Source organism: Pelodiscus sinensis, chromosome 1, assembly GCF_052426305.1.
Source record: "Pelodiscus sinensis isolate ZL-2025 chromosome 1, ASM5242630v1, whole genome shotgun sequence".
Lineage (NCBI taxonomy): Eukaryota > Metazoa > Chordata > Testudines > Trionychidae > Pelodiscus > Pelodiscus sinensis.
Window position 1 is genome coordinate 135,856,620 of NC_143052.1, and position 143,089 is coordinate 135,999,708.

At 49.5% G+C, this 143,089-nt stretch overlaps 2 protein-coding genes across 3 annotated transcripts; both read right to left on the reverse strand.

The window, feature by feature from the left end:
• Window positions 1-11,657: 11,657 nt before the first annotated feature.
• On the reverse strand, window positions 11,658-82,639 carry LOC142829940 (scavenger receptor cysteine-rich type 1 protein M130-like). Its single transcript, XM_089774575.1, is given in 13 exon segments — window positions 11,658-11,806; window positions 12,461-12,604; window positions 13,840-13,929; window positions 14,991-15,074; window positions 28,540-28,635; window positions 31,045-31,179; window positions 31,940-32,275; window positions 33,062-33,376; window positions 33,455-33,772; window positions 46,275-46,589; window positions 48,371-48,685; window positions 74,873-75,187; window positions 82,576-82,639. Coding segments are annotated over 13 exon segments (2,676 nt in total).
• A 17,840-nt stretch (window positions 82,640-100,479) lies between these two features.
• LOC112544692 (scavenger receptor cysteine-rich type 1 protein M130-like) lies at window positions 100,480-133,873 on the reverse strand. 2 transcript variants are annotated; one of them, XM_075902634.2, is made up of 9 exons: window positions 133,527-133,873; window positions 121,173-121,487; window positions 119,869-120,183; window positions 107,952-108,089; window positions 104,339-104,431; window positions 103,247-103,330; window positions 102,227-102,298; window positions 101,660-101,812; window positions 100,480-100,902 (listed from the first exon to the last, which is right to left on the reverse strand). In XM_075902634.2, the coding sequence occupies exons 1-9, from the start codon at window positions 133,735-133,737 to the stop codon at window positions 100,778-100,780; spliced, it is 1,506 nt and encodes a 501-aa protein (XP_075758749.2). In that variant the 5' UTR covers window positions 133,738-133,873; the 3' UTR covers window positions 100,480-100,777. The 2 variants fall into 2 exon arrangements, with proteins under 2 accessions (XP_075758749.2, XP_075758758.2); XM_075902643.2 differs by lacking the exon at window positions 133,527-133,873 and adding an exon at window positions 131,710-131,914.
• Between the last annotated feature and the right edge of the window lie 9,216 nt (window positions 133,874-143,089).

Sequence of the window (143,089 nt, forward strand, 5' to 3'; positions counted from 1 at the left end):
TCACAAGTCATCTGGGCCCCAACTGTCTCCCGTTATCATAGAATCATAGAGACCTAGGGCTAGAAGAGACCTCAGGAGGTCATCAAGTCCAGCCCCCTGCTCAAGGTAGGACCAACCCCAACTCCTCCTCTTCCTCATCCATTATGTCCTCCTCATAGTTGCCTGGGATGGCCCAGGACTCCTTCTCTTGGCAGGTGTCCATGCTGCATTTGGGGCCAGTAGCGGGATTGCCATTGAGAATCACATGCTCCTCATGATAACAGGGGCATATCTGTGGTGGGGAACCAGAATGTCTGTTCACATCTCTTGTCTTCTGATTTTCTGTTTTCTTGGTGGCACGGCTGAGTTTCCCTAGTGTAGCCCTTCTTCCCTATGCCCTACTCAATCATCTCATAACTGTTACATTTTTTTGACTGGATTAGAGCCATACCCCCATGGCCTCTTCTCCCCACAGCCCAATCAAACCCATCAACTCCTGTGCACTCTAGGCAGGATACATTTAGGGTGTTGGCTCACAATGATTAGGTGGGCTGGTGAGCTCTCCATACGGGTCACACAGAAAATGGGAATTCAAAAGTTTCCAGGGATTTACCTTGTGAACCTGGTTGCTGTGCAGTGGAGTTGAAACTCATTTCCAAAGTTGTCACAATGTAACATTGTGAGACACCTTCTGAAGGCCAATTAAGCTACCTGTCTGTCAACCCGTCAAGATCAAATCAAGTGCTGTGCCTCTAGCAGAAGTGGAGTATTGAAGATGAAATTTCAGGCGACTTTGGTAAGTGGAAGGGACTTGGTAGGATAGACACATACATTATCAAGCCAATGGAAGATGATTTCCATTGACCTAAGTTTGTAGTGAAGACCAAGCCTGGGAAGTGGAAGGGAATCTCCAACTGATAGACAAAGTATCTCCAAAACTTTGGAAACATCATGGCTTTAGCCCCTGTAGGACTCACACTCTGAATATAAAAAAAAGAGATAGACACTTAACAACAAGTCAAACCAAGCCACTCCTTTCCCCTGCAGGCTTTACAAAAACCAAAAATGTCTTCAGCATTTGAATTTTGGGTTTACATTTCCTTTGAAAATTAAAAAGTTGTCATGGGAAATTTTTTTTAAAAAAATCACACAACACTAATTAGAACTTTTGGTCCAACTGCCCTCATCTTAGCAAACCAGGTCTTCTTGCTCTCCCAGAATGACTGTCCATAGGCCTTATTCAGGTGTCCTCAGGAGACAGGATGACTGGGTTTCATGGCACAGATTTTGGCTCATGCTACCTGCTAGATTAGGCAGGAGGGGCCATGTGCAGCCTGAGTTGTTTTGATCACTGGGGCAGGGGAAAGCACATGACAGCCTATCATTTCTTCTCTGCTCCACGCTCTCTGGGGAATGCAGAAGCAGGCAGCTCTTTGTCCCCTAGCCTCCTTCCTTCCCCTGGGAAGAGCCAGGAGCTCCCATCTGTCCTGGTGCCACCAGTGTTCACAGGAGGCAACAAGGGGCTAGAGATGGGGACTGGGACACTATAACCTCAACTGGCCAGTGGGGGGCAGAGGTGGAGAATGAGACACTATCTACTCTAGATTTCAGAGAGTTGGTCTGTTTGTGTGTGTGTCTATCTGGGACATGCACCCCTCCCCTGGATATGCCTGCTGCAGCTGCAGTGGCCATGGACAGGCACTTCTCACCTGGCCCCAAGCTGCTGGGGTTAGAGAGGGCTGGGGTTGTCCCTCTCCCTGGGGCAGTCTGCATATTGATCCCCAGGCCCACTCCAGAACAATGATTTAAATCAGAGATTCCCAACCTGTAGTCCGTGGATCCCTGGTGGTCTGTGACGGTACTGTAGGGGGGCCGCAGAAAGTTTAAAACAGACATTACAATAAATGTACAGTCTATGAAAACACTCATAAGCATTCCTACTCAGTGCTCAAAAAAAAATTCTGGTACTCATTTCTTGAGGAAAGTAAATTGAAAAATGCCTCTCCCACCCTTCTTCCTATATCATGTCAACATACGCCGGCTGTTCCCGCAGAAGCAGTCAGTCAGCTGGGGCCTGTGCTGGGGGAAAGTGGTGTGGCGTGAGTGCTCCCCCAAAAAAAAGGTTCCAGTGCACCATACCAGTGTGTACCATCACAAAAAAAGCACTGCTTAGACTTATTCCTAACCCAACCTTTTAGAAAAAAATCCCACTGTGAAAAGCAGGGGTCCGTTTATGAACAGGTTCTTCCCAAGCTGTGGGAAGCAATGTGGCCTGATAAGAGTCCTTTGATTTTTATCTGCTTCGGTTTAACTATCCAATCGTCAGATACTTCCTGATTCTCTGTCTCCCATCCCCCTTCCTTTTTCTTCCCTCCCCACATCCCTTCCCCTCTCCTATTTATTTTGGGTGTACATAACCCAAATTCATAACTCCGGTCATCTGAAGAAGTGGGTTGTGCCCATGAAAGCTCATGATGCCATCTACATATTTTGTTAGTCTATAAAGTGCTACCAGACCATTTGTTGTTTTTTTACTCCAGCAGACTAACTTGGCTACCCCTGAAGGTTTTAATAATGGTCACTCATTTCCAAAGGCTGTATTCACCCATGCAGATATTTCTCTGCTTAGGGTGAGCAGGGAAGCAAAGGAGGGTCATTTCCTTGACTACAGGTTCCATCCGGGACCATACGAGGCTTCTCTTTGCCCAATGATGGTTCCTCTCTTCCCTGCCCTCACAGAAAGTAATGAGGGAACGTCAGTCCTCAGGGGTCAAATACCCCATTTGCTTTGCACTCTAATCCAAGGAGAAAGGTGGCACAACAGCTGCATGATGTTTTCATAGGGCTCTGCGAGGCAGATTAGTGAGACATAAGAGATTGCATCAGAGCTCTGCTCACCATCTGACCAACCCTCTGCATCACACAGAACAAAAACACCTCCTTTCTGTAACCCTCCTTCTCTGGTCAAGTTGCTTGAATCCCAGATGCACCAACCACAGCCTCTGAGGATGACTTCAAAAGTTCTGCTGACTTCAAGCCCTTTTGGATGCTGAGTCCTCCTCTGGCTCTGAGTGTCTCTCTCCCTCACGTCACCCGGCCATAACTTCTTCCTCATGGCTCAGTGCACTACCAGATGCCCCCAGAGCCACTGAAGTGTCCATGGGGTTCTTCTGAGTGGAGTTGAGGTCATTTGGTATTTCATCCAGCTCGTTGTACTACCTGCAGGCTATGGGTGCAGCACCAGAGCGGTGTTTGCTGTCCATGCCTTGTGGTTGGCGTTTTGCAGCTCCTTCACTTTGATCCTGCACTACAGTGTGTCCTGGTCAGGGCCCTTTCATTCACATATCTAGAGGTGTGCCCATAAATATACAGTGGTGCGCAGCTGGGACTGGACTGACTCCTCTCTCCAAATGCTGATCAGATCTAGCACCTTGGCATGGCTCCAAGCAGGGGATCTCCTGGTGCATGGAGCAGGCAAGGCCAGCTGGAGAGATGTGCTGAGAACACACCGTGTGTTGCTGAACGACAAGAAAGGGCCTTTCAAATTTCAAAACAATACACTGGGTCAGGTCTGAGAGCTAGTCACCTGGTTGGTCACCTGAGCAGGGCAGTAGAGTTCTTGGTAATTAATTGACCTTTCACTGTCAGTAGTAAATAGGCCAATGGTGGGATGATAGGAGTTACTATAGAGAACTTTTCCTGGGTGTCTGGTTGGTGAGATTTTCCCACATGCTCAGGCTTCAGCTGATCACCATATTTGGGGTCGGGAAGGAATTTTCCTCCAGGGTAGATTGGCAGAGGCCCTGGAGGTTTTTTGCTTTCCTCTGTAGCATGGGGCATGGATCATTTGCGGGAGGATTCTCTGCATCTTGGGGTCTTTAAACCATCGTTTGAGGACTTCAATATCTGAGATATAGGTGAGAGGATTATTCCAGGAGTGGGTGGGTGAGATTTTGTGGTCTGCATTGTGCAGGGGGTCAGAATAGATGATCATAATCATCCCTTCTGACCTTAAAAGCTATGGCTGCGTCTAGCCTGGCAAGATTTTGCACAAAAGCGGCCACTTTTGCGCAAAATCTTGCCGCCTGTCTACGCTGGGCACGAGTATTTGTGCAAGAACGCTGATGTTGTACTGTACAAAATCAGTGCTTCTTGCGCAAATACTCTGATGCTCCCGCTCAGGGATAAGACCTCTTGCGCAAGTATTCTTGCGCAAGAGGGCCAGTGTAGACAGCAATGTTAATATCTTGCGCAAGAAAGCTGATGGCTAAAATGGACATCGGAGCTTTCTTGTGCAAGAGAGCGTCTACACTGGCACAGATGCTTTTGCGCAAAAGATGTGCTTTTGCACAAAAGCATCCATGCCAGTGTAGACGCTCTCTTGCACAAATACTTTTAACGGAAAAACTTTTCCCTTAAAAGTATTTGCACAAAATCATGCCTGTCTAGATGCAGCCTATGTCTCTATGAGTTCAAACAGATGACCAGAGAGGCCAGACCAGTCATTGTGGGAAGGGTGCTAGGCCAGTCAGGATGCACCACTACACTGCAATGCTCACACTGGCACCCCGTGCCTTGCCATTGTAGGCACCGAGGGTATGTCTACACTACCACCCTAGTTTGAACTAGGGTGGTTAATGTAGGCAACCGAAGTTGCAAATGAAGCCCGGGATTTAAATTTCCCGGGCTTCATTTGCATCTTGCCGGGCGCTGCCATTTTTAAATCCCCGTTAGTTTGAACTCCGTGCCCACGGCTACATGCGGCACGGAGTAGGTAGTTCTGATTAGGCTTCCTATTCTGAACTACCGGTACACCTCGTTCCCATGAGCTTCTATTGCCTTTTCCTGCAGCTGCCATTCTGAGAGTGCTAGGCACTGACGGCACTGCAAGGAGGTGTGGGGGGGAGGGAGGGCTGTGCATTGGCGTGACCACTGGTCAGACATGGCAACATGGTAGTGGGATGATATGTGCTTGCTCCATACTGGAGATGAAGGGGTTAAGCCAGCACTCTTGGCAGTGGAAACCAGGGCTCCTCCCTCCTGCTAGGCCAGCTCCAGCGAGAGCTGCCATGTAAAAAGCAGAAGTTCTTCTCATCTGGAGGCCCGCTGAAAAGGAAGGATGCATTTTGTGGAGTCCAGCCAGAGAGAAGCTGAAGTCCTAGACTGCACGAATCAGAAGGATTGATACCCAGGCAGAATCCAGATACCTGCTGACACGCAAGAGACACACTTAGCTAGCCAGGATCAGAACAGGCTAAGGAACCTGGAGACCCCAAAGACACCCAGAGAATGGCCATAGGCAGTCACTTCCTGGTAGCCCTGAGTGGAACAGCATTAATCATCATCTCTATTGTCAGTGTTTTTTGGTTGGATCCCCATTGACTTGGTGGTGATCAATATCACCACTGGCAAAGCCCTGAGCTAGGACCTAGTGGAGGAGGGGGAGCCTGAGTTTCCCTACCCTGAGCTACCGCCTACCACTAAGGGATGGCTCACTCCTTCATCTGGCCATTGGGCCATGCTGCCGGACTAAGAAGGGCAGCCATATTGACTCTGGCCATTGGGCACATTGCCCTAGGGTGTGTCTAGACTACAGGGTTTTCTCAACAAGGGTGTGTCTAGACTACAGGGTTTTGTCGACAAAAGTGGACTTTTGTCGACAAAACTATACCTGCGTCCACACTACCGCTGAGTTCTGTCAACATAACGTCGACAGAACTCAGCAGTTTTGTCAACGCTGGTAAACCTCATTTTATGAGGCATAACACCTTCTGTCGACAGAGTTTCTGTCGACAGAAGGTGTTATTGAATGTAAACTGTCCTTTGTGTCCACACTACCATGTCGACAAAGCAGCTTGCTTTGTTGACAGAACTCAATGTAGTCTAGACGCTCTTTGTCAACAGAAGTTTTGTCGACAGTATCTGTCGACAAAACTTCTGTCGACAGAAGCCTGTAGTCTAGACATACCCCAAAAGTGGCCTTTTGTCGATAAAACTATACCTGTGTCTACACTACCGCCGAGTTCTGTCAACATAACATCGACAGAACTCGGCAGTTTCATCGACGGCAGTAAACCTCTACAAGGAATAACGCCTTTTGTTGACAGAGTTCTGTTGACAGAAGGCGTTATTGCAACTACACTGTCCTTTGCGTCTACACTGTCATGTTGACAAAGCGGCTTGCTTTGTTGACAGAACTGGATGTAGTCTAGACACTCTTTGTTGACAGTATCTGTCGACAAAGCCTCTGTTGACAAAAGCCTGTAGTCTATATGTACCCCTACTGTGAAGAGAAGTACATATAGTCTGGCTAAGGAGGACAAAAACATAAACAGCCCCCTGCAGCCTGGTCTTCTGCTCCAGGTCACAATTGCTCCTTCACTCAGACTCTATCCCAGATCCCGCACCCTCTCCTGCACCCCAATCCTTACCATAACCTCCCTTCTGCACCCAATCTCCATCCCAGACACAGCACCCCCTCCACTGATTTGGAAAAGTGTGGCCCTTGACCACTTTTCAAATTCTTGTCAAGCCCTCCTGTGGCGGCACATCGGGTACCCCCCGATCCTGCACCCCATCTGCAGCAAGATGAGACTCCACCAATCAGTAGTATAGAAAGGGTTTATTGCTCCTCCAGGATACAGTACAGCATAGATGTGATGTGGTTTCAGGTGTCAGGGGCAGGATGCCTCAGACCCCTTGGATTAGGGGGTCCATTGTCATCACTAGACCCTCAGCCCTCAGCTAAAGCTGCTTCCTTCATGTTTCCCAGCCAGCCACTCCCCTTCCCCCGAAACCTGGTGTTAGTCTCCGCCTCTCTCCCTTTGTCTCTCCCCATGAGAATCCCCTGTTATCTCCTCAGGCTGAGGCTAGGTGTCTGGGTTAATACACATTTGGGTGAGTCAGTGGGAATCACACATCACAGTGTGGGGGGACACTGGGTTACAGAGCAGACAGCACTCCCATTACATCAAATTATTGCCCAGCCCTGCTAACGTATTCTGCCTAGGGATGGAAAAATTGGAGGGCACATTGCTGCCAGCTCCAGCGCTCTGGACTATGCAGTCAGAGGGTGAGAAGAAAGAGGGGCTGGATGGGGATGGTGGTCCCAGTGGAGTGGTCAGGGGCAGGGAGCAATGGAGCTAGATAGAAGACTGGGGGCCCCAGGGAGTGATCAGGGATGGGGAATAGGAGGGATTAGAAACGGGCTGGGAGTCTGGGGTAGATGGTCAGGGGTAGGAATTGGTGGGATTGGATAGGGGGCAGGAGTCCGGGGAATGCAAGGGGGTGGGGGCTAGGCAAGGCTGGTTCTTTGGGCAGGCACAGCAAATCCTGGCCTTCCCCACCCAGGCCTTCATACATTTTCTCTACCCTGATGTGGCCCACAGGAAAAACATTTTGCCCACCTCTGCTGAACAGAGAGATAAAATCAAAGCCCTCTCTCCAGTCCCCACTCTCCTGCAGATACACACACAGGGTGGGTTGACTTTTAGGCCATAGTAGCACAATAGGATTTCCTGCTGAGTGTCCAGTCCAAGAGATGAATCCTTTTCACAGTCACAGACATGTGTCCTGGCATTTATTAAAGCCCAGAGTGTTTGCCTGGACTCAGATTGCCAAGTGACCCACATCACAGCATCTCTAGCAAATAGACAGAGAATCCCCTAGTCAGCCCCCTTTACATGTGGCTGTCCCTTTTCTTTCCTTTTCTCCAGGATCTGCATGTGTCACCTTGGGGCATGTTCTTCTCCTCTCCTTGCCTGTGAGTGGTGTTATCGCCCCTCCCTCCTACCCCAGCACAGACTGATCTAACCCAGGAACATTTGCCAGGGTTCCTTCAGCCTGAGAAAAGTGAGTGTGTGTGTGGGGAGGGTGGTGGGGTGGGAAGAGGTGGTGACCAGTTCTCTCTTCAAAATGCCAGTCCCTGTCCCCATACAGAGCCAGCAGCCTGGGTTCCCTGCCAAAGCATAAACATCCCAGGGAAAATCAAGAGTGGTGCTTAGCACCCACCAGCAGCCAAGCTCCTGCCTCCCCAATGCCCTGATCTCTTCAGGTACGTCTACATTAGCCCTCTAGTTCAAACTAGGGAGGCTAATGAGGGTGACTGAAATTGCTAATGAAGCGTGGGATTTAAATATCCCACGCTTTATTAGCATATTCCCAGCCGGTTGCCATTTTGGAAACTGACTAGCATGAAGTAACTGCCCTGCATCTACATGTGACAGAGAAGTGGGATTCTGAGATAAACCCCTTAGTTCGAATTAACAGTTAAACCTCATTCCTCAAGGAGTAACAGTTAATTGGAACTAAGGGGTTTATCTCAGAATCCCGCTTCTCTGTCACATGTAGACGCGGGCAGTTACTTCGGGGTAGTCAGTTTCCAAAATGGCGACCAGTCGGGAATATGCTAATCAAGCACGGGATATTTAAATCCAGCGCTTCATTAGCAATTTCGGTTGCCCTCATTAGCCTCCCTAGTTCAAACTAGGGCGCTAATGTAGATGTACCCTTCTTACACAGCATGCAGGAGACACTGGGAGGGAGAGGGAGTAGTGAGGGGAGGTGCACTTGGGGGAGCTGGTGGGAAAGAGGTGGAGTATGAGTGGGAAGAAGTGGAGTGGGCTGGGGGCTCAGACAGGGGAGGGTTGAGCACCCACTAGGGAGAGAGGAAGTTGGTGCCTATGAGTCTCCTCCCACTCCATACTCTCCTCCTGCCAAACACCCTGCCATAAGCAGCAGGGACCTCTCCTTGCTTCATCTCAGCCTGAGCCTGTGACGAGCCCCGGAAATGGCTTAATTCATCTGGCAAGAAAATCTCCCACTGCGAGGCAGCATTTCAGAAAGGCTTTAATGGGAAAGAGGCACACACTCAAGCTGAAGAAACTGCAGGAATACAAAAGCAGGAAGCTTCCTTCCTGATCAATCAATGGGATGCTGCATAGAGGAAATTTGTGAACCTGTTTCCTCCCATATTTGTATTTCCTACAACTTCACACAAAGCCTATAAAACTCCCGGTGGGGTCTGTTTCTGGGCCATCGAGCCAGAGGGAACATTTCTGAGAGAAACAGGAAATGATTTTACATCATCGCAGGCTTATCCTTATTCCCAGGATTGCTAGGAAGAGATGGGATCCACTTTACCCAGAGAGGAAAGCTTCAGGGGGTAGCCAAGTTAGTCTATACAAGACAAACTTAAAAAAACAGCAAGTAGTTTGGTAGCACTTTAAAGACTAAAAAAACCATGTAGATGGTAACATGAGTTTTCATGAACGCAGCCCACTTCTTCAGATGACCAGAGTGTTGGATGTCTAGGACCAAAATAAAGAGAGGAGAAGGGGGTGTGTGTGGAAAAAGGAAAAGATGGGGGGGGCAAGAAGAAGGTAGTGGGTAAAAAATGTATCAAGGGGAAAGCTGAGCTGGAATGTAATAGAAAAAACAAATAGTTTCTCACTACCTAAATGCTGGACAGTCAAAAGAGGCAGATACGAACCATTAATTAGCAAACCACAAATGGTCAGGTAGCACTTAAAGACTGACAAAACATGTAGATGGTATCATGAGAGTCTACATAGACAAAGAACCATTGTTGCCTTCATTGTCTGATAGACTGATAATGACTCAGCAATCCGGTATCTTTATTCAGTCCATAGGTGTGAGAATTGCACTTGTGAATGAGTTGTAGTTCCAGTCCTTCTCTCTGTATTTGGCTTGTGGAATTGATTTGTTAGAAAACAGTACTTGAAGATCTGTTAATGAATTTCCAGAGAGATTAAAGTGTTCTCCAACAGGTTTTTGTATGTTCCCTTTATGGATATCTGATTTGTGTCCATTAATTATTTCCCATAAGGACTGTCCAGTTTGTCCAAAATATATTGCAGTGGGGCATTGCTGGCATTTGATGGCATAGATTAAATTACTGTTAAATGAGCCTCTGATTTGGTGGCTTATGTAGTTGGCTCTGGTAATGAATTCACTTGTATCAATATGTGGGCAGAGTTGGCACCCGGCTGATTGCAAGGCTGGGTTCCTGGATGTTTATGATGTAGTTGTGTAGCATGGTTACCAGAAAGAATTTGTTTCAGGTTGGGGGGGGGGGGGTTCTGTAAGCGAAAATAGGTCTTTCCCCCAAGGCCTCTGAGAGTGAGGGATCATTTTCCAAGATAAGCTGTAGATGGCAGATAATGTGTTGGAAGGGTTTGAGTTGTGGACTGTAGGTAATGACAAGTGGAATACTGTTATTTTCTCTTTTGGGTCTGTCTTGAAGCAATTCATGTCTGGGTACTTTTTTGGCTCAGTCAATCTGGTTTTTTTTCACTTCTCCAGGTGGGTACTTCATTTTTAGGAATGTTCTATAAAGATTCTGTAGGTATTTGTCTTTGTCTGTGGGATTGGAGCAAATCTGGTTGTATCTTAGGGCTTGGCTGTACACAATAGATTGAGAAATTGTGTCTGGATGGCAGCTGGAGGCATGAAGGTAAGTGTAGCGTTCGGTGGGTTTCTGATATAGGGTGGTGGAAATTTGCCCATTATTTAATTGTACTGTAGTGTCCAGGAAGTGGATTTCCCGTGTGCACTGGTCCAGGCTAAGACTGATGGTGGGGTGAAAGTTATTGAAATCCTTGTGAAATTCTTCAAGATTCTTCTTTCTGTAGGTCCATATGATCAAGATGTCATCAATGTAGCATAAGTAAAGTAAGGGTATGTCTACACTACCCCGCTAGTTCGAACTAGCGGGGTAATGTAGGCATACCGCACTTGCAAATGAAGCCCGGGATTTGAATTTCCTGGGCTTCATTTGCATAAGCGGGGAGCCGCCATTTTTAAATCCCCGCTGCTTCGAACCCCGTGCAGCGCGGCTACACGGGGCTCGAACTAGGTAGTTCGGACTAGGGTGCCTATTCCGAACTACCGGTACACCTCATTTCACGAGGAGTAACGGTAGTTCGGAATAGGCACCCTAGTCCGAACTACCTAGTTCGAGCCCCGTGTAGCCGCGCTGCACGGGGTTCGAAGCAGCGGGGATTTAAAAATGGTGGCTCCCCACTTATGCAAATGAAGCCCGGGAAATTCAAATCCCGGGCTTCATTTGCAAGTGCGGTATGCATACATTACCCCGCTAGTTCGAACTAGGAGGGTAGTGTAGACATACCCTTAGAGTGTTATGGGGCAAGAGCTGAGGAAACATTGTTTGAGGTCAGCCATAACGATGTTGGCATATTGTGGTGCCATGTGAGTCCGCTGACATGAAGATACAAATTATCTCCAAACTGAAAGTTGTTGTGGGTGACAACAAAGTCGCAGAGCTCTGTAACTAGGTGTGCAGTGTTGTTATCGGGGTTGGTGTTCCTGATGCCTGTAATCCGTCTTCACGTGGAATGTTGGTGTAAAGGGCTTTTGCATCCATAGTGGCCAGGATGGTATTTTCAGGTAGATTGCTGATGTTTTGAAGTTTCTTCAGGAAGTCAGTGGTGTCACGGAGTTAGTTAGGAGTGCTGGTAGCATAGGGTCTGAGGAGGGAGTCAATATAGCCAGATAATCCTGTTGTAAGTGTGCCAATGCTTGTGATGATGGATCGTCCAGGATGATTTAGTTGGGATTGGTCCTACTTTGGGCAGGGGGCTGGACTTAATGATCTCCTGAGGCCTCCTCCAGCTCTAGGATTCTGTGATTCTATGATTCTATATGCTCCAGTCAAATTATTCTGATACCGATCCCCCGGAATCAGCCTGACCCACATCATCATAGCCCGTCTCTTCAGGAGGCAGGAATGCAGTTTCATTCTTTGTCTCAGACACACCTTCATTCCTTAGCAAGTGCAGCGTCCAGTCTGAAAACACCAAGGGGAACACACACGGTCAGTGGATCACTCATGGCTGTTTGGTGCTGTATAGTAAAGGGAGGCTGCACTCTCCAGTCTAGGATAGAAGCTGCCCCCCTTCAGTTTTCTGATTGGTCTCAGACAAGTTCTCATTTGTCATCACTGGACAGATTCTGGAAGCAAACCCTTGGTTTTCAGAGAAGTTAGTCTCTCCAAGGACCAAGCTCTCACTTCATATGCAAAAACCAAGGAGCTCTGAGATAAGGACACCCTACAGTTTACTCTCCCGTAACAACACGCATAAGCACAGTACTCTTATCAGGAACTGAGCAACACACATTTCATCACTGCTGCACCTCCTTTGAGGTGGGATGGCCGATGGTGTCTCTGTACATGATACAACGGGGTGGGGAAGGGAGGTTTTGGCCAAGGACAATGGGCAAAGGCCAGCCTTTACAGGGAATATCCTGGGTTCTTTCAAATTACTGCAAGGACTCTGCTTTTCCTGTCCCCACTGCAGATCCTGACACCTGTTCCTTCAGGGAAAAGGGAAAAGGAGAGTTTCTCTCACAGACACTGGCTTAGCCAGAGCTGTTCCCTGGCTGCACAGAGCACATTTCCAAACACCCCACTCGGTAGAAACACTGGGAAGTGTGAACTTACTTGTCTCTAAATCCCTGTTCCTGTCCCACCTCGCACGGCCTTCCCCATCATTCTGCCCCAAACCAGGCTCCTCTTCAGGGTCAGAAACTTTGCTGATATCATCGTATCCATCTCCTGGAGCATCAGCAGGCAGTGCAGGGGCATCTGATGGGAAGATGTGAGGTAGCTAAGCATATTTTCACAGCAAAGATAGAAATAAACCAGAAGGGGCAGATGCATCAGTTTCATTGGTCCCTAGGGGCCTCTTACCATGCAACTCGTAGAATGACCTGGTGTCTGTTTTTTTAAGGAAACACCTGGTCTCAAAGGGACCCTGACAGGCTCCCTGGCTCTGGAAGGTTTCCCAGAAGCAGAAATATGTCCCTCAGCTCCTAGGTGGAGAGATGGCCAAGAGGAGTTGCATGCGCTCACCTCACCCCAAGTTCTGGATTCACAACTCCCATTGCCCAGGACCTGTGTCCAGGGGGGGGGTGAGGGAGTGACACCTGCAAGTGGAGGCAGTGCCTAGAGCTACCTGGCCATACCTCCACCCCAGAGCTGAGGGAATGTCACCACTTCTGGGGCGCTGCCAGAGGTAAGTGTCACCTGGAGCTCTCACCCTTCCCACACCCCAGCCCTGAGCCCTCTCCTGCGCCCAAACTCACCCCCCCCGCCCAGCCCAGATCCCACTCCTGCACCCTGAACGCCTCATTTCTGACCCCACTCAGGAGCCTGCACTCCCAGCCCAGACCCCTCCCACATTCCAACCTCCTGTTTCATCTGGGAACCCTCTCCCATGCTCTGATACTCTCAGCCCCACCCCCTAGCCCAGGGCTCCCTATTGCTCCCCCACAAACCCCTCACACCTTGTCCCAGCCAGGAACCCAACCCCCAGCCAAAGCTCCCATCTCTTCTTTCATGCAAACCCCAGTCCCAGACCACAGCCCCCTGTCAAACCCTGAATCCTCATTACTGGCCCTACTGGGGAACCGGCCTCCCCAGCCAGAACCCTCACCCCACCCACAACCTAAGCCCTACCACAGGCCAGTAAAAGTGAGTTTTCCTCTCCAGAACACACATGGAGTCAGCGCCTGTGCTCATGGCAGGGAGGGCCGCAGGCCTGTGACCTGAGCCAAGTTCACTGCAGGCAACTCCTCAGCAAACTGCTCCTTCCCTCTCTGCAATGGGCCCTGTCATGTCCTAGAACATCCCATGCTTCCCTACCGCCATCTCCACACAGCTCTTGAAATGGATCCGCTCAGCACCCCAGCACTACTTTGATCAACAAGACAGGGGGGTGAGCTTTGTGGTTTTCTTAACAAACCGCTACTGTCCCTACTGGAAATGCAGTTAGTCTGGGAGAGGTAACGGTGCTTCCAGGCAGTGGATTCACTGCTCACCTCTGCTGGCTGGAGTCTGGGGCACCTCATTCCAGGCAGGCTCCTCCACGTTGTCATAATCCAGCTCAGACCCCACCGGGGAAGGTTCCTCTGGAACAGAAAACACCCCACTCAGCCTCTGGCCCTTAGCACCAGGGCATTTCCAATGGTTTGTGAGAGGGGAGTCGCAGGTGCCCGTGGGGAGCTGGGCACACGTCAGAGAGCTACAGTCAAAGAGGAGGCCCCAGAAAAACCAGGGGCCAGTCTTCTCCCTGCAGAACCCAACAGCAGCTCTTTTGTGTGTGTCCATGGGCGCCGGAGCCGGGCTTGTGCTGAGCTCACTGTCTGGAACTTGGGCGCTGCCAGGCCAGAGCTGCCCTGTGTGACTCCAGCTGTACCCTGCAGGCAGGTGTGAATGCTCCTGTCACACTTGGAAGGGGGAACATCCCTGCTGCAGGGAATAAAGCTCCTGCTGGGTGCTCACTGGCCTGGTCCTTTGTGAGTTCTGCTCTCCACCTGCCTCTCAGGCAGCCCAGTGCTTGGCTTGGCCACACTCCTGCTTCTCAGCACAACTGGCTCCATCTGCCCAGTGTCCAATCCCCCCACTACAGTCTAAGGTGCTGGTTGGACCCTAAATTCAGGGGCTGCTGGAGAGCAGTGAGGAGGAAATGCCGCCCTGTTTGTCATTAGAGATGGGCCCAGGCCAGGAAGTTCAGATCCAAGGGTTTGTTCAGCCCATTAGAGCGACAGGTGCCAGCTGCAAAACTGAGCTCCAGGGCAGGGATCAGAATCGGCAAATCTCCCTCCCTCACAGCTCAGGGGGTTGAGATCTGTGAGCTGGGCTGGGCCCCTCTGTAATAACAACAGTGCACAAACTTCCCCCTCTCTCAGGGCTGGGAGATGAACCCTGTGAGCGCTGACACCGTTATCCAAAGCGACTCAGCCCTGGGAGCTCGCAGGGAGCCACTCCCACGGGTCTGTGCTCAGAGATGGTCACATGTTCCCATTCGGAGGCTCTGAAAGAAACCCTGTTCAATGGGCTCAGACCCAGCTGTGTGAAGCGGGAGCCAGGTGAGGGGAAAGTACTGTGACTGCAGCACGAGTCAGAACAATTTTCCCCCTGATTTGCCCTCATCTGGGTCTCTGGCCTGCGTCTGCTCCTCCCCCGTTACCTTGCTTTGATCCTGGGTCGTTTTCCCCCTCGCTGTCCCCGATGTAATACTGCAGCTTCCTCACGGAGCCATCTGAGTAGGAGCCTGGAGAGAGGAGAACGAGAAATTCACCCCAATGAGAGTAGCTGAGCCGCGGGACTGGGCACACACCCAGGGGCTCAGTTTGCTCCTCCTGTGAGTGTGTGAGCATGGGGGTACAAAAGTCAGGTTCTGGGGGTAGGGAGGGGCTCAGAGCAGGGGGTGGGTGGCTCAGGGCGGGGGACTGGAAGATATAGAAGGCTCAAGACAGGGCTTGGGGACTTAGGGAAAGAGTGGAAGGTTGTGGGGGTTTTAGGGCAGGGGATGGAGGTGCAGGACTAGGGCAGGAGGCTGTGGTGTCTAGGGGAGTGTACTAGGCCACGCGTGGCGGTGAGGGTAGTGCTGCTTTGGTGGTGGCTCTGCATGGGGTGGGAGGGAGGATGGGGCTGCAAACCCTTGCTGGTGGCTCCTCCCAGGGAGTGCGGCCTTGGTCCCCATAGGGGAGCTGCCACTGGAGCAGTGCCACCCTCACCACCATGGGCAGCCCCGGTAAGTCCCCCTCTGATTCCCAGCCCCCTGCTCTGAGCCTTCACACCTTGCCCAGAGTCCTGCACTTCTCACCCCCTTCCCTGATTCCTGCTCCCCAGGGGAGTGCCGGGGCTCCCTTCCTGTCCAGCCCTGGGGCAGAGGGCCAGAGGGAAGGGTTTGGCCTGAGGCTTTGAGGCGCCTCCGCCTGTACGGCTGTCAATGGCTTTGACATAATCACGGGGTGCCCAGGCCAGTGCTGCCCTAAGCAACTGCCTAGTTTGCCTAGGCTCACGGGCCGCTCCTGCTGCTGGGAAACGCACTGCTCACCTCGGTCATCTGGAGTCTGGGGCACCTCGTTCCAGGCAGGCTCCTCCACGTTGTCATAATCCAGCTCAGACCCCGCCAGGGAAGCTTCCTCTGGAACAGAAAACACCCCACTCAGCCTCTGGCCCTTAGCACCAGGGCATTTCCCACGGCATGTGAAAGGGGAGTCGCAGGTGCCCGTGGGGAGCAGGGCAGATGTCAGAGAGCTACAGTCAAAGAGGAGGCCCTGGAACAACCAGGGGCCAGTCCTCTCCCTGCAGAACCCAACAGCAGCTCCTTTGTGTGTGGCCATGGGCGATGGAGCCGGACTTGTGCTGCCAGAGCAGGGGGCTGGGCAGGGGGCTGGGGTGTCTGGACAAGCGTACTAGGCCACGTGTGGCAGTGAGGGTAGTGCTGCTTTGGTGGTGGCTCTGCATGTGGGGTGAGGGGAGGATGGGACTGCAGACCCTTGCTGGTGGCTCCTCCCATTGGTTATGGCTGTGTGGTTTGTCTGCTGTAGCTCCCACCACAAGAAGCACTGTTGTCAGGTATCAGAGGGGTAGCCATGTTACTCTGGATCTGCAAAAGCGACAGAGTCCTGTAGTACCTCAGGGTATGTCTACACTAGCCCCCTAGTTCAAACTAGGGTGGCTAATGTAGGCATTCAAACTTGCAAATGAAGCCCAGGGTTTAAATATCCCAGGCTTCATTTGAATGTTCCCAGGAGGGCACCATTTTTAAATCCCCTTTGTTCGAACTGACTGCCTGTGACTACACGCGGCAGTCAGAAGTTAATGAGGAGTAACGGTAATTCAAATTAGGAGCTTCAATTCAAACTACCTAGTCCATGCCGCGTGTAGCCCGGGGCAGGTAGTTCGAACTACAGGGCATTTAAAAATGGGGGTGCCCAGGAAAATGCAAATAAAGCCTAGGATATTTAAATCCCGGGCTTCATTTGCAAGTTTGAATGCCTACATTAGCCACCCTAGTTTGAACTAGTGTGGCTAGTGTAGACATACCCTTAGTCTATAATGTGCCACAGGACTCTTTGTCACTATTGTCAGGGTTGAAGCTGTGCCCTCTGCCCCTCCCCAGGAAGAGCTGCCTGCCAGGGAGTGCAGCCCTGGTCCCCAGAGGGGAGCTGCCACTGGAGCAGTGCCACCCTCACCACCACGGGCAGCCCCGGTAAGTCCCCCCCTGATTCCCAGCCCCCTGTTCTGAGCCTTTATGCCTTGCCCTGAGTCCTGCACTTCTCACCCCCTTCTGTGCTCCCTGCTCCCCAGAGGAGTGTCGGGGCTCCCTTCCTGTCCAGCCCTGGGGCAGAGGGCCAGAGGGAAGGGTTTGGCCTGAGGTGAGAGCAGGGGCCACTTACCCAGTCAGCACCCCAAGCATGGTGCTGCTAGAAGCTACCCCTTGGTACATTTTGTGGTTTTATTAACAAGCCCCTATTGTCTCTGCTGGGCAGAAGTGGCCTGAGGCCGGTTGTGGCAGCTGGCGCCCCAGGCAGAAGGTGCGATTGGAGCACCCACATGCATGGCCGTCAATGGCCGTGATGTAAACATGGGGCGTCTGGGCCAGTGGCGCCCTAGGCAACTGCTTAGTTTGCCTAGGCTCACGGGCTGCCCCTGCTGCTGGGAAACACACTGCTCACCTTGGTCATCTGGAGTTTGGGGCACCTCGTTCCAGGCAGGCTCCTCCACATTGTCGTAATCCAGCTCAGACCCCGCCAGGGAAGCTTCCTCTGGAACAGAAAACACCCCACTCAGCCTCTGGCCCTTAGCACCAGGGCATTTCCCACGGCATGTGAAAGGGGAGTCGCAGGTGCCTGTGGGGAGCAGGGCACACGTCAGAGAGCTACAGTGAAAGAGGAGGCCCCAGAACAACCAGAGGCAAGTCCTGTCCCTGCAGAACCCAACAGCAGCTCCTTTGTGTGTGTCCATGGGCACTGGAGACGAGCTTGTGCCGAGCTTAGAGGCCAGAACTTGGGTGCTGCCAGGCCACAGCTGCCCCATGTGACTCCAGCTGCACCCTGCAGGCAGGTGTGAATGCTCCTGTCATGCCGGGGAGGGGGAATGTCCCCGCTGCAAGGAATAAAGCTCCTGCTGGGCTGGGAGACAAACCCCGCTGAGCACTGACACCGTTATCCAAAGTGACTCAGCTGGCGAACTCACTGGGAGCCACTCCCAGGGCTCTGTGCTCAGAGATGGTCACATGTTTCCATCTGGAGGCTCTGACAGAAACCCTGTTCAATGGGCTTAGACCCAGCTGTGTGAAGCAGGAGCTGAGTGAGGGGAAACGGCTGTGACTGCAGCACATTTCAAAGCAATTCTCTGCTTTGCCCTTATCTGGGTCTTTGAAGTAGGAATAAGAGATCCTCCGGAATAGGGCTTTATTCTGGAGGATCGGGCCAGTCTAGATGCTCTTTTCCGGCTTTTCTACAAGCCGGAAAAAAGCGGCGGACATCTTTATTTAAATCCCGCGGGGATATTTAAATCCCCCGCGGATTTCCCTATTACGAAGTTTAAAATTAGCATGCCCTTTCGGAAACGGGGCCAGTGTAGACGTAGCCTGTGAGTGTGGAAAATGGAGGGCACAACATAATCTGACCTGAAAGGTGCCGGGGTGAGTGATGACAGATTCTCTGGTTGACGTGGTTCAACTCTGGTTGGTTCCATTTCCCTCTGCCACTGTTCTCCCGCGAACAGTTCCTGTCATAGCATTATCAACTATGGCATCATCTATCTTCCCAATTTGGTGTTTGATGGGCTTTATCGCCTCCACTCGACTTTCCCATTGCGTGACACTCAGGGGTTGCAATATCAGAGAGGATGTTCCCAGATGTTGCTTCAAAATTTTCCATCGATGAGTTGATGCAGGAAAAAATACATATATGCTTTGAATTACATTAAAAATTCAGCAGCCTCACTAGAAGCTGATGCTGCATCACAGACCACCAACTTCAGTGAATGAGAACTGCATGGCACAAAAAAAGCTCAAGGGTTTGACTCTCGGATCCGTGTCTGCACTCCTCTGTTATTTCCTCTCATGTTGGCACCATTATCATAGTTCTGACCTCTCATGTCAGCTATCACAATTCCTGTATTTTCCAGCTTTTTAAGAAGCACATTTGTCATACCAGCTCCTGTAGTATCATCAGTGTCAATAAATTCTAGAAAACACTCTGACAGTCACCATTGCAGGGACAATTTCACTAGGTTCTGTTGTTACAAAACGCACCATTAAAGTCATTTGTTCCATATGGCCGATGTCAGGTGTGCAGTCCAGAATAACTGAGTAATATCTTGCTGACTTCAGATCTGCCACAATCTTCTGTTTGAATTTTGTTGCCAGTAACTGTATATTCTCATTTTGAATTGTTTTTCCAAGGTAGTAGTATGTGAACATTTCTTTGGTGGTGACTCTTAGAAGCTCCTGGAGTACAGCATCAAACTCAGCCATTAGCTCCACAATTTTAAGGAAGCTTCCATTATTTGGCACATACAACTGATCTGAAGTGCCATGCAGTGCTAGGTTTTGGGTAGCTGTTAAGGAGGATGAAAGGCTCAGGGGAAGAGAGCATTCAATGGGAGCAGACGGAAACCATCCCATAGTTGGGACCCTCCTTCCAAAGGATGTTATGGTCTTATCTCTCACTGAGGATACCTCTCCGGGGGAGGCAATGTCAGTTCTTAGGAAGAGGCAGGCGTTAGTAGTGGGTGATTCGATCCTTAGAAATATTGATAGTTGGGTTTGTGATGACCGGGAGAACCATATGGTGACTTGACTGCCTGGTGCGAAGGTTGTGGATCTCTCGAGGTACCTAGATGTGTAGTGCTGGGGAGGAATTGGTGGTCGTGGTACATGTAGGTACCAATGACGTCAGAAAAGGTAGGAGAGATGTCCTGGAGGCCAAATTTAGGCTGCTAGGAAGGATACTGAAATCCAGGACCTCTATGGTGGCATTCTCAGAAATGCTTCCTGTTCCACACGCAGGACCAAGTAGGCAGGCAGAACTTCAAAATCTCAATACATGGATGAGAAAGGTGTAGGGAGAAGGTGGTTTAGATTTATTAGGAACTGGGGACACTTTTGGAAGAGGGGGATCCTATACAGGAAGGATGGATTCCACCTAAGCCAAGGTGGCACTAAACATTAAAAAGGTCATAGAGAAATTTTTAAACTAAGAGATGGGGGAAAGCCGATTGGTGTAGAGGAGCACGTGGATCAGACAGAGACTTCTCTTAGAGGAGAGTCCATTCATAGAGATTATCTATGTTTTAGTCAGAAAGAGAGGAGGAGAGATGATAAAGTATGGGCCAGATCAGACAAACAATCACATATAAAAGAATCTAATACATCAGGGAAGGGCAGACAAATAAACAATGGCAATTATTTAAAGTGCTTCTACACAAATGCTAGAAGTCTAAATAATAAGATGGGTGAATTAGAGTGCCTCGTATTAAAGGAGGAGATTGACATAATAGACATCACAGAAACCTGGTAGAATGAGGACAATCAGTGGGACACAATCATACCGTGATATAAAATATATCGGAAGGACAGAATAGGTTGTACGGGTGGTGGAGTGGCACTATATGTGAAAGATAATATAGAATCAAATGAAGTAAAAATCTTAAATGAATCAAAATGTTCCATAGAATCACTATGAATAGTAATTCCATGCTCTAATAAGAATATAACGGTAGGGATCTATTATCAACCACCTGACCAGGACAGTGATACTGACGTTGAAATCCTAAGGGAGAATAGAGAAGGTATAAAAATAAAAAACTCAGTAATAATAGGGGATTTCCATTATCCCCATATTGACTGGGTACATGTCACATCAGGATGAGATGCAGAGATAAAATTTCTCAATGCCTTAAATAACTGCTTTTTGGAGCAGCTGGTACAAGAACCCACAAGGGGAGAAGCAATTCTTGATTTAGTCCTGAGTGGAGCGCAGGATCTGGTCCAGGAGGTAACTATTACAGGACCGCTTGAGACTAGTGACCATAATATAATAACTTTTAACATTCCTGTGGTGGGAAGAACACCTCAGCAGTCCAACACTCTGGAATTTAATTTCAAAAAGGGGAATTACACAAACATGAGGAGGTTAGTTAAACAGAAATTAAAAGGCACCGTGACTAGAACAAAATTCCTGCAAGCTGCATGGAAACTTTTCAAAGACACTATAATAGAGGTCCAAATTAAATGTATACCCCAAATTAAAAAAACATAGGAAGAGACCTAAAAAAGAGCCACCATGGCTTAACAACCATCTAAAAGAAGCAGTGAGAGATAAAAAGGCATCTTTTAAAAAGTGGAAGTCCAATCCCAGGGAAGTAAATAGGAAGGAACACAAACACTGCCAAATTAAGTGTACAAATGTAATAAGAAAAGCTAAAAGAGATTTTGAGGAACAGCTAGCCAAAAACTCAAAAAGTAATAGCAAAATGTTTAAATACATTAGAAGTATGAAGCCTGCTAAAAAAACCAGTGGGGTCCCTGGATGATTGAGATACAAAAGGAGCAATCAAGAACGATAAAGCCATTGCGGAGAGACTACATGATTTCTTTGCTTCAGTCTTCATGGCTGAGGATGTTAGGAAGATTCCCAAACATGCACCATCCTTTGTGGGTGATGAATCTGAGGAACTGTCCCGGATTAAAGTGTCATTAGAGGAGGTTTTGGAACAAATAGAAAAACAGTAACAAATCACCTGGACCAGATGGCATTCAACCAAGGGATCTGAAAGAACTCAAATGTGAAATTGCAGAAATATTAACTGTGGTTTGTAACCTATCCTTTAAATCAGCTTCTGTACCTAAGGACTGGAAGACAGCTAACATAAAACCAATATTTAAAAAGGGCTTTTGAGGCAATCCTGGCAATTACAGGCCAGCAAGTCTAACGTCAATACCGTGCAAATTAGTTGAAGCAATAGTAAAGAATAAAATTGTCAGACACGTAGAAGAACATAATTTGTTGGGCAAAAGTCAACATGGTTTCTGTAAAGGGAAATCATGTTTTACTAATCTACTGGAGTTCTTTGAAGGGGTTAACAAACATGTGGACAAGAGGGATCCAGTAGATACAGTATACTTAGATTTCCAGAAAGCCTTTGACAAGGTCCCTCACCAAAGGCTCTTGTCTAAATTAGGTTGTCATGGGATAAGAGGGAAGATCCTTTCATGGAATGAGAACTGGTTAAAAGACAGGAAACAAAGAGTAGGAATAAAAGGTAAATTTTCAGAATGGAGAGATGTAACTAGTGGTTTCTCCCAAGGGTCAGTCCTCGGACCAATCCTATTCAACTTATTCATAAACAATCTAGAGAAAGGGGTGAGCTGTGAGGTGGCAAAGTTTGAGGACGATACTTAACTGTTCAAGATTGTCAAGACCAAAGCAGACTTTAAAGAACTTCAAAAAAATCTCACCAAACTGAGTGATTGGGCAACAAAATGGCAAATTAAATTTAATGTGGATAAGTGTAAAGTAATGCACACTGGAAACAATAACCTCAACTATATATACAATATGATGGGGCTAATTTAGCTACAAGTAGTCAGGAAAGATAGTTCTTTGAAAACATCCACGCAGTGTGCAGCGGCAGTCAAAAAACAAATAGGATGCTAGGAATTATTTTAAAAGAGATAGAGAATAAGACGAATAATATCTTTCTGCCCCTGTATAAAACTATAGTACACCCACATCTTTATTACTGTGTACAGATGTGGTCTCCTCACCTCAAAAAAAGATATTTTGGCATTAGAAAAGGTTCAGAAAAGAGCAACTAAAATGATTAGCGGTTTGGAACGGGTCCCATATGAGGAGAGGCTAAAGAGACTGAGACTTTTTAGTTTAGAAGAGGGGGATATGATAGAGGTATATAAAATAATGAGTGGTGTGGAGAGAGTGAATAAAGAAAAGTTATTTACTTGTTCCCATAATATAAGAACTGGAGGACACCAAATGAAATTAATGGATAGCAGGTTTAAAACTAATAAAAGAAAGTTCTTCTTCACACAGCGCACAGTCAGCCTGTGGAACTCTTTGCGAAAGGAGGCCGCGAAGGCTAGGACTATAACAGAGTTTTAAAAAAGAGCTAAAAAAATACATGAAGGTTAGGTCCATAAAAGGCTATTAGCCAGGGTGTAAGGAATGGTGCCCCTGGCCTCTGTTTGCCAAAGGCTGGAGAAGGATGGTAGGAAACAAATTGCTTGATCATTGTCTTCAGTTCACCTGATGATCATCTCTATGGTGGCCTTTAACCTTAGTATCATCCAAAGTTCTTTCCACCTATGGAATGCTCTCTGATGATTTGCTGCCTTCTCATGGGATGCCAGATTTCTAGCCAGATTTTTCCAGTCCTTTGTTCCTGTAGACTCCAATGTGTCTGGAACATTAGACTGGAATAATATGCAGTATATTGGGTTTTTGAGCCCATAAGCCATGGCCTCTTCACTTTGTCACCATTGGGGATTTCAAGCCAGCAATGTGTTGGATGGAAACATCTATTTTCATTGTCTTTGGGGAACATGAAGTTTTTCACTTGCTGTAGCCCATGCAATATAAGGAAGTCCCTCAGGCTACTGTTCAAGTGGGTCCACAGTCCTGGATCATCTAGACTTAAAGAACTAAACTGAACATCAACTGTTTCTTGTGCCTCCACCACACTCTTCTCTGATCTACACTTTTCTTCAGAAATGTGCATGGTTACATCCATTTGAGATGCTGCAGTAGCTGCCAGGTCACCTGCACTCTGACTAACTGGAAGATCAGGCATCTCCTCACCACTCACAGGGGCTGGAAGGCTCACCGTGAACATGTGTGTCTATGGGTGTGTCTAGACTACAGAGTTTTGTTGACAAAAGTGGACTTTTGTCGACAAAACTATACCTGCGTCTACACTACTGCTGAGTTCCGTCGACATAATGACGACAGAACTCAGCAGTTTTGTCGACGCTGGTAAACCTCATTTTACGAGGCATAACGCCTTCTGTCGACAGAAGGTGTTATTGCATGTAGGGTTGTGTCTTTACTACAGGGTTTTTTCAACAAAGCAGCTTGCTTTGTCAACAGAACTGAATATAGTCTATACGCTCTTTGTCGACAGAAGCTTTGTCAACAGTATCTGTCGACAAAACTTCTGTCGACAAAACCCAGTAGTCTAGACATACCCTATGTATCTCAGGAGAGCTCCTTCCTGCTTAGATAGAACAGCGTCCTTTGCTTTCTTTCTTTTTCTGAATGCTGCCCCAGAGGGCCGTTTTCTTCTTTCACTCATGACTGCTGGTCTGTGCCAGCTACAGTGGCTCTCAGCACTCAGTTGAAGGGGACAAATAAGCAGGCTGGTAGCAGGGCCTGAGTGTGGGAAGATATCAGCATCTTAAGGTCCTAACTGGCTCCTCCTAATTCAGTTGACTGCCTGTTCTCCTCAAGTGGGTTCAGAGAAGCAGCAGGAAACAGGAAGCTCCCCGAGAAGCTGGTGTTAATCAATCCAGGCTCCTGGGGGTGCTAGAGAGGTACATAAGAGGCTCCTCCTCCTCTCTTTCCCTGCAGCTCCTGCTGCTTTCAGTTATTCCCTCTCACTTCTTCTCCTGCCTGCCTGCTATGTCTCTTGTGCCCTCCTTCCTCCAACACAGCACTCCACCATCTCTGTGCATCTAGAGCCGAGACAATACATATGCACCAGTAGCAGACACAATTTTCTACACTCTGGGTCCTAGTGGCACCCCCCCCTTCCAGTCTGGCACCTGCAGCGGCTGCCTCAGTTCACCTCATGGTAAGGCCAGCCCTGCATAGAACTCTAGAACTGGAAGGGACCTCAAGAGCATGGGTGCCCCATTAGCCACACTCCCTGGCCCCATTACCTTCTCCCCTCCCTTCATCATCCTGTCCCTTTCCCACTGACACCTCCCCTCCTGCCCTTTTCCTCATTGTCTGCACTTGGCCCCCTGGCATTTGTCTCTCTGCTACCCTGTCCTTTTGGTGCCTTCCCCTTTCTTCCCCTTCTCCACTCCCCCTCCGCACAAGCCTCTTCCTCTCCCAGCCCTTCCCCTAGTTTTCTCCGTATCCCTCCCCTACCTTCTGCCTTCCACTTTGTGGGGTCGGAGTCTGCGCTCCGCCCCAGAAGTCCCCAAACTCCGAACCCGCAACTCAGCCGTGTGGCGCAACTCAGCGCTGAGCAGTTTTAAAGTCCCTGGCTGTGAGGTCACATCATGTTTGGGCGTCTCCCCACCCACCTGTTTGAGCAGCAGCCAGCAAGGGGGAGCTGAGTGAAAGTTGCACACGGCAGGGACAGGCCGGGGCTGGGGGAGAAATGCTCTGGGGTCGGGGTGAGAGGATGTGCTGGGGGGTCGGGCGGGGCCCACTCCAAGCAGGGCTGGAGAGACCCAGCTCCAAATATTGGTGGAAAAGGGCCCCCGGCTCTGAATATTGCTGGAGCATGGGCACCACAAGCCCATATACCTTGCCGCTCATGCTCAAGAGATCAAGTCCAGTCCCCTGTGCTCACAGTAGGACCAAGCATTGTCTAGACCAGTGGTCCCCAACTTTTTGGGGCTGCCGGGAACCTGGGGTTGGGGCCACCCACACACCCGGGGCGGGGCCACCCATGCGCCTGGGGTGGGGACTCTTACACGCCAGGCGACCGGGGGTGGGGCCACCCATACGCTGCATGACTGGGGGCAGGGCTGGCCCCGATCACTCGGCGGGGCGCATAAATGGCTCAGTGGGCGCCATGACACCTACAGGCACTGCGGCACCCGCGGGCACCACATTGGGAACCACTGGTCTAGACCATCCCCGACAGGTGTCTATCTAACCAGTTCTTAAATATCTCCAGTGGTGGAGATTCCACAACCTCCTTAGGCAATGTATTCCAGTGTTTAACCACCCTGACAGGAAGTTTTTCCTAATGTCCAACTTAAACCTCCCTTGGTGCAGTTTAAGGCCATTGCTTCTTGTCCTATCCTCAGAGGCCAAGGAGAACAATTTTTCCCCCTCCTCCCTGTGACATCCTTTTGGATACCTAAAAAACGCTATCACGTCCCCTCTTAGTAATAGAATCATAAGGCTGGAAGAGATCTCAGGAGGTCATCAAGTCCAGACCCCTGTCCGAAGAAGGATCAATCCCAACTAAATCATCCCAGGCAGGGCTCTGTCAATCCAGGACTTAAAAACCTCTACATATGGAGATTCCACGCCCTCCCTAGGGAACCCATTCCAATGCTTCACCACTCTCCTAGTGAAATAGTTTTTCCTAATATCCAACCTAAACCTCCCCCACTGTAACTTGAGACCATTGCTCCTTGTTCTGCCATCCGTCACTACTGTGAACAGCCTTTCTCCATCTGTTTTGGAACCTCCCTTCAGGAAGTTGAAGGGTGCAATCAAATCCCCCCTCACTCTTTCCTTCTGCAGACTAAATAAGCCCAAATCCCTCAGCCTCTCCTCGTAGGTCAAGTGCTCCAGCCCCCTAATTATCTTTGTTGTCCTCCACTGGACTGTCTCCAATGCATCCATATCCTTTCTGTAGTGTGTGGGCCCAGAATTGGATGCAATATTCCAGTTGTGGCCTCACCAGTGCTGAATAAAGCAGAGTAATCACTTCTCTAGATCTGATGGAAATGCTTCTCCTCATGATACCTAATATGCCATTAGTCTTCTTGGCTACAAGGGCACCCTGTTGACTCATATCCAGCTTCTCATCCACTGTAATCCCCAGCTCGTTTTCTGCTGAACTGCTACCTAGCCAGTTGGTCCCCAGCCTGTAACAATGCTTGGCATTCTTTCGTCCCAAGTGCAGCACTCTGCACTTGCCCTCGTTAAACCTTATCAGATTTCTTTTAGCCCAATCCTCTAATCTAAGTCACTGTGGACCCTATATCTGCTCTCCAGCATATCTACCTCTCCCCACAAATTTGCTGAGGGTGAAATCCAGGTTTTTAATGAGTGACTTGCTCAAGGTCATTCTTGGCTGTATTATTAGTTCCTACATGGAGAAGCAGGAAAGGGTAGCGATCTGAAGGTTTGATCACTTTTGGAAGACTCTTGCTCACTTCCTGAATTTGAGCTCCTGGTAAGCAGCACACTTCTCGAGATTGCAGATCTGGTTGGCAGATGGATGACTCAGTCCCTCTTAGGAGGAAGTCTCCAGCCACCACTACCCATCTTCTTCTCTGGGGAGGTGGGGTGGTCATGGAACCTCCATCCCTAGAACTATGCATCCCATGTCTTCTGGTGGATGGCCTCTCCTTCTGATCTCTTGCCTGAGAGGTCCCTGCCAAAGCATTCTCCACTGCAGTGCCTGGGCAGAGAGCCTGAAGTGGTTACTTACCTCCACTGGAACTGAGGATACCTGAGTTGGCTTCCTTCTCTGGAGATTACATGCTGGCAGTTTTCTTCCTTGTTCTGTACTGCCCTCACTGATTCTTCAGCCTGCTGTGTCTGCAGGATTAAATGCTGCCTTCTACTGAAGGAGTCTTCATCCTCTCTGATGGATCATAGGATTGACACTTGGGCCTCAAGTTCTTAATTTTTTCCTTCTAAAATGGCAACCAGCTTGCACTTAGTGCAGATGAAATCCCTTCTATCTTCCGAAAGGAAGACAAACATGGCACATGCTGTGCAGGTAACAACATACCTGCCTTTCTTCTGAGAAATGCCTCCATCTTCTCTTTTCCAAACTAAACAAGCCCAATTCCTTCAGCCTTGCCTCATAGCTCATGTTTTCTAGACCTTTAATAATTTTTGTTGCTCTTCTTTGGACCTTCTCCAATTTGTCCTCATCTTTCCTTAAATGTGGTGCCCAGAACTGGACACAATACTCCAACTGATGCCTAATCAGCACAAAGTAAGAACAGACTAATTACTTTTTGTGTCTTCCTTACAACACTCCTGTTAATGCACCCCAGAATCATGTCTGCTTTTTTTGCAACAGTGTCATACTGTTGACTAATATTCAGCTTGTGCTCCGCTATGACCCCTAGATCCCTTTCTGCAGGACTTCTTAGACAGTCACTTCCCATTCTGTATGTGTGAAACTGATTGTTCCTTCCTAAGTAGAGCACTTTGCATTTGTCCTTAATAAACTTCATCCTATTTACCTCAGACCATTTATCCAGTTTGTCCAGATCATTTTCAATTATGACCCTATCCTCCAAATTAGAGACAAATTCTAACAGAAAAGTAATCTGAAATTTAAAGAAAGAAACAAGATGTTTTGTTTAGAAAATACTGAAATCAAATGAATGTGCGTGAATGAGTGTGTGGAAGAATTGGGTAAAACTGACATGAATCTGTGAAATGTTCTGGAGTCCTCTGGCACCTTATAGACTAACTGAAGTGTTGGAGCATAAGCTTTAGTGGGCAAACACCCACTTCGTCAGATGCATGTGACGAAGTGGGTCTTTGCCCACGAAAGCTTATGCTCCAACACTTCAGTTAGTCTATAAGGTGCCACAGGATTCCTCGTCGCTTTTGCAGATTCAGACTAACACGGCTAATCCTCGGATACTTGAAATGTTTTGGTGTCTCAGATTCTGCATTTTTACCCAAACTCTTTGTAATGAACCTTGTGCCCAGCTCCAATGACAAGCTTACAGGGCTAAAGTTGAAGTGATTCACCTCTCAGTCAAGGCCTGAGATGGAAAGGAGAGCTGGCCCCTGTGAAGCATGAGACACACTGACCTGAGCGACCGAACACCTCCTGCTTCTCTCTGATCAGGTTATAGTCAATCTCCTCATACACTGCCTCAGAAGAGGGATCCAAGGGACTTTGGGAACCTGAAAACAAAGGGCAGAGTTTGTACAGAGTCAGAGGAGCCAGAGATGGGAAACACCATGAGATCATTCAACTCCCTCCCCTTGGGCCTAGCACGAGCCTGAACCTACAGGACATTCCCACTTCTCTGTCCAGGTAACAGGGACAGCCTCCCTTTCCACAGCCTCCCTTTGATAATGGCTCCAAGGGCAAATTACCAGTCAGGAAGCTTCATCACATTCATCTCAAATCTTGCCCCATTTATCCTGATTCTTTCCCTTTGGAGAAGCCCAATTCCTTCAGCCTTGCCTCATAACTCATGTTTTCTAGACATTTAATCATCTTTGTTGCTCTTCTTTGGACTTTCTCCAATTTGTCCCCATCTTTCCTGAAATGTGGTGCCCAGAACTGGACTCAGTACTCCAGTTGAGGCCTAATCAGCACAGAGTAGAGCAGAAGAATTACTTTTTGTGTCTTCCTTACAACACTCCTGTTAATGCACCCCAGAATAGTTTGCTTTTTTTGCAATAATGTCACACTGTTGACTCATATTTAGCTTGTGGTCCACTATGACCCCTAGATCCCTCTCTTCAGGACTCCTTAGACAGTCCTTTCCCATTCTGTATGTGTGAAATGTATTGTTCCTTCCTAAGTGGAGCACTTCGCATTTGTCCTTATTAAATTTCATCCTATTTACCTCAGACCATTTATCCAGTTTGTTCAGATCATTTTCAATTATGACCCTATCCTCCAAATTAGAGACAAATTCTAACAGAAAAGTAATCTGAAATTTAAAGAAAGAAACAAGACATTTTGTTTAGAAAATACTGAAATCAAATGAATGTGAGTGAATGAGTGTGTGGAGGAATTGGGTAAAACTGCATGAATCTGTGAAACGTTTTGGTGTCTCTGATTTTGCATTATTAACCCAATCTTTTTGTAATGAACCTTGTGCCCATCTCCAATGACAAGCTTACAGGGCTGAAGCTGCTGCGATTCACCACTCAGTCAAGGCCTGAGATGGAAAGGAGAGCTGGTCCCTGTGAAGCATGAGACACACTGACCTGAGCGACCGAACATCTCCTGCTTCTCTCTGATCAGGTTATAGTCAATCTCCTCGTACATCGCCTCAGAGGAGGGATCCAAGGGACTTTGGGGGCCTGAAAACAAAGGGCAGAGTTTGTACAGAGTCAGAGGAGCCAGAGATGGGAAACACCATGGCTATGTCTAGACTACATGGTTCCATCCACGGAGCCATGTAAAATAGTTTATTCGGCATAGTCAAAGAAGTGGGGATTGAAATTATCCCCGCTTCATTAAAATAAAAACAGCTGCTGTGCTGTGCCGACGATCAGCTGATCCCGCACAGCGCGGCAGTCTAGACGCGGCGCGGTCAACAAGGGAAGCCTTTGTCAACTGCTCCGGGAAACCTTATTTCACGAGGCATACCGGAGCAGTTGACAAAGGCTTCCCTTGTTGACCGTGTCGCATCTAGACTGCCACGCTGTGCTGGATCAGCTGATCGTCGGCACAGCACAGCAGCTGTTTTTATTTTAATGAAGCGGGGATAATTTCAATCCCCACTTCTTTGACTATGCCGAATAAACTAGTTTACATGGCTCCGTGGATGGAACCATGTAGTCTAGACATAGCCCATGAGATCATTCAACTCCCTCCTCTTGGGCCTACGATGAGTCTGAACCTACCGCACATTCCCACTGCTCTGTCCAGGTAACGGGGACAGCCTCCCTTTCCACAGCCTCCCTTTGATAATGGCTCCAAGGGCAAGTTCCCAGTCAGGAAGCTTCCTCACATTCATCTCAAACCTTGCCCCATTAATCCTGACTCTTCCCCTTTGGAGCACCTTGCATCGTTCTTCCCCCACCCCAGTGTTTACACCCATCTGCAAAATGATGCTAACCCTTTATTTTCATTGAATTTAAGGCCTGTATAACACGTGACCACAGAGCGCTGGGTGGCACCTTGTGACTGCTGGCAGCACACTGCTCACAGCCCCTAGGGAGAAGCACAGTGTAGGGCTGGCCTAAAAGCAGACTGCTTTGCTGGGGTATCAAGGGGAAGGCAGGAGCCTGCAGCCTCAAAACCCCCTGGCCAGAAGCTGATGGAACAGGGGGTTCTGCCCAGAAGCTGGAGACAGCTGGAGGTCTAAGGTCTGACAAGGCACCCTGGAGCTCCTCACTAGGGTGGTACAGATTCAGCTTCCCTGAGCCTGTGATGCTCCCTAGCGAGTAGCATCTCCAGAGTTCATGGCTGGGCTGTTCCACTGCCAGACATCGGTTGAAACAATAAATCAGAGATGAGTTGACAGGCACCCTCAGCCACCCTTCCCAGCCTAGCATCCCCTCTCCCTGACACCAGCAGCCTCTGCTCCTGCAGGGGTGTTTCACCAAGTCATGCCCATCAGGACCCACCTCTGCGCTGGGCCCTGGCACGTCGCACCTGCACACCCAAGATGATTAAGACCAGGCAGAGCAGGGCCCCCAGGATAATGTAGACCACGGGCACCGTGACTCTCCCACTGTCGGTCGCAGGGCGGCGTGGGGGACCTGAATGGAAAGGAACAGGGCACAGGGAGAGAAGGGTCAGTGAGAGTCGGGGGGCGGGAGGGCAGGTCTGCTGGGTAATAGGCTGGTAAACTGTGCACTGTGGGGGCAGCGCACAGGCTGCTGCTTAACTCTTAGGCCAGGGCCTGTCAATACACAGGAATCCTCCTGCTCAGCAGATGGAGTCTTGAGATTTCACAGGCCATGGGAAGGGGCCCTGCCCTCCGGCTATGGCTTGCAGCTCCTCCTGTGGGACCCAGTCCCAGGGAAATGCAGTCCAGTGAATGGGCTGGGTTGTCCACGTGACATGACCATAGAATTTAACAATATTATAAACCTTTAATTTCAGTGCTGCACAAACTGAAAGGGGAACTCTGGTCATTTAATACCCTGTTAATTTGCCCTTCAGCTGTTACTCAGACACATGGCCAACAGCACACAGAATTGTGAGGAATTCTAGACCTGACCCAAAATGCACAGCCTGGGCTTAGCTCTGACTGTTCATCCCAAAAGGATACCTCACCATAGAGCTACTTAATGGCTTTTCTTGGATCTCACGCACCTTATCTTATAAAATTAATTAATTTCTAAGTTTGTTGTCAATCAGACTGTTTTGTCTCTAAAACAGACTGTGAAAAGATTGTTGTTTCTTCTACTGCATATTTAAGAATAGCTCCACTGAGACATGAGCAACAACAAACGTTCTATGCTAACCCTTCATGAATTGAACAGATTGTGTACACGTGTGTGTGTGTGCCCGCGCCTGTGCAAATAGTTTTAGATTTACCAGTGCAAGAAATATGGGTTTCGTCACTTTTATCACAGGACTCCGCATTCCATGGGTCTGACTGGCACTGCCAAAGGGAGCTTTGCTGCTCCCTGCACACAACTTTGTCCAGCCATCTGGGACCAGAGCCTGTTCCATATGCATAGTCTGCTTCAATATACCCTCCATCCCCACAGTTCAGCTGCTTGCAGATGATTGACACAGCGACTCCAGACATCTGATAGGAGCAAACGCTGCCCCATGTCCCATTGTAGAAAACCTCCAGCCGCCCTGCACAGTCACTGCCACTCGCCAGCCGCAGGTCTGTGAACTCTAGAAGGGAATACACAAAAGAGAATTTAAATTGTCTTACTCTGACATGAAGTGGGTTGTGCAGAGTGAAATCCCAGGCACAAGTGAGACCCTTGGGCTTCTCCTCAGGAGCCAACGGCAGAGAGGATCACTCCAGGAATCAGAGACACTTTTCCACACCACAGGCCTGTTAGCGATAGAGAGGGCATCTCTGGGAGGCCACCAATTGCCCCAGCTGTGTCTGGATTTTAATCGATTAAAGCCAGAAAGGATGGTGATAGCGATAGGCCAGATGCCAGCTCTTGCCCAGGCTACAGCTATCAGCTAAGGACTGACAGTCTCATAGCTGGGGATCTGACCAGGTCACCTGTGCATTAATTTTGTTCAAAATACGTGTTTGTCATGTAAGAATTGCCATCTATAACTGGTAAGTGTAGTCCCCATGCCCACTCACTACTCCCGTCTCTCTCTCCAAGGTTCCCATTAGCCTGTTTTGCCGCCACATGGCCCTGGGTGCTCATGTCCAGTTATTTCTCCACTGGGGCCCTGTCCCCTTTCTGTCACTGGTTTCCATGACAGTCTCCTTCAGACACCAGTGAAGCAGCATTCTAACACCGTGGAAATCCTGAAATATCTCCAGTGCCTCTGGGTGGGAGCTGAGGATTCTCTAATGGTGACTTAGATAGGTAGTTACACAATGGAATGGGAGGCAGAGATGTTGTTCTCAGGGATCCCCTTAAACATCCAAACCTTCCCTCCATTAAATCCCCTGGTAACCAAGCTCGCGGGAGCGCTCCCAGACCAGACCTGAGCAGAGAACTCCCGCGTCCTGTTTGTGTCTGCAGTTGTGCTGGTCCCAGGGTGCGAAAGGACAGGCCCAGAGATCGGATTCGTTCCCAGAGCACTTCACATCGTCCAGCCAGATCTGCCCGGACCCTTGCCCGTAATGAGCAGAGACAGTTGCATTGATGGCGCGTCCACATCCCAGCTGTTTGCAAATGACATCGGCGTCTGGCAGGTCCCAAGAATCATCACAGACTGTCCCCCAGGTGCCATTGTAATAAATCTCCACTCTCCCGGCACAGCGACCCGGCCCATTCGCCAGCCTGATCCGCCTGCTCCCTGTGGGACAGATCCCAGCGGTTAGTGCTTGTCGCCCTGCTGCCCAGAGCACGTGTGTGAGATCGGGAAACGACTCACCCGAGCAAACGACACCGACGTCCTTGGCAATTCCTGCCTGGGCCGGCTCAGACGGGGAGTTGTCACAGCCAATCAGATGAGTTTCGTTCCCTGCACACTGGACCCTTCTCATCCCCACGGGGCCCATCCCTCGCTCAGACGAAGGGGGGTTATAAGCTCTCTCAGCTGCTCCGCACTGGAGCTGCCTGCAGACCACGCTGGCATCGTTCATGTCCCACTGGTCATCCAGCACCCTGTGCCACACACCTTGGAGGGAAATCTCCACTCTGCCATCGCATCGGCCATCTCCACTCAGCAGCCGCAGCGCCCCAGAGAGACCTGGGCCTAGCAGACAGAAAACACACTTAGTATGGCTCACTGCTGTACACTAGGAATAACAGTGTGAGATGCTGTGTGGAATATGGAGGATGGTTTGTAATATCATTGGTACCAGTGCTTTTTTTTTTTAGATGGTACTGCCTGGTACACAGTACTGGCACCTCCAGATGCAGTACCAGCACCTCCAGTCAGAGCTCAACAACTTTTCACCTGGAGTGCTGGCACTTTTTTTTTTTAAAACAAAAAAAGCACTGATTGGTACCAATATTATAAATGTTCAGGGATTGGATGAGCTGTGCCACGCCAGATAGCTGTGAATGTGTTATGACAGCCAAATAAGAATCTCATTGAGATGTTTCTATCACCTGTTTTGGGAGTTATAATGTTATTAGAAGATTTACCCAGCGTTACCCAGGTGCTTCACAGAAGTAACCTTCAAGGTCATATGCAATGTCCCCAGCTCTGTGCTGTTGCTTCTTTTTCAGAGGCTGCAGTGTTAGGAGCCAGAGCTCATGGAGAGCCTGCTTTTAAACAGGATCCCCACAAATGTTGGGATCCCCAAATGCCTCCCCTTTCTGTGTTGCAGGGGGGAAGGGGGATAGATAGCATTCCAGAGAGCCAGCTTAAAAGCCAGCTCCTTGTGAGTACTGGCTCCTTTGCCTCCCCCCCCCCCGCCCCTCTTGCTGCTGCCCCCTGCTCGCCCCCGTGCTGGTGTGGAGCATCAGCTCCTGCCTGCCCCTCTATGTTGCAGCCTCTGGAGCCATCTCCTCCCGCACATGCAAATGTGTAAGCACTGAAAAGGTCAGCCTTTTCACATTTACAAAACAAACAAAGACTAGAAGCTGTATCTGGAATTTGGTGTCCCTGTGTCTTACCATGTGGGTGGAGTACTGGAAAAGATGCACAGACACACAGGACAGACAAACTCTTACATATACAGTAGACTGGAAGACTTACTCGGCATTGCATGGGTCCTTCAGGGCAGGGGGCGGGTGATGTGCAAGGGTGGAGTTTTGGGAGGGTGGGGGGGCAGCAGAGGTGTGCAGAGGGATGCAGATTGCTTTGCTTCCCTTTCCCTGCACTACCAGGGAGTGAGAGGAAAGTACTTGCATTCCATGCAAGCCTCTCACACATGGCTGGTGAAGGGAGGGGGAAAAGGAGTAAATAATGGAATACAAGCCCTGTCCCCTCACTCCCTGATAGTCTAGGGAATGGGATGAAAAGCAAACTGAATCCCAGCGCACATGGCTGCTGCCCCTGCACTCCCCGCGAAACTCTGCCCTTGGTGGTTTGTGGCAGGTGGGACTTTTTCCCTTCCCTGTGCCTCATCCTGGCATGGAGGGAGACTGGCATGGGCTTTCTCTCTCATCCCTCCTGGTTCAGGGGCCACTTGAGGCTCTCTTTCTCCACACCGCTCTGTCTGAGTTGAAGGGAGGCCGGGGGAGGAGAGAGGGGTTTCTCTTCCACCCCCCACCTTCCAGGGCAGGGGGGGAGTAATGGGGGATGTCTCCTGGGCAGAGGGGGCCCACTTACCCAGTCTGATGGTGAGCAAGACGGCAGAGCCCTAGTCCTGCAGGCCATTCTCCTGGCCCCCAGTGGTCACTCTGCAGTAGAGTTCTCCTCTGCACTCGCTGTCCCCAGTGGTGACTGTCAGAACCATCCCACCTCTCTCTGGCCCCTTCCTTCCCATGTTCTGGAAAACAGTCCCATTCCCAGCACTTCCTGTTTTTGTGGCACAGCCAAACCCTGACCTTGCTTTAGATAGAAGAAGAGGAAGCTGCAAACCAAATCTGGTGGTCCTAGTTCTTACCATTTAGGAGGAGTCCTCGAACAAACAGACAAATAGACTGACAGATAGACAGACAGATGCAATATATAGACAGACACAGTACATTTCTATTTCAAACTTGTACTGTGAATCTGGGGGGCATTCCCAGAGAGATTGGTTTCAGCACTGCTATCCCATTTGATGTCCCATAAAGGGTCATCTGCAATATAATGAACCCATGGAAAGGATCTAGTGGATGGCCCTTATGTAGAGGATGACCATGGTCAGAGAACTCCAAGTCTTTTTCATGACATCTGCTATGAACTTGTGTTTGGAACAAAGAACATACAAGCCAGGTGTCAAAAGAATATGGAAAGTAGCTGCATTTTCTCCATTTTATCTTCTTCGCAGCTCAGCTTGTCTCTGGAGTAACTGTTCTCCAAAGGAAGCTCTGAACGATGGACTGAGTGACCCATCCCATCTATGGATGTGTTCCAGAGGGACTTACAAATTAGCAAACTCACCAACACTGCTCAGAACCTGATACCCTGAGATTTCAGCGTTCATGTGAGTCTAGACTATATGGCTCTGCCAACAGAGCCATGTAAATTAGCTTACCCAACATAGTCAATGAAGCAGGGATTTAAATAATCCCTGCTTCATTAAAATAAAAATGGCCACCGCGCTGTGCCGCCAATCAGCTGATCTAGCACAGCACGGGAGTCTAGGCGCAGATCGGTCGACAAGGGAAGTCTTTGTCGACCACTCCAGTAAACTTAGTTTCACGAGGTATAAGGGAGCGGTTGACAAAGGCTTCCCTTGTTGACCGATCTGCGTCTAGACTCTCACGCTGTGCCGAATCAGCTGATTGTTAGCACAGCACGATGGCCATTTTTATTTTAATGAAGTGGGGATTATTTAAATCCCCGCTTCATTGACTATGTTGGGTAAACTAGTTTCCTTGGCTCTGTCGGCAGAGCCACGTAGTCTAGACACACCCTAGGGCTGCGTCTAGACTGGCATAATTTTCTGCAAATGCTTTTAACAGAAAAGTTTTTCCATTAAAAGCATTTGTGGAAAAGAGTGTCTAGATTTTTCCATTAAAAGCACTTTTTGCGGAAAAGCGTCCATGCCTATCTAGACGCGGTTTTGTGCAAGAAAGCCCCGATCACCATTTTCGCCATCGGGGTTTTTTTGCGCAAAACGGTTCTCAGTTGTCTACACTGGCCCTCTTGCGCAAAAGCATTTGCACAAGAGGGCTTTTTCCTGAATGGGAGAATCATTGTATTTGTGGAAGAACACTGACAATCTTACACGAGATCATCAGTGTTCTTGCGCAAATTCAAAGTGGCCAGTGTAGACAGCTGGCAAGTTTTTCCGCAAAAGCAAATGCTTTTGCAGAAAAACTTGCCAGTCTAGACGCAGTGTAAGTGTTTTACCATTTAACAACTCTTCTTTTTTTTCATAATAAACCTTTAGTTTTAGGCACAAAAGGATTGGCTGGCAGTGCGTTATTTTGGGTAAGATCTAAACCATTACTGACCTGGTAACATGACTGACCTTGGCGTCAGAAGAACATTTTGTGTATTTGAACAAAGTTTTTAAGTAGTTTCTCACTATACTGGACCAGGGTCCTGAGTGAGAGTGAAAGAACTGGCATGCAATGAGAGGGGCTGTAGGATTTCTTTTTTCAGCTTCTGAATAACCACTGTGGGGATCAGAAGCACAGTTTGTGACTGGTTAGTGAATTTAACTTCAATGTCACCAAGCAGTTTGGGGAGTATATGTTCTCCTTTTGCAGCCTGCCCTGACCTTGGTATTTCCAGTGAGGGCTGCCCCAGGCACACTGGGGGTATGTCTATATTGTAGTGCTATTTTGGGATACTTCTGGTGTTCCAAAATAGCTTTTCCGCATCTTGACAGTGCACCTATTATTTCAAAATATCTTTCAAAATAATGTGGGTGCTATTTCAAGGTGACTGTAAACCTTGTTCCAGAAGGATTAAGGGACATTTCATAAAAGTGATTTATTTTGAGTGGATATTTTCAGAGATGTAAGCAGGGTCTGAATCAATGCTTCCATTACAGCCAGATAGAATGGGAAAGGAATCCTGGGTATGGTTATATAAATCTAGTTCAGTCAGTGCTATAGTCCTACTGGATGCCCACTTCTTAGAATGGTATTTTGCCTATTGTACTTAATTTGGATGTTATTTGGCCAAATCCAACACAGGGTGGATCACAGGAACAGTGGCCAGCAGGCAGCAAGCCATGTTAACTCTAAATGTAAGAATTGTAAAATATGAGCACCAAGGCTTTCAGTTACCGGGAATGCTGAAAAGCAGACTGTTTAACCCAGTCAAAGGAGAGACACTGTCATTGTAAAGAATGTTGGATGGACAAGGCTTTCTCTTCCAGACTCTGTGAAATCAAGTGGAGGAAGAGCAGAGCTTTGAACCAGCAGGCTACATGTCCTGCAGGTGTGAGCTGTGAGACTGGTTCAACCTGTTTCTCCCTCCTCCCCCTTTGTTCTAAAGATAGAACTAAAACAGACTCCATAAGAAATAATGTTATTATTTTAAAATGTTATTCCAGGGGATGCTGGAATCTTTTGGCTGGCCTGTGCTGTGGGCCAAGAGCTGAAATCACAGATGCTGACAGAGACATGAAATCACTTGGATTGGCCTAGAGCCAAATCCATCACAGGGCCAGCAGGGTGGCTGGCAGGAGCAGTGGCCAGCAGGCAGCATAGCAGTGGCAGAGAGCAGTGAACAGGTGGATGGCAAATGACCAGTGGAGTAAATGAGATGCCTTCTAACGCATCCACCCCCCAGGATGGGAAGTGAACTCTGCAGATCACTTCTCAACTCTGCTTTTCCTGACGGAGGGCAGCAACTATGAGTAGGGTGCAGAGAAGGGCTGGGCATGTAAAAGGGACACTTACATTGCTGGACTTGTGAGCTGGAGAGCCAAAGGACATTGCTCAATCCACTTAAGCTAGGACATTTGCTCGTGGGTTGATTCTGAACTCTGCCTGGGGTATTTTCCCAAGTTAATGACATATTACTTCTCTCCCTCTTTCATTAAAAGTTTCTTTTCTACACTCAGGCTCAATGTGTGTACATGGGGAAGCATTGCCTCTCAGAGGCACCCAGGGGTTTGTATGAATTTCCCAGGTTAGTCGAGCCAGTTCTGTGTTCGATGGATGGAGAGGAACCCCTAGATATTGAGCACAATGCTGGCTGCTGTTGGCGCTATTTGACGAAGGGTTACAGAGAACTACCCACAATGACTCCAAGATCTCTGTATTGAGTGTTTATAGCTAATTTAGTCCATCATTTTGTATGTATAGTTGTGATTATTTTTCAAATGTGCAATTCTTTGCATTTATCAACATTAAAACTCATTTGCCATTTTGTTGCCCAGTCACCTAGTTTGGTGACATCCTTTTCAAATTCTTCACAGTCTGCTTTGATCTTAACTATCTTGAACAGTTTAGTATCATATGCAAATTTTACTGCCTCACTGTTTGCGTCTTTCTCCAGATCATTTATAAAGATATTGAATAGGATTGGTAACAATACGGACCTTTAGGAGACACCACTAGTTATTTCTTCTCATTCTGAAAACTGACCATTTTTATCTACCCTTTGTTTCCTGTCTTTTAACCAGGAGAGGACCTTCCCTCCTATCCCATAACATCTTACTTTACTTAAGAGCCTTTGATGAAGGGCCTTGTCAAAGACTTTCTGAAACCTAAATACACTATATCCACTGGATCCCCCTTGTCCACATGTTTGTTGACCCCTTCAAAGAACTGTAATAGATTAGTAAGGCATGATTTCTTTACAGAAACTCCATGTTGACTTCCCCTGACAAATTATGTTAATCTACGTGCTTGACAATTCTATTCTTTACTATAGTTTCAACTAATTTGCCCGGTACTGACATTAGACTTACTGGTCTGTAATTGCCAGGATCTTCTCTAGAGCCCTTTTTAAATATTGGTGTCATGTTAGCTATCTTCCAGTCTTTCGGCACAGAAGCTAATTTAAAGGGTAGGTTACAAACCACAGTAAATAGTTTTGCAATTTCACATTTGAATTCTTTTAGAACTCTTGGGTAAATGCCATCTGGTCCCAGTGACTTGTTACTGTTAAGTTCATCAATTTGTTCCAAAACCTCCTCTAATGACACCTCAGTCTAGGACAATTTCTCAGATTTGTCCCCTAAAAAGAATGGCTTAGGTTTGGGAATCTCCCACATATCCTCAGCTGTGAAGACCAGAGCAAATAATTCATTTTGTTTCTCTGCAATGGCCTTATCATCTTTGAGTGCTCCTTTAGCATCTCGATCATCCAAGGACCCCACTGGTTGTTTAACAGGTTTCCTGCTCCTGATGTACTTAAAAAACATTTTGCTATTCCTTTGAGTTTTTGGCTAGCTGTTCTTCAAACTCCTTTTTGGCTTTTCTTAGGCTGTGTCTATTTTACGGAGTTTTTCTGAGATACCGGACTATCTCACAAAAACTCTGCCGAGTCCAGGTTATGTGTCTGGTCTTCCAAAAAATTTTTCCAACGAGCAGACACACTCTTTCTGAAACCTCGTATTCCTCATTTTATGGGGAATAAGAGCTCTTTCAAAAGAAGACGTTTTACTAACATTTGTCCCTTTGTAGATGGGCCAAAGGTCAGAAAATCCTCTGCCAAAAAGAGAATCGGAAAAAGGTATGCAAATTGCAGTTTGCAATTTGCGTACTTTTTTCCAAAAACAAAAAAACAAAAAAAACCCAGTGGTGTAGACATAACCTCATTATATTTTACACTTATTTTAACAAAATTTATGTTCCTATTTCCTTCACTAGGATTTAACTCCCACTTTTTAAACAATGCCTTTTTATCTTTCACTGATTCTTTTACTTGGCTGTTTAGCCATAGTGGCACATAGCAAACACATATTATCATCCAAAGCCCAAGATTTGGTGGTGAACAACTATCCAGATATATGTTGAGAAAATAACACAGTGGGGCACAGACTATCCAATAAGTTCTTGGACTGCATTGGAGACAACTTTTTATTTCAGAAGGTTGAAAAAGCTTCCAGGGGGGAAGCTGTTCTAGATTTGATTCTACCAAATAGGAAGGAACTAGTTGAGAATTTGAAAGTGGAAGGCAGCTTGGGTGAAAGTGATCATGAAATCATAGAGTTCACAATTCAAAGGAAAGGTGGAAGGGAGAACAGCAAAATAGAGACAGTGGATTTTGGGAAGGAGGATTTTGGTAAGCTCAGAGAGCTGATAGGTAAGGTTCCATGGCAATCAAGACTGAGGGGAAAAACAACCGAGGAGAGTTGGCAGTTTTTCAAAGGGACATTATTAAGGGCCCAAAAGGAAGCTATTCCACTGCATCGGAAAGATAGAAAATATGGCAAAAGACCGCCTTGGCTTACCCATGAGATTTTGCATGATCTACAAATAAAAAAGAAGTCATAAAAAATGGAAAGTAGGACAAATTACAAAGGATGAATATAGGCAAACAACACAGGAATGCAGGGGCAAGATTAAAAAGGCAAAGGCACAACATGAGCTCAAACTAGCTATGGGAATAAAGGGAAACAAGAAGACTTTTTATAAATACATTAGAAGCAAGAGGAAGACCAAGGACAAGGTAGGCCCACAGGTCAGTGAAGAGGGAGAAACAGGAACAGGAAACTTGGAAATGTCAGAGATGCTTAATGATTTCTTTGTTTCGGTTTTCACTGAGAAGTCTGAAGGAATGACTAACATAGTGAATGCTGGTGGGAAGGGGGTAGGTTTAGAAGATAAAATAAAAAAAAAAACAAGTTAAAAATCACCTAGGAAAGTTAGATGCCTGCAAGTCACTAGGGCCTGATGAAATGCATCTTAGAATACTCAAGGAGCTGTTAGAGGAGGTATCTGAGCCTCTAGCTATCATCTTTGGAAAATCATGGGAGACAGGAGAGATTCCAGAAGACTGGAAAAGGGCAAATATAGTGTCCATTTATAAAAAGGGAAATAAGAACAACCCAGGAAACTACAGACCAGTTAGTTTAACTTCTGTGCCAGGGAAGTTAATGGAGCAAGTAATTAAGGAAATCATCTGTAAACACTTGGAAGGTGGCAAGGCGATAGGGAACAGCCAGCATGGATTTGTAAAGAACAAATCATGTCAAACCAATCTGATAGCTGTCTTTGATAGGATAACGAGTCTTGTGGATAAGGGAGAAGTGGTGGATGTGGTATACCTAGACTTTAGTAAGGCGTTTGATACGGTCTCGCATGATATTCTTATCAATAAACTAGGCAAATACAACTTAGATGGGGCTACTGTAAGGTGGGTGCATAACTGGCTGGATAACCGTACTCAGAGAGTAGTTATTAATGGTTCACAATCTTGCTGGAAAGATATAACAAGTGGGGTTCTGCAGGCATCTGTTTTCGGACTGGCTCTCTTCAATATCTTCATCAATGATTTGGAGACTGGCATAGAAAGTATGCTTATTAAGTTTGCAGATGATACCAAGCTGGGAGGGGTTGCGACTGCTCTGGAGGATAGGGTCATAATTCAAAATGATCTGGACAAATTGGAGAAATGGTCTGAGGTAAACAGGATGAAGTTTAACAAAGACAAATGCAAAGTGCTCCACTTAGAAAGGAACAAGCAGTTTCACACATTGGCTGTGTCTACACTGCATTGTCTACGTCTACATTGGCACCCCTTTCCGGAAAAGAGATGCAGATTAGACACTTCGGAATTGCAAATCTGCGGGGGATTTAAATAACCCCACGGCATTTGCATTTACATGGCTGCCGCTTTTTTCCAGCTTGGGGATAAGCCAGAGAAAAGCGCCAGTCTAGATGCGATTCTCCGGAAAATAAGCCCTTTTCCGGAGGACTTCTTATTCCTACTTTCAAGCCATGTAAATATTTAAATCCCCCGCGGATTTGCAATTTCGACTCGTCTCATTAGCATCCCTTTTCTGGAAAGGGGTGCCAATGTAGACGTAGCCATCCAGAATTGGAAGCAACTGTCTAGGAAGAAGTATGGCAGAAAGGGATCTAGGGATTATAGTGGACCACAAGCTGAATATGAGTCAGCAGTGTGATGCTGTGGCAAAAAAAGCAAACATGATTCTGGGATGCATTAACAGGTGTGTGAGGAAGACACGAGAAGCCATTCTTCCGCTCTACTCTTCACTGGTTAGGCCTCAGCTGGAATATTGTGTCCAGTTCTGGGCAATGCATTTCAAGAAAGATGTGGAGAAATTGGAGAGGGTCCAGAAAAGAGCAATGAGAATGATTAAAGGTCTAGAGAACATGACCTATGAAGGAAAGGCTGAAGGAATTGGGTTTGTTTAGTTTGGAAAAGAGAAGATTGAGGGGGGACATGATAGCAGTTTTCAGGTATCTAAAAGGGTGTCATAAGGAGAAGGGAGAAAACTTGTTCATCTTGGCCTCTGAGGATAGAACAAGAAGCAATGGGCTTAAACTGCAGCAAGGGAGGTTTAGGTTGGACTTTAGGAAAAAGTTTCTGTCAGGGTGGTCAAACACTGGAATAAATTGCCCAGGGAGGTTGTGGAATCTCCCATCTCTGGAGATATTTAAGAGTAGGTTAGATAAATATCTATCAGGGATGGTCTGGACAGTATTTGGTCCTGCCATGGGGTAAGGGACTGGACTCGATGACCTCTCAAGGTCCCTTCCAGTCCTAGTATTCTATGATTCTATGACTGTTTCTAAATAGGAAGGTATAACAAGTGAAGCGGGTTCACTTGCTTTTACACACAGCTTTTTCCCTCAGGGTGGCTTGTGGGGAAGTCAGCGGCTGCTCCGATGCACCCCCTTTGGGTGAGTTGTTCTCTTGAGGTGACTGCCCTCTGGCAGTGACCACTCCGTTATTGGTCCACTCCCCCGTCTGGGGGGGAGGGGCTGGGTCATTGTTCTTGCTTTGGTCCTCCTTCAGTGTCCTCCCTACTCCCTGGGACCCCTAGTTCTTCCCAGGAACACCCAGCTCCCTCCTGGAACACCCAGTTCCTCAGCACCTGCCAGGCCTCAGTGGCCCACTGCCAGTCCCTATCTAGCCCCACCGGGCAGACTGCAGTTTCTCCAGGCCCCTCCTCCCTGGCCAAGGGCGCGCCTCTGCCATTCGATTGCCTCCTGCAACCCTGCCTTGCAGTTTTATGGCTTGGAGCTTTCCTGGCTCAAACTTCCCCAGCCTATCGCAGCTGTCTCCATGCACACCGCAGCTGCCTTCTTGCAGCCCGACCTTTTAGGGCTGCCTCCATGTGAGCCCTGGGCCTCAGGCCAGATAGCCTGGGTTTGTTAGGCCAAAGCCTCTCATTGCAGGCCATCAGGCTGATCTCTCTTCTCCTCCCAGGAGCTGCTCTTATTGCCTGGCCCTCCTTATCTGCCTCAGCTGGGCTTCCCTCACTCCAGCGCCTAGCCCCTTAAAGGGCCAGTGCACGGCCATGCCCTGGCACACAAGTAATCAGAATGTGTCACGGGGTTAAAGGGAAGAAATTCTGTTAGCAGATATGTTTTCATTGGTTGTAAGTGGAAGGTGCTGTAAGGATTGTAACTCACTGAGCATTACACAAGGCCTTGCAAACAGATCCTGTACATGAGTGAGTGAGGGCATTCCTACAGATTGCTAGTCTGGAAAATCTCCATTTCTATGTGGCTGTGGAATGGCGGCTGGGGTTTTAGTATCTTTATCCAGGCTTAAAGGCCTGGAAGCCAGTGAACAGTGTCCACTGGCACAACAGTGGGTGGTGAAAGACTGTCATGAGGGAGAAACTTAAAAAACAAGAAATGGTCTGGTAGCACTTTATAGACTAACAAAACATGTTGATGGTATCAGTAGCATTCGTGGGCACAGCCCACTTCTTCAGATGACTCCGGTCACAATCCCATTGACATGGTTTGTTAGTCTATAAAGTGCTACCAGACCATTCATTGTTTTTTTAAGTTTATCCTTGTCAGGGGGTACACACCCCCCTGTGCCTCAGTGCCCCCTGACTGTCCTCATATAGCCCCTCTCAGGGCAAGTTACAGTCTGTATGGGTTGCTCATCATAGGCATTTGTCTCAACAGCTCTGCTTACCTAATCGGCCTCCTGATCAGCTCGCAAACCAGAGTCTTTGTCTCCAGCCCCTAGCCAAGGGGAGTCTTGGCTGGCCTACTCCCAGCCTTTACTGGCTCTCCCCAGCTTGTCTCCCTCCAAGGAGCTCCTGCTTCCTCTGCAGTCAGCCCTCCACTGGCTCTTTCCCCCAGCAAACTGTGCTCCTCCCTTTATAGCTGACAGCTTGGCTCGCCTAGCCACCCGGGCTTCCCGGATCTCTGACAGCTGGGGTCTAATTAGCCTAACCGCTTCAGCTGGGTTCTTTCAGCCACCCTAATTGGTTCAGCTCGCTTCTACAAGCCTTCTACAAGCCAATTGTGCTGCCCTCGATGGTTGCCAGCTGGGCTCTCCCTAGCCCAAACAGCTCCAGCTGGCCTCTTTCTTTCTAGCCCTCGCTCAGGGCCTGAGTCCTGGCCTTAAAGGGCCAGTCAGTGCAGGGCAGGTGCCCTGTCACAATCCTGCACAGACTAACTTGGCTACCTCCTGAAGTCTGTCATGAGGGAGTTTGGCCAATGAGAGGACAGGGCCCGTGATGGTGAGGAGCAGGCTGTTGTTGGTAAATTCACTTGGCTCCCTCTGATATTTGCTTAATGGGTGGCAACTTTCTTGGTTAACCTGGTTCCAGTGCAGAGCCTCCTAGTGTGCAATAGAACCTGGCACTGCTGTTCCGACTGGAGCTGTGCCCTGAACTGTGGTGCCATTTCTGAGTCCAAGGTGAGGTTTCAGCTAATTTCTGCACTTGCAAAATCTTGGAGTGGCCCCCATTAGAAATTATTGCCCACCCCTGGTATAGATTCTAAGTAATATGTTGATTCATTTGAACTTTTAGAAAATGAAAAATTCAATTTTCTTTTTCATATTTGGGTTGACAAGTTTTCTCCCTTCCTCCCCCTTTCTATGTTTCTATCTTTTCTTCCATTGGAAAGAAAGTTGTTGGAAAAAAAAGCAAAAAGGAGTATGAGAAGGCATATCCTCACGCACTCAAGGGAGAGAAGGGAACTGTTCATTTTCAGCACTGTATACTGAATTATAAATTCATTTATAATGAAGCCAAGCCTGAAAGGGATTTCTGTGCAGTAGGGAAAGGCACCTCCGTGGTCCCAGCACTACTCCTTTTCCAAACTGCAAAGCCTGCTGCAGTAAGGGAGGAGGCTGAGCTACCTGATTTCCCAAGGTCTCCTCCAGTTCCATGATGAAATCTTCTCAAGATGTTAAGACTATTTTACAGAAAGTGGAAAGTGTGAAGCAGCCGCCAGCTGGGAGTCTCTAGTAGCTCCCCCTCTAATTGTTGTAGCAGTGATTTGGAGAAGAATGGGGACACAGAGTTGGGAATATTTACCTAAGCCATGGGAGAATGTGCTGTACCTGCTGCCCTGCCCTGCACAAGGACAGACTTGCTGACATTTTTGCTGGAGAACCCAGGGCTTTGTGATGCTATTTACTGTGATTTTATTTTCCATACCTTTGCAATTGTCATAGAAGGTTGAGGATCCAGCTCCCCCTCCCCTCGCTGTGCCCTGAGGTTCCCCTGCTCTGGGGCAGTGTCACACACTGAGGGCAGGTGTCACTAATCCAGCTTTGCTCCTTCACTTACCTGAGCAAACCACACCGGCATCATTGTCGTGTGAGCACGGAGAGGTCCCCAGGGCAGTGACAGGGCAATGCCCCAAATGGGGTTCAGTACCTTCACAATAAAATGTGTCTGCCCAGACAGGGCCGGTTCCCTTCCCAAAGTGCCCTCCTCCTGGCACCGACACAGCGAATCCGCAGTCGAGCTGATGACAGAGAACGTTGGCGTCTGATAGATCCCAGCGTGAGTCACAGAGGGTTCCCCAGGCACCAAACTCCTGGATCTCCACCCTCCCGGAGCAGGTTGTGCTGCCGTTCACCAGCCGGAACTCTGTGAGCCCTGGGGAGAAGGGAGAAGGGTTTAGAGAGAAGGAGCCTTGGAATTAATTTAAAACAAATGTATTAGGGTGCCAACCCTCCTGGTTTTGCTGGGAGTTGTGTGGAATCAGGCCCTAGTGCAGAGGTGGGCAATAATTTTTGATGGGGGTTCACTCCAAGAATTTGGTAAGTGATCAAGGGCTGCACTCTTCCATGATATTAATGGAGGAGGTGGGGATATGTGATGGAGGTTGGGTGCAGAAGGGAGCTTGGGGTAATGAATTGGGGTGCAGGAGGGTTTGTGGGGTCTGGAAGGGAATTTTGTTGAAGGAGGAAGTTGTGACATGGAACAAGGGACAGATTCAGGGGTTTGGGCTGTGATTTAGGACAGGGGGTATTGTGATTTGGAGCAGGGGGCAGGACAAGGTGCAGGGATTTGGGTTGTGACCTAGGGAAGGAGGGGAATATGAGCAGGGGCAAGGGTTTGGGGTTCAGAGGCTGGGAGGAGGTATGTGCTCAGGAGGAGGGCAGAGGGTTTGGGCTATGTGGAGCAGGTGTGGGGGCAGTGGGCTGGGGGAAGGGAGGGGCTGGGATGCCAGAGGCAGGCTTTGGTTGGGAGACCTGCATTGGGTGACTCCCAGCCAGCAACCAGCACATTTCTCAGGGAGACTCTTTCCCTGCCTGCCCTGCCCCCTTCCTCCCCCCCCCCCCCCCCAGGCTGCAGGGCCATGTGCCTGAGGGGAGGTGGGAGTGGTGCTTCATGGGATTGTGCTGGGGGCGGGGCAGCACCTGAAGCCTCTCCTTCCTCTCCTCCCCATTGCAGCATTGAATCACAAAGGGCCGGCTGCTGCTTTTCCAAGCAGCATGGAGGGGCCAGGGCAAGCAGGGAGTTTGCCTGAGGCTGGCTCCCTGTTGTGTCCACAGGCTGGATCCAGTGGCGTGGCAGGCCAGATTAGACCTGTCGACTGTATTTTGTCCAACCCTATCCAGCTCCTGGAGGCTACTGTTGCCAAACCAGAAAATTCTGGACACTACCAGTCTGGCAGTCCAGCAGGGCTAAGGTAGGTTCCCTGCCCTCCTCTCATGCTGTGCCACTCCCAGAGGCATCCGGCACTGTCCCTGTAGCCTTTGGTGGGGGAAACGGTCTCTGCATGCTGCCCTGTGCCGAGTCCATTGCCCAGAGCTGTGGAGCCAATGCCCAGGACAGGGGCAGATTGTCAAGCTCCTGATCCCTACCCCCGCCACAAGGGATGTTCAAGTTGATTTTGGAAGGTGGCTGAGGTAAGTGATGTCCCCTCCCAAACCGCACAGCCTGCCCCAGACCTGAGCCTCCTCCTACACCGAAATCCCTTCATGGAGTCCACAGCTACATTCAAATTTCCTCCCAATGCCAACATCCCACACCCCTTCCTGCACCCCCATGCCTGCTCCAGGTTCACCCTCTCACTCCCAAACTGCCTCCCAGAGCCCACATCCCCTCCTGTACCTCAGCCCTTTGCCCCTGTGAGGGTGGTTGAGAGGAAGTGATGGAGGGAGGGGGTTGGTGTGATTGGGGGTTATGGCCTCAGAGAAGGGGCAGGTAGGGGTGGGGTAAAACTGTTTTGTTGGTGCCATTAGGCAGTTGGCAGTTGGGAGATTTGTCCTTTCTCTGATTGTCTTGGATCATTTGCATTTTATGAGAAGCTGATGCCAACCCAGCTCCCTACAGAGTGTGATCATGTTACTGCTGCATCGTAACCCCAACTACACTTAGGACTGAATTTTACACTTAGGGATTTTAAACACTTTGGACTGAATCCTTACGTGAGCATATGACTCCGACATCATTTCTGTGTGAGCATGTCTGGCTGCCGTGTGACACCCTAGGACAGTACACGTGGTGGGACTCAGTCCCTTCACACTGGAATGCTTCAGTCCAGACCGGTCCACGTCCTTCTCCAAAGTGAGCTCTCCCTCGGACAGACAGAACCGTTCCACACTGCAGTTCGGTACAGATGACGCTGGCAGCTTTGAGATCAAAGTGCGCATCACAGACTGTGGCCCATAATTCTCCATTGCTTATCTCCACACGTCCTGAGCAGTCACTGTGCCCTCCAACCAGCCGGGGCTTAATGTGCCCTAGAAAGTCAATGAAGGCAGGAATGAACCGAGAGGCCTAGTGATTTAATTGCTCCCTTGCCATGGAACTTTGGCTAAAACCCCATCGTGGTTCACTGCCTATGTGCAGATATTGATGGGAAACAAAAAAGCAACAGATAATAAAAAGAAAGCATTGGAATTAGATAGAGTCAATATACATGAGAAGTTATGATGTGTAGCAGATAAGGGAAGCCAATGACATCAGGAACAATTCATGGGTGGCCTGAATGAAAATGAGCACCTGTGAAACATCTGGTGTCAGTGACATACCCAGGGTCACATAAGAACTCTGTGGGAGAGGCAGGAATAAAATCCAGTCTCCCACGGCAGCATTCGCCTGACTGAACAAGAGACCCTCCTTCTTCTTTCTGCAACCCTCTACCTCACACGCAGCAAGAAATGCATAGTCCTAATTCAGAGCACTGTCTGTACTGAATGAGATAAGGGTCTTCTGGGGAAAACAGCAGGCTCTGTCATTCAAGACTGAATTGTAATGCACATACTGAAGTGGGCCGAAAATTGGTAAAGACAACTTTAATTCTGCCATTTCCTTATTTTCTATGGCTCAACTTTGCAAACTTACTGTTTCAGTTTTAATAGGACGGTGATTTTACCTTTGGGTACAGCCCCAGGGAGAATGATTTTGTTATGCTACATTTAATTTTCTTTAGGAAATATGCTTACACATAACAAGGAAATGCTTTATGCAAAATATTTTTGTAAGATGTCATTTGAAAAGATATAATCTGCTGAACATGTATATCCTATTTATGTCCATGTATCATTCCTGTAATTGAAGTTAGAAATGTGACATATTAACCTGTGTTACTAATGCAGAGGTGGTAATTGATGGTCATTAAGGATATTTCAGAAACTTGATGGCTCATTGATATGAGCAATGATCTGAACATTGATTTGTTTTTTCTGTAAGCCTGGGAGAGAGGGGCTATGGCTGATCCTACCAAGACAAACTTCTGAAATACCCTTAATGGCCATGACTTAGCCTGTCTATATGACCCCGGATACTGGGATTCACCTTGGAAACTGAACTTTTCCATTGAAAGTAAGAAAAAGTTGAAACTGAATACAAAGGGATTCCACCTTTGGCAAAATCAATATGAAGGTGGGAGGAAAAAAACCCAGCAGTAGCTCCCATACGCCCGGACACCCCTGCTTATTACCAAAGATGACTGCTGGAAACATTTGACAGACCAGTGGAAATGATCAAGTCCAAACTGACAATAATTGAAGGTAGGAAATTCCATGTAACCAGTTTCTTCTCACAGTAGCTTAGCTGGTGATTTTTAACTGATAACCTCTTCAATACGACTTTCTATACTGAATAAAATCACTTTATTTATAAACCCAGTGTCAATAACTATTAAGGGGGAAGCAATCTTTATGTAAGAAAGGAGGTGAACTCCATAATTTCAGTGTCTGTATTACATAGCCTGTGGACCATCTCCATGTAATTTCCTTATTTATTTCTGCTCAAATTTCCTGACAGGTAAGATTTTGTGAATAATTTCCAAGGTTTTAAAAATGAATTAAAATAACAGAATTTCTACAATCACAGAATCCTAGGGCTGAAAGAGACCTCAGGAGGTCAAAAAGTCTAGCTCCTTGCCCAAAGCAGGACCAATCCCAACTAAATCATCCCAGCCAGGGCTTTGTCAAGCTGGGACCAAAAAACCTCTAGGGATGGAGATTTCACCACCTCCCTAGGGAATCCATTCCAGTGCTTCACCACCCGCCTAGTTTTTCAAGTTTTTCCTAATATCCAACCTAGACCTCTCACACTCTGTCTCCCTTTAAGGAGCACTGAGCCCATTGCTCCTCATTCTGCCATCTGTCACTACTGAGAACAGCCCCTCCCCAGCCTCTTTGGAACCTTCCTTCAAAAAGTTGAAGGCTGCTATCAAATTCCCTCTCACTCTTCTCTTCTGAAGACTAAATAAGCCCAAATCCCTCAGTCTCTCCTCATAGGTCATGCACTCCAGCCCCCTAATCATTTTGATCACTCTCCACTGGACCCTCTCCAATGCGTTCACATCCTTTCTATAGTGGGGGCCCCGGAAACAGACACAATACTACAGATGTGGTCTCACCAAAGCCGAATAAAGGGGAATAATCACTTCTCTGGGTCTGATGGCAATGCTACTTCTAATGCACCTTGTATGCCATTAGCCCTCTTGGCTACAAGAGCACACTGTAGACTCATGTCCAGGTTCTCATCCACTGGAATCCCCAGGTCCTTTTCTGCAGAACTGCTACTTAGCCAGTCGGTCCTCAGCCTGTAACTATGCTTGGGATTCTTCCGACCCAAGTGCAGGACTCTACACTTGTCCTTGCTGAACCTGACATTGAGCTGTTGATCATTACCCATTGGGCCCGACAGACTAGCCAGCTTTCTATCCATCTATCCAACCCATATTCCCTTAACTTACTGGCAAGAATATTGTGGGAGACTGTATCAGAAGGTTTGCTAAAGTCAAGGTATATCACATCCACTGACTTTCCTATATCCACAGAGACAGTTACCTCATCATAGAAGCTAATCAGATTGGTCAGGCACGACTTGCCCTTCATGAATCCATGCTGACTATTTCTGATCACCTTCCCCTTTTCCAAGTGTTTCAAAATGAATTCCTTGAGGATACCCTCCATGATTTTTCCAGGGATTGAGTTAAGGCTGACTGGTCTGGAGTTCCCTGGATTGTCCTTCTTCCCTTTTTTGAAGATGGGCACTACATTTACCTTTTTCCAATCATTCGGGATCTCTCCTAATCGCTACGAGTTTTCAAAGTTAAGGCTGTGCAATGACATTTGCCAACTCCCTCAGTACCCTCACATGCATTAAATCTGGACCCACAGATTTGTGTATGTTTAGCTTTTCTAAATAGTTCCTAACCTGCTCTTTCCCCATCAAGGGCTGTCCACCTCCTTCCCATACTGCTTTGCCTAGTGCATTATGCTAGGAGCTGACCTTGTCTGTGAAGAGAGAGGCACAGAATGTATTGAGTACTTCAACGTTCCCCACATCATCTGTCATTAGGTTACCTCCCTCATCCAGTAAGGGCCCCACACTCTCTCTGATTACCCTTTTATTACTAACATGCCTGTAGAAACCTTTTTTGTTACCCTTCACATCCTTGCTAGCTTCAATTCCAGTTGCGCTTTCGCCTTCCTGATAACTTCCATGCATTCTCGAGCAATATATTTATACTCTTCCCTAGTCATCTGTCCAAGTTTCCACTTCTTGTAAGCTTCCTTTTTGTGCATAAGCTCACCAAGGATGTCCCCAGTAAGCCAATCTGGTTGCCTCCCATATTTGCTTTTCTTACTGTGCATTGGGGTGGATTCTTCCTGTGCCTTCAATAAGGCTTCTTTAAAATACTGACAGCTCTCGTGGACTCCTTTCCCCTTCATGTAAGCATCCAAGGGAATCCAGCCAATCAGTTCTCTGAGATAGTCAAAGTCTGCTTTTCTGAAGTCCAGGGTGTGTATTTTGCTACTCTCTTTTCTTCCTTTGGTCAGAATTCTGAAATCTACCATCTCATGATCACTGCTTCCCAGGTTGTCACCCACCACTACTTCTCCTACTAGTTCCTACCTGTTTGTGAGCAGCAGGTCAAGTGTCATACGGCCCCTGGTCGGTTCCTTCTTGTACCAAGAATTTATCCCCAACATTCTCCAAAAACTTCCTGGATTGTCCGTGTATTGCTGTATTGGTTTCCCAACAGCTGTCAGGGGGTATGTCTACACTACAGCGCTAATTCAAACTAACTTAGTTCAAATTAGTTAATTCGAACTAAGCTAATTCGAATTAGCACATCCAGACTTAAAAACTAGTTTGAATTATTGTTTGCTAATTCGAACTAGCATGTCCACACTGAGTGGACCCTGAATTGAGGTTAAGGATGGCCAGAAGCAGTGCCGGCAGGGCAGCAGATTAGGACTTAGAGCGTGGAGCTGCTGTCTCAGGCTAGCCAAGGGCTGTGCTTAAAGGGACCCGACCCCCACCCCAGACAGACAGTTCTCAGGGGTTCCCCACTTGCAAAGCAGTCCTGGCTTGGAGTGCCCTGAGTACCCACACTCAGCACATCACAGCACTCGGCTATCAGCCCGGCTGCCCTTGCTGCAGGCTGCCATCTGGGGGGAGGGTCAATCGGGGGGCTGCAGGAGAGCTTCCACCCCAAGGAGCCCGCAGAGCCACCCCAGTCCTCCCCATTGGGGGCTCGTACCCCATTCCTCCCTCACCTCCTTCCACTTACCCCTCCCTAGCCCCCCTTCCTGATGTACAAAATAAAGGACACGTGTGTTCAAAAATGGAAACTCTCTTTATTGAACAAAACTCAGGGAGACTGGGGAAAGGAGCTGGGAGAGGGGAAGAGAGAGGGTGGGAGAGGGAAGGGCAACTAAAATGATTAGGGGTTTGGAACAGGTCCCATATGAAGAGAGGCTAAAGAGACTGGGACTTTTCAGCTTAGGAAAGAGGAGACTGAGGGGGGATATGATAGAGGTCTATAAAAGCACAAGTGGTGTGGAGAGGGTGCATAAGGAAAAGTTCTTCATTAGTTCCCATAATAGAAAGACTAGAGGACACCAAATGAAATGAATGGGTAGCAGGCTTCTGTCATGGCTCCTTCTCCACTCTGGCATGATAAATGCAGAAGTGGGGGCCAGCAAGTGTACCCCAAAGCCTTATCTACCAGGCTTTGGTATAAAACTTCCCCCAAAATCTTAAAAACCTAGATCTTGGGAACAAAACTTCCGCTGCCACCACCCAAATGTGGATAAAGAAATCAGGGGGAAGATCATTTGGGAAATCTCACCCCTAAGATAAAAATCAAGGCACACAATTAACCACTGCCAGGTTAATAAAAAGAAAAGAAAGAACTTTTATTCTTACAACAATATCCCTGTTATCAGCCCCTCTTTTCATAGCTCCCTGGTCACTGACTCACTTCTATATGAAGCCCAGGCCTTCCTGATATCCCTGCCCCCGATTAAGGCTCAACCAATGATCAGAGGCTTCTTGATTTCAAACCCTTATTAGAAGCTCACAGCTTCCAATTGGAGGTCAGGGATAGAGTCCAGAGTGACCTAGACAGATTGGAGGATTTGGCCAAAGGAAATCTGATGACGTTAAAAAAGGACAAGAGCAGAGTCCTGCACTTGGGAAGAAAGAATCCCAAGCACTCTTACAGGCTGGGGACCAAATGGCCAAGCAGCAGTTTGGCAGAAAAGGACCTGGAGATTACAGTGGATGAGAAGCTGGAGATGAGTCAACAGTGTGCCCTTGTAGCCAAGAAGGCTAATGGCATATTAGGGTGCATTAGGAGGAGCATTGCCAGTAGGTCTAGGGAAGGGATTATTCCCCTTTATTCAGGGCTGGTGAAGCCACATCTGGAATATTGTGTCCAGTTCTGGGCCCCTTATTACAGAAAGGATGTGGACACATTGGAGAGGGTCCAGTGGATGGCATCCAAAATGATTAGGGGGTTGGAGCACATGATTTATGAGAACACAAAAGGAAAATATATGTAGCACTTTAAAGACTAACAAGATGGTTTATTAGGTGATGAGTTTTTGTGGGCCAGGACCACTTCTTCCGATCGTATTCTGAAAGAGAATTGGGATGATCATATATAACAAAGGAATACAAGGAAGAAAGTGAACACATTATAAACTGAAAAATCAGATTTTAGAACAGAAGGTAGGGAGAAGGAGAGGGAGGAAGGAAATAGCTTATTATAAGTCAATGAGTGGCTAATCTGGAGTGATTAGGACTATCAATAGGTGGGAAAGCTGTCTTTGTAATGTGTAAGGTAATTAGCATCTTTATTAAGGACCATTCATAACGTGTCAAATTTAAGCATGAATGAAAGTTCTGAAGTTTCTGTCTGTAATCTGGTGTTGAAGTCTCTTTGAAGTAAAATGCACATTTTCAGATCTTTAAGGGTATGTCCAGGTAGACTGAAATGTAAACTAACAGATTTTTCTTTGTGAAGATGTCTGTCGTCTTATTTGTGGGCATTAATTCTTTGGCGAAATGAGGGTATGTCTACACTTGCACCCTCTTTTGATAGAGGAATGCAAACGAAGACATTTGAAATTGTAAATGAAGCCAGGACTTAAATATCCCATGCTTCATTTGCATAATCGCAGACTGGCGCTATTTCGAAATAGCACTATTTCAAAATAAAAATGCTGTGTAGACAGTTATTCTGAGAGAAAACCCTTCTCTCGAAATAAGTATTAAACCTCATTTTATAAGGATTTTCTCTTGAAATAACACGTCTACACAGCATCTTTTATTTTGAAATAGCGCTGGTCCGCAATTATGCAAATGAAACACAGGATTTTTTAAATCCCAGCTTCATTTACAATTTCAAATGTCTTCATTTGCATCCCTCTATTGAAAGAGGGTGCAAGTGTAGACATACTCTGACTGAGCAGTCTCTCCAATATACATTGCAGAGGGACACTGCTGGCGCATGATGGCATAAATTATACTGCTGGACGAACAGGAATATGAGTCCTTGATCATATAACTGACATGGTTAGGTCCAGTGATGGTGTCACCAGAGTAAATATGTGGACAAAGTTGGCAATGGGGTTTGTTTCTAGGGAAAGTTCCAGGGTTGGTTTTAATATGGCATGCCCAGTGGTTATTTGTAAGAATCTTCCTGAGGTTAGGTGATTGTCTATAGAAGAGTATGAGTCTGTCACTAAAGCCTCTTGTAGTAAGGTTGCAGTATAGGTTGCAGTTTATTCATAAGGCGTTGATGACAAGTGGTGTTCTATAGTTGGTTTTCTTGGGCCTATCTTAAAGTAGATGGTTTCTGGGTACTTGTCTGGCCCTTTCAATTTATTTTTTTATTTTCCCCTGTGGGTAATTGAGTTTTATGAATGCTTGGTAGAGATCTTGAAGTTTTTGGTCTCTGTCCGTGGGATTGGAGCAGATGCGGTTGTACCTAAGGGCTTGACTATAGAAGATGGATTGTATTGTGTGTCCTGGATGGAAGCTGGAGGCATGTAGGTAAGTGTAGCAGTCTGTGGGTTTTCTGTAGAGAGTGGTGTTTAATTTTCCATCAGTGATTTGTACTGTGGTGTCCAGGAAATGGATATCTCGTGTTGAATGGACCAGGCTGAGATTGATGGTGGGGTATAGGTTGTTAAAGTCTCTGTGGAATGCATGTAGTGTTTCTTGACCATGGGTCCAGATCATAAAGATGTCACTGATGTAGCATATGTAAAGGATGGTAATAGGGGACAAGATCTGAGGAAACGTTGTTCTTAGTCAGCCATAAAGATGTTAGCGTACTGTGGGGCCATGCGGGTACCCACGGCTGTGCCACTGATCTGGAGGTATAAGTTGTCCCCAAATTGGAAATAATTGTGGGTGAGAATAAAGTTACATAGATCTGCTACCAGATTAGCTGTGGTAACCTCTGGGATAATGTTTCTAATCGCTTCTAATGATCTTCATGTGGAATATTGGTTTAGAGAGCTTCTACATCCATGGTGGCAAGGGTTATCAGGGAGGTTATCAATGTTTTGTAATTTTCTCAGGAAGTGAGTGGTATCTCGGAGATAACTGGGAGTGTTGGTAACATAGGGTTTGAGGAGGGAGTCCACATAGCTGGATAATCCAGTAGTGAATGTGCCAATACCTGAAATGGTGGGATGTCCAGGGTATTCACATTTATGGATTTTGGGAAGCAAATAGAACAATCCTGGTCAGGATTCAGAAGGCATTTCTGTGTGAATTTGGTCCTGAGTAGAGGCAGGGAGTTCCTTAAGAAGAGAGTGAAGTTTCTTTTGGTATTCTGCAGTGGGATCAGAGGAGAGAGGTCTGTAAAATGTGGTGTTGGAGAGTTGTCTAGTTGCCTCCTGTTCATAGTTTGACTTATTCATAATGACCACAGCACCCCCTTTGTCAGCTGGTTTGATTATAATGTCAGAGTTGTTTTTGGAACTTTGGATAACATAGTGTTCAGCATGGCTGACATTATTTGGCACTTGTTGTTTGCGCATAATGTCAGTCTGCATTGTTGCGGAAGCATTGAATATAGAAATCCAGATTGTAATTATGACCATCGGGGGAATCCACATAGAATTTTGTTTCTTTTGTTGTTGATGGGGGGATCTAGTTGGTCAGATTTTTGCTTATTGGTAACTTGGAAGTATTCTAGTAGATGGAGGCAGTGAAAGAAAGCTTCAAGGTCACCACAAAATTGAACCCAGTTTCTGGGAGAGGTGGGGCAGAAAGAAAGACCCCGGGATAAGACAGACTCTTCTGTGGGGTTGAGTTTGTAGCTAGAAAGGTTGACAATATTATCTGGTGGGCTGAGGTAGTTGCTGTTGTAGTATCCTGTGGTGTGGAGTAGTTTAGAAAATGTACTATCTTTTCTTTTTTGTAGAGTGCAGAAGTGTGTATTGTAGATTTCTTGTCTGGTAGAATAAAAATCCTGTAAGGTGTTAACTGGTGTGGATGTTTGTCTAGATATGAGAGTTTCAAGATTAGAGATGTCATTCTTGATATTCTTCTGTTTCTTGTATAGGATACTGATTAAGTAGTTCCTTAATTTCTTGTATAGTATGTGGCACATTCTCTCACTATAATCAGTACAGTATATTGATCTTAATGAGCTGCTCACTTTCAGTCCTTTGGGTACGATGTCCATCTTTTTGCACTTGGATAAAAAGAGGATGTCTGTCTGGATATTTGCAAGTTTTTTTAATATTGTTGATAGATTTCCATTCCAAATGGCTAAATGTAGTGCCTTGCATGTTGAATAGTAACAGAGATTTATGAGGTGAGACCTGAGGGATTTTGGCTTATTTAGTCTACTGAAGAGAAGAGTGAGGGTGGATTTGATAGCATCTTTTAACTACCTGAAAGGAGGTTCCAAAGAGGCTGGAGATAAGCTGTTCTCAGTGGCGACAGATGGCAGAATGAGGAGCAACAGGCTCAAGTTGCAGTGCAGGAGGTTTAGGTTGGACATTAGGAAAAAGTATTTCACTAGGAGTATGATGAAGCACTGGAATGGGTTACCCAGGGAGGTGGTAAATGGTTACTGTGACAGTGTGTGCATACCCCGCACTGAAGCAGGTGTGGTTAATACTCTGTGGTCAGAGGAAGTCCTGCCCCTTTACCCAGACTGGGCATGATCCAAATGCAGGGGAAGCATAAAAGCAGGAAAGCAGCTCAGTCTCGCCTGGCCATCACAGGAGAAGGACCTCCAGCTGTGGATCTCCAGGGACCATGTAGGATGCCACCCTTCCAGCACTAGTAGGAAGTGACCCAGGAAGGGTGTCACAGTGGTATCTCCCACCCAGGTGAGCTCAGTGTGTTTTGGTCGGAGTCCCTGCTGAGCTAGTGGTAGAATGCTCTGCCACTCACAGGGCCCTGTGTTGGGACCTGGTGAAGTAAGGTAGGCTCAAGTCCCCCTACCAAAGTTGACACCCCGGCCCCTATTGACTCTAGCTGATAGGTTGTACGGCCCTGGGATAAGGGCTAGCTATTGACTCTGGCCATGAGGCTGTACTTCGCTGAGATAAGCATTAACTATTGACCCTAGCTACACTGCACTGGGATAAGGGGTAACTATTGACTCTGGCCACTAGGATGTGCTATCTTATTAATTAATAAAACACAGGAAGAGAAACAAAAAAGTACCATTGTGGCTTAACAACCAAATAAAAGAAGCAGTGACAGACAAAAAGTCATTTTTTAAAAAGTGGAAGTCAAATCCTAGTGAGGAAAATAGAAAGGAGCATAAACTTCATCAAATTACGTGTAAAAATATAAGAAACCAAAAAGGAGTTTGAAGAACAGCTAGCCAAAAACTCAAAGTAATAGCAAAATGTTTTTTTAAATACATCAGAAGCAGGAAGCTGGATAAACAACCAGTTGGGCCCTTGGGTGCTAAAGGAGCACTCAAAGATGATAAAGTCATAGCAGAGAAGCTGAATGAATTCTTTTCTACTGTCTTCACAGCTAAGGATACTGAGGAGATTCCCAAACCTAAGCCATTGTTTTTAGGTGTCAAATTGGAGGAATTGTCCCAGATTGAGGTGTCATTAGAGGAGGTTTTGGAACAAACTGATAAACTTAACAGTAACAGGTTACTGGGATCAGACAGCATTTACCCAAGAGTTCTGAAAGAACTCAAATGGGAAATTGCAGAACTATTAACGTGGTTTGTAAACTAACCTTTAAATCAGCTTCCATACCTAATGACTGGAAGATAGCTAATGTGATGTCAATATTTAAAAAGGTGTCTAAAGGTGATCCTGGCAATTATAGATCAGTAAGTCTAAAGTCAGTACCAGGCAAATTATTTGATACTATAGTAAAGAAACAAATTGTCAGACAAATAAATGAACATAATTTGTTGGAAGAAAGTCCACATGGTTTCTATAACGGGAAATCATGCCTTTCTAATTTGCTTGAGTTCTTTGAAGGGATTAACAAACATGTGGACAAGGGGGATCCAGTGGATATAGTGTACTTAGATTTCCAGAAAGACTTTGACAAGGTCCCTCACCAAAGGCTCTTAAGTAATGTAAGTTATCATGAGATAAGAGGGACGATCATTTCATGGATTGATAACTGGATAAAAGACAGGAAACAATGGGTAGGAATAAATGGTAAGTTTTCAGAGTGGAGAGAGGAAATTAGTGGGGTCCCCCAAGGGTCTATTCTGGGACCAATCCAGTTCAACTTATTTAGAAATACTCTGGAGAAAGGAGGCAATAATTGATACCAAACTGCTCAAGATAGTTAGGACCAAAGCAGACTGTGAAGAGCTTCAAAAATATCTCTCTAAACTAAGTGATTGGGCAACAAAATGGCAAATGAAATTTAATATTGATAAATGTAAAGTAATGCACATCGGGAAAAATAACCCCAAATATATATACAAAATGAGGGGGTCTAATTTAGCTACAACTACTCAAGAGAGATCTTGGAGTCATTCTGGATAGTTCCCTGAAAACATCCACTCAGTGCGCTGCAGCCGTCAAAAAAGCAAACAATGTTAAGAATCCTTAAAAAGGTATAGAACAGGGGTGTCCAAACTTTTTTCAAAGAGGGCCAGATTTGAAGAAGTGAACATGCGTGAGGGCTGTCCCCTCACTCTCAGCCCCAAGGCGGAGGGCCCGCGGGGTCGGAGGCGGGCGGAGAGCGCAGGGCACGCCGGTCTCACGGCGGCCTGGGGGCAGGGCGAACCCGCAGCCGAGCGGGGCTGTGGACGTGCCCTACAGGGCAGGCTCTAGGACCGCGGAGGCCATGGGCGGCGGCGGCGCGGCCGGAAGCGGCGCGCTGGGCGTGCCAGTTCAAAAGAGCGCCGGGGAGCCAGGAGAGGGGGAGGAAGCGGGGGCCATATTAAACCGGAACACGGGCCGCAATTGGCCCGCGGGCCGGACTTTGGACATGCCTGGTATAGAACATAAGACAAAAAATATCTTATTGACTCTGTATAAAATCATGGTACCTACACATCTTGAATACTGCATACAGATATGGTTGTCTCGTCTCAAAGATATATTGGCACTGGAAAAGATTCAGAGAAGGGCAACAAAAATGATTAGGGGTTTGGAACTGGTCTCCTATGAAGAGTGATTAAAAAGACTTGGACTTTTCATCTTAAAAGAGGAGACTAAGGGGGATGTAATAGAAGTCTATAAAATCATAACTGGTGTGGAAAAAGTGAATAAGGAAAAGTTATTTACTTAAATTAATGGAGGTTGCCTATCTCCTAGAACTGGAAAGGACCTTGAAAGGTCATTGAGTCCAGTCCCCTGCCTTCAGAGCAGGACCAAGTACCACCCCTGACAAATTTTTGCCCCAAATCCCTAAATGACCTCCACAAGGTTTGACCTCACAACTCTGGGTTTAATAGACCAACGCTCAAACCACTGAGCTATCCGGCCCACAATATAAAAACTGGGAGTCACCAAATGAAATTAAGAGGTAGCAGGTTTAAAACAAAGGCTACAGGGACCAATCCAGTGTTTTTGCACAAAAACTTGTGGAGCATCCATACCTCAAGCCCATTTTTGCACAAGAAAATCGACAGAATAGAAGGGTTTTTGCACAAGAGTTATTCCTCTTTCTATGATCTTGCACAAAAAGGTGTGTTTGAATGGGGAACTGCCTCTTTTTGCACAAAAAAAACCTATAAAAAATACAGGTGCCCTGGTGGCCATTCTGTGAATACCTATCAATGCTTTCTTTCGAGAGAGCATCCATGCAGTCTGAATGCTCTCTTCCACAAAAGGTCATCACTTTTTTGTGGATGCTCGCCTGCGCAAGAAGCCTGTAGTGTAGACATAGACAAACAAAAGGAAGTTTTTCTTCACTCTGCGCACAGTCAGCCTCTGGAACTCTTTGCCAGAGGATGTGGTGACAGTCAGGACTTTAACAGATCTTTAACAGCTCTTCATGAAGAGCTAGATAGATTCATGGATGTTAGGTCCATCAATGGCTATTAGCCAGGATGGGTAGGAATGGTGTCCCCCCTAGCCTCTGTTTCTCTGAAGGTGAGTGGCAGGGAAGGGATCACGTGAGGATTACCTGTTGTGTTCCTTCCCTCTGGGACATCTGGTATTGGTCATTGTTGGCTGGAGGAACCATTGGTCTGACCCAGAATGGACGTTCTTATGTTCTTATGCCCTGGGATAAGGACTAACTATTTACTCCCGGCAGTTAGGTTGTATATCCCTGAGGAAAGGGCTAACATTATTGACTTTTACCATTAAGCTAAACTATTGTAGACCAAGGGTTGTTGTTTACAGACTAAAAGAGACTGTCAATGATTCTGTAGCTGGGCAAGTGATGGCCGCACACCTGGGTACCCCGACTCCAAGGACGAGGTGTGCATATGCTGTGATGCATGGTGGGAAATGTGGGTACTATCCAGGGCATGCTGAGAGGTCCAGGTGGAGAGAGGGAGACAGGGGAGCCTCCTTTTGTCCCTGTAGGTTGGCTAAGAGATGGATATGGAGAAATTGCTCTAGTGGATGGTGGAAAACTAGAGCAGCAAGCCACCCAGCACGAACAGAAGCAGGTGCAGCTGATAAGCACCTAAGCCCCCAACACCAGCTGCAAAGGGTGCAACAGCAGGAGAACAGCTGCTCTGGGAGCTGGCCATCCAGTACCAGACCCAGGAGGAAGCCTGCTCCAACAGGTAGTTGCACTGCTATAGCCAAGGGGTCCAATCAGCTCCGTTGCCATGGGCACAAGGACAGGAGATGCTGGACTAGGGCTGCCCATTCAGCTAACAAAGATAGAGCCAGGAGATGTCCCCAAGGCATTTTTAGTTACCTTCGAATGAGTTGCTATGGCTGCTCGCTTGCCCCAGGAACACTGGGCTACCATATTAGCCCCTTACCTAACATGACCAGCACAGACTGTATTGCACCTAGGCTTCTGAGATGCACTGGAGTATCCACAGGAGAAGGCGGCCATTTTAGACAATACTGGTATCAGCCCAGAGATATACCGGCAGAGGCTGCATAAAGAGGGATGCCCTTTGAGGGCACAGCCATGGGCTGTTGCTCAAAGAATCAGGTACCACTGCTGGAAGTGGCTGTATCCTGAGGGCTTAACCGCACCTCAAGTCGCAGAATCAGTCACCCTGTAGCTATTCATACAGTTACCCCCTCCAGGAGCCAAGGAGCGGATGCAATGACATCAGCCAACCACACTGACAGCAGCAGTAACCCTAATGGAGGATTATGTAGCAGCAAAAGAAACTGGAGCCAGATCTTGGTGGTCAGAGAGGCCAAGGAGATGAGAGGGTCTGGGGAGAGGGAAGCCATGGAGGATGGAAGGGATGGGATCTCCATGCACATACTATACCTAGCAGGCCAAGACCCCCCAGGACAGAACACCAAAGAGTGGTGACCCAGAACAACACAGGGAAATAAACTCTTCCACAAGGGGAGAGAAGTCTTCCCAAGGATGATCCTCAATCTATAGGCCTCCGAGACCATTGTTGGAAGTGCGTCCAAGGGTGACATTTCTGGAAGGACGGCCCATATGTGGATTGGACAAGTCTTGGTGGCTGGCACAGGGCCCTCAACCTGGAAAATTGGTGATCTCGGTGGTACTGGATGGCATAGAGGCCACTGCTCTGCTGGACTATGGCTACAGCCGAACTATTACACCTGAAAGGGGTGGATCCTCCCAACTAACATACCACAGGTGTAAAAACAAGATTGGCCCATGTTGCAAGAGGTCATGAGGGAGTGCCTAGAGGCATTTTATCTAGAGATTTGTGACTCAGAACCAGGCAGAGGGTCAGTGAAGGAAAAATAGAGCTCAAGAACAGGTATGTGGAGCTGGAGAATGAAGAAGGGGTACAGCAGGTAGATAATGAAGATGGAAGGGAAAGGAAGAAGAGAAGAGTGGCTAGTCCCATAGATAAAGGGGAAGACTTAATGGAGACAACACCAATAATGAGCATTAGGAGGATACAGGATGGGTTAAAGAGAATTACAAGGGAAAATAGGAAGGGCAAGGACTTGCAGCCAGAGGAAGCTAGAGATAGAGAATTGCACTGTCACTAGGAAAAGGGAGGTCTATGTGATTGAGGATGCCTTATTGAGAAGAATAGACAGGCCTGTAACCAGAGCTGACCCAGAGAATAGAAGGATGTGCTGTCTGCCAGGTGCTAAGATACGAGATGTGGAACTGAGGTTGAAGAGGATTATTAAGGGAGCAGGAAGAAATCCATTGATCATCTTTCATGTAGGAACAAATGATATGGCTAGATTCTCGCTGGAACGAATTAAGGGAGACTATGCTAGGCTGGGGAGGACGCTCAAGGAAATTGAGGCTCAGGTGATCTTTAGTGGGATTCTGCCTGTTCCTAGAGAAGGGCAACGAAGATGTAACAGAATTATGATGATCAATAGATGGCTTAGGCAATGGTGCTATAAGGAGGGCTTTGGGATGTATGGTCACTGGGTGGCATTTATGGACAGAGGACTGTTCTCTAGGGATGGACTTCACCTAAGTAGGGAGGGAAATAGACTTCTAGGATGGAGGCTGGCTCAACTGATTAAAAGAGCTTTAAACTAGGAATTTGGGGTAGTCGGTTCGGAGATGTCCAAGTAATCTCTACGCCGGATTTTAACACTGTTAGGGTATGTCTACACTACCACCCTAGTTCGAACTAGGGTGGTAATGTAGTCAACTGGAGTTGCAAATGAAGCCCGGGATTTGAATTTCCCAGGCTTCATTTGCATGTTGCCGGGCGCCGCCATTTTTAAATGTCCGCTAGCTCGGACTCCGTGCCCCGCGGCTACACGCAGCACGAACTAGGTAGTTCCACAAGGAGTAACAGTAGTTCGGAATAGGAAGCCTAGTCCGAACTACCTAGTTCGAACTAGGGTGGTAGTGTAGACATACCCAGAGGGAGGAAAAAGAAGTAAGAAAGGATATAGCTGGGGGTAGGAGAATGAACATAAGGAAGGATAGGGTGGATACTAGTCTAATAGGTCATATTGGAGGTATAACATCCGTGCCAAATTGGGTAAAGAATGTGAATGAGGCCAAACAGCAAAAATTAAGATATTTGTACACCAATGCAAGGAGCCTAGGTAACAAAAAGGAGGAACTAGAGCTATTGGTCCAGGAAGTGAAACCAGATATTATAGGAAGAACAGATACATGGTGGAATACTAGGCATGACTGGAGTACAGGTATTGAAGGGTATGTGCTGTTTAGGAAAGACAGAAATAAGGGTAAAGGTGGTGGAGTCTCATTGTATATCAAAGATGAGGTAGATTGTAAAGAAATAAAAAGTGATGGAATGGAGAAGACAGAGTCTGTTTGGGCAAAAATCATATTGGGAAAGAAAACTATCAGATCCTCCCCTGGGATAGTTCTTGGGGTGTGTTATAGACCACCAGGATCCAATTTGGATATGGATAGAGACCTCTTTAATGTTTTTAATGAAGTAAATACTCATGGAAACTGCATAATCATGGCAGATTTCAACTTTCCAGATATAGACTGGAGAACAAGTGCTAGTAATAATAATAGGGCTCAGATTTTCCTAGATGTGATAGCTGATGAATTCCTTCATCAAGTAGTTGGTGAACCAACAAGGGGGGATGCTATTTTAGATTTGGTTTTGGTGAGTAGCGAGGACCTCATAAATGAAATGGTTGTAGGGGACAACCTTGGCTCGAGTGATCATGAGCTAATTCAGTTCAAATTAAATGGAAGGATAAACAAAAATAAATCTGAGACTAGGGTTTTTATTTCAAAAGGGCTAACTTTAATAAATTAAGGAAATTAGTTAGGGAAGTTGATTGGACTAAAGAAATTATGGATCTTGAAGTGGAGGAGGCCTGGAATTATTTTAAGTTAAAGTTGCAGAAGCTGTCAGAAGCCTGTATTCCAAGAAAAGGGAAAAAATTTCTAGGCAGATATGTTAGACCAAGCTGGATGAGCAAGCATCTCAGAGGTGATTAAGAAAAAGCAGAAAGCATATAAGGAGTGGAAAATGGGAGGGATCAGTAAAGAAAGCTACTTTATTGAGGTTAGAGCATGTAGGGACAAAGTGAGAGAGGCTAAAAGTCAGGTAGAGTTGGACCTTGCAAAGGGAATTAAAACCAATAGTAAAAGGTTTTATAGCCATATAAGTAGGAAAAAAACAAAAAAAGTAGGGCCGCTAATTACTAAGGATGGAGTGGAGGTTAAGGATAATCTAGGAATGGCCCAATATTTAAACAAATACTTTGCTTCAGTCTTTAATGAGGCTAATGATGAGCTTAGGGATAATGGTAACATAACAAATAGGACTAAAGATATGGAGGTAGATATTACCATATCTGAGGTAAAAGCCAAACTTGAACAGCTTAATGGGAGTAAATCGGGGGGCCCAGATAATCTTCATCCGAGAATATTAAAGGAACTGGCACATGAACTTACAAGTCCATTAGCAAACATTTTTAATAAATCTTTAAACTCAGGGGTTGTACCATTTGACTGGAGAATTGTTAATATAGTTCCGATTTTTAAGAAAGGGAAAAAAGCAACCTGGGTAACTATAAGCCTGTTAGTTTGACATCTGTAGTATGTAAGATCCTGGAAAAAATTTTGAAGGAGAAAGTAGTTAGAGACATTGAGGCTAATGGCAATTGGGACAAATTACAACATGGTTTTACAAAAGGTAGATCGTGCCAAACCAACCTGATCTCCTTTTTTGAGAAAGTAACAGATTTTTTTAGGTAAAGGAAATGCAGTGGATCTAATCTACCTCGACTTTAGTAAGGCATTTGATACAGTACCACATGGGGAATTATTGGTTAAATTGGAAAAGATAGGGATTAATATGAAAGTTGAGAGGTGGATAAGCAACTGGTTAAAGGGGCGTCTACAGCGGATCATACTGAAAGGTGAACTGTCAGGTTGGAGGAAGGTTACTAGCGGAGTTCCTCAGGGATCAGTTTTGGGGCCAATTTTATTTAATCTTTTTATCGCTGACCTTGGCACCAAAAGTGGAAGTGTCCTGATAAAATTTGCGGATGACACAAAGTTGGGAGGTATTGCCAGTTCAGAAAAGGATCGGGATATCATACAGGAAGATCTGGATTATCTTGTAAATTGGAGTGATAGCAATAGGATGAAATGTAATAGTGAGAAGTGTAAGGTTATGCATTTAGGGATTAATAACAAGAATTTTAGTTATAAGCTGGGGACACATCAGTTGGAAGTAACGGAGGAGGAGAAGGACCTTGGAGTCCTGGTTGATTATAGGATGACTATGAGCCGCCATTGTGACATGGCCTTGAAAAAGGCTAATACGGTCTTGGGATGCATTAGGCGAGGTATTTCCAGTAGGGATAAGGAGGTGTTAGTGCCATTATACAAGGCATTGGTGAGACCCCATTTAGAATACTGTGTGCAGTTCTGGTCTCCCATGTTTAAGACGGATGAATTCAAACTGGAACAGGTACAAAGAAGGGCCACTAGGATGATCCGAGGAATGGAAAACCTGTCTTATGAAAGGAGACTCAAGGAGCTTGGCTTGTTTATCTTAACCAAAAGAAGGCTGAGGGGGGACATGATTGCACTCTTTAAATATATTAGAGGGATAAATACCAGGGAGGGAGAGGAATTATTTAAGCTTAATACCAATGTGGACACAAGAACAAATGGATATAAGTTGGCTAGTAGGAAGTTTAGACTTGAGATTAGACGAAGGTTTCTAACCATATAGGAGGGAGGTTCTGGAACGGCCTTCCAAGGGAAGTAGTGGGGGCAAAAGATCTATCTGGTTTCAAGATTAAACTAGGTGGGTTTATGAAGGGGATGGTTTGAGGAGATAACATGATCTCGGTAAGTAATTGACCATTCATTATCAGTGGGAAATAGGTCAATGGAGGGATGATAGGAGTTACTAGAGAACTTTCTGGGTGTCTGGCTGATGAGTCTTGCCCACATGCTCAGGGTTTAGCTGATCGCCATATTTGGGGTTGGGATGGAATTTTCCTCCAGGGTAGATTGGCAGAGGCCCTGGAGGTTTTTCGCCTTCCTCTGTAGCATGGGGTACAGATCACAGCTGGAGGATTCTCTGCATCTTGGGGTCTTCAAAGTATTTGAAGGCTTCAATATCTGAGAGAGAGGTGAGAGGATTATTCTAGGAGGGGTGGGTGAGATTCTGTGGCCTGCACTGTGCAGTGGGTCAGACTAGATGATCATAATGGTCCCTTCTGACCTTAAAGTCTATGAGTCTATAAGTCCCGGCTTGACCAAGCCCTGTCTATGATGATTTAGTTGGGGTTGGTTCTGCTTTGGACAGGGAGCTGGACTCGATGACTCCTGAGGTCTCTTTCAGCTCTATGATTCTACGATTCACTGCTTCTTGGGAACTGCAGTGCTACTGGTGGGGAGAACTCAACGCAAGTGGTGCACAGAGGAGTCTGTGCACTTTCTGCAGGGTAAGAAGAGGCTCACGGGCACAGCTTGGTACATGCCCTCCTCTCAGTTTTGGCACCTTGTGTCACTCTGGCCCATAGCAGCCAGGAACAAACTCTCAGGGAAAATCCCTCTTTTCTTGCAACAACCCTCTTCTGTATTGGCTACTTACCTTCTCCTCCTGCAGTGACTGAGGCTGTGGCCCTACAGATAACCGTCTCCTTCACTGAGCCATCCTGGTGCATTCCCTGAGCACTGCCAGCCAGTGCACTGACTGCAGCAGGGGACCTGGGCGAGGAGAATGTTTTGGCAAAGTCTGGCCTGACTCCAACCAGGAATGAAAAGTGAAAGCATATGAGAAGGGCTGAGGGAGATACGGTGGGGGAGCTACTGTCTATTATTGGACTGATGTCTGTTGGTGAAAGGGACACACTTCTGTGTTTACACATGACTCTGTTCTGAAGGGTAAAACACTTGTCTGTTTACAACAGACCTTGGTCTAACAGAGAATATAACCTCCCCCAGCTTTTGTCACTCCTGTCCTGGACTGACATGGCTACAGCAACACTTCACCCCAGACGACAGCTGCTGCCTTTTGGAAAGTTTTCTTGTGTTCTATCAGGACAGCACCCCTCAAAATCATCACGGATCCTTGTGTGTTTGCTCTAGGTGAGATCTAGCGCACAGGGCTGGCTGGTTATTTGTGGGATAATTCTGAATGAGCCCAACCCCAAATCCTTCATTCTCTTTCTACTCACTGTAAAGTGAAGTCCCACTGCAGTCAGTGACTGATTGCTTGAGCAAGGGATACTGGGTTTGGCCCTATGGGTTGGCCCTGCACCTAAATCCAAGGCAGATGAGTCTTAGTCACAAGAATGGACATAGTTGTAAAGTCCATGGAAAGACCAACCCACCTCTCCAACATTCAGCATGGGGTTGGGAACCACCCTCCCTTCATTCCGACGGCAAACATGCAGCTCCAGCGGAGACACAGGGGCAGTTTTACGGAAAGGGGCACTAAAGGATCTGTTCCTCTGGTACCTCTTTGTGTGTAGCTGGTAGCTCCCGTGTTCTGGCGAGGTTCAGATGAGAATGACTCTGTGCCATGCACTTGCCAGGGGAGCGGTACAAGGCAGGGCACTTGTATTGTCAGTGTAAAGGGATTGCTTGGCCCCTTGGTAAGTGTTTTTGGTTGGTCATTTCCCACTCCCAAAATGCAGGGGCAGGGCTGGTGAGAAATCAGGGGCCTGAGATGACCCAAAGGCAATGGGGAGAATCTAATGCTCTAGGCCAGCATGATTGACAGGGCATAAGGGATTGGTCGGCAAAGGCTTTCCCAGCTGATGGAGCCACGTCTAGACTACCACGCTGTGCTGGATCAGCTGATCATCAGCACAGCACGGCAGCCATGCTTATTTTAATGAAGTGGGGATTATTTCAATCCCCACTTCTTTGCCTACGCCGGGTAAACTAGTTTATATGGCTCCATTGACTGAGACATGTAGTCTAGACATACCCTAATAGCAGCATGAGCAGGGGCCAGTGATACCACAGAGTGACCACTGGGGGCAGCCGCACAACCAAGGGACTGGCCAGCTGGGGTTAGAGCTCCACCATCTTGCCTGCCACTTGCCTAGGTTAAATGCCCCCTTTACCCAAACCCCTCTCCCCAGCCCTCAGCCCCAATACCAGACCCACCACCGCAGCCCTCACCCCAAGGGGCACCACCAAGGCGGGCAACACAACCTTGGCCCCTACTGCAGGAGCCATAGGCCCCAGCACAGCTGGGCCACTCAGCACAGTGGTGGTTATAGCCTCCATAGTCTCCCCACTCTGCCCTGGTCCAGGCCTGGAGAGTGCCATTCTGCACAGCCATCCCCCCTGCCCATGCACCAGGACATAGAATCATAGAACCATAGAGTTGGAAGAGACCTTAGAAGGCCATCAAGTCCAGTCCCCTGCCCAAGGCAGGACCGATCCCAACTAAATCAACCCAGCCAGGGCTTTGTCAACCTGAGACTTAAACACCTTTAGGGATGGAGACTCCACTACTTCCCTAGGTAACCCATTCCAGTGCTTCACCACCCTCCTAGGGAAATAGTTTTTCCTAATATCCAGCCTGGACCTCTCACGTCACAACTTGAGACCATTGCTCCTTGTTCTGCCATCTGTCACCACTGAGAACAGCCTCTCTCCATCTTCTTTGGAACCTCCCTTCAGGAACTTGAAGGCTGCTATCAAATCCCCCCTCACTCTTCTCTTCTGCAGATTAAATAGACCCAGCTCCCTCAGTCTCTCCTCATAGGTCATATGCTTCAGCCCCCTAATCATTTTGGCTGCCCTCTGCTGGACCCTCTCCAATGCGTCCACATCCTTTTTGTAGTGGGGGGCCCAGAACTGGACACAATACTCCAGATGTGGCCTCACCAGAGACGAGTAAAGAGGAATAATCACATCAGAGTGCACTAGTGGGAGGCTGCCCCCTTCCCCCAGCTGCCTCCTGGATCTCCCCCTTTAGCCCATGTTAGATAACCCCTCTGGCCCCAAAACCCCCTCCCCCCCACACACACACTCCAGGGCAGCTCCAGCAGGAGGCCTATGCAGCTCCCCACCCACCCCCACGCTGGACCTGAGCAGTGACAGGTAAGTGTTCTGGTAATTCATCATTTCTTTGAACTGTAGGCATGGCTGCCCCTATTGATGCTGGAGCCCTACACAGCCCAGCACTGGCAACCCCCGCACAGGAGTAGTGGCTGATCTGTGGGGGGAGGTGCCAGTGCTGGGGTGCGTAGGGCCTCAGCATTGGGCTGCCAACTCCCTCGGACCAGACGGGCTGTATACGTTGTTGCAAATGGCCCCTGGCTGGCAGCTCAGGAGAGTCTCAGCCCACAGCAGGAGCAGGGAAGGGAGGGAGGTTCCCCTCAGGGGAGCAGGCGGGAGGGGCAGGGGCAGTGAGTGGTGTGAGTACAGGCCAGAGGGAGCCACCCACCTGGCTGAGAGAAGAGGAAACCACCACTTCTCTCCAGGTGCCTCTGAACAGCTGCCCCCTGCTCCTCCCAAGTCCCCCAGCCCACACTGGTACCTGCCTGGAGAGTGGGGGATGGGCACAGCCCATGGGGGCCAGCTAAGAGATGAGGTTGGAGGCCGGAGATGGTGAAGAGCCATCAGGCCAAGGCAAGGCAGTCGAGGGAATGGGGTCCATAGGTGGCACTCAGCTCTATGGGCATCAAATGTCATGGTGCCCCACAGAGCCATGTGTTTTATGTGTCAGTAGGGGTGCTCCTCACTGTATGTAACAGTCAAGAAAGTATCCCAAGCAGAGAGAGCACCCCGGAGCAGGAACACCTTGCCCTCTGTTCCTCAGGAACCACAGCAAGGTTGGGCACGAGCCTTGTTGGGGTACAAGAACTCTGCTGTACAGGAGGGTGGAAAGGGAGCCCTCGAGGTCAGGCAGGGCTCTGGGAAAGGACATGGGAGTAGGGACTCAGATCCTTTCACTGGCCCATTTCAAAGGAGCAGTGTAGAAATCAGCAAAGTGTGTCCCAATAGTGGGGCCTTTCTCCAATTACATTTCCCCGTGTACACTGGGTTAGGGAATTCACATCTGCAAGGGCCAATATATTTTAAATCTGTAGCGTTTCAGAGTCCTGGCAATGACGGGTCTTTTTACTATGGGTTTTTCTCCTCCGGTCTTTTTAATTTATTTTTAAATACTGGAAAATTGTTTGTAACTCCCTCCACTTCACCCCCACCCCACGTGGAGAGAATTAAAGGTTTGTCATTGAAACTTTCAAAATACAGGAAAGTGTTAAGACTAAACACTACCCCTAGCTCCTACTGCCAGGGAAGCTGCTAAAAGTTTTGGAATGATAGAAATATTCTCCTCTTCCTTGTGCTGTTTTCATAAGACTGTATTACTCCTATGAAATGTTGAACCAAGAGAAGTTTAAATAAAACTTATAATGGCCCATAGTTGTTACATTAATAACTGAAGTACCACAAATGCCTCCATGCCTGTTCTACAGGGCACCAGAGACTTTATAACTTTCTATTAATAGTTTGCCCAAAGCATGAAAAGTTACACACAGTCTGGGGAATGATCTGGGCTAACTAATTCTGGACAATTTGGGAAGATCCTCCCATTCCCTGGTCCCCTTAATAACCATCTGGATTTTAGCCCAAGAGTATTAATGTCTAAAGTATCCGAGGGTATGTCTACACTACAAAGTTAATTCAAACTAACAGCTGTTAGTTCAAATTAGCTTTCATAGGCGCTACACATACAAACCGCTAGTTCGAACTTAATTCGAACTAGCGGAGCGCTTAATTCAAACTAGGTAAACCTCATTCTACGAGGACTAACGCCGAGTTCGAATTAAGTAGTTTGAATTAAGGGCTGTGTAGCCACTTAATTCGAACTAGTGGGAGGCTAGCCCTCCCCAGCTTGCCCTGGTGGCCACTCTGGGCCAAACCAGGGAAACTCTTCTGCCCCCCTCCCAGCCCCGGAGCCCTTAAAGGGCCACGGTCTGACTACGCTGCCCGTGCCAGGTGCAAGCCTGCCAGCACCCAGCCAGCAGACCCTGCACCTGGCACGGCACAAACCAGCCACCCGCTGCCACCCAGCCCTCCGCCTCTTCCTGGGACCAGTCTGGTGGCTCCCAGGAACCTGCCCGGGGCCGCAAGAGGCAGGCGCCCACCTGGTCTAGTGCAGAGATCGTGGACCTCATCCATGACCTCTGCACTAGGCACAGGAAAGTGGCCATCTACGGCAGGATAGCTGCAAACCTGGCTACCAAAGGCCACATGCAAACCCAGGAGCAGGTTTGCATGAAAATCAAGGTGGTCCAGTGAGACCCCTGACCCTGAGCTTAGAACAGAAGAACATAAGAACGGCCATACTGGGTCAGACCAAAGGTCCATCTAGCACAGTAGCCTGTCTGCCAACAGCGGCCAACACCAGGTACCCCGGAGGGGATGGACCGAAGACAATGACCAAGCCATTTGTCTCATGCCATCCATCTCCAGCCTTCCACAAAGAGAGGCCAGGGACACCATTTCTACCCCCTGGCTAATACCACTCCATGGACCCATCCTCCATGACTTTATCTAACTTCTCTTTAAACTCTGTTCTAGTTCTAGCCTTCACAGCCTCCTGTGGCAAGGAGTTCCACAGGTTGACCATGTGCTGCGTGAAGAAGAACTTTCTGTTATTAGTTTGAAGCCTGCTACCCATTCATTTCATTTGGTGTCCTCTAGTCCTTCTATTATGGGAACTAATTAAGAACTTTTCTTTATTCACCATCTCCATACCACTCATGCTTTTATAGACCTCTATCATATCCTCCCTCAGTCTCCTCTTTTTAAGCTGAAAAGTCCCAGTCTCTTTAGCCTCTCTTCATATGGTACCTGTTCCAAACCCCTAATCATTGTAGTTGCCCTTTTCTGAACCTTTTCCAAGGCCAAAATATCTTTTTTGAGGTGAGGAGACCACGTCTGTACACAGTACTGAAGATATGGCATACCATAGTTTTATACTTCTCCTCCACCTTCTTCCCCTGGCTTCCCCCTTCCAGCTCCCTCCTCCCAGGTTTCCACCTCCCCTCTCCCATCCTCTCTCTCCTCTCTCCCACCTCCTTTTCCCAGTCTCCCCAGAGGTTAATCCCCCCCCTACACACACCCCAGTTTTGTTAAATAAAGAGAGTTTCTATTTTTGAACACATGTGTCCATTATTTTTTACATCAGGCAGGAGGGCTAGAGAAGGGTAAGTGGAAGGAGGTGAGGGAGGAAGGGTGCATGAGCCCCTGATGGGGAGGACTGGGGTGGCTCTGCGGGCTCCTCGGTGTGGAAGCTCTCCTGCAGGGTCTCCTGGATCCTGACAGCCCCCTGACTGACTCCCCCGGATGGCAGCCTGCGGCAAGTGCAGCCGGGCTGATGGCCGAGTGCTGTGATATGCCAAGTGCGGGCATTCAGGGCACTCCAAGACAGGACTGCTTTGCTGTCCTTCATCGAGTTAGACCAGCAAGTGGGGAACCCTGAGAACTGTCTGTCCGGGGTGGGGGTCAGGTCTCTTTAAGCACAGCCCTTGGCTAGCCTGAGGCAGCAGCTCCACACTCTAAGTCCTAACCTGATGCCCTGCTGGCACTGCTTCCGGCCATCCTTAACCTCGGTTCAGGGTCCACTCAATGTGGATATGCTAGTTCGAATTAGCAAAATGCTAATTCAAACTAGTTTTTAAGTCTAGATGCACTAATTTGAATTAGCTTAGTTCAAATTAATTAGCTTAGTTCGAATTAGCGCTGTAGTGTAGACATACCCCCAGTTACTTAGCAGCTTAAGTTCCATTAAAAAATAAAGACTTAGGACCAGTTTTTAAAGGGCATTCAGGTACCTAGAAAGGCAGGCTGGTGCCTAGTGCAATTTTCCAAAGCTGCTGGGACTTTGGCAGCAGACACACTATAAATTCCGCTGGGCACCTATCTGCAGTGTTAGATATTATACGTTCTTTCTAAAAATCTGGGCTGTAGGCTTTGAGTATCAGATGTTTCACTGAAAGTCAATGCAAACTGGGCACCAAACTCTGCTGGCCTTTTTGGAAATCCCAATAGAAAAATCACACAGAATCTTTAAACTAAAGCCAGTGGTTCTAGAGAGACAGACACGTTATTTGCAGACAGGCAAGTTTGCTAATTCAATGGGATTTCTTCGGTTTTTCCCCTGACAATGAGTTTGCCAAGTACTTTCCTCCACAATGGCAGGTGCCAACCACGGCCACAGGACCCTGTGGGCAGGCACCGCTAGTGCCCTAATGAACAATCACATCACATGGAAACCTTCAGCGGGAAGCTCCTGGCTGAGTCACGGATCTCTCCCACATGAGCCCCCGCCCTGGCCGCAGGTACCACCGGTGGGCTCAGACCCTCCCTGTCACTGGCTCATGTTCAGCAAAGGAACAGTAAAACGGGAGCCACTCAGAGGGAAGGACGAGGTGCTGGGATCGTGGTAAATGCAACAATGAAACCACTTCCCAGTCACAGGGGATGGCCAGTGCCCGGGGAGGTGAGCAGTGATAGTTACAGCTCAGTATCAGCAACAGTAACAGGACTGGCTCTGGCTTTGGTTTATTTCTCACTAGGTCACAGGCCCAGGACACCCTCTGGGCCTAAGCCCTTTGGTCTCAGGGGACTGGCCGTTCAGGACTGAGGGGGCTGGTTATTACCTGAACACGTCACTCCAGCATCCTCTCCATGACCACAGTAATTCACACCCCATCCTCTCTTCCTGCAGTCCCAGAGAGCAGACTCGGTGCCATCACAGGCAACATCATCCAGCCAAATTGGTCCAGATCCTGATCCAAACTGAGCTCTGCCAGGGGCGCTGATGGCAGCTCCACATCCCAGCTGCCTGCAAACCACTCCAGCATCTTCCATGCCCCAGCCATCGTCACAGACCGTCCCCCACTGGTCCTGGTGTTTAACCTCCACTCTCCCGGCACAGGGGCTGCCTCCATCCGCCAGCCTCAGCTCGTCAGCACCTTCAAAGAGACACAGAGCAGGGTAAGTGTGAGCAGGGAGCCTATCATAAGTCCTTCCCCACTCTGGCATGATAAATGCAGAAGTGGGGGCCAGCAAAAGTACCCCAAAACCTTCTCTACCAGGCTTTAGTATAAAATTTCCCCCAAAAAACCTTAACAACCTAGATTTTGGAAATAAAAACTCTATTGCCACCACCCAAGTATTGATACAAAAATAAGGGGAGAGCTCACTTGGGAAATCTCACCCCTAAAGTACAAACCAGGACACAACCATTAACCAATACCAGGTTAATAAAAATAAAAGAGAAAGAACCCTTATTACACTGCTCTACAGCCAAAATGCTTCTGAAATAAATGTAGTCAAACTTTACTAATTCTGGGTCACTCTATATGACCCTTGACTTGCGAATGGTGGAGGATAAGTGAGTTATAAAGGGAAGGGATCTCAATTTAAACCAGAAATGACTAAAATACATCTTTGACTGGATCTATGAATAAATCTATGACTGGGTTTGGACAGTACTTGCTTTTTAGGCAAACCAATGAATGATGCAATCTGAAGCTGGTATTGCGTCATACATGATATGAATTGCATCGTGTTATTCCTAGAAGTCATGGATGATGCAATCATAACAAAGCTTACATCACTCTGCTGAACAAATTGCCCTATATCAGCTCTAGAAATCATACAGTGTTGTGCTCTCTTATTTGTCAGTGTTTGATTTTGCAAAGGGACACATTTCTGTTTAGCCAAAGTGAGCAGAGATGCCTCGTACTTGTGTGAACAGTGCGGATAACTTCTGCTATGTTTGTGGGATAGTGACTTTTGCATCACAAAAGCGCAGTATAACCACTATGGTTAAGAAAGCCTATCACCTTTATTTTGGCTGCAAAATTGGAGATCAGGACAAGAGGTGGGTCCCACACATATGCTGCAACACTTGTGCAGCAAATCTTCGCCAGTGGTTGAACAGGAAAAGGAAATCTATGCCTTTTGCAGTGCCAATGATTTGGAGAGAGCCAACAGATCATACCAGCAATTGTTACTTCTGCATGGTGCCTCCAGTTGGGAAAGGTGTGTCAAAGAAAAAAAAGCGGACTGTGCATTATCCAAACATTCCATCAGCTATATGCCCAGTACCCCACGGAGAAGGACTGCCGGTTCCTGATGCACCAGAATCATTCTCACTTGAGTCAGACGAGGAAGAGAAAGAGGATGAAACTTCTGATCCTGAACCATCAATGTCACAGGACCCACATTTTCTCCCATCCTCCTCCTCTGAACCACACCTCATAACACAAGGTGAACTGAATGGGATTTGGAACTACCCAAGAGCAAGGCGGAACTGTTGGGCTCCAGACTACAGCAGTGGAATCTCCTGGCAGGTGATGTTAGGGTTTCCATGTTCCGTGACCGTCAAAAGGATCTTGTCCCATTCTTCTTCATGGAAGGTGCTCTTGTAGCCTGCAACAACATTGATGGTGTGATGGCAGCCCTCAACATCGTTCACGATCCAGATGAGTGGAGACTGTTCATTGATTCATTGAAGACGAGTCTTAAAGCTATTTTGCTGCACAATGGCAATATTTTGCCATCAATTCCAGTTGGTCATGCAGTCCACATGAAGGAAACCTATGATAACATGAAACAACTTTTGAGGTGCATAAACTATGACCAACATCAGTGGCAGCTTTGTGGAGATTTGAAGGTTGTTGCTCTCTTGCTTGGTCTGCAGATTGGATAAACAAAGTACTGCTGTTTTATCTGTGAATGGGATAGTCGTGCAAGAGATTCCCACTACATCAAGATAGATTGGCCACTCCGACAGTCATTGGAGCCTGGGAGGAAAAGTGTTCAGCATCCACCACTTATTGAATCAAGGAAGATTTTGTTACCACCCTTACATATCAAGCTGGGTCTGATGAAGAACTTTGTCAAGACTATGGACAAAACACAAGCAGCTTTCAAGTTCCTCCGTGGAAAATTTCCAAGGTTAAGTGAAGCTAAAATAAAGGAAGGTGTCTTTGTTGGTCCTCAGATTCGTGAACTTCTTCAAGATGATGCATTTGACCATCCACTGCGTGGCAAGGAAAAGACGGCATGGAAAGCCTTCCAGTTAGTGGCAATAAATTTTCTCGGAAACAAGGCAGACAACTACAGGTTGTTGGTGGAAAACCTACTCAAGGCATACAAAAGCTTTGGTTGCAACATGTCACTAAAGATACATTTTTTGCACTCTCATCCAGATTTTTTTCCACCAAACTGCGGAGCAGTGAGCGACGAGCACGGCGATCGATTTCACCAGGACATTGCAACAATGGAGAAATGCTATCAGGGCAAATGGAGCCCATCAATGCTTGCAGACTATTGCTGGACAGTGACAAGAGATGCTCCATTTAATGAATACAAGAGACAAACCAAGAAGCGCCGAGTAGACACTGAATAGGACTAAACTATGTACATAATAGTTTTTTGCCTTTTGTTTCATAATAAATTGTATTTATATAACCCTTTTGCTGATTTTTAAAGTCTTACATAAACAGGACAGGTGAAATATTATCATGTAAAGCAACCATAAACACAGGAAAAGACCTAGGTTTACAATTTATGATTAAAACTCTACTATCTACACAATATACATAGACATAAAATGTAAAAACTTAAATATCTTGGAAACAGTAGCCAATCAGTTGTTTTAATTGTCATATTTGAATTCAGCACATCAAAATACATAATAAATAGCACATTTTATCTCTGAAGCAGACGACTTCTAAAAAATTGTAGGCCAGTGTTATCGCTACAATATTTCCATTGCAAGCATAACGACTAGATGGAAAAGTCACAAATAATATACCCATGGAGAAACTCCACCATGGTCCTAGAACTTAGTTACAAAGAAAACCCAAACATTTTTTGGATAAGTGCACAGACATCAGATCCCATTTCCCTAACCATAAAACAATAAAACGGATTGATCTAAACTTTACCCTACTTACAGAAAGTGAAGAATGGTTTCTTGGAGAGAGAGAGACATGTCTGTCTCCCTCAGTCTGAAGAAGAACTGCCAAGGCCCCAGGAGGGAAAAAAAAACCAAAAACTCCTTTGTCCCAGTTTGAATTCTTATTGGCCACTCCACCTGGCTTAGGTGTAGTTAACCCCTTAGTCCCCAGGCTACTGGCCATCTCTCATGATCATGACAGAGCCCCTCCCAGCATTACCACAGCAGAGATGGTGCCCAGCAGCTGGGATCCACCCGCAGAGCAAGGAGACTGGGATATGTCCAGAGCTGCCTTGTGGCTCTGCCCTCTTCCACCTCAGGCCTCACACTTGGACTGCCAGTGCTGCAGCTCCCGCCATGTTATCCCCACTCCAGAAAATTGGGGGGCTGCATCTGTCCCAGGAGAACACGACAAATGTGCAAACTCTCAGAGTTTTCCTCGTTCCCAACGGCGCCATCTCCTGCCCCCTCACTGGGGCTGCAGCCAGCAAGATGCCGCCACCTCCCTACAGTCTGTGGGTGGGAGGGAGGCTGCCCAGAGCTAGGCCGGCTGCCCCCGGCTCGGTTTGCAATGGGACTGAAGCCCACAGGGAACATGGCTGCTCCTGTGTGGCTCAGGGACTAGACAGGGCCCAGGCACTGTGAGGGGCAGCCCAGGCCCTGTGACAGGGAGGTGGGGGAGTAGGAGGGGCAGGGTGCTGGGGCCAGACGGCAGAGTTTGGGTTTGCAGTGCAGTGCAGCACAGGCAGTGTGGGACAGGAGGGAGAAGTAGTGAGTGGTGATGGGTCTGGAGGTGAGGGCAGAAATGGAAAGTGGGGAATTGACTTGGTATGGAAAGGGGGTTCAGGAGGAAGGGATGGGGAATGAAAGGGAGAAGGACTGGGGAGGGGGGAGGCAGGAGAGGGGAGGGAGCAAGATGGGGGGTGGTGGGGAGAGGGGGCTGAAGCAGGGCTCAGGAGAAAGGAGGGAGAGGGGGTTTCCAGAGTGGGTGGGTAGCAGCAACACCAGGAAGGGGACACATGAGGGAAGAGAGGGAAGGGAATGGCGGGAGGAGATTGGGGGAGTGGCGAGAGAGCTCTCCAGTGAGATTCTAGAGCAGGGCTCAGGAGGGAAGGGGGAACAGAAAGGGGGGGGGATTGGGAGGGCCTGGGAGCTATGTGAAGGAGGAGTGGGGACAAAAGGAGGAGGGTAGAAGGTGGTTGGAGCAGGAGGCAGGAATGGGGGGGTCTGCATTGGGGTGAGGGAGGAGGAGCGACTGGAGCAGAAGCCAGGGAGGCGAGACAGGAAGAAGGAAGGGTCTGGAATGGGGGGCAGGACGGAGGGGTGAGAGGGGAGGGAGGTGAAGCCGGCTGAGCAGAAGGGATAAGGGGAGGAGGGCGTCTGGCAAGGGGGCAGAGGAGAGAGTGACCAAAGGGGACTTTGTGTGGGAGTCAGAAGGGATCAGTGCGAGGCTCTGGAGCAGGAGGGAGAAGAGGGGGTCTTAAGAGGATGGCCAAGAGAGGGTGGGCAAAGAAGGGACAGGAAGGGGAGTAGAAGCCATGGTGAGTGAGGGGCTCATGACAATGCCCCTGACTTACAGCTACATGAAGGGTCACACTGCGCCCCAGAAACAGGCTGGTTGCAGTGGGGAACAGCTGACCGAGGGATGTCAGGTCTGTGGAGCCTCCATGGAGCTCAGAGAACAGGGCAGTTCACTGCGTTACACCAGGATGTGCCCAGACCATCCTGCACCTTCTGCTCATCCCAAAGAAACCCCTTGGGCCTTGTTAGCACTCGGGAAAATGGGCTCTTTTCACTGGAGTCAACTCAGTGTGTTCACTTGTGACAGGACCCAGGGACATGACACAGCTCTAGTGCACGCGTGCACACACACACATGCACGCACGCACACATGCACTGAGTCCTGTTTCCCTGCATGGAGCGTAAACTAACAACAGCCAACAGTTTCCTTGCTCAGAAACTCCAAAGCCTGCCCCTCCAGTGAGCCCCAACAGACTTTGCTTCTGTGCTGCCTTCTAGGATCCTGGTCAGAACCCCTTCTAGTGGCTTCTCCCTCCAATGGACAAAGTCCAACTCCAGCATCCTGCCCATTCCCTGGCCTAGCTCAGCCTCCCCATGACTATGTGCCCTGGGTCCTGGGCAGTAGCCCCCCACTTTCTGCAGCTGGGTTACCGCTACATAAAGGATCTTGAATACTCCATTGGCTGGAGAGCGCTGGGCACCCCCACTGGCTGTCACAATGTCTGTGATTTACTTTCAGCTCAAGGCTCTGTGACAGCAGCCGTCAACACCTTTGAGTGTAACAGCCACATTACACACGGCACCTAGCATGTGCCTGCTGCACTTCTGTAGCCCAGCTTGGAAGAAGGACCTCGTCCAGCTCTCCGAACACTGGGGATCCAGAGCTGGCTGTGGGCGTGAAACCCGCAGCTTTGGTCCATCCCTGATATTTCCTTATTTGTTTGCCTGGACCCCACATTGCACAGATTTGTTTTCCCACTGTAGGTCAAAAATCATGCAACATAATCTGACGTGGCAGATCAGGGCCCAGGGAGGAAGACTGGGGCATGGAGGGAAAAGGAAAAGCAACGACAGCTTGATCTTCCCTCCATTGTGTATTTCACCGCATCTTTGTGTCTACCTCATGTGAAGCAAATTCATATTTCCCACCGAAAATCCACACATCTCAGAGATGGTGCCCATTTCCTCATCAATGCAACACAACTTTACGAGAGCTGAACAGGCGCTTGGCATCACTGCGTGACACTATCCCACAAGTAGCTGCACACTCATGTACCCCTCCACATGGCAACACCTGTCCATGCCCTGCACTGTCCGGCTGATCACCAGGCAGCCCCACAGAGTGCTCTGCTGTTTGACTGTGCACAGCTGTTTCGGGGGGCTCTAACCCAGCGTGTTACAGCTGAACTGCTTGGGAGTGTGAAAGTCTCTGCCCGACAGCTTGGCTTGCCCCGGATGTGCTGGGTACCAGCCCCCCACTCACTGCACAGGTACTGAGCTGTCTGGGAAACCACCGGACGGGAGGCTTTTCCCCAAGGCAATCACTCACACGGGTATTTTGGATAAAGTGCCCCACTGCCCTGCCAGACCCTGGGATCATTCTCATGCTGCAAACCCCAGGCCAACAGGCTGCATTTGCCAAATCACGTCTGGGTCCCACATGGGATTTTCACCTGAATTTGGATCAGGTTTGGAATCTTCAAACTAGATTCCTCCCCTAAGATGCACCCACACATGCAGCTGTCAGCCCTGCCCTGGGCCTCCTACTGCTGTTACATCTGCCTGGAGCTGGGACACGGACCAGAACCCAGCCTGCAGCCCCCTCTGGGCTGGCGGCATGAGAGCAGCCCTGGAACTGGGCTGGGGCAACCTTGAGTGAAACCAACATGGCCACGGGAGGCAGATACAGCACCTTGGCCACACGGCTCCTGCTGGTCAAGCCTCTCTCAACTCCAGCTGGGAATCAAAATGTCTCTGCTCCAGCAGGAGCCCCAGAGGTAGGGGGTAGGCTCCTTCAGGACAAATCTTCTTCCAGTAAACTTATCGGGACAGGGCACTGCAGCACAACACACACAAACAACAACGCACAGACATGCAAAACAACACACACACATTGGCTTGAGAGAGTGAAAGGGGGAGGAAGGTTCCAAGACTTGGCTCTTGCAGCTGTTTGAATCTGGACCAAACCCACATTTCCGTGGGATCCCAAGTGAATGGGGTATTTATGGAGGTAGAATACTAAAGCGGTGCTGAGCCGAGGCTCTAGGCAGTTCTGTGCACTAACACCAAGTGCCAATCCCAGTGGCACCAAGTGACCATTTCACAAGGGTCTCAGTCAGCCAGACACGTCAGAAAGTCCTTCCTGCTTCTTTCTCTGGTGCAGCCTGGCCATGAGTCCTCCCCAAACACACCACAGAAAAGGGGGGTTTGAGGTGAGCCAAGTTCATCAGCTCTGGGCTATTTTGGCCCTTATGCTGACATAAGTTCCACAGTCCTGCCAGGCACCCACTCCTGCCCTTTATAAGGGGTGGGGATCTCTGCTGGCCACAGCTGTGCCATGCAGCACAGGAAGAGAAGTGACCCCACAGGAACCCTGGTTCCAGCTCATTTGGGGTCTATAAATGATAACCTGTAACTTAACCTCCACCTAGAGACAAGCAACCAGTGTAACGTGCTCCCAGCGATCCTTCAGTGATGTGAATGCCCAGCCTCTTGTTATTCTTAGTCACCTGCCTCCCCATTTTTATAACAGCCTCCCTGCCCCAAGGGAAAATCTGCAAGCAGCTCAAACTCTGTTGCAGCTAAGACCCGCCTCTAGAGCCAGGCCAGTTCACCGAGCTCCCCAGGAACAGCACAGAGGAGACTTACCTGCTGTGTCCTCAACTGGCAGAAGAAGAAGCCACAGCAGTAGCATGCAGAGATGTCCTTTCATTGCCAGCCTGACCTGCTGTCCCCCACCCCTGCATTGGCTGCCACCAAACACCTGCCAGGGCTCCTTTGAGTCTCACTAGTAACAACAAAGCCATGGAAGGGGAATATATAGATTCAGAGGCTGGTGTCAGCTGTGGGAAGGAGCCAATAGCAAACCCACCTGCCTTTTTAGTTATTATCAGTGGTTTGATCTGTGACTTTAGGCAGCTCAAACAGCCAGTAAAACTCAAAAGCAAGAAACATCACCATATATGAGTGAGGAGCCTCTCCTGACGTCAGGTTTGCCAGCGTCTCAGATCATCCGGTTACCCCCAGTCTCTGATGCAGGAGAGAAAAGTGCCGTACAAACTGTGTTCGTGCTGCTTCTCCCCCCGAAAGATTCTATATTGTGTTAAACATCAATTGGGAGACATTAGAGGCTGGTAGTTTAAACACACGGAAGAAATCCCAAGTGCCAAAGGGGACCATTACAGCACACACTCTGAGTGTAGGACATGGCCACTTGCAGACAAGGACCATTCACTAAATCCAGGTTGTGCCACTTAGGGCAGCTGTTGGACAAGCAGAATTGCCCAGCACCATCTGTAATGCTGGTGGCTCTTCTACGAACAGGCCTTGGGATTTCCTGCCTTGACCATGATCCTTAGGGACAGAGACTAGGGCTTCCTGAGTGGCCATGGCCTTCTTTCTTGCAGCAGGAAGTCCTGCATTCACCAAGCCCATCAGTGCTGTCACGTGGGGGAGGGGAGGCTCTTTGGAAGCAAGTTTACTCAGTTCTTGGGACACAGGCAAAGTAACAGGGAAAGGGCCGGGGTACATGGCGCAGAGTAATGACTGACTAACACCCCCCTCACCTCAGGCTCTTGCTAAAGAGACCTGTGGCAAGTGCTTTGACTAAGAGAATCATCTTTGACCCTTTACCTTTACTTTGCAACCTACACTTCTCTTTCTGTCTGTCTGCAGCTCTACCTGATCCTCCTTCTAATCCCTCCTTAAAATTCAACTCAGGTGTGATTCCAGCAAAACCCCCAGCAAAGAGCAGCTTAGCAGGTGAAAGGCTGTACCTCTTCCTTCTCTCTTCTTATTTTATCCTTGTTTCAGCCTCAGTCCTGCCAATCTTTCTCTCTCTATTCTCTGTCCACTTAAAAACAATGATAAGAAACAGGAAATTGCACCAATCATCACCATGTACATTTGTTTCTGTGCTATTTCTCCATTTCCAATGCAATCTCTGTTCTCAAGTTTTTTAGGATAGGTCTACACATCAAAGTTAATTCAAAATAACAGCCGTTATTTCGAATTAACTTTAATAACGTCTACACAGGCAAACTGCTATTTTGAAATTAATTAAACGCTTATTTCAAATCAGTTAAACCTCATTCTATGAGGAATAACGCCAAATTCAAAATAGCTAAATCAAAATAAGAGCTGTGTAGGTGCATATTTCAAAATAGGCGGCCTCCAGCCCTTCCCAGGGTGCCCTGGTGGCCACTCTGGGCCAGACCAGGAAAACTCCTCTGCTCCCCCTGTCTCCCCCAGACCCAGAGCCCTTAAATGGGTAGACTCATTTTGTCCACAGGGCCTGTTCCAGCTCTAGGCCTGCCAGCCCAGAGCCTACAGGCGCTGCCCCTGACCCAGAGGCCCCAAAATGAGCCAGCCAGCCAGTGCCAGCCAGCCCTCCTGGTCCAGTCTGGAGATCATGGACCTGATCAAGGTTTGTGGGGAGGCCTCCAGTGTCCATGATCTCCGCACTAGATGCAGGAACGTGGCCGTCTACAGGCGGATGGCTGACAGCCTGGCCACCAAAGGCCACATGCGCACCCAGGAGCAGTCGCACCTGAAAATTAAGGAGCTGCAGCAGGCCTATGCCAGAGCTATAGGGGGCAGCTCCCAACCAGGGGCAGACCCAGACCCCTTCCCCTACTGTGAGGCCCTGGACTGCATCTTGTGGGGCCGGACAGTCCGTGCCCCCCAGGTTGTCTTTGACCCTGGGGCAGAGGGCCCTGATCAGGGCACGGAGGGAGAGGAGGAGGAGGACAATGCCCAGCATGGCACTAACCTGGACCCCTGAGGCATACCAGCAGCAGCAGTATCACTGCGGTCTTCCAAGGCCTCAACATGTGAGTGCCATCACTGTCCCCTTATGTGAGGTGGCGTGGGATGGGGGAGAGGGAGCCCAGGGACCACGCATGTGGGCCTTGCTAACCATGGAGCATGCAGCAACTTGTGCATGTGCCTTGCCAGCCGGGGCATGTGGCCCCATCTGGCTGCTACACAGGGGCCCTGGCCCGTTACCCACACCCATGTATATATAAAAGCACATGACATGCTCTGTGCTTCAGGGAGAGACATTGCACAATGTCCTCCCTCCACAAGCCCCCTCTACGCAGAGGCAGGGCACATCCTCCCTCCCCCACACCCACACTATATACAGCACAGGGTCACGGGTGCAGTCCCAGGCCAGCTCACATTCCTGGGGATAGAAGGACATGATGGTGCAGAGAACTGCTGTCCTCACCTTGCAGAGGGGGGCTGGGCTTCACGTACTGTGTCCCCAGGGATAACTGACCACCTGTCTGGTTTCTCCACAGCTGCACCAGCTGCGAGTGCAGGGCGCACTACTCCGCCCAGGACATCCTCCTGCACCTGGGCCAGCAGGTGCACCCGGAACCAGGAGGGATACCAGCAGCAGCACCTGGGGTTACTGCAAAGGCAGGTGCACAGCCAGAAGCACTGGGTGCAGGAAGACATCCAGCTGTGGCCAGAGAGCTTGCGGGAGCTGCGGGAGCAGGGCCGTGCCATCTGCGACCACCTGCAGACCATGGTGCAGAGTTTGCTGCCTGCTGCTGCTCCAGCCCCTGCTGCTGCTCCAGCTGTTGCTCCTCCTTCCGCTCCTGCTCCCCGTCCCTCTTCTTCTTTCCCCCCTGATTCCCACATCCATACCTGCTCCCCCCCGGGGATGCTGAGGCTCCCGCACCCACAGTGCTGGAAGACAGGTGGGCTGGCAAGACCCCCAACCCTGAGCTTCTTCTCCCCCTTCCTCCCCTTGCCTCCCACTTCCAGCTCCCTGCTCCCAGGTTTCCCCCTCCCCTCTCCCACACTCATCCTCCACTACCCCAGTTATGGTCAATAAAGAGAGGGTTTTTTTGGCAACACATGTGTTTTTATTTTACATCAGGAAGGGGGGTTAGGGAGGGTGAAAGTGGAAGCATATGAGGATGGAATAAGGCACAAGGCCCCAGTGAGGCATGCCAGGGAGACTTCACTCCTCCATCTGGAAGCTCTCCTGCAGGGCCTCCCAAATACCAGTAGCCCCCCGATGGGCCTCCTGGCTGGCAGCTGTGCAGGGCTGCGCGTACAGGCCAGCCAAGTGGTTGGACTCTGCCATCCAGCCTGGCAGGAAAACCTCCCCCTTCTGCTCACACAAATTGTGCAGCACACAGCACACTGCCACCACGTGCGGAATATTCCTCTCGGAGAAGTTGAGGCGGGTGAGGAGGCATCTAAATCAGGCCTTTGGCTGGCCAAACACCCCCTCCACCACAATGCTGGCCCTGCCAAGCCTGGCATTAAAGACCTTCCAGGAGGGGTTGAGGTGCCCCATGCAGGACTTCATGAGCCAGGGTTGTAGCGGATAGGCCACATTCCCCACCAGGCAGACAGGCACGTCCACATCCCTGACCCTGATGTGGTGATCAGGGAAGAAGGTCCTAGCATGCAGCCTCTGGCACACAGAGGAGTTGCAGTAAACTTGCAAGTCATGTGCTTTGCCGTTAATGTCCACGAACTGGCCCCGGTGGTCAGACACAGCCTGCAAGATGACCGAGAAGTACCTCTTCCAGTTGATGTACAGGGAGGCCTGGTGTTCCGGAGCACGGATGGGGATGTGCATCCCATCAATTGCCCCCGCCGCCGCAACTGAGGAAGCCCAGGGTGCCAAACCCCTTGATGACTGCACCCACATTGGTGAGGCGGATGATTCTGCGGAGCAGCATTTAATTGATGGCTTTGACCACCTGCAGAGGGACACACAAAACCACCGATAGTCACTGGGGTTACAGGGTGGCTGAGAGTTCTCCTTCCCCGCCACTACCCCGTGCCCCCTCCACAGGAGCAACCTTCCCGGCAATCCTGGCCACCGCTGGCAGTCTGTAGTGTGGCTGGGACAGAACAAACCCTCCTGTGTAGGGGACTTGCACCCCTCCTCCTCTTTTCCCTAGGGCAGCCCATCCCCTCCTCAGACACCCCCACCACCACAGTGGCCGGAGACTGCCATACCTGCATGAGCACTGCTCCAACGGTGGATCTCCCCATGCCGAACTGGTTGCCGAAGGATCGGTAGCTATCCGGCGTGGAGAGCTTCTAGAGGGTGATGGCCACACTCTTGTAGAGGGGAATGGCGGGCTTCATGTGTGTGTCCCATCACCACAGAGCAGGGGCGAACCACTCACAGAGCTCAAAGAATGTGTCCTTCTTCATCCTGAAGTTCTGGGTTCACTGTTCGTCTCCCCAGCGCTCCAGGATGATGTGGTCCCACCAATCACTGCTGATGTCCAGACACCAGATGTGGCAGGGCACGCTGGCATCCGGCTGCTGCCCCTCCACAGCCCCCAGGGGGGTCCAGAAGAGGACCTGGGGGTTGGGCTGCCACAGAAGCTGCCAGGCAGTCTCCAGCATTTGCTGCCAGGCTTGCAGCAAGACATCCAAAATGAGCACCAGAGTGCCAGGGGCAGCTCTGGCTCCATGGTGCCAAGTGCTGTGGTGTCCCAAGTGAGGGCAACCAGAGCACGCAGAGACAAAATGCTTTGCTGTCCCTCATTGAAGTAGACAAGCAAGCAAGGAAACCTGAGAACTGGCTGCCCGGGGCGGGGGAGGATCCCTTTAAGCATAGCCCTCAGATAGGCTCAGGCAGCAGCCCCACACAGTAAGTCCTGATCTGGTGCCCTGCTGGAACTGGTTCTGGCCAGCCTTAAATGCAATTCAGAGTCCACTCAGTGTGGACGTGCTATTTCAAAATAGCAAAATGCTATTTTGAAATGCATTTTACGTGTAGACACGTTATTTCGAAATAACCTCCTTCATGGGGCATAAAGGATCTGCCGACGAAGAGTTCTTGTATCGGCAGATCCCCGTCTAGACTGTAGCCCTGAGCCAACAAACAGCTGATCAGCATAGCGCGGTGGCCATTTTTATTTAAATGAAGCGGTGATTATTTAAATTGCCTCTTCAATTTCCCTTTGCCGTCCTGCCTAATCTACATGGCTCCGTCGATGGAGCCATGTAGTTTAGACACACCCACAGAGCCTCCATGAATATAGACATTGTCAGGAGTACTTTGGCTGAGGCCGAGTGCCTAAGTAACGACTTTTAGGTTTGGGCATATGTGCTAGAATTGCATATATCACAGGAAGATGGGGCTTAGTGACAAGCATGGCCATGGAAAGATTGGGAGGGGTAGCCATGTTAGTCTGCATCTGCAAAAGTAATGAGGTGTCCTGTGGCACCTTAGAGAGATAGGGTACGTCTACACTGCAAGCTTCTTCTAAAAAAGCTTGTTTCAAAATAGCGCGTATACACACAAAAACAGCAATGAAATAGCGATTTGCTATTTTGAGACATAGTGTCCACACTGATTGGATGCTATCTCTCATGTAAGGCCACCCAGAGGCAGTTCAGGCAGGGCATTAGGTCAGCAGTGACTTCTTGGAGATACGTGCTTAAAGGGACCCCCGTCCAGCCATTTCTCAGGTTCTTCTGCTTGCTTGCCTACCATTTCCACTGTGTGATTTGATTGCCCTGCTTCAGGACACCACAGCACTCCCTGCTATGAAGCCAGAGCTGCCTCTGGGCACGCGATGGCCCCACACTGCTGTGCTTCTGCAGGCTGCCCTCCAGGCCTTGAAGTAACACGACCCCGAGCTGCTTGAGGACCCCTCAACATGTGTCTGGGAGCACAGCTCTTCCAGATGTATCCCACAGTGGAGCGCTGCTTCTGGAGGTTGGACACCAGTTCTGACAGGTAAGATTAGCTCGTCATGGAGTGATGGGACAACCAGCCATGGCTCCAGAACTTGCGTATGAGGAAGGAGACTTTCCTGGAGCTGTGTGCCTGGCTTACCCCTGCCCTCACATGATGGGACACACAGATGAGACTCACCATCCCCCGCAAGAAGCGGGTCGCCATCGCCCTGTGAAAGCTTGCTTTGCCAGACAGTTACCAATCTGTGGGCAACCAGTTCGCCATGGGGAAATCAACCATCAGGACCCTCATCATGCAGGTATGGCAGTCTCAGGTTTCAGTTCCACGGGGGAGGGGGGGAGGAAGTACTGCGAAGGGGGACTCTAAGGGAAGGGGAGGGTTGAGAGCGCTGGGAGAGTGGGGGGTGAGGGGGAAGTCCCATCCCTGGGTAGTTCTGCAGTCGATGGTCTTGTAGACCCTCGTCAACCACCGCAGCCAGTTTTTGGACATCTTCGTCAGCTGATCAGGGAAGGTGCGTGATGCCCGTGTCTTCAGAAATTCCAGCCTCTGCCAAAAGCTGGAGGCCTGCACTTTCTTCCCTGAGTGCTGCATCAGGGTCGGGGACATGGACATGCCACTGTGCATTGTGGGGGATTTAGCCTTCCCCCTCATGGTGTGGCTAATGAAGCCGAACACTGGCCACCTTGACCTGAGCAAGGATCGCTTCAATGGCCACCTGGGCTGCATGCAGGAAGAATGAGCCTTTGGGTCCCTGAAAGCAGGACCGAGGTGCTTCCTGACCTGCCTCGATGTGGGGAGCACAACATCCCCCAGGGGGTTTCCTCATGTTGTGTGCTCCACAACAGAGTGAAGAGGAAGGGGGAGGCCTTTCTTCTGGGATGGGGGGTAGTGTCCGGCCAGAAAGGAAGAGCCTTTGAGCAGCCGCACACAGCTGCCATGCGGCAGGCCCATCAGGCAGGGGTGGGCATCAGGGAGGCCCTGAGGGAAAGTTTCTCACAAGGACCCCAGTGAAACTCTCCCCAGGGCCTCCCCAGAGGGGCCTGTGCCTTGCCAATCTCTGCCTTTCCTCCAACAACCTTTCTCATCCCCCATCCACCCCTTTCCCCTGCAGAGACAATAAAAATGGTTGTTAAAACCAGAATTGTATTGTGATTTACTTGGGGTAGAAGTAACTGGGAAGGGAGAGGAGAGGGGATAAAACCTTGGAGGGGGGAGGGAACTGACAGGGGGAGGGGCAGGAGAGGCTCAGGGCTGAGAGTGGCGTGTGGCTCAGGTGTTTCCTCCGACTCGTGAGCAGGGACCTTGGCGACTTTGGGGATGAGGGAGTCTGGGGAGACTAGGGGAATAAGTGGAAGGGAGCAGGGTCAGGCATGGGAGGGGGGGAAGGACCAGGACCAGGACCAGGACCAGGACCAGGACCAGGACCTGGGACTGGGACAGGAGCAGGAGCAGGAGCAGGAGCAGGAGCAGGAGCAGGAGCAGGAGCAGGAGCTGGCTCCGGGTGGGCCAGAAGGGCCTATACTGTTGTGCACATGTTGCGTCCCTGCTGCAGCTATTGCGTCCACATGTCTCTCTGCCAGTTTGTGTCCCCCCAGACCTTCTGGACCAGTGACTCCTTAAGGTAACAGAGCATGGAGACCTGCTCCCGCATCAGGTCTTTCTGGGTCCTCCAGTGCTGCGGACAATGAAGAGAGAGGGTCAGTCATCCTTAGAGACACTGTCCCTGTGGCCTTGCCCTCATTTGTGAGCCGAGACTGACAGTTCTCAGATCAGAGGGCAGTGATGTCCTGGAAGCAATGTTATAAGTGGCCTGGACAGCGGGTCCTTTCCTACAGAGGCCCAGATGTCCCCAGGAGATGATGTTTCCCACCCCCCTTTGTCCCAGGGACAAGCAGGCAAAGGAATTTGCTGACCACACTAGGATCCAATGGAAGGGATCTCTGTCCCAGACCAGGATGGCACATGCTTTTTGTGGCTCCCAGCAGGCTCATGGGAGCCCATTGAGTGCTCCCTGGGATAGACAGGAGGCTCTTGGGGGGCTTACGGGTCTGCTGTGCTGGCCAGATGCCGTGCTGTGGCAGCTGGGATGTGTTTGGAGGCTGTGAGGGCCAGCTTCCTGCCACAAGCCCTTTCCCCTGTGTCTGCAGCTTTAAGGGCTGCAGAGGAACAGGAACTATAGAGTCCTGAGGAGTTGGGACAGAGTGGCTAGTAGGGCACTATGGGATTTCCTGGAGGCCCCTTATTTTGAAATAATTCCCTGTGCCTCATCCACACAACTCTCTTCTGAAATAGCTGTTTCAGAAGAGGTGTTTTTCCTCATGGAATGAGGTTTGCAAATGTCAGAAAAAGCCCTCCTTTATTTCGATTTTCTTTCAAAATAACACAATTGTGTAGACGCTCACATTGTTATTCTGAAATAACAGCTGTTAATCCAGAGTAATGGTGCAGTGTAGACGCACCCTAACAGATTTATTTGGGCCTAGCTTTCATGGGTAAAACCCACTTTGTCAGATGTGCTCCTCATGGAAAGATTGACCTTCTTCCCAAGTGTTTAGCACAGGCATGGGGAACGACCCTCACTCTAATTCCTCTGAAACATGCCGCTCTCGTTGGGAGGCAGGAGCAGTTTTACAGAAAGGTTCACTGAAGGGACTTTTACTCTGATACCTCTTTGCTGTTGTGAAGCTGCCTCCTCCTGGTGAGGATCAGAGCAGAGGGGCTCCCTGCTGGGAATCTGGTCGGTGTACAGCACAAGGCAGTGCAGTTGTTATCAGGGAATCTATTCTGAGGGACAATCTGGGTTCTGTCAGCAGAGTCTCAAAGTCCTGGCAATAAAGCCCAGGTGTATAAAGTTTTCAGCTCTACATTTTTATTTAAAAAAACCCCAAGCCCTACAAACTTGCACACAACTCGCATTCCCTCCACTCCCACCTGTTACGGGAACACTCTGCTCTAACTCTGAGTCTGGCCACATGACACACAAGACAGCTCCAGTCGTGCATTTGTTCTTGAGTTCTCTCTGTATTTGTATCTGTGACCATATTGGGCCTTTGGATGCTACAATAATGTAACAGAACCGTAACAGCCACTGCAGGTCACCAGGAGAATTAAAGGCCAGAGAACCAGGCTGGACTGAGTTGAAAAATGACCTGGCTCTGGGTGTGATGGGAGGCTCCACTCGCTGCTGGGATGATGCCTCTTCCTGGTCACTCCGGATTAGCTCACCCGGTCGATCCCCCTCCCTGTCCCTCCATCCCTCTGCAGTCCCTCTCTCACTCCTGCTGCCTCTTTAGAACTCAGGCAGGATACTCAGCATCCCCCATGTCCGGGGCATGGCTCTTCCAAGTCTCTGTCACCCCCACACGCTGCATCAGGGAGCCCCCTTAAGGTTCCCCCTATTGTATATGTCCATGTGTGGGAGAAAGATTGTTCTGTGCATCAGTCTGAAGGCCACGTGTGACATCTCATGCCCATAAGGTGCACAGAACAAAATTCATTCTACACATGGGCAGTCTGTGGCGGGGATGGGGCTGAAGGGTTCGTGGTGTTGGAGGAGGCATCATGGCCGGGGCAGAGGGTTGGGGTGCAGGGGAGGGCTCTGTCTGTGGGTGCAGATCTGGGATGGGCCTAGGGGTGAGGGGTTTGTGGTGCAGGCTGCCTGGAGGAGAAAGAACTCTCCCCAGCCCTCTCACCACAGCAGCGCAGGGCCAGGTGACAGGCACCTCTCTGACACCACAGCAGGTCCCTGCCAGGGCTGGGTTGGCAGGGGGAGGCACCCGCCCCCCGGCCGCAGCAGGTCTTTGTTGGTTGACAGACACCTCTCCCCTCTGCAGCCATGAGCCCCTGTGTGCGACTTCATAGGCAGCTGTGCAGCCCTTCAGCCATGTAGCTTAGAGGGAAGTTAGGGATCATGTCTGCTGCCCTGACTACATCACGTGTGCTGGGACTCCTGCAGTCCTCATACCCACTGCCACTAACATCATCACTGGTTGGAAGGGGAACCCAGGCCCATCTTCACTGTGGGTTCCTGTCCAGGTTCTAGGTGTGGTCCCACTGGTCGAAGGAACATTACCATTAATTTACTGCTCTCGCCTTTGTCCTCCTTCCTACTGCACTTCCTCTTCACTTCCCTCTCCCTTACCCCAGGGAGAGGGGCAGCAGGCTTCTTCACTGATGCCCCTTTCACACCATTGCTGGTCTTCTGGATTTGTAAAACACCCACCTGCTTACTCACAGATGAAACTTCTTCTGATTAGCTTCCTCCAGCCAAATGCTCCTCACTCTACCCCTAGGGCTACATCTATACTGCGATTTATTGTGCAAGAAGATATGCAAATGAGGAGTGGGAATGAATATTGTTGCACCATATTTGCATACCTAATGAGCTGCCATTTTGTGGGAGGAGGTTTGCGTAAGAAGGAGCTTTCTACACTGCTCCTTCTTGTGCAAAACCCCCCTCTTACGCAGGAGTTATTCTCCTGAAAATAAGTGGTACTTCATTTGAACAAGGCTGGTGGCACACTTTGTTCTTCTTGATGTTGAGGGTGAGACTGGGACATGTATAAGCATCACCAAGCACATTCAATATAGCCTGAAGATCTTTCTCAGAGTGGGAAAAAACTGCATTGTGATCAGCAGACCGAAGGTCCGCAAGAGATGTGGTGGAAATCTTACTCTTAGCTTTCAGCCTGCTAATCCTAAACAGCTTCCTATCCATTCTGTAGATGATTTCAGTGCCAGCTGGGAGCAGCAATTAGGTAGAAATTGACAGCAATAAAGACCGCCAACATGTTTGGGGCAATGATACAGCCAGTTTGACTCCTGTTTGTACTTTGAAAGGTTCATTCTGGGGCTACATCTAGACTGTATCCCTCTGTTCCACGAGGAGTAACGGTAGTTCAAATTAGAGAGTGTAGCCGCGGGCACGGAGTCCTCACTAAGGGGGATTTAAAAATGGTGGCACCCAGCAAGATGCCAATGAAGCCCAGGATATTTAAATCCCGGGCTTCATTTGCAACTTCGAATGCCTACATTAGCCTCCCTAGTTTGAACTAGAGTGGCAGTGTAGACATATCCTGGCAGTCTTGCTGTTGAATGACCTGGCAAAATTCAAAGTCTTGATTATGATGTATAAATCTCTAAGCCTACATCTACACTGCACCTCTCTTGCGCAAAAGCCTATGCAAATGAAGCATTGATCAGCATATTGCAACACTTCATTTGCATAATTAATTAGGGGCCGTTTTTGCACAAGAGGCTTTTGCGCAAAAGGAACTGTGTAGATGGCTCCTTTTTGCACAAAACTCCCCCTTTTTATTAAGAGCCATCCTTCCTCATTTTTTCAACCCTGTGCACATCCAGGTATTTATCATTTGCCTATAGCTGGTGTGGGTGTTGAGCAGACAGTTCTGCGCATTTCGCTGGGCTGTCTCACCACTCCTTCATCTTTCCCACACCATGTCATGCTATCACACCGCTCCTTTGTCGTTCCCACGCCGTGTCATCCTGTCTTACTTCTCCTTCCTCTTTCCCATGCCATGTCATCCTGTCACACTGCTACTTCCCTGCTGGCTCTACCAACTTCAGCATGGAAGTCTCCCAGCAGGATGAGTTTGTCATACATTGGGGTTAACCTAATGATGGAGTCCATGTCAGAGTAGAGCTGCTCCTTGTTTTCCACTGTGCTGGTCAGTGTAGATCAGTGTTGCTCCAGCTGCTCTGGCTGGACACCGGGTTGTGGTCCGCACATGTGCACCCTCATGCCTCATTAATGTGTGGCATGTACACGCAGCAGGAAGCCCCTGAGCATGCCTGGAATCTTTCTGGACACACACATCCTACCACTGGGGGGCGGGGCACCAGCTGGAAGCAGCCTAGCCACAAGGGTGCAGACCCAACCCCACACACACACTGAGGAGTGCAGCATACAGTACACGGCCATGCCTGCTCATGCAAGACAGCAGCCGCACTCGTAGACAGTGCTGCAGGCTGCCCCTGTGTGTGTGGCCCTGAGGGAGCCCAAAGATGCTTCTGATGCCTCTGCCACCCCTGAGGGAATCCCCCTGTGGCCGGACACTTCCTTGGGCTGCTTGTCTGTGGGCTGGGGGGGGAAAGCAGGCAGCGTGGTCCTCTAGGCCATGGACTGTTGGTTACTGTTCACAGAGGAGGGCATGGCCTCAGGGACAGTGTCTGCAGGATGACTGACCGCCTCTCCCTCTTTGTGTTCTTCACAGCTGGACCAGCCGGGAGTGAGGGACCAGCCAGTCCACCTCTGCTACCTGCCACAGGCTGGGGGACACAAAGGCGCACCAGGGTACTGGACCAGCTCCTGTGGTGGCATGTCACAGACATAGAGAGGATGGAGTGACCGATGGCTCAGAAGGTCCACTCTGGCCATGAGTGGCGGTAACATGCCTGGGGCCAATTAATGGAGCAGTGCGCTCGCCTTGGCAACCTCATGGCCAGCATGGTGGCACAAATGGCCCATGCTGCTCCTCTTGGCTCCTATCCTCCAGCCCCCCCAACATGTGCATGTCCCCTCCTCCTGCCACTATACCAACCCTGATGCTGCCCTCTGTCCTCACCACCTCCCTGTGCTCCCCGCACCCACCCCCCAAGCCCAACGAGGCCCCTGCATCTGAGGTGGCACAGGCTGCTGCCCCTCCTATTCCTAAATCCCACTCCCAGTTTAGAGCTCCCTCTCCCTGCCCACCTTTTGTGGATGTAAAGTAAAGACAGTTTATTTTTGTTTGCAAAACAAAGAGGCTTGTTTACTGGGAAGTGAGGGAAGGGGGGAAGGGAGGGGAGAGGTTGTGGTGGGGAAAGGATGTGGCTGCAAGGCAGGGGCCCCTTGGTAGGAGACCCTGGGGATACTTACTGGGGTGCTTGCGAGAACCTCTCTCTCAGGGCCCCCCGGATGCACACCCCAGCATGGTGGGGCTGCCAGATGGCAGCTGCCCGGGGCTGCTCAAACGCACAACCCTCACAGCTGGCATCTGTCCCCCAGCCCGAGAGGAAGGCCTTCCTCTTCCTCTCCACAATGTTGTTGAGGACACAACATGCCACGACCACCTCGGCAATGTTGCGATTCCCCTCATCAAGGAGAGCGAGCAGGCAACAGAAGCACCTTGAGACAACCGAAGGCGCACTCCACCTGGTTCCTGGCCCGGTTCAGGTGGGAATTAAATTGTTCCCTGCTGGGGTCCAGGTTTCTGGTGTAAGGCTTGAGGAGCCTTGGCATGAGAGGGTAGGCCGCATCCCCCACGATGCACAATGGCATCTGCTCTTCCCGAACCACAAATTCCCGGTGGGGGAAGAATGTGCCCACCTCCCACCTGCGGTACAAGCTGGAGTTTCAAAAGATGTGGAATCCCGTATTGGGGAACCCCATGTTGTACTGCCAGTGTTCCAGACTGCCAGTGTCTCAGTGTCATCTGGTCAGGATTTTCGGGGTTGTCCCGGCGTGCTCCTGACAGGACCTCTACTCTGTCGGTGATGATAAACTCTAGGTTGCATGCATCAATATCAGTGCTCCTTTTACCTAGAGTGTTAGACCCCGTGCACTTGGGCCAACACAGGAGATCTCTGAGAGCCCTTGGAAACGACAGATTCAGGTAAGGTTTGAAATCAATCAAGCAGTTTTATTGTCAGATGCGATGCTCTGACAGCTGGTAGCAGAAATTCTCAATGTTACACCACTGCCCACTTGGCCCACATTGACAAGATACCAACACGTGGCAGGCCTACTACCAAATAAAAGATACTAACAGCGGTAAGCCTCAGTTAAGCCACTGTGCATTCAGTAAGTCTTGGCAATGACACCTGCTTTTTCAGGTGCCTAGTACACACACACACCCAACATTGGTTGGAGCGTACCCTCTGCGGTGTCCTTTTATGTACAGGTACAACTTATATCACTTCTTTACGTACTAGGTTGCCACTCTCTGTTGCCTAGTTACCACCCCTCACCTTATGGAAGGGGGGCTTCTATCCTTCATCCTCTCAATTTTGACCCAGTCCTGAATCCAGATCGGCATGTGCATAGATCCATGGGAGTCTTTGTACCGAGACATTCCTTACTAAGATGTTCTGCTACTCCCATTTAGCTTACAGTCTGTACCTGGTGCCTCCCTATGTGCTAACTAACCCGATCACACAGTTATCACTAGGGTCTCTTTCTTGGCCCCTGTGTTGCTGTGTTACTGAACCAAAGTCTTGCTCACTAGATTGCAGGCCTGTTGCTGTTTTCATGTTACAGGCCTCTATTGAGGCCTGCTGACTCCATGTTACTGACCCTCAACTTACTACACCTCAAGGCCGCAATTCCGGTGACGATTGCATCCAGGTCTCGCAGATGGATGACCCTCTTCAGCAGGATGGAGTTGATGGCCCTCACCACCTGCAGAAGGACACAGAGAAACACAGAAAACATACAGTAAATGAGGGGGGGAGAGAGCATGAGCCCTTGGGTGGTGCCCACCCCTCTTCCATCTGCTTTCCCCCCAACACCCCAGGACCCCCCCCCATGAAGAAGCCACCCCCAGCAGCAGGGCTGTGTGAGGGCAGGATGGTACAAGCCCCTGGGGTGCAGGGCTTCTCCCCACCCTCACTCCACCCCCCACAGCCAGGACTGTCCCCCCGCTCGTACAGGGACTGCAGCCCCAGAGGGACTTACCTGCATGAGAAGCGCCCTGATGGTGGACTTCCTTATGCCAAACTGGTTGACCACCATCTGGTAGCTGTTCAGGGTGGTGAGCTTCCAGAGGGCACTGGTGACCCTCTTCTCCACTGGGATGGTGGGCTGCAGGTGGGTGTTGTGTCTTCGGAAGGCAGAGGTGAGCCAGGAACAGAGCTCCAGAAACATGTCCTTCCTCAAGCGGAAGTTCTGGAGCCACTGCTGGTCGTTCCACTGCTCCATGACCAGCCGGTCCCACCAGTTGGAACTGGTGTCCAGCTTCCAGAATCACCTCTCCACAGTGGGCTCCGCGTCCAGCAGTGAAGCTATCACACCCAGGGAGAGGGACTCCAGAGGGTCATCATGGTCAAGTTCCTTCAGGAGCATCATGGCACAGAGCAGCAACTGCAGCAGAAACTGCAGCATGGCCCTGTGGAACCAGGACATGCCTGGGGACATCTCTGGCTCCTTGGCACAAAATGGAAAAACTGTGGTGTCCAAAAAAGCACAGGGCAACCACAGGAAGCACTGTGAGAGCCTTTCTGTCCCTCACAGAGGTAGTAAGCAGGCAGCAGCAGCAGAGAAATGGCTCTCCAGAGTGGTCCCTTTAAGCATGTGTTTCTGCAGGGCTCCAGCATCAGCCCTCAGAAGCAGTTGGTGACCTTAAGCCCTTCCTGAAGTGGTTCCGGGTGGCCTTTTTTGCACAAGAGTGTCCATGTAGTTGTGGGTGGTTTTGCACAGCTGGGCTTCCCAAACTTTGGTGGGGTGATAGATGGCACACACATTCTCATTCTGGCACCAGACCATCCTGCCTCTGACTACATTAACCATACGGGGTATTTCTCCATGGTTTTGAAAGTGCTTGTGGATCACTGTCATAATCAGGAGTTCTGTTGAGCACCCGGTGACTAAGGGGTTAACTCAGTATCTAGCCAACGTGTGGGACAGTCAGCCTATAACAATGCAAATAGGAATTTCAAACTGGAGGACAGGGGTTTTTCTCGCTTTCTCTTCTTTGACAGCAGAGCAGTTTCTCCCAGGGATTGAGGGTGATGGAAGATGCTTCTCTCTGGGTATGTCTACACTACCCTCCTAGTTCGAACTAGTTCGAACTAGGAGGGTATGTCTACACTACACAACCTAGTTCGAACTAGGGTGGTTAACGTAGTCATACGAACTTGCAAATGAAGCCCGGGATTTGAATTTCTCGGGCTTCATTTGCATGTTGCCCGGTGCCGCCATTTTTAAATGTCCGCTAGTTCGGACTCCGTGCCCGCGGCTACACGCGGCATGAACTAGGTAGTTCGGAATAGGCTTCCTAATCGGAATTACCGTTACTCCTCATGGAAAGAGCTTATCCCCAAGCCGGAAAAAAGCGGCAGCCATGTTAATGCAAATTCCGCGGGGGATATTTAAATCCCCCGCGGATTTTGCTATTCCAAAGTGTCTAATCTGCATCCCTTTTCCAGAAAAGGGGTGCAGTGTAGACACAGCCCAGGGGTTTTTCCTGAGTATTTATATCAAATGGTGTCTCTTTCCATCTTAAGAAAGAGCTAATTTACTATGCTCCAAACTGTAGTTTGGTTTGATAATAAAAGATAGGGTTTTTTTTCTAATTAACTGGTATCGATTGATTGTTACAAGGGCAGAGTCCATTGTTGTCTGTGGATTCCCTCTGTTTTTCCCAACTCCAAGCAAATGGAGGTTGGGCAGGAGGGAGAGTTTTACCTTAGGGAGGGGGTTTCCCAAGTGATCTCTTTCCTGATGTCATGACCATGAGGGTTGGGGAGCAGCCTCACCAGGTAGCAGTCAGCCAGTAGAAATGCAGATAGGGATTTCAAACTGAGACAAAAGAATTTTGGGGTTTTCCTCCTTTGTCTCTGCCCAGTTTGATCTAGATACTGAGGGAGACAGAAGACATGTCTCTCTCCAAGAAAAAGACTCTTCACAATGTGTAAGTAGGATAAAGTTCAGATAAATCCGTTTTGTTTTCTGTTGTGCGACTTGGGATCTGATGTCTGTGCTGTTAGAAATGGGGTTTTCTCTCTTTTGTAACTAAGTTTTGGCCCATGAGAGTCTCCCATGAGTATAACAATTGGTGATTTTTTCCCATCTAATCATTATGCTTGCAACAGGAATATTGTTTTGATAATAAAAGTTCTTTCTTTTTTTATTAACCTGGTATTGGTTCAGTTCTATATCTCGGAACATCTGTCTGTGGGATCTGCATGCTTCTGACTAGGATACAGCTACCACAGACTGCAATTGGTATTTTCTCTTTTCTTTTTCAAGCTCTTTGGGGAAAAGAGCATGGGGTGCCCTGGGGTTGGTTTCAAGTGTGCACCCCTATTTGTGGGTTCAAAAACACTTGATGGTGGCAGTGGATTTTTATCCCCAAAATCTAGATTTTTAGGATTTTGGGGGAAGTTTTATACTAAAGCCTGGAAAGATCAGGTTTTGGTGTACTTTTGTGGGTTCCCCACTTCTGTATTCATTGTGCCAGCGTGGGGAATGAGCCTTGACACCAGATTTTCTTGGAATAACTTGTGTGGTGGCAGCGGGCCATCTGGGTATTAGGATTTTGTGGGGGAAGTTTTTGGAGTGCTATAGAGGGCAAGGTTTTGGAGTGCTCTTGCGGGCCCCCAACTTCAGCATTCATTGTGCCAGAGTGGGGAACAGTCTTGACAATAACCGAGGGCATTTCATGGACATTAATGCAGGATGGAGTCAGTATCCAATGAAAGCAGAGCAGCTCCCATACCCTCCCCAGCATTTGTCCCGGCCAAGGCAGCTCACATCAAGCAGGGGACAGGAAAGTAGCTTCCCCACAACCTGCTCGGTGAAATTACCCAGAGCAAGGGAGGCAGAGGCAGGGCAACACCAGCCTGAAATCGGGGCTTCTTGAGCATGGGCCTAGCCATGGATCTCATGAGTGAGGAGCCCACACACAGTGAGGTACCAGCAAATCACCCCCCGTTTCTCCTCCTGGACTCCTGAGGGAAGTCTGGAGCCTGGATTGGGGGCAGGGCCCTCCCTGGAGCTAAGATTCTGCTGTTGCTGGTTTCTCACTATTACTGCAGCCCAAAGGCGCATTCACGCTCAGCACCGTGCTTCAGTCTCCATCTCTGTCCCTGCCAGTCCTCTGGGCACCACCCAACCTGCACGAGAGAAGCTTCCACCCAGAACAGACCTTCCAAAAGGCTTTAATGAGAAAGAGCAAAAGTTCCCAGTGGAGCCGTGTTAGGAAGAAAAAGGCAGCAAAGGCCCCGCGACGCTGAGCGATGGGAAGTTACAGAGGAAATCACAGACCCTGCTCAGTCGCTCTGCTCCTTGGATTATACAAAATTGCGATAAAAAAGCGGATTGAAGCAGTTCCAGGCAGGGTCTGTCTGACGCCCGTTGGCCCATGAACGTGCGGGGGAGGCAGCGTCTAATCCTACAGCAGTTACATGCTCACAGGAGCTTTGCTCTGGGCTCAGCTGTTCCTATGTGGCTGTTCCAGAGACACCGTCTCCAACATCGTCATAGCCCGCGTCACCAGGAGCCGGGGCCGGGGCGTCGCTCTTCACCTCAGAGGCCCCTTCGCGTCTGGGCGAGCGCAGACTCCAGGCTGAAAGTAGCAAGGGGGGCCTGTTACAGCCAGTGTGTCCCTCCCCCCCCCCCGCGCACTCACAGAACGGGTGGGCAACACAGCGCAGGCTGGGAGTGACCCCCCATTCCACTGAGTGGGCCCCTGACAAGTGGGCCACTGAGTGGGCTCTCTGACCCACACAGGGAGCACGTGGGGCAGAGTCCCACAGCAGGACTCTGCCCTCCCTGTTACCATGCAGGGCACCGACACCTTGTTTGGGGAAGGGCTCTCTGGCCCCAGCCTGCCTGGTCGTGTGTAGCTTTGCTGGTCTGGACTGGGGTCAGCGATGCCATTCATGTGGCAGAGTGAGGGACAGGATCCAGCGGGTGTAGGATCAGGGGCCTTGTCTGGGAAACCTTCTCACAGGGAGAAGAGACTCCTCACAGAACTTGCTTTGACCAGAGTTGCTTCCTTGCAGCAACAGCCCCATTCCAAGTGAGAGACTGTTCCACAGGCGCAGTCACTGGGAAAAACAGAAATGTCCAGCATTGCCAATCTCAGGTGTTCCACAATAAGCCCCAAGGTCCCAGATACACTGAGTTTGTATAGAAAATAAGGAGGCTGTTTTTTAAAGAAAGGTGATTGTTGTTGTTGTTGCTGGCTTATGGTTTCTGAATCTTTAAGTTAATCTCCAAGAACTGATATTTTTTGAGGGGGAGAGGGAAAGAGAGTAGGAAATGTCATGAGACTTCTGCAAACATTGTGAGACTCGTCAAAATTTCACCTCCCTGCTCACCTGTCTGTGAACACCTGGCCCTGTCACTGTCCCCATGGACCCCAGTGACTTCCTGTCCACTTGGTCTCGAACCAGGGTCATCTTCAGCATCAGAAGTTTCTCTGGCATCATCATAGCCATCCCCTGGGGCACCTCCAGGGAGAGCAGGGACCTCTGAAATAAAGAGGGGAATGAATGGGAATGAGAAGAGGCTTCCCACTGAACAGCAAAGTGAGCTACGTGCAGGTGTGGACAATGAGGGAGTTGTGTGTATTGTTGCTTATGTGCCACAGACACCTCATTATCCTGCCACACTGCAGAGATAAAAAGCAAACAAAGGAGGCTGTTGGAAGGGAAGCAAAGAGCAAACAGAAAAATGACAAGAACATGGCTCCTTAAGCAAACAATGGGGGAGATTTAAATTGTGAAATGCCTCTGCCTGGCTAAATCCTGGCTGGTTACTTCCTGGTTGGTTAATTTGTCCTGGCCCTGAGCTAAGGACAAAAGGACCGAATAGAAAATGAAGGGTGGGGAGAGCAGCAGTAGCCAAGGGGGACGTTGGCTTCAGGAGGTAGATTCACTGCTCACCTTGACCGCCTGCAGTCCGGGAGGTGTCACTCGATGCTGGTTCCTTCACATTATCAGAATCCAGCTGGGACCCTGCAAGAGAAGCTCCCTCTGTTACAGCAAGCACCATACTTAGCATCTCCTGAACATGCCCCTTCCCTAGCCGGCTTTAGGTCTCTGTTAAGCAGCTGTTGCCTTGGAGCTTGGTCTGTGTCTCATGGATTCCTTAGGAGAAGTCCCAGGGGAATCCAAGAGAAAAGGGAGGATCATGGAAATCCTGTGAGATAGGGATTCTGTCAGCCTCATTGCCTCCTAAGCAACTAGGGTGCAGCCAGGCACCCTGACATCCAACAGTCACTTCAGCAAGCAAGTCGAGTCTTATTCATTAGTTGACGGGGATGGGGACAGCAGCCAGCTCCATTCCTGAGGAACCCCCTGCCACTCCACACTGCAGCCTCTGTATCAGAGACAGCAGAACAGGGTGCCCCCCACAGATTGGCTGCCTCTCATCCTGTGCTGGTGCATCTAATAAAGAGACAGCAGCACGAGGTGGCAGCAGCCCCTGTCTAGGGAGTGTCTGAGCTCCCAGACCTGTCGTGAGCCAGAACTGAGCCAGGCTGCCTGCCCGCCTGCCTCTAATACACTTTAAATGCAGAGCCACAGCAGGGGTAAGTCCCAGTCCCATTTCAAGCCAGGACTGACTCTTTTGAACCTACCTGAGTTGTTTACAGAGGCTAGATTGTGCTCCCATGAAGGCGAGAGGGAGCGAAGCTCGTGAGGCAGCTAAGATCACGGGGCACAGATCAGGGCCGGGTTAGTGGCAGAGACCAGCTATGAACGTCAGAGTCTTTCATGCCAGGTAAATATTTCCCTGCCCAGTTCCCTGCAGCTCCTCCCCTGGGGAGAGCACCATGAGCCACACAGAGAAGGGGGCAGGGTTGATCACACGTTTCCATATGAAGCTGGGACAGAAATAGGTGTAAATTCGATTCCCCTCACAGGGGTGGGTCCTGTCTCTGGTGTATCCCTTTCCCCTGTTACCTTGCTCTGATCCAGCATCGTTTTCCCCCTCGCTGTCCCCGGTGTAATACGGCAGCTTCCTCACAGACTCATCAGAATAGGAGCCTGGAGGGATGGGAAGCGGGATGTTACCACAGTGAGAGCAGCTGTGTTGGCCAGTGGCCGCCGGAGCCAGGTCCTGGAGCAGGATTTATGGTCTTGCTGTGTTGCTCCTTCCAGAGAAGGTGCTGAATTCACAGCAACTCTGAGCAGCAAGGGGCTGGCGCAGACTTTGCAAGATTGACACCCATTTGTCACGGGAACTGTGGCTTTGGCCTGGATTGAGTGACACTGGGAAAATGCTGGGGACCCCTACTGCCCATGACGTGAGGGAAGGACTGAACGAGTCCTTTATCATGGGCCTGCTGCCTTCCACTGGTCTCCTTGGGACCCTTGGCACTAGCTGGGGACAGGTTTGCACTCCCAGTCACATGACTGCCCCTGTCGTGAGCTAATGGATCCCCCTGCCCTGCTCTGAGGCCAGATTGGGCCTCGTCCCACTCAGGGTGGGAGTCCGATCCTGAGATGGGGTGGGGAACCCAAGGCTGGCCTGATTCTGGCTCCCGAGGCCTCCCCCGCTTCTCACTTGTGTGTGGACCCCAACTGATTTCTCTGCAGGTCAGTGGCCCCGACACAAAACGGTTCCCCAGTCCGCCTAAGACAAACCCCCCCATTAGCAAAGAGGCCAGGGAGGGTCTCATCCTGGGGGAGAGGCACTGGCCGTGCTCAGACAGCCTCCCAAGGCTCTAACCAGAGCAACATCCTCCCAAATGACGGCCACTGAGTCAGAAAGGCAGGAGCAGGAGGACACGTTCCTGGACCATAACTAGTGCCCCTCCCCAGGCTCCATTCTGGACACAAGGGATGGGCTGTCCCGAGAGCAGGCGAGCAGGCTCTGCTGGGGAGGAATCGCCTACGTTTGAGTCCAGTCACTGCCGGTCTCCCCACAGAGCCAGGGCCAGCAGCCATCCCAGACTCACAGGGCTGAAGTCTGAGGAGATTTAGCTCTGGGTCAGGGCTTCAGCCTGCAAAGGGCCTGGAGGTTTGTCCCTGCTAGAAATGACACACACAGACCTGAGCGACCGAACAGCTGCACCTTCCTCATCAGGTCATAGTCAATCTCCTCGTACACCGCCTCAGAGAAAGGGTCCGAGGATCTTCTGGAGCCTGGAAACAAAGGGCCGGGTTTGCACAGGGTCAGAGAACACAGAGCTGGGAAACCCTATGAGACCATCCAGCCTCCCTCCCTCCCCCCCCTCCCCCCGCCACTGCCCCAGTGCCAATGCAGGACTAGTCTCTCCGGCGCATTCCTGCTATTCTGTCCAGTCCAGATTTCAATGTGCAGGTGACGGGGTCTCTGTCCCTTTGGTGTTTATTCTATTGACTGTTTCATTGGCATTAACCTGCTCTTGATATTCAGCCAGGCTCATCCCTTGATAAATGTGCCCTCTCCCCAGTACCACCCAAATTCACTGCTCTGCAGCCTGGGGCCTTTATCTACCGGCAAAGTGGCACTTGTGCCTGTACTGCTAGAGCCTGTGTGGGGAACAGCCGGCTCACGTGTGCAGTGCCTTGGCAACAGGAATCTCAGCCTGTTACTGTTCTGACAATATTTGTAATCTCCTTCATCCTTTTGTATCATTTCCCTGAACCCCTGCCCAGAGCCCTGCACTAGCTGCAGCCCCCGCTCTGCTCCCACACACCATGTGGCTCACAGAAAGCCTACGTCTCTCAGAGACTGCCCCGCACAGATCCCTGGGGGGCCGAGCAGGCAGGATTTATCAGTCACGCGCCTCCTCAGCTGCTTCTCAACCTGCACTGGCAGGATAAATAAAATGCCCAAAGTCGTGCAACCTGGGGTCCAGGAGCTACATCAGCACCAGGGGTCACTGAGCCTCCCTTGGCCTATTGGACCTGCTCCTCCTGTCACGTGCCCCACAATCTTCTGCCCAGCCCAGATCAGCGTCCCTCCCTGAGGAAGAGGCTGACCCCACCCTCCTGTCATGCTGCCTTTGTAGCTCAGGGTGCACCAGCTCAGGGTGCACCAGCCTGTTTCCCAGTCATGTCGCTTTTCTGGTTACTTGACCCAACACAACAACTTGGTCAGCTGGGTAGCCATTAGTGACAGAGCCTGGCTATGGCCCCTTTGGAAACCATGGGTATTATTTTTGTCTTGTTCTGCACCTGCTAGCTGCAGGGATTGCTCTGTTGGTTCTTCTCTCTGACATACATGGCGTGAGTCTGAAATGTCTCCTAAATTGATTTTTGCTGGATCTCCTTTTGACATTCCAGTGTCACCAAATCCTCTTAATTTTTCCACCTTTGTCACAAGTCACTTTGGCTGCAGTGGAAAGTTGTTGGTCTTTGATCCTTTGATCACATGCCCTCTGAATGCAAAGTGTTTGTCCTTTTAATTGGTTTCTGGGGTGCACTGGCTCATGCAATTCAGAATGCCGTCAGGGTGTGTCAGAGCCACCATGATTCTTGTAAATCAACATCTGCTCCTGAATCAATTTTGAAGTCGAGAGCGTTTCTCTGACTGTTCAGTTTCACACCCCAGGCGGGCTCTGTATCTTCACACGTCATCAACCCTGGAAACAATCACTCTTGATTGCAACTTTTCATTTTAGGTTGTAAGGCTTTTATTTATGGCTGGAATTTGTCCCTTTCAGGAAAGAAGAGACAACACCCAGGTCAGTGATTATGGCAACAACTTATAGCGGCGTCAGGAACCTGGTGCTCTAGTCGGGGAGTGAAGTTGGGGGTTTGCCTTACCCCATTCCAGGCATAATGGTGCCATAAAGTTCCTGGAAACAGAGGCAGCCGGGGACATCACACATTGCCCCAGCCACCAGTGCTGGCTCTGCAGCTCCCATTGGCCAGGAACCAAAGCCAATGGGAGCTGTGGGGATGATATATGTTCTTGGGAAAGTGTGCAGAGCTGCATGACGGCACCTCTGTGTGGGATACAGATGGGGGATGGGTTGCTGCTTCCAGGAGTCTCTTCAGGTAAACATTTCCCAAATCCTGCACCCTTAAGCCTCCCACGCTCTAACTCCCTGCCCCAGCCCTGATCTCCCTCTCACCCTCCAAAACCCTCAGACCCATCCCAGAGCACCTTCCTGCACCCTAAACCTCTCATCCTCAGACCAACCCCAGAGCCTGCTCCAGCAGGAGCCCTCACCCCTGTAATTCCCAATCCCCTGTTCAGGTCAAGAGCTCCCTCCAGCCCTTTGAACCCTTTGGTCCCAGACTGGAGATTGTCCCATGCCCTGAACTCATTTATGGCTTTCCTCAAAGCTCCCACCCACAGTTGGAGCCCTCACCCTCTCCTGCACTCTAACCCCCAATTTTGTGAGCATTCATGGCTCACAATAAAATGTGCATATCAAGATGTGTCCAACAGACCAAGAATTTTGCGGGCCCCCATCCTATCCCAATAACCAGATTGTCTCTGATATTTTCATGTTTTGATGTTCCAAAAGAAATGTTCATCTAATGCAAATCTCTTCTAAGCATCCAACACGTGTCCCTAGTCCTTGAATTCTCTTGTGAGAACGTGCTCATTCATAAACCATGTTTCCCTGACATATAAAGTACACACCAAACATAGCAGAATCCTTTCCCAGTTACCTTTGTGATTGTCTTCAGAAAAATCAAAGGATTTAAAGAAATGCTTTACCTGCTTCCCCACAGCACCAGTTAAAGAACATTCCTGCATAGCTTTCGTGTCCTTTGGGAGTTTGTAGCAATCTGAGATCTTTCAAACTGCTGCTTTCTCATCTGTCAGTTGGGAAGGTTTGTCAATGCTGAAATTCTCTAGGGCATTGAAGGGAGGGATGTTGATGAGATTCTGCAACCTTTGTTACTTTCCTTTTTTGTCCATATCTTAGTTACTATTTCTTCTGTCAGCAACTGCTGCTGATGTTTTCCTTCTGGCTTTGTTCTCCTCTAGCGCTGCTGAACTTCAAACACCATCTCATGTTCTCCTTCTACAGGGAAGGTTGCAGGGCGATTTTAGGAGAGGAGGTTTCTGTACCAGATATAAATTGTCTCCAGAGTTTCCTTCCCAGACAGCTATATGCCAGGTGTGTTCACAATGAGATCCCTAAAGTTATGTCTACACAACAGAGTTACTTTGGAATAAATGATGTTATTCTGAAATAGCATAGTCCATGTCTACACAGCAAGCAGTTATTTAGACATAATGTTGAAATAATGTTGAGCTGGAGAACTTCTTACTCGGACTCCTGTAATCCTTCTTGTACAAGGAGTAAGGGAAGCTGGAGGAAGAGTGCTCTAATTTTGACTTCCTGCTGTGTAGACAGCGCCTAAAGTCAAAATAAGCTATTTCGACTTCATCCACACAGTTGACGTAGCTCAAGTTGTGTAGTTCATTTCAGCTTTAGTCCTGCATGTAGATGTGCCCTTACTAGCCTCACAGCTATGGCTGAGGGGCACTAAAATAAATGGCTGCACAATTTATACTGAACTTAACTTCTCTGGCTGAACAAGAGAACAGTTTAGTATTTCATTACAGTCCATGCCCCTTTCCCTCAGCTGCATCTCCCCCTGCTATTCCAGTCCTGTGGACCTTCATGGCCCTGCCAACTCCCCACCCTCCACCGTGATCGCCTCCTCTGCTACTGGAGGGGCATTTCACACAGTAACACACATCAGGACCCACCTCTGCGCTGAGCCCTGGCACGTCGCACCTGCACACCCAGGATGATTAAGACCAGGCAGAGCAGGGTCCCCAGGACAATGCAGACGACCACGGGTACCATGACTCTCCCACTGTTGGTCGTAGGGCGGTGCTGGGGACCTGGATGGAAAAGAGCAGGCCACAGGGAGAGACTGGTGAGTGAGAGTTGGGGAGGGGGTGGGGAGAGGCAGGGAATTCCCCACTGACTAATTGCCCATCCCAGGAGTGCAAGTAGGGTTTCCATTCACTTCTGTTTAGGAGGATTTTCCAAATAGGAAGAAAAATCCAAATTTCTGAGACCAGACTCCAGATGAGAGAGAGTTGTTTCCATGTCTGGATTGGTCCCTCCCCTGAAGTCACATCTCATTGCTTTATTCCCACAGAGCCACCTCTCCCCCATCCTCCCATGCTGCTAGTGCAGGGGGTATGCAGCTCTATGCGGAGCCTACTTAAAACCTGGCTTCCCATGAGCACTAGCTCCCACCTGTCTCCCTGCTTTGCTGCCTCTGATACAGAGGCAGCAGCACAGAGCAAGGGGCAGGCAGCTTCACCGGAGTTGGTGAATGTGGGGAGCTAGCTTAAAAGCTGGCTCTGTGTGAGCACTGGCTCCTGCCTGACCCGCTACACTGCTGCCTCAGGAACCTCCTTCTCCCCTCATGTAAATGTGAAACTGCTGAGCATTTTAGACACACAAGACAGACAAACTCTCTCACATATATATTGACTTATTCAGCATCGCCCAGGTCCTGTAGGGCAGGGGGCAGGTGGTGTGGGGCAGGTAGGGGCTTTCTCCTTTTCTCCTGCCCTCTCCAGGGTGGAGCGGGGACAGTGGGGGCTTTCCTCTTTCCTCCTCCCCCCTCACAGGGTGGTACTGTCTCTTGGGCAGGGCTGCCCCCCAAAAGCCACTCTGCAGTATAGCTGTCCCTTGTGCTTGCTGCCCTCAGTGGTCATTGTGACTATTACATCACTCCTCACTGCCCCCTCCCTTTTCCATGTTCTGGAAAACAGTCCCATTCCCAGAACTTCCCATTTTTGTGGCACAATTAAACTCTGTCTTTGCTTTAGTTAGGAGAAGAGGAGGCTGCATACCAAATTTGGTGGTCCTAGCTCTTACCGTTTAGGAGGAGCTCTTGAATAATCAGATGCACTTCTAAAATATATAGATAGCTAGAGAGATATGGTACATCTGTATTTCAAACTTGTACTGGGCATCTGGATGACACCCCAGATTGACATCAGCACTGCCTATGCCATTTGATGTCCCATAAAGGCTCAGGTGCAATAGAGAGAACCCATGGAAAGGATCCAGTGGATACATCTTATGAGTTAGCAAGACATGGAGGATCTGCCTGTGGCCAGAGAACAAGTCTTTTCTGTGTCATCTGCTATGAACTTGTGTTTGGAACAAAGGTCATACAAGCCATATGGGAAAAGAATATAGAAAGTAGCTACATCTTCTGCATTTTATCTTCTTCCCAGCTCAGCTTGTCTCTGGAGTAACGGTTCTAGATAGGAAGCTCTGAACAAAGGACTGAATGACCTTTCCCAGCTATGAATGTGTTCCAGAGGGACTTTCTTAGCAGTACTGGTGAGTTTGCTAATTTGAATCTGATATATGAACTCTGAAATCTCTGTATAGCTCTAAGGGTATGGTTAGACTGCAAGAATCTATTGGAAAAATATATGCGAAATTCACTCCACATTTTGCATATCTTTTGCTGATACTTTTGTCAGAAGAGGCTTTTCTGAAATTTGGCCCATCAAGACTGGGCCAAATTTCAGAAGAAAACCCCTCTGGAACGAGGAATACTGGGGCTTCTGAAAGAGTGTTTTTGCTCTTCCACAAAAAAAAAAACAACAGAAGAGCAAATGCGTTCCCTGAACACAATGGAATTTTTGCGGGATACCCGAAGATATTTTTTTCTTTTGATTTTAAGTAGAAGGCGCTGTAAGGTTTGTAACTCACTGAGCATTACACAGGGTCTTGCGAGCAGATCCTGTACATGAGTGAGCGAAGGAATTCCTGCAGATTGCTGATCTGGAAAATCTCTGTCTCTATGGATATGTCTACACTGCTGGCTTTTGCTGGCAACGAGTATGCAAATGAAGCACTGATTATCCTAGAGAAGGTTAAGGATCTTGTACAAAAAGTGGGTTTTGCGCAAAAAGGAAACATCCATACTGCTTGTTTTTGTGCAAAAACCCTTGCCAAAACCAGTACGAATAGATTATGTGCAAATGAAAGGTGACAAAATGCTAATCAGCACTTTATTTGCATACTCTCGATGGGCAAAAGCTGGCAGTGTAGACAAAGCCTACGTGTCTGTGGAATGGCGGCTGGGTTTTAGGTTCTTTATCCAGGCTTAACTGCCTGGCAGCTGGTGAATGGTGGCTGCACGGGCACCTAGTGGTTGGGTCAGGAGGGAGTTTGGCCAATGAAGGAGTAGGGCCTGCAGTGGCCAGCAGAGCCCTCTGGGTCCTGTGCTTCCTGGTAGATTTTTGAGATGCCTCAGAGGCTCGCAGTGACCCTCCCACTGCCTCTTATTTCTCCCAGGCTACAGCTGCACTGTTGACTTCTTCCAGAAAAGCTTATGCAAATGACGCACAGCATGGAATATCACCATGCTTCATTTGCATAATTGATTAGTAGCCACTTTTGTGCAAGAAGGTTTTGCGCAAAAAGGAGCTGTGTAGATGGTTCCTTTTTTGCGCAAGCCCCCTCTTGCAGAAGAGCCATTATTCCTCATTTTTTCAGTGTAGCCGTAGCCTCAGAAGCAAGGGTTCCCTGCTAAATGAGCCATTTTCATCATAGGGATGTCACTAGCTTGGAGGGAAAACCCTTCTGTGGTCCAAAAGTCCCATGTTCCATGGTAGCAGCCCACTGGGCATGGGAAGGGCTGGAGAGAACCCAGACCCACCCACTTACTCTGGCTTCCAGTCCAGGGCCCTGGGTAGCAGTCACTAATGGGATTATTGCCCTTTCCCCACAGAATAGCATCCTTTCCCTGAGCCACTTTCCCAATCACTCCTACAGAACCTTCTCCCTAGAGTCTTGGAGACAACCTCTCCTGCTTGCAACCCACAGTTGGCCTCCACGCTGTACTTCCTCCTCTGCAGTCCATACTTCCTGCCCCCACCTCATCTGAGAGGAAGCCTCTTACAGTGGCACAGAAGGCCTTACCTGGCTGCAGATGTCCCATTAGCCTGCTGCTACTGCAGGATGGTGCCTAATGAGCCTCATGTGCCCACCTGTCTTGGTTGCTGAGCAGCAGTCTCTGGCAGCCTATGCCAGGAACAGGAACCCTCTCACCCAACTACCCGTGTACCTGCCCTCCCCAAACTCCTGCTGGGGCAAGTCCTTGGTGAGCTGGGTCCTTTCTTTATCATGTAGGTGAGCCGTGCTCTCCTTGCTGCCTAAGAAGGGGGACCTCGCAATCTGAGGAATGGGCGTCCCGTCTCGCTCTTCAGCACTGACTATAAAATCATCTCCACAGCCATCTCCCTGCGCCTAAAGTCCGTGCTGGCAGACATGGTTCATCAAGACCAGACCTACACATCCCAGGCTGCACCATCTTTGACAGCCTTTATTTGGTCCGGGATCTCCTAGAGTTCGGATGTGGGGATGGTCGGTCATTCACCCTCCAGTCTTTGGATCAGGAGAAGGCGTTTGACCAGATGGACCACAGGTGCTCCCTGGGTATCCTGCAGGCCTTCGGCTTCAGGACCCACTTTGTGGGGTTTCTCCATGTGCTGTACGCCTCTGTAGAGTGCTTGGTCAAGTTCAGCTTGGACCCTGGCCGCACCTGTCAGCTTTGGGCAGACTGTCTGCTGTCAGGTCAGCTGTATGGTCTGGGCATCAAACCCTGCCTCCGTCTCTTTCACAAGCCAGAGATGCGGCTGGTCCTGTCAGTGTACATTGATGACGTGCTCCTTATGGTCCTGGACCCGGGTGACCTGCCATGGGTGGATGCCTGCTGAGCCATTTACTTGGCAGTCTCCTCTGCCCGGGTCAACTAGGTCAAGAGCTATGGCCTGGTGGTCAGGGTCAGGTGGCAGGCGAGTTCCCTCCCACTCGTGCTTCAGGCTAACAGGTGGATCACAGGTCCGCTGCTCTATCTTGGCATTTTTCTGTCTGCCACACAGCTCTCCCCGCTGGAGAACTGGCAAGGTTTAGAGTCCAGGGTGGCCGAGAGGTGACTCTCCCTGCGTAGGAGGGCCCTGGTGCTTAACCAACTGGTCCTGTCCATGCTCTGGCCGTTCTTCTGATGCTGCAGTTCTTCTGGCCAGGACTGCATTGGGTCTCTGCAGGGGTTCTCTATCTCCCCTTGAAGGAGGGAGGGCAGGGCCTGACTTGTCTGCACAAGCCCTGCAGAGGTTCCTATACGATGCATGTAGTCCGGCGTGGAGCACGCTGGTGCACGCTTTCCTTCGTCACTTTCGAGGGCTTCAATATGACTGGCAGCTCCTTTATTTGAGAGGTCTTCCACAAGACCTCTCTGAGCTATCGGCCTTCTACCAGAACCTCCTCCAAACCTGGAAGCTGCTTTCGGTGACCAGGTCCTTGGGAGCCACCGTGGGGGCAGAGCTCCTCATAGAGCCCCTCCTACACAATCCTCAATTGTGTGCAGGTGGCAGAGTCCCCCTCGGTGTGCCAGAGGTTGGTCCTGACAATAGTCATCAGGATTGGAGACCTCCTGGACTATGTCTGGGAAGACTTGGTGGATCCTCCCATGCTCACTCAGTGCAAGGGGCCCTCTACTCTCTACTCTTTGTATTCGCCGGTGCATACTTCAGGAGGTGAGGGATGCTTTGCTGCCCACTGCTCAGTTTTATCTCAACAGGGTCCTGCAAGAGGGTGCACCCTGCCCACCCCTCATTCCTGGCCCTCCTGATCTCTCCATCAGCCCCCAGCCCTGCATACCTTCCTGACCACCTCCCCCTCATCACCTGAGCCATCTGTGCAGATTCATCTGTACACACTCATGCTTCACATTCTCCACTTCCCCACCCTTGTGTCCCTCCCACACACCAAGTGGCAGGGCCTCCTATCACCACTAGAGGGTGAAGAGCCCCAGTGGGCCAGTCTCTACTCCACCTTGGTTCCTCCCTTTTGATTTATGCACATCCCATCTCTGGTCCCACAAAGTAATGGGACCTTCTTGTCAATCTCCTGGCTCTTGCCAAGATGGCAATTTGCAAGACCAAGGGGCAGAGGTTGGCCAAGGGAGGGGCCTGCGATTGTAGGGCCTATTTCTAGTCCCACATCCGTTCACCCATCCAGGCAAGAGTTACATCGGGCAGCGTCTGCTGGGTCTCTTGAGACCTTCAAGGGGCAGTGGGAGCTGTACGGGGTTCTCTGCTTGCTGTCCCCATCTGACTCCTTCATTTTAGCCCTTTGACCCTCACAACCATCCCTGTTTTTTCTTTTCTTTGTTCCCTGGAATCAGTTGGTATCTCAGGCTCTTTGGATCCTCCCTGTAGGCCAGTGGAGTGTCCTTTAAATATGGGCAGGCTAATTCCCACACACCTCCTGGACCTCAATAGGCCCAAACTCCTGCAGCCCAGTGCTTTCAGTCTGCTGCATCAGGAACAGGTTATTACTGGTAAATTCACTTGGTTCCCTCTGATCTTTGTTTAGTGGGTGGTAACTTAGTTACAGTGTAGGGGCTCCTAGTATTGGATAGATCCTGGCACAGTGGTTCTGGCTGAAGCTGCGCCCCAGAAGCGGCTGGCAAACAGGCCTAGCTCTTACGTGGGGAGGGGGAATGCACAGGGCTCCATGCACTGCCTCTGCCCTGAGTGCTAGCTCCGCACTCCCATTGGCTGGGAACCTGCTGCTAGCTGCTCCTGGAGGCAGCATGGTCTGTGGTGCCAGGAAAGGCAGGAAGCTGAATTAGCCCCGCCCCGCTGCACTGCTGACCAGGAGCTGCTTGAGGTCAGCCCCTCCTGCTCCAGTCCTGACCCCCTCACCAAATCTTGAGCCCCCTCCTTTGACTTGAAGCTCTCACCCTCAGACCCGTACGGGAGCCCACATTCTAGTCAGCTTATGTTAGGACGTGGGCATCAACCATTTTCTGCAACTGGGTCATAAGGAAAATTGTTTGAAACCCGCTGACTCAGGATGTGCGTGTGTCTCAGGATCAATGAGCTACCTCACATGAAAATACAAAATAAGCAGGGTCCTTCAGTCACAGCCTACGTACAGCCAGGCAACAGATCAGGAAGGACGCTCTGAGCCCAGAGGCGGGCAGAGCCAGGAGAGACCGACATGGCCAAGGACAAGCAGCGGGGCCGGTGCAGCGGCTGTGGCTGGCACAGTAGGTACAAGCGATGACAGCCTGAATGGTGCAGAGCACGTGCACTGGATCCAAACTGCTCAAAGCTCTTGGAGCCCAAAGACATTTCAAGACTCAGAGTGAAATCCCGGCCCCACTCAGGACAACGGTAAAACCTACATTGATTGCAGCAGTGGCAAGTGATCTCCCTATGGGTGGGGCAGGAGAAGGCCTGTTTGCAGCCACAGTACTGTGAGAGTAAAGAGTAGACTTGGGGCTTCCCAAGACAGCTCAAGGCTATAACTGGGTACCACAGGCCCTCAGATAGGGCAGGTGTGATCATAGCAGAAGGGACCAGGAGTTTTTCCTTATGAGGGATTCTCCTTCCAGGGAGGAACCAGAACCCTCCTGTGCTGAGGAGTTCCCTCTGGGAACCAAGGGGTGGGTTGGGTGGCTAGTTAGGGCAGACAGGCCATGACTGCAGCAGGCAATACAGCTGGGAATGCAGAGAGCAATGCTGGGGAGAAGCCAGAGAGCTGTGAAATGATCCCCCCCGAGGTACAAAGGTACCCGCTGGGAGGGAGAGAGCAGACAGGCTGAGGGGCAGGACCCTGTAGGCTACTCATGCTGAGCAATGGCACCAATTACACTGGACTCTGTGGTACAGCCTTGGCAGCTACAAGCACATTCCTAGCAGGAAGACTGAAATCTGAGGCTTCTGCAGCGGATTTGTCTGTAAGGACCCAGCACCAGTCGTCGAGAAGCTCTGTGGAGACTTTTCTCAGAGGGGTTAGCTGTGTTAGTCTGTACCTGCAAAAACAAGGAGTCCTGTGGAACTGTCAGATGCCTGTCAGATTTATTTAGGAATATGGTTTCTTGAGTAAAAACAACTTTATCAGATGCATTGACAGGATTTCACTCTGAGGCTACATCTAGACTACAGGCTTCTTAAGCAAGAACCCTTTTTCAGAAGATACCTTCTGAAAAAACTTATTGCAAAAGAGCGCATCTACACTGTAAAAGTGCATTGAAAAAGTGATGTGCTTTTGCGCAAGAGAGCATCCAGACTGATTGGACACTCTCTTGCATAAAAGACCACCCAGAGCCACTTCAGCCAGGGTTTTTGGTCACCAGCTGCTTTCCAGTGCTGGTGCCGGAGCCTTGCAGAGACACGCGCTTAAAAGACCCCCCTGGACAGCCGTTTCTCTGCTTCTGCTGGGTGCTTGCCTACCTCTTTGAGGGACAGCAAAGCTCTCACAGTGTCTGCTGTTGTTGCCCTCTTCTTTTTTGAAAGCCGCAGATTTTTCCCTTCTGCTATGGAGTCGGAGATGTCCCTGGGCATGCGATGGACCCACATGGCCATGCTGCAGGTTTTGCAGCATTTGCTGTCAGCTGCTTTCCTGTGCTGCAGGACCTGGACTATGAGCTCATTCTGGGGTCCATCTCCATGGCTGCAGCTGCTCCACTCTGGCAACCTCACCCCACAATGGAGAAGCATTTTTTGGAGGCTTGACACCAGTTTGAACTGGTGGGACTGGCTGGTCATGGAGTGATGAGACAACCAGCAATTGCTCCAAAACTTCCACATGCAGAACATCATCTTTCTGGAGTTATGTGCCTGGCTCGCCCCTGCCCTACAAAGATGTGACACCCATCTGCAGCCCGCCACCCCCCTGGAGAAGTGGGTCGCAATCACCATATGGAAGCTCTGCACCCTGGATGGCTACTGGTTGGTGGGCAACCAGTTCAGCGTGGGAAAGTCCACCACTGGGGCCCTCCTTGTGGAGGTAAGGCACTCTGGGACTGCAGTCCCTGCAAGGGGTGGGGGAAGAGTTGGATAAGGCAGGTGCTTAGGAAAGGGAGGTTGGGGGCTGTGGGAGGTGGAGTTGGGGTGGGGGGGAAGCCCCATTCCCAGTGGCTTGTGCCATTCCACCCTCACACAGCCCTGCTGTTGGGGGGGCACCTCATAGGGAGTGGCTCCTTGAGGTTTGGGGAGCAGAGGAGGGGAGCAAGGCAGCCACCTCCAAGGACTCAAGCACCCCCTCTCTCATTCTCTGTTTTGTGCATTTCTTTGTCTCCTTCTGCAGGTGGTGAGGGCTATTAATTCCCTACTGCTGCAGAGGTTCGTCCGTCTCGCAACCATGGCCGGATGTGCCGCCCTGAAGTTCCCCAACAGTGGAGGAGCCATTGATGGGACACATATCCCCATCTGAGCACTGGACCATCAAGAGGCCCAATATATTAACCGAAAGGGCTGCTTTTCCGTTGTCCTTCTGGCCCTGTTTGACCACCGGGGACAATGTACTGAAATTTTTGTCTGGTGGTCAGAAAGGGCCCACGATGCCTGCGTATTCCAAAACTCAAGCCTGTACTGCAAGCTGGAGGTAGGCACATTTTTCCCCTGCCAGGACTTTGTGATTGGGGATGTGCACATGCCGCTGTGCATAGTGGGTACGCGGCATACCCCTCACGCCATGGCTCATGAAGCCATACACCGGCTACCTGGATCCCTGCAGAGACCTGTTTAATGCATACCTGAACTGCACCAGGATCAGGGTGGAGTGCTCCTTTAACCTCCTCAAAGCATGTTTCCAGTGCCTTCTCACCCTCCTGGACATAGGGGAGAACAATATCTCCAAGGTGGTGGTGGCATGTTGCGTCCTCCACAATGTTGTGCAGTGGAAGGGGGAGGCCTTCCTCACAAGATAGGGGGTAGATGCCTGCTGTGAGGGCCATGCTTTCAAGCAGCCCTGGATAGCTGCCATCTGTGAGGCTCATCAGGCCAGGGTGCGCATCCGGGAGGCCCTGAGGTAGAGGTTCTCTCAAGGACTCCAGTAACTCTCCTCAGGGCCTCCCCAATAGGGACCTCTAGCTTGCTGCTCTATCCGTTCCCCACCACAACCCCTCCCTTCGCCCTTTCCCTGACCTCCCAATAAACACATCAGTTTGGTTTTACAAAACATGAACTCTGTATTAATGAAACATTGGGAAAAGTTGGGGAGGGAAAGGGGGAGAGGGTCTGTGAACTGGGAAGGGGACGGTGGCAGCTCTTTCGCAAAAAGGCTTCTTCCTCGTAGAATGAGGAATATCAATTGCACAAAAACCGCTCAATTCTTTTGATTTACTGTCAAAAGAACATATTTGCAGTGTGGATGTAACTTAGGTTTTGTTGGAAAAATGGCCGTTTTTCTGACAAAACTCTGTAGTCTAGACATAGCCTTAGACTTGAAATGTTCTGCATCTGCATCAGGGTAACTTTATCGCTGGCATTTCCTAATTCAGGAGCATTTAGCTTTGACTAACTAGCTCTGTTCACCTTTTTTAAAGAGAGGTAAATATTAGGGTGGGTCAACAACTCGAAAATGTCCCTGTGAAGTATTTCAAATGAGATTTTTTAAGCAGATTCAACAGATTTGGATGGAAATGAAAAGAGATTTTTTGTTTAGATTGGGGTGGGCAAGAGGTGGCCTGCAGGCTGGATCTGGCCCACCAAGCCATGGATCCAGCCTGCAGGCTACTCCATCCCACCACAACCCATGAAGCAGCTCATGTAGCATTAAGCAGCTGGCTGCTCCCTGTGGCTCTGCTCTGGGCACTGGGGGGAAGATGGAGGCTTCATGTGCTGTCCCCAGCCCCCAACAAAATATCACAGCCTCTGCTGGCTGGAAATTAACCAATGGGAGCTGAGAGATGTTGCTGGGGGAGGGGGAGCAGTGCACGAAGCTTCCCTCTCCCTGGTACCCAGAAGCTCACAGAGCACCCAGCCATTTGGAGCAGTCTGGAAGTGTAACAGGCAGGCAGGTAAGCACCTTCCGGCCAGGGCCTGCCTCCCTACTGGCATCTCACCCTCTCCCTTTAGCCCAACTCCCTGCACCAGGCCACCACCCAAACCTTCTGCAGCCTCCCTTCCCCAAGTCAAAACTCCCTTCCAGACCCTGCACCCCCCTTACACCCCTCACCCAATGTCCCTGCCCCAGGTCACCACCCAAACCCTTCCTGTCTCCCTCCCCCTGGTCACAACTCCATCCCAGAAACTGCACCCCCTTCTATACTCCTCCCCCAAGGCAGAATCCTCTCCTGAAACCACAACCCCAAACCTCTGTCCTAGGTCACAACCTCCTTCACCCAAATTCTCTCTCAGACCCCACACTCTCTCCTGCATCCCAATCCCCTACTCCAAGCTCCTTTCCACACCCAACCTCCCTTATGGACCCCACAGCCCCTTTATAAAAAACTGCAGCCATGGACCACTTATCAAAATCTTGAAGTAGCACCCTATCAAAAATTATTGCCCATCCCTGGTTTAGATTCTAACTAAGGGTATGTCTACACTATCCCGCTAGTTCGAACTAGCGGGGTAATGTATGCATACCGAACTTGCTAATGAAGCCCGGGATTTGAATTTCCCGGGCTTCATTAGCATAAAGCCGGCGCCGCCATTTTTAAAAGCCGGCTAGTGTGAACCCCGTGCCGCGCGGCTACACGCAGCATGGGCTAGATAGTTCGAACTAGGTAGCCATTCCGAACTATCTGTACACCTCATTCCATGAGGCATACAGATAGTTCGGAATGGCTACCTAGTTCGAACTATCTAGCCTGTGCCGCGTGTAGCCGCGCGGCACGGGGTTCACACTATCCGGCTTTTAAAAATGGCGGCGCCGGCTTTATGCTAATGAAGCCCGGGAAATTCAAATCCCGGGCTTCATTAGCAAGTGCGGTATGCATACATTACCCCGCTAGTTCGAACTAGTGGGGTAGTGTAGACATTCCCTAATATGTTGATTCATTTGAACTTTTGGAAAATTTAATTTTCCTTTTCATATTTGGGATTACAAGTTTTCTCCCTTCCTCTCCCTTTCTATGGTTTCAAAAGGAAAAAGAAAGTGAGAAAACAAGGGAAAGTTTTTCAACTGGACCAAGGAATTGGACCAAGGTGTGAAGTGACACAACGTGCTACTTTCTGTGCGGCATAGTGCCAAAAATATCCTCACACACTCAAGGGAGAGAAGTGAAATGTTAATTTTCATCACTTTATAATTCATCCAAGCCTGGAAGGGATTTCACTGCACTATGGACAGGCACCTCCCTGGCCCCAGCACCGCCCCCTCTCCAAACAGCAAAGCCTGCTGCAGTCAGTGGGGGGGGGGGGGGATGCTGGGCTACCTGATCTCCCAGGTCTCCTCCAGTTCTGTGATGAAACCTTCTCAAGAAGGTGTCAAGACTATTTTATAGAAAGTGGAAAGTGTGAAGCAGCCGCCAGCTGGGAGTCTCTAGTAGCTCCCCCTCTAATTGCTGTGGCAGTGATTTGGAGAAGGATGGGGACACAGAATTGGGAATATTTATCTAACCCACAGGAGAATGTGTTGCCCCTGCTGCCCTGCCCTGCCCTGCACAAGGACAGAGTTGCTGACATTTTTGCTGGAGAACCCAGGGCCTTCCCTGGCCACAGCTGTTCCTTTGTGATGCTATTTACTGTGTTTTTATTTTCCATAACTTTGCAATTATCGTACAAGGTTGAGGATCCAGCTCCCCCTCCCCTCACTGTGTCCTGAGCTCCCATGCTCTGGGGCAGTGTCACACACTGATGGCAGGTGTCACTAATCCAGCATTGCTCCTGCACTTACCTGAGCAAACCACACCGGCATCATTGTCGTGTGAGCACGGAGAGGCCCCCAGGGCAGTGACAGGGCAGTGCCCCAAATGGGGCTCAGTCCCTTCACAGTGAAATGTGTCTGCCCAGACAGGGCCGGTTCCCTTCCCAAAGTGCCCTCCTCCTGGCACCGACACAGCGAATCCGCAGTCGAGCTGACGACAGAGAACGTTGGCGTCTGAGAGATCCCAGCGCGAATCACAGAGGGTTCCCCAGGCACCAAACTCCTGGATCTCCACCCTCCCAGAGCAGGTTGTGCTGCCGTTCACCAGTCCTAACCCTGTGTGCCCTGGGGAGAAGGGAGAAGGGTTTAGAGAGACGGAGCCTTGGAACTAATTTATAACAAATGGGTCAGGATTGCAAACCTTCCTGGTTTGGCTGGGAGGCTCCAGGAATTAGGCCGTGGCTCCTGGAGGCTACTTCTGACAAACCAGGCATTGTGGGCACTCCCTGTATGGCAGTACCACAGGACTAAGGTAGCTTCCTGCCCTCCCTTTGCTCTCACTCCTAGAGGCATCTGGCACTGTCCTGGTAGCCCCTGGCGGGGGAAGTGATGTCTGCATGTTGCCCTGTGCCCAGTGCTGACTTTACAGATCCCATTTCACAGCTCCCATTGCCCAGAGCTGCCTGTCCCCCACCCTCACCAGGAGCTGCTGCCATTGAGATGTGCTGTCGCTTTTGGGAGCTCCCTGACGTAAGTTTCATCCCCTCCCACTCCCAACCCCCTGCCCCAGATAAGAGCTCACACCCAAACAGCCTCCCAGATTCCACAACCTTCCCACCCCCAACTTCTGCCCTAGCCCTGAGCCCCCATCTGAACCCCAACCCCTTCCCAGAGCCCACACCTGCCCCTCCTGCTGCATCCAAATTTCCTTCCAGTGCCTAGACACCACACCCCTGCCCAGGCTCATCCTGGAGCTCCTCTCATGCCCAAATTCCCTCCCAGAGGCCACACCCCGTCCTGTACCTCAGCCTTTTGCTCCAGTTAGGGGGGGTTGAGAGCGAGTGATGGAGGGAGGGGGCTGGAGTGATTGAGGGTAATGGCCTCCGAGAAGGGGCAGGGCAGGGGTCAGGTAAACCTGTTTGGGTTGGTGCCATGAAGCAGTTGGCAACTCTTCTTGGGGGGATTTTGTCCCTTCTCTGATTGTCTTGGATCATTTGCATTTTATGAGAAGCTGATGCCAACCCAGCTCCCTACAGAGTGTGATCATGTTACTGCTGCATCCAAATCTAGACTACACACCCTGGGATTTTAAACACTTAGGACTGAATCCTTACGTGAGCATATGACTCCGACATCATTTCTGTGTGAGCATGTCTGGCTGCCGTGTGACACCCTAGGACAGTACACGTGGTGGGACTCAGTCCCTTCACACTGGAATGCTTCAGTCCAGACCGGTCCACGTCCTTCTCCAAAGTGAGCTCCCCCTCGGACAGACAGAACCGTTCCACACTGCAGTTCGGTACAGATGACACTGGCAGCTTTGAGATCAAAGTGCACATCACAGACTGTGGCCCATAATTCTCCATCTCTTATCTCCACACGTCCAGAGCAGGCACTGTGCCCTCCAACCAGCTGGAGTTTAATGTGTTCTAGAAAGTCAATGAAAGCAGGAATGAACTGAGAGGCCTAGTGATTTAATTGCTCCCTTGCCATGGAGCTTTGGCTAAAACCCCATCGTCGTTCACTGCCTACGTGTAAATACTAATAGAAACAAAAAAGCAACAGATAACATAACAAAAGCATTGTAATTAGATAGCAGTCAATATACATTAGAAGTTATGATGTGTAGCAGATAAGGGAAGTTAATGACATCAAGGAACAATTCATGGGTGGTCCGGAATAAAAAGCAAATGTTTTAAATAGGTTATGAACAAACCAAACACCCTAACAATGATGTAGTCGCACTGCAAAGGAAGATGGCAAAATTGTTAACAAGGATGCAGAAAAGGCAGAAATATTCAATAAACATTTCTGATGTTGCACAGAAGCAGGATGTATCAGATCATGTGAAGAGGATGAACTGCTATTCAGTGCATTGTGTTGGGATATGTAAAATGAATAGGGGTCTAGGATGTTGGTTAGGAGTGTAGCCACACTAGGCATTACTCTTGGACATGCTCTTTCCCTTCATTTTTGCAGCCTAGAAAAATAGATAAGCATGCAGCTGTTCTTTGTTGTGTCTTTTGCTTATCCTCACTGGCGCTGTATAAAGTATCTTCAGGGTTAAATTTCTTGTAATCTCTTTAACCTGATGATTTAGAAAGTTTGTAGTGCATGAAGCATTGATTTTATTAGAAATTCTGTAAATAGTAATTGGGGCGGGTATTATTGCCACTCCCCCACCCGCACGACCTGTTCTGTCCTTCCGATATATTTTGTACCAAGGGGTATGTCTACACTACCATCCTAGTTCGAACTAGGGTGGTAGTGTAGACATACCCAAGGAATGATTGTGTCCCATTGATTGTCCTCACTCCACTAGGTTTCTGTGATGCCTATTATATCAGTGTCCTCCTTTAACATGAGGTAATCTAGTTCACCCATCTTATTTTTTAGACTTCTAGCATTTGTGTACAAGCACTTAAAAACTTGTCTCTGTTTATTTGTCTGCTCTTTTCTGATAGGTCAGATTCTTTTTTATGTGAATGTTTTTCATCTGGTCTGGTCCATACTTTATCCTCTTCCATCTTCTCCTCCTGACTAAAACCTAGAGAATCTCTATCAATAGACTCTCTCCTCTAAGAGACATCTCTGTCCAATCCATGTGCTCCTCTGCACCAATCAGATTTCCCCCATCTTTTAGTTTAAAAACTGCTCTGCAACCTTTTTAATGTTATGTGCCAGAAGTCTTGATCCACTTTGGTTTAGGTGGAGCCCATCCTTCCTCTAAAAGCTCCCCCTGTCCCCAGAGTTTCCCCGGTTCCTTATAAAGCTAAACCCCTCCTCCCTACACCATCGTATCATCCACGCATTGAGACTCTGATGCTCTGCCTGCCTACCTGGCTCTGCACGTGGAACTGGAAGCATTTCTGAGAAAGCCACCATAGAGGTCCTGAATTTCAGTCTCTTTCCTAGCAGCCTAAATTTGGCCTCCTCACCAGCACTACACATAAGTCTATCTAGATGCCCCGAGAGATTTGCAACCTTTGCACCAGGCAGGCAAGTCACCATACGGTTCTCCCAGTCATCGCAAACCCAGCTATTTACATTTCTAATGATCAAATCTCCCATTACTAACAACTGCCTTTTCCTACTGACTAGAGTTCCCTCCCCCAGAGAGGTAACCTCAGTGTGAGAGGACACCCCAACATCTCAAAGGAGGGTCCCAACTATGGGAAGGTTTCCTTCTACTCCCGTTGATTACTCTCCTTCTCTGAGCCTTTCATTCTCCTTAACAGAGGCTGTCTGACTGGAGGTGGGACAATTCTACAGTGTCCTGGAAAGCCTCATCTATGCACCTCTCTGCTTCTCTCAGCTCCTCCAGTTCAGCCACACTGGCCTCCAAATTCCATACGCAGTCTCTGAGGGCCAGGAGTTCCTTGCACCGAATGCACACATATGCCACCTGCCCATAGGGCAGGTCATACATGCTACACTGAGCACAATAAACAGCATAGCCCCCACTCTGCTATTCCACGAGGCGTACAGCTAGTTCGGAATAGGAAGCCTAATCCGAACTAGCTAGTCCGTGCCGTGTGTAGCCGCGCGGCACGCAGTCCGAACTAGCCGGCATTTAAAAATGGCGCCGGCCGGCATCATGCAAATGAAGCCCGGGAAATTCAAATCCCGGGCTTCATTTGCAACTCCGAATGACTACATTATCCCCCTAGTTCGAACTAGGGGGGTAGTGTAGACATACCCTTCCTCTTCTCAGTCCAAATCTCCTTATCCAGCCAGTCTCCATCTCCCCATTTTTCTCCCTGCACCACTTTCTCTCCCCATCATGCACCTGTATCCGGTATCAGAATGTCCCACCACCACCCCCATGGGTTCCTTGTCCCAATCTACTCTCCCCTCTCACTCAAGAACACTGGTACTTTCCCCTTTTGAATTCAATTCAGGTGATGTGCTGTCCACACTGCCGGGTGGGGAAAGAGCTAAGTACCCATCAGGCCATAGCTGATAGACACAGAAGGAATTCCCAGGGTGGAGAAAGGAGAGGGAGGAACAAAGCTTGTTCAGTCCAGTTGCTGAAAGTCCTCAGAGAAGGGAGATCTCTGATCCACTCAGATCCTGACATGGGGGCCAAGCACAGCGGCTGTTATAGACTGTTTCATGGGAACTGCAGTGCTATTGGTGAGGGGAACTCAACACAAGTGGTGCTGTGAATGAAGGGCTGTGGCCCTACAGATAACGGTCTCCTTTACTGCACCCTCCTGGTGCATTCCCTGAGCACCGCCAGACTGTGCACTGACTGCAGCAGGGGGTCTGGGTGAGGAGAATGTTTTGGCAAAGTCTGGCATGAATCCAACCAGGAATGAAAAGTGAAAGCTGGACGAGAGGGGGTTGAGAGAAACAAGGGGAGGAGCATCTGAAGAAGTGGGTGGTGCCCATGAAAGGTCATGGTACCATCCACACGTTTTGTTAGTCTTCAAGGGTTCAGCTACAATGCAAGCTTATGTCGGAAAAAGCTCTTCCTGCAGAGATCTTCCAGAACAGCATATTTCAAAATAGAGCATCCACACTGCAGGGAAGCCTGAAAATCAGTCTGAGGCAGGCCCCCCTAGTGTGCACTCGCTATCTTATTGTACTGCCCCGGGATGCACTGGGGAGGAATAACTTAGAATGGCCCTGGGGAGGGACTATTTCTTCATAGCAGCAGTGGAGCGTCCACATACCCCCTCTTTCGAAAGAGCTTTTTTGGAAGCGGTGTTATTCCTTGTGGAATGGGTTTACCAATGTCAGGAAAATCCCTCCGTTATTTTGATTTTCTTTCAAAATAATGAAATTCCTATGTGGATGCTAGTATTGTTTTTCTGTAATAACGGCTGGTATTCCAGAAAAATGGTATAGTGTAGACATACCCTAAGGTGCTATAACCCTCAGTTTGAGAAGCCCTGATCTAGAAAAAGTAGGCTTTTGAGTTTGAGGGCAATCTGCTTCTTAGGGCTGACCTAGAGCTCAGACCATAGTAGCCTGAATACTGAGCCGTGGACAATATACATGACAAATAGAACAGGGAACTGCCCAGTAGGGAAACTGGCAGATAACTCTGAGCAATGATCTGAACACTGACTTTTTTTCCTATGAGCCTGGGAGAGAGGGGCTATGGCTGATCCTACCAAGACAAGTTTCTGAATTACCCTTAATGGCCATCACTTAGCCTGTCTACATGTCACCTGATGCTGGGACCCACTTTGGACACTGAACTATTCCACTAAAAGTGAAGAGAAATTTAAACTGAATACAAAGGATTCCACCTTTGGCAAAAATTGATAGAGAGGTGGGAAGCCAAACAAGAGGAGTAGCTGCCATACTTCAGGATACTGCTGCTTATCACCAAAGATGACTGCTGGAAACATCTAAGACTGACAAGTTTCTTATTACAGTAAGCTTAGCTGGAGTGTTTTGTTTTATTGTGTTCGGTCTCCTTCTACTATTGTTTGTAACTTTGCTTTGTCTACTGTTGCTTATAACCACTTCAATCCCACTTTTTATACTTAATAAAATCACTTTTGTTCATTAATTAACCCAGTGTAAATAATTGTTAAGGGGAAGCATTTGTGCATATCTCTATGCAAGAAAGCAGGTGAACAGCACAAGCTTACTTTGTAGGAAACTTGATACAGCATAAGACAGATTTATCTGGAATTCAGATCTCTTTGGGCCTGCACACCTGGGTGTTGAGGCAAATCTCTTTTCCTGAGCATTCCCAAAGCTGAGCTTATCTTGGTGTCTGTATTACAGAGCCTGTGACCCCATCTCTGTGCCAGTGCAGGAGAAGGCCAGAGGGCTGGACTCAGTAGGACAGAGGGGCACCCACAATGGCAGGAAGGTTGGCTTAGTGGTATTTCAGCACATCAGGTGACAGTCACAAGGGTCTCTGTCAGTGTTCCCTCTAGGGTACGGCTAGATTACAAGGGTTTTTTTGGAAAAGGTACACAAAATGCACTCAGCATTTTACGTACCTTTTTCTGATTCTTTTGTCTAATCTGGGCCAATTGTCAGAAATAAAACCCTCTTTCAAAGCCCCCTTTTTCCTTGTAGGATGAGGAATTCCGGGGCTTCTGAAAGAGCATGTTTGCTCTTCTGCAAAAAAAAAAAAACAACAACCCACAAGTGGAAGAGCAAACACGTTCCCTGGACATGGCAGAATTTTTTTACGATATGGTATCCTGGATAAAAACCTCGCAATCTAGCCATTCCCTAAGATTTTCCATCTATGAGCGGAGTTAGTTTTTCTTGTGCACCAGTATTGAGTTCATGTGTGCTTGTTTGGTGTGTGCCACTGTGGCCAGCAAGTTATTAATAAATATCTTATAAACCTCTCCCTTTGCCCTCTGCTGCCATATCTCCTCCCCTCCCATTGCCCCATCTTCTTCCCTGGTGCCCCCCACCCCTCACCCACTTCTGCTGTCCTGGCTCCTGCCCTTCTCACTCCACTCAGTCCTTTGGGGACCTGCCCCCATCCCCTGCACCAGCCCTTCCCTTCCCCCTGTGTACATGCCTTTTCTAGCCCCACTGATGATCTGTAGTGACCTCACCCCATCCCCTCTCATAACACCTCCCTCTACTCGCCTGCCCTGCCTCTTCCCTCTGGTGCCCATCCCATCCCTCCAGTGTCTGCTCTTCTGCCTTAGTCCCAGGCACCTACACCTTCCCTTACCCCTGCACATTCCTGGTGCCTCCCCCTTCCCTCATTGCCCCTGCCCTCCTTGTTCTCTTTCTCCCACCCGCTCACTGTCCTCTGCCCCAGTTCTCCTCATGTCTCTCTGTGCCTGTAGGAGAGCCTGGACAACCCCATCCTGACCAGTGTAATCATGTCTGCATTGTCTAGCCCTGTCTTGACCGGATCAATGATGTCTGTCTTGCCCAAAGTGCAGATTTCTAACAAAGCAAACCCAGACTTGACTCAAGTCTGGTGCACATAAGTACGTAGGCCAGGCCGAGTGGTGGTGGGGAAGTTTTGAGAGTCAGGAGTCTTTTAAACAATAGTGCGTAGAGAGCATGGTATAGTGAAACCATGCCGAGAACATCAGGAGAAACCTGGTACTGGTACATAACATTTCTAACTAGCCAATTAGCCCGTCATAAGATGGGATTTTCAGATCTTCTCTCCTGAGCTCTCTCTCTCTCCTCCTACTGTCTCCCCCCTCTCTCTCAACTCTCCTCCGCCTCCTGACTCTCTCTCCATCTCTTTCTTTCTCTTCTCCTCCTCCTGCCTCTCTCTCCCCTTCGTCTCTCCCCACCCTGGCACTTGGCTGAGTGCTGCCTGCTCAGCTGGGCTGCTGCGAGGGAGGAGGGAGGGGCAATGATGTACACGGCCGGGGGCCAGGCCTGCTTCCCGCCCCCCTCCTCCCGTCCAGCCCCACGACCCCCGATCTCCCCCCAGCTTTGCTTCCCACCCCCTCTTCCTGCCAGCCAGCCCCATGGCCCCCTGGACACTCCCCTCCTCCTCCCCCGCCAGTGCTGCTTCCCTCCCCCATTCCTCTGGGCCCCCTCATCCTCCCCTCCAGCCCCACAGTCCCCGATCCCCCCCAGCTCTGCTTCCTGCTCCCCTTCCGGCCAGTTCCGCCCTCCTTCACCTCCCTGCGTGGCACTCTGCCTCCCTTCCCCTCCCTCCATGGCAAGCTGGGCTGCTCAGCTGGGCCCAGCTGAGTGGCGCTCCCTCCGGGGGAGCAAGCGGTGGCAAGCGGCCATTTGGGGTCTGCACTGCACCCCCCCCTCACCAGGTCTGCTTCCTGCCCCCTCCTCCCGTCCAGCCCCACAGCCCCCAATTCCCCCCAGTGCTGCTTCCCACACCCTCTTCCTGCTGGCCAGCCCCACTGCCCCCCAGACACCCCTCCACCAGTGCTGCTTCCATCCCCCTTTCCTCCAGGCTCTCCCATCCTCCTCTACAGCCTCTGATCCCCCCCCCCCGCTCTGTTTCCCACCCCCCTTCCGGCCAGCCCCGACCCCTTCCCCTCCCTGCATGGCTCCCTGCCCCCTTCCCCTCCCTTTGCTGCGCGCTGCACCGCTCCCAGCTAAGTGGTGCTCCCACCGGGCCCCAGCAGGGGAGCAATCAAAGGGCCGCTTGCCGCCGCTTGCACCCCCGCCGGGGCCCAGCGGGAGCATCACTCAACTGGGCCCGGCAGGAGTGCCACAGCGTGCCACGCAGGGAGGGGAAGGGGGCAGGGCTGGCCGGAATTGCAGGAGGAATACCAGCTACTTTGAATTAGGGCTTTAAATCGGACTTCCGTTTCACTGCCGCGTGTAGATGCGGACAGTTACTCCGAGCTATTGAATTTCTAAAATGGCGACCGGCCGGGAACATGCAAATCAAGCGTGGGATATTTAAATCCAGGGCATGATTTGCAACTTCGGTATGCTTCATTTGCCTCCCTACTTGAAAGTAGGGGACAAGTGTAGACATACCGTAGGTAACTCATCCCAATCCTTCACCACCCTCCTAGTAAAATAGTTTTTCCAAATATCCAACCTAGACCTCCTCCCCCTGCCACCTGAGACCATTTACTCCTCATTCTGCCATCTGTCACTACTGAGAACAACCTCTCTCCATTCTCTTTAGAACTCCTCTTCAGGTAGTTAAAGGCTCCTATTAAGTCCCACCTCGCTCTTCTCTTCTGCAGATTAAATAAGTCCAAATCCCTCATCTTCTCCTTGTAGGTCATATGCTCCAGCCCCCTAATCTACAGGACTCTTTTCAATGCAGCTCCATCCTTTCTGTAGTGGGGGACCCAGAACTGGACTTCCCTAGATCAGCTGGCAACTCTCCTACTAATGCACCTCTCAGCTACAAGGGCACCCTGTGGACTCATATCCAGCTTCTCATTCACTGTAATCCCCAGGTCTTTTTCTGCACAACTGTTCCTTAACCAGTATGTTACTAGGTTGCCTTTCCCATTCAGTAAGGGTCTCATGCTTTTCCTGACCTGCTTCTTGTTGATAACATACCTATGGAAACCATTCTTGCTATCTTTAATATCCCTTGTTAGCGGAATTCCAATTTTGCTTTGGTCTTCCTGATTACACCTCTGCAGGCTGGAGTAATATTTTGATAGTGCTTCCTACTCAACTATCTAAGGGTATGTCTACACTACCCCCCTAGTTCGAACTAGCGGGGTAATGTATGCATACCGAACTTGCTAATGAAGCCCGGGATTTGAATTTCCCGGGCTTCATTAGCATAAAGCCGGCTCCGCCATTTTTAAAAGCCGGCTTGTTCGAACCCCGTGCCGCGCGGCTACACACGGCACGGGCTAGATAGTTCGAACTATGTAGCCATTCCGATCTATCTGTACGCCTCAAGGCACACTAGGAAGTATGTACAAGGCCAGCCAGGTGGAGGCACCGCCATTATACTTTCATTACGAGCAAGGGACTGCAGGGGAGTGGATAGGGTTTTCCCCAACTAAACTCCATCACCACTGGGGTGCTCAGGATCTCTTTTGGGTTAAAACCATCAGGCACCCAGGCACACCTGTGAATGTGACCTACTCCCCAGTAACCCGGGGAGGAAAAAGGGGGTTACACGAGTACCCCAAAATAGCTATTCTGTGTCTATACAACAAGCCCATTATTTCAGGCTCATTATTCCAAACATCCCTGTAAACCTCATTCTACGAGGATTAAGGGATGTTTCAGAATAGCGATTTATTTAGAAATTTGGCACTGTGTAGACAGTGGCAAATGACAAAATAAACTATTTCAAAATAGCATTGAAATAAGATACGCAATTAGCTTAGTTCATGCTGGGGCCACTGGATCAGGGGCAGTGACTGCTGGCTCTGGGCTGGCAGGCCTGGAGCTGGCACAGGTACTGTGGCCAGAGCCTACCCTTTTAAGGGCTCTGGGGAGGTGTGGAGGAGAGGAGTTTTCCTGGTTGGGGTCAAAGTGTCCAACAGGGCACCCTGGAAAGGGCTGGAGGCCTCCAATTTTGAAATAATCATCTACGCAGCACTTATTTCAAAATAGCAATTTTGAAATAGGCACTATTCCTCATGGAATGAGGTTTACCAATTTTGAAATAAGCCCTCCGCTATTTTGAATTAATTTCAAAATAGCGGTTTGCTTGTACAGAGGCTAATACAGTTATTTCGAAATAATGGCTGTTATTTTGAAATAACTTTGCTATGTAGACATACCCTTTGTTTTTGCTGTTCTTTTTGTAACTATTATTTATCTTGTCTGAAACTCTGCACAATTGTGTGGTATGAGTGGGGGATGTGCAAGTGTGAAGCCATCACAACTGCCCAGGTGGTCAAGAAGAAGTGGGAACCCTGAAGATAATCAGGAAACAGCCAGGCTGTGTCTACATTGGCATCCCTTTCCAGAAAAGGGATGCTAATGAGACACATTGCAATTGCAAATCCGCGGGGGATTTAAATACCCCCCCGTGGCATGTGCATGTACATGGCTGCCGTTTTTTTCTGGCTTGGGAATAAGCCGGAGAAAAGCGCCAGTCTAGACGTGATTCTCCGGAAAATAAGCCCTTTTCCGGAGGATCTCTTATTCCGGACTTGAAAGTAGGAATAAGAGATCCTCCGGAAAAGGGCTTATTTTCCGGAGAATCACGTCTAGACTGGAGCTTTTCTCCGGCTTATCCCCAAGCCGGAAAAAAAGCGGCAGCCATGTAAATGCAAATGCCGCGGGGGTGGGTATTTAAATCCCCCGCGGATTTGCAATTGCGATGTGTCTCATTAACATCCCTTTTCCAGAAAGGGATGCCAATGTAGACACAGCCCCATTGTGTCTGAGGCCGAATTGAATTAACAGCACTGACAGAACCCTGGAGACAGGCAGAGAGCCCCTAAAAGTGAGAGACACCGATGGGAAGCGTAACAGTCCCCATAAAAGGATAACTCTGGAGAACACAGATTAACACCTCCTAAGGATGGATGGTTGCAGCAGGACACTGCAACAATCCTAGACTCCAATGGAAATGGACATATATAAAGTGGGGATCTCTTGCCACTAGAACTCTGAATTGAATAATGCAAGCCAAGCCTCAGAGTACTCTCAGAGGAACCCCGATTCCTCACTCAGTCAGCCTGGCCTGGCCAGCTAGCTGGACTTGAGCCACAATGGACTAGGCACCATCTGTAAGACCTGTCTGTGTGTGTATGAATGCATATACCCTTTTTATTTTGTATTTCAATGAACGCAGCATATTGCCTTTTCCCCTGAAAGAAGTCCCATGTGCTTTTTATAAGCATAATATCAGCTCCCTAGGCAAGCACTCTCCTCTGGAGTATAAAGCCAAACTGATACTGTCTGGCATTGTACATGTAACTGTACAACATATGCTCATGAAATTTGTCCTCTCCCTCCTTGTGAAGAGGAAATGCCCATTAGCCTGAGGTTTACAACCACTTCACTCCAAATTTCCCAGTTTAGATGCAAAGATACAATACATTTATTAATTACAACAAGAAGTTAAGTGATTATAAGCGATAGCAAACAGATCAGAGCAGATTACCTAGTAACTGCAAACGCAAACTAACCCTAAGATCTGAGAAACATAGGAGATGAAGTAGCAAATTCTCACCCCAGCTGCTAAAGCATACTGGCAGATTCTCAAAACACAAGCTGCATTTGCTTTGTGGTTTGGGAGCCCAGGATATCCATGCATAGGTTAGAAAACCCTTTAACCTGGGTCCAGCATTAGCACTTTCCTCTGTTCAATGCTTGTTCTTTAGGTGCTTGTCTTAAGTGTTGACTGATGTCGAAGTGAAGAACAACCAGTGGTGACACTCCATGCCTGATGTAGCTTTGGCTTACAGTGAGAAACCTTTGTTTCAGACTTGGTTCCCAGACCAGTTTGTGGAAAAACAGCTATTCTCTGATGGATGCCAGAGTCATGTGGCTGGTCACATGCCCTTACTCACCTCGCTATGTCACAATAGCCATTATCTACACACTATTTGGATGTTTCCAGGGAGACTCACCTGGTGGGGAATGAGGTTCTCTTGGGGACTATTGTTTTTCCTATTCATCCATTGCCCTGATAGACCCTTTACAACCAGATATTTAGATCAGAAACATTTTGCTTAGTGGGTGTTACTCAGGTGTGGCTACATGTGACGTGCAGTTACATAGTCAATATTCATAACTACAGACACAAAATGAAAATGCTTGCAGTAAGATAATGCTATTTAAGCCATAAATGATATTTATCAACTCATAATTTTCCAATGACACCTGACATGCCCCGTATTTTACAAAATGCGCCATTGCTGTGTCATAACTTAAAGATTTATCTGGCATTACTTGGGTCCTTCAGGGCAGGGTGCTGGTGGTGTGGTGAGTGTAGGAGTCAGGGCAGGGAGTTGTGTGTACTGGGGGCTCAGGGGAAGAAGTGGGGGTGCAGGAGCCATGGCAGGGTACAAGGGCTCAGGGCAGGGCTACAGGATTCAGGGCAGGGAGATGAGGGCTTGTGGCATTGGGACATGGAACTAGAAGGCCTGGGAGTGCAACTGCAGTGCCCATTGCTGGCCACCAGAAGAGCTCTTTGGAACATACTGAGAGGTCAGGGCGGTGGGGCCTGCACCTGATTGCTGGCAGGGCTCCTTTGGAAGTGGGGAAGGTCTGGGGTTGTTCAGTCCAACCACAACCCCTGTTGGGGCTCCTCTGAGAAATAGGGGGAGAGAATCCAGGACTTCGTGGTCATCAAAATGGAGAGTCCTGGTCCTGACTGGTCACTCTCTTCTTGCTGCAGCCACCCGCTGTGGCCACTCTGCAGTAGCACTGTCCCCTGAGCTCGCTGTCCCCAGAGGTCACTCTGCTGTATAACTGTCCCTCCTAACAGCCCCCTTCCTTGATATGGAAAACAGATACCAGGTGGAGCCTGTTGTCCTGGCACAGCCAAACCCTGACTATGCTTTAAGATATGATAAGAGGAAGCTGCCTGACAGATTTGTGGGTTGTAGCTCTTATCTTTTAGGAAGAGTTCTTGAACAAAAAGACCGGACAAGAGAATGCTCCCAGCTAAATCTCATTCTGGCCATATGGGGAGAACCCCTTGGTCACATTGTGGGGGTGGCAAAATAGTTACATAAATCCCCCACCCTTAGTACTTCTGCAGGTGGCTGTCTGGGTCTGATTTTTAGCATGCAGGTAACATTTTCAAAAGTGATTTGGGGACTTAGGATCCTAAGTGACGTTTTTCTTTTCCATTTCCTTCCCTATTTGCATGTTTGTACCCATTGAAAGGGAAAGGGGAAGGAAAAAATGTGGCATTCAGAAAACTGGAAATGTGATAATGAAAACTCTTCACACTCACACAGGGGATGGTGAGTGGCCAGTGACACAAACAGGAATAATTACAGCAAAGTCCCAGCAATGGAGACAGGACTTGCTCTGGTTGATGGTCCTTTCTCACTAGGATGACAGGCACAAGACACCCATTGCCCTCAAGCCCTTCTCTCTCACGGGGTTTGCCTTTTAGGCCTGAGGTGGCTGATTCTTACCTGAACACGTCACTCCAGGCACCAGGCTGTGATCACAGTATCGCTCACCCTCTTCAAATTTATGACATTCCCAGAGAGCAGATTCGGTACCACGACAGGAAACATATCCCAGCCAAATTTGACCAGATCCTGGCCCAAAATGAGCATTATGATGGATGCTGACAGCAGCTCCGCATCCCAACTGCTTACAGACAACCGCAGCATTGTTCATACTGTCCCAGCCTCCATCACACACTGTTCCCCACTGATGCTGGTGTTTAATCTCCACTCTCCCGGCACAGGGGCTGCCTCCATTCGCCAGCCTCAGCTCCTCATAACCTTCAGGGAGAGAGACAGCGCAGGGTCAGTGTGAGCAAGGGGCCCCTCCCCAGTGTTGTCACAGCAGAGTCTGTGCCTGACAGCAGGGGATGGGGCCTACCCAGAGCAGCTTCATGGCACCTCCTTCTCATGTCTTAGCATCTTACACTCGGGACGTTGCTGCTGCCCCTTCCCCATTTTATCCCCTCTGGTGATCTGGGGTGGTTTTACCTCTCCCATGAGAACACGAAAAAAGGCACCAACTCCCAGAGTTTCCCTCATTCCCAATGGTGCCATCTCCTGTCCCTGGGGCTGCAGCCAGTGAGATGCCGCCATCTCCTCAAGTCTGTTGGCGGGTGGGAGTGAGGCTGCAACCGACTTCCATTTTCAATGGGATGGAAGCCCACAGGCAACATGGCTGCCTCTGGATGGCTGAGGGGACTGGACAGACCCAAGTAAGGAGAGTGGAGAGCAGGAAGGGAGCAGAGCACTGGAAGGAAAGGGAGTTAGATTTAGGGGTTCCCAGGGAATGGGGGAGACAATGTGGGGGTAGGACGAAAAAATCAATGAATGGTGCTGGGTCTGGAGCTGGGGTTCAGGAAGGAAGGGTGGGGAAGGGAGAGGGGTTTGAACAGGGGACAGAAAGAAGGGATAGAGAGTGAAGGGGAGGTCTGGAGTTGGGGGTATGAGAGTGAGAGGGGACAGGGGCTGGATCATGCCAGAGGAGGCAGAGGAGGGGCTAGGATGGGAGGCGATGGAGGGAGTTGGTGGGTGGTGAGGAGAGATGGTCTGGTGCATGGGTCAGGAGGGAAGTAGGGTTGGAGCAGGCGGGTTTGGGAAGGAGTAGGTTTTGCAGGATGGAGGATTGAGGTGAAGAGCAGGGAGCAGGAGGCAGGGAGGAAGAGGGAGGTGTGCAGTGGATGGACAGGAGGGAGGGCTGGGAAAAGGGAGTCTGGAGCCAGGCACAGGAATGAGGGCCAAGACTGGAGGTTACCTAGAGTAGGGTGGGGGCTTCAGGCTTAGCCCAGGATTGGGGACTGGGATCCAGGAGGGGTTTCAGGGTGCAAGCTCTGGGAAGGAGTTTGGGTGCAAGGGGGATCACATCTGGGGCAGGAAGCTGTGTGTAGGAGGAAGTTCAGGAAGCAGGCTCTGGCTGGGCACTGTTTAACTGAGAGGGCTTCCGGGTGGTGGAGCAGTGGGGTTAAGGCAGGCTTACTCCTGCCCTGGCCCTGCACTACTCCTGAAAGCAGCTGGCATGCACAGCAATGGCTCCATGGCGCCACGTGCTGCCCTCATCTACAGGCACTGAGCCCACAGCTTCTACTGACCACGGTTCCCCATTACTGATCAGTGGGAGCTGCAGGAGTGGTGTCTGCAGGCAAGGACAGACTGTGGAGACCCCCTTCCCTGCCTCTCTCAGGAGCTGCAGGGACATGCCAGCCATGTCCAGGAGCAGCAGTTACCACAGGGATAATGACTCCAACAGTTACAGGTTCAGCATTTTAGGACTCACTGCTCGAAGAATTAAATGTAAGCATAAGAGAGAAATGAAAATGCTGAAATGCACAGACCAGTCTAAACCCCAAACTAACCCACTTCGCAAGCAGTAACAGAAGTAACAATAACCCCCGACAAATGTGTTGGATCGGGAGCTGAGAGTGAAGGACAGTGTGTGCGTGTGTGCGTGTGTTTATGAGAATGACAGACACACACACAGTATGTGAGTGGCAGAGATTTGCATTGCCAGGCTCCCTCCATTCCCTTCTCTCTGTGTGGAGACAGGGTACAGGAGTGGGGGGAGGAAGGACACCCTGACATCAGCACCCCCCTTCTCCCTCCCACACCCTGCACAGCAAGGAGACTCCCAGGGCAGCAGCTCCAAAGCAGAGGGCAGAAGCCTCGAGACAGTGGGGGGAGGGGCAACTGACATGCCAGCACTCGATAGCTTCCTGGCCAAACCAGTTAGAGGCTCCAAGATCTACTGGTAGATCCCGATCTACTGGCTGGTGATCACTGCCTTACGGTAACCAATGAAGGGTAACAGTGGCAAGGTCCCATCCTGAAAGGGAAAGTTACAATCTCCACGCCAGACACTGATGGGAAAAAGCAGATGGTAAAAGTCACCATCCTAGTTACCTAGCTCCCCAGGTACAGCACAGAGAAGACTTACCTGCTGTGTCCTCAACTGGCAGGAGAAGAAGCCACAGCAGCAGCGTGCAGAGATGTTCCTTCATTGCTAGCCTGACTTGCTGTACTTGCTGCCACTAAACACCTGCCAGGGCTCCTGTATCTCACAAGTGACAACAAAGCCGTGGAAGGGGAATATATAGATTCAGAGGCTGGTATCAGCTGTGGAAAGGAGCCAATGGCAAACCCACCTGCCTTTTTAGTTATTATCAGTGGTTTGATCTGTGACTTGAGGCAGCTCAAACAGCCAGTAAAACTCAAAAGCAAGAAACATCACCATATATGAGTGATGAGCCCCCTCCTGACGTCAGATTTGCCAGCGTCTCAAATCATCCGGTTACCCCCAGTCTCCGGAGGGGGAGAGAAAAGTGCTGAACAAAATGTGTCCATGCTGCATCTCACCCCGATAGATTCTATATTGTGTTAAATATCAGTTGGGAGACATTAGAGGCTGGGAATAGTTGCATTAAAAGCCTCCACCTGAGCTTACTTGCAAAGCTACACCCAACTGTAGGGTCTAAGGTTTTAAACTGCAACTCATTGTGGTCTTTGTCAAACTTTGTAATCTGTGTAACTCAAATTTACTGTAAACTGCAATTTTGTAATCTTTGTAACTCTCAGCCACCTTGCTTGTAACTTTCTCTAAGCTGCATTCTCCCCTGAGTGAATGGAGAAAGAGTGTGTTTGAAGGAAGCTTGGAACAATGGAGTACATTTCAATTAGTCATCACAGTCTGGGCATGCTCCCTGCTGGATAAAGGGAAGTCTGGGCATGCTCCCTTATGACGCGGTGAATGAGTCACAGGAGCCATTCAGATAGGCTGTGTCTAGACTGGCAAGTTTTTCCGCAAAAGCACTTGCTTTTGCGGAAAAACTTGCTAGCTGTCTACACTGTCCACTTGAATTTCCTCAAGAACACTGACTTCCTACTGTCTGAAATCAGTGCTTCTTGTGGAAATGCTATGCTGCTCTCGTTCGGGCAAAAGTCCCTTTTGCGCAAAGCTTTTGTGCAAAAGGGCCAGTGTAGACAGCTCAGATTTGTTTTGCGCAAAAAAGCCCCGATCATGAAAATGGCGATCGGGGCTTTTTTCCGCAAAAGCGTATCTAGATTGGCACAGACACTTTTCCGCAAAAAGTGCTTTTGCGGAAAAGCATCCATGCCAATCCAGACGCTCTTTTCTGCAAATGCTTTTAATGGAAAACTTTTCCGTTAAAAGCATTTGCGGAAAATCATGCCAGTGTAGACGTAGCCACACTATATAAAGAGAGTTAGCACATGTAAGACTCTCTCTTTTTCCTTCCCCCTGCTCCTGAGAAGCTCCTCTCCAGGGTCTCTCCTCCTGACCATCTTACCTAGCCATGATGAGCAGACAGACCCTCCAGGATCCACATGCCTTGGCTCCTTCTGCAACCCATATGTCTGTGTAAGGGTACGTCTACACTACAGCGCTAGTTCGAACTAACTTAGTTCGAATTAGTTAATTCGAACTAAGCTAGTTCGAACTAACGCATCTAGAACTAAAAACTAGTTCGAACTAGCGTTTTGCTAATTCGAACTAGCAAGTCCACATTGAGTGGACTCTGAACAGGGCTTAAGGATGGCCGGAAGCAGTGCTGGCAGGGCATCAGAGGAGGACTTAGAGCGTGGAGATGCTGTCTCAGGCTAGCCGAGGGCTGCGCTTAAAGGGTCCCGACCCCCACCCCGGACAGACAGTTCTCAGGGGTGCCCCGCTTACAAACCAGTCCTGGCTTGGAGTGCCCGAAGTACCCACACTGGGCACATCACACCACTCGGCCATCAGACCGGCTGCACTTGCCGCAGGCTGCCATCTGGGGAGAGGGGACAATCGGGGGGCTGCAGGAGAGCTTCCACCCCCAGAAGCCCGCAGAGCCAGCCCAGTCCTCCCCATCGGGGGCTCGTGCCCCATTCCTCCCTCACCTTCTTCCACTTACCCTTCCCTAGCCCCCCTTCTTATTGATGTACAAAATAAAGGACACATGTGTTCAAAAATAGAAACTCTGTTTATTTAACAAAACTCGGGGAAACTGGGAAAAGGAGGTGGGAGAGGGGAAGAGAGAGGCTGGGAGAGGGGAGGGGGAAAACTGGGAGGAGGGAGCTGAAAGGGGGAAGCAAGGGAAAGGAGGGGGTGGGGAAACTGAAGGATCAGGGGTGGGGGTCTCGCCGGGCCGACCGCCTCCCAGTACAGCGAGGGAGGGGGCCTCGGCGTCCCCGGGGCGATGGGGTGGAGGGTGCGGAGGTTGAGGTGGGGGGTGTGGACATTGAGGAAGAGGTTGTGGGGGTTGAGGAGGGAGAGGTGGGAGGGGGAGCAGGAGTGGGAGGAGGGACAGCAGTTGGGGGGACAGCTGGTGCAGGATCAGCACGGGGCACCATGCTCTGCAGCAGGAGCTGCAGGTTGGTGCTCAGCCCTCGGACCTCAGACAGCAGCTCGTGGCGGACCTGCAGGTCTTCCTGCATCCATGACCGCAGTGTGCGGTGCACGGCTTGCAGGGCCCCAAGGTGCTGGTCCCAGTATTCCTGCTCCGTGCTGGCAGTCCGGAGCAGGCCGCGGGTGCGGGAGCATGTCCCAGGCGGGGTGGTGCGCCCTGCACGAGCAGCTGGTGCAGCTGTAGAGAAAGAAGAGAAGGGGTCAGTTCTCCCTGGGGACGCAGAGGATGATGCCCAGCCCCCTCCCCAACTCCGCAACGTGAGGGTGACCATGTCCTGCACCGTCACAGCCGCTGTGCTTGTACAGAGGCCATGGTCAGGATGTCTGGCTCTCCCCGGGACTGGAAGCTGCCCCAAGACCGCACCCATGTCCCTGTGCCATGTATAGTGTGGCCGGGGCGGTGGGGGGAAAGGGGAGATGTCCCCTGCCTCCGTGTAGAGGGGACATGTGAAGGGAAATCATCCTGCTGGGTCCTGCCCCGGGGTCGGGAGCATGTCACGTCTCTTTGCACAAGCATGTGCCTATTGGGCAATGGCCCCTGGGTGTCACGCAGCTGGAGCCACCTGCCCAAGGGTGGCATGGCACGTGCTCGCACGTGTACAGGTGTCTGCGTGATCCGTGGAAGGCATGGCCCACGCGCGCGGTCCCTGGTCTCCCTGCCACCTCCCCCCCCGAACTACTTAATTCAAACTACTTACCCGGTACGGTCTCCCTGGACGACCCTGCCGACTCCGGTGCTGGGACATCCTGCGGTGGCCCCTCCGGTGTGCCCGGGTCAGGGCCCTCCAGTCCCGGCTCGCTGTCCCCCAGGCTGGCACGGACCGCCCTGCCCCCCAAGAGTCGGTTGAGGGCAGAGAAGTAGGGGCAGGTGGCAGCCCCTGCTGTGGCGCCACCCCTGGTGGCCCTGGCGTACGCCTGGCGCAGCTTTTTAATTTTAATGCGCACCTGCTCCTGGGTGCGCCTGTGTCCCCTGGTGGCCATGGCGGCTGCTATGCGCCCATAGACGGCCGCATTCCTCCTCCTAGTGCGGAGATCATGGACGTTGGGGGCCTGCCCCCAAACCTCAATGAGGTCCATGACCTCCGCACTAGTCCAGGAGGCCGCGCGCCGTCTACGGCCCCTGGCTGGCCCCTGGGTGCTGGGGGACTGGGCAGGGGACATGTCACTCCCACTGGCTGCCTGGCTCATGGTGGGGCCACTGCTTCGGGGCAGAGACTCCTGGCAGGGCTGGCTGTCTCAAGTGCCGTCTGGCCAGAGTCTACCCCTTTAAGGGCCCGGGGCTGGGGGAGAGGAGAAGAGTTTTCCTGGTTGTGCCCAGAGAGGCCACCAGGGGGAACCTGGGAAGGGCTAGCCTCCCACTAGTTCGAACTAAAGGGCTACACAGCCCTTAGTTCGAACTAGCTAGTTCGAACTAGGCGTTAGTCCTCGTAAAATGAGGTTTACCTAGTTCGAACTAAGCGCTCCCCTAGTTCGATTCAAATTCGAACTAGCGGAGCGCTAGTGTAGCACCTATTAAAGTTAGTTCGAACTAACGTCCGTTAGTTCGAACTAACTTTGTAGTGTAGACATACCCTGAGTGCCTGAGGGCAGGAATGAATGGGTGTGAATGAGTGAATGAATGGAGGGATGTGTACTTGCTTGCTTGTGTGTGTGTGAGAGAGAGAGAGAGAAAGAGAAAGAGAGTTCTATCTTCTTTAGTTTAAACCTTTGGTAGCTGCTTTCTCTTTCTTAGTTTTACCTAGTGGAAATAAACCCATACTAGTGTAACCCTGGGTGGTCTCCAATAAGAATATTTTTGGGGTAACAGGAATTTTCTGAGCTAGGGAAGAGACCCCCTGTGTGAAAGGTGATCATTGCAAGACCTACTTCTGGTGTATTTTAGAGAAGAATAAATCAGTAGAACCAGGTTGTGTTGTAGAAAAGGAATTACTTCAGCCTCATCTGTAATATTGGTAATTCTTAGTGCTTTCTGCAGAGTCCATGGCTACCCTTGGCAGCTGTAGTTTGTGAGGTTTCCTGCATAGACCATGATCCTTAGTGGCACAGGTGGAGTTCAGGGCTTATTAAGCAGGCCAATGCCCCTCTCTTGTAGTAGCAGGCTGCCATGCACAAGCCACACCTGTAGGTGCTGTCAGTAGGGTAAGGGCTCCTTGGAAACAAATGTACTTGATCCGTGTGAATCAGACAGGAAAGGAAGAGGCACAAGGCCAGGGGTACATAGCACAGAACAATGACTGTCTGCTCCACACTGCTACCCCTGGCGCCTGGATAACACTCAAATGTGGCCTGATAATGGAACCCCAGTCAAAAGAAAACCGATCTGCCCCCACCTTCAGAGTCCATCACCTGTGAATTAGGCCAATAAAGGAAAACTCCAATTTAAGGTGAAAGCAAAAAGAAACTGTATTAAGGATATTATACAATATTAAGGAAAAAACAGGGAGAAAGCTGACGCAGACGAATAACCTTTAACAAAACAGTGGAAGTGAACAGTAAAACCCTTAATGTCCCAACTGGACTGCATGAAAATAATTGGTAAATTCTACCCCAAATACAAATGGTTATTTTATTCTTCTGGACTGGAGTGGCTGAGCCAGAGGTGTGTTGCCCACGACCTGCAACCTTTGGGCTGATTGAGAGCCCTCAGGGAGGAACTGGGGAGCCCCTTGCTGGTGGTACAGGAACCCTGAAGGGACGGCAGGCAGATGACACTTGTGGAGATGGAAGACAGTGGATGGGGTGCCTCTTCCATTCCTCTGACTGGCTTGCAGCTGGATCAGATCCCTTGGTGGTCTCAGGAGAGAGAGCTGGCAACCCACGCAAAGACTGCCACTCAGATGGACAGCACCCCCCATGGGCTGTGTCTGGACTTATACAACCTTCAGGGCGGGAAACCCCTGAGGTGATTTTTACCACATGACCCCTCAGTGGAAACCAGTTCTGAGGTAACTAAGAAAAGGAGGGAAATTCCAGTCTGTGACAGTTCTGGTTTACCACTCTGAGGTGGAGAGCCCCTCCCTGTCCTGAGGTCACCTGGTATACAGAATCCATGTTTTTCACAAACAGCCTAGAAATATCATTTAACATGATCAAATAAACATACAAATTTATATAATTAACTTATATACATAATTGACTACCACCATCAGAAGGTCAGCCGACAACACCTATCTGAGATTCTGAATTGCTACAAATACTTTGATTGCATGAAATGTCTTTAACACTTTACCTTTGAAAGGAGTCCCCCAAGCTGCTCGTTCTGTATGTTCCCAGCCTCCACTGTTCCTCCTTCAGACCCATACTTCAGACACAACTCAACTGTGATCAGGGCAAAACACTGTGGTATTATACACCATATTCCACATAGAGATTTTGTTCTGATCTGATTATGGCAGAACTCTGATGTATTTCAAATGAGATAGGTCATGTGAGGTACCAGTGAAGAGGTTATGATTTGCTAAACATGATTATCCTGTTTGTACACATGTATGATTTTTGCATCTGAAGTTAGGAATATTGTCTCTGCATCTTTAAAACATGCATTTACACCTAGAGAAACAGCCACTCTGCAGAATGCAAACTGTGTAGAAGTCTCACTGGGAAGGGCCAATAGGAACCATATTAGGTCTTAGAAGATGCTAGTCACTCAGTGAGAAGCCTTCCTGGTGATGCCATGCTGCAGTTTGTGCTGGCTGCCTTCATCGTCCTGCACGAGCTCCACACTGAGCCCATCATTGAAACCCTTTGCCTATGTGTGGGAGCAAGGCCTTTGTACCCGCACCCCACAGTGGAGACACCCCTTTGGAGGCTGGACACCAGGTCTGACCAATAGGACTGCCTCAGTCATTGGGCAGTGGGACGACCAGCAGTGGCTCCAAAACTTCCACATGCAGAAGGCCATCTTCATGGAACTATGTGCCTGGCTTGGCCCTGCCCTCCAACAACAGGACATCCACCTGCAGCCCACCACCCTCCTGGAGAAGCGAGTTGCCATCGCCATCTGGAAGCTGGCCACCCCAGACAGCTACTGTTGCTGGGCAACCAATTCGGTGTGGGAAAGTCCACCATTAGGGCCCTCCTCATAGAGGTAAAGGACTCCCACCCCTGCATGGACTGCAGCCTGATCGTCCTGGAAAGGGAAACCCTAGGGAAAGGGGGTGGGGATAGGAGGTGGACGGGGGGAAGCCATCCTGTTGTGCCATCCTGCCCTCAAACAAACTTGCTTTGGGTTGGAGGGAGGTGGGGGTGGCTCATAGAGGGTGGGTCCTGGGGTGTTTGCGATGGGAAGGGGAATGGGCACCTCCCAAGGGCTCAGGAATGCCCTCTCATTCTGTTTTGTATGTTTGTCTCCATCCGCAGGTTGTGAGGGCCATCAACTCCGTTCTGTTGTGCAGGGTCATCTGCTTGGGAGATCTGGACCCAAATGTTCTAGGATTTGCTGCCCTGGGCTTCCCCAACTGTGGGGGAACGAATGATGGAACCTACATCCAAATCCATGCACCACATTATCGAGCTGTCCAGTACATCAACAGGAAGGGTTGTTTCTCAATGGTACAGCAGGCCCTGGTTGATCAGCATGGACAGTTTACAGACATTTTCGTTGACAGGGTGAACAAAGCCTGTGTCCTCAAAC

Bases quoted from the DNA above. Each gene is read 5' to 3' on its own strand.
- LOC112544692 (XM_075902634.2), bottom strand. From the start codon at position 133,737: ATGAACAATGCTGCGGTTGTCTGTAAGCAGTTGGGATGCGGAGCTGCT. The intron at 121,488-133,526 runs GTAAGAATCAGC...TTGACTTTCTAG, and splicing joins GCCTGGAGTGACGTGTTCAG to AACACATTAAACTCCAGCTG. The intron at 101,813-102,226 runs GTGAGCAGTGAA...TCTTTATTTCAG, and splicing joins CCGGACTGCAGGCGGTCAAG to AGGTCCCTGCTCTCCCTGGA.